Here is a 144,179-nt window from a genome sequence, read left to right on the forward strand (position 1 = left end):
ATGAATGTCATAAGAAGAAGTTTCCACTTTGAAGTTTATACTGCAGAAATCCTCTCTAAGTGGCTTGCTCCATACAGGAATTGAAAGCCCATTCACGAATTGCTTTTTTTCAAACTGGGTTCCCTAGCCTCTGACGTGCCTCAACCCCTTCCTTTCTCTTTATGTTCTGCTCTCTTCACTTAACTCCCCTCTCACTCCTCTTTATTCCTCCTTAGGATATTGCAAATGTGAGTCCTGGTTCAGTCAACTTGCTTAAAGGAAGGTGACTGAACATAATTTATGATCATTTTGTTGCATTCTTTATTCTCCATGTGATTCTTCTGCATTAGTTCAGGGGCTGGAGGGTGGAAGTGGGAGTAGGGGTGTAGAATACTTCCATTTAAACAAAAGAAATGTTCTTGCTCTAGATTTTGCAGCTGATTTGGCTTTTGGTGGTCATGTCTATAAAACTCAAAATGAGCAAGATAATTTAAGATCAGTGTTTAACATTCACTACTTGTTTTCACAATAGCTATGCAAGATAAATTATGATAACCTTTATTTTACAAACGAGGACACTGAAGCTTAATGAGTTACATAAGATGGCTATGGTTATACCACTCAGTAGTGGCTAAACTAGAGTATGGCCAGGTCTGCTGACTGAAGGGTAGAAACCACCATAGCCTCTGCCCTCTTGAGGTTTATTCACCAAACCCCCTGTACATTAGATTAGTGCTCAAAAAGAGAAGATGTCTCATTACTGGCTACAGGGGAACTTTGGCTTCGTATCATATCAAAGAATTTTGGGGAAAAAACTTAATTTTATTGCTGAATTATAAGAAGACAATGATTTGTATCATTTGCTTGACTGATATCCTAACTAGCTTTCCCTACATAGTTGATAATATTTTTTGAAGCATTTGATTGAATTTAGTTATATGATTATGTAAAAGAATCATTTCTCATGTCTCACTGATATTAATATGGGAGTGAGTTCATTATAACTATGAAAAATTTTGAAACTAAAAGACATACTAAGAGAATTAAATTCAACCCTGGCTTGGCCTCATACTATTTTTGACTTTTAGTAACAATTAACCCATGAATAAGAACACATATGCTTTACCTATTTTAAGCAGTAAAGAATCCAATCAGTGGTGTTAAATAAACAGCAAAAAAAGAATACCCCAGACGCTTTTTTTTTTTTTTTTTTTTTTCAGATCTAAACACAGTTCCAAGATCACTTACTTAATTTGATTTTGGTCCAGTCACCAGTTATTAATTGTTTTTAACTTTTCTTTCTGATTTCTTCATTTTGAATTCTAATTTCTCACGGGATGAACTTAAACATATATCATTAGTGTTTAAATATATCTTTATCAGCTCACTGGGCAACAGTTCTACTGTAAAATTAATGGCAAATGATAGTACCAAAAAGATGTAGATTACTTTAATGAGTGCTATAAATTGTGGAAGTATATATACACAATAATCAAATGAAATTTAGCCTCCCAAGTATCTTTACATGATCTAATTTTTAAGATTTATTCCATGTTTCACTTATTTACCTTTGACATTATTGGGAAATAAGGTCTTAATAAATCAAGAAAATAAACATATAATCTACACATCACAAGCAGCCTCTGGATCTATTGCAAAATGGCCAATTCTAGAAGTGTTGCTGCTGCAATGTTTTAAAAGCCAAGAAACATTTTATGATTTAAACATCAATTGTAAATATATGAACTAGATAAAGTTTATGGCATCTTTGGGATAGAAAGAGAGCTATAACATGAATGATGTAGTGAAAATGCTTACATAAAACTGAAGTTTGTGAAAGGTGCTAAGGGGACTTCTTTAGGAAAATCTACGTCACAAAGAGCAATTGCTGAGAAGACCTAAAACTGTGGCCTTAATTGAATAAAACAGCTGTTTTCTTACTCTTGTCCCTTCTTCCTAGTCTCTGCTACCCTGAATGTAGTTGATAATGTTTTGATATTGAGTTGGAATACAAGATCAAGAGACTTGGATGAGAAGCTACAGATCCTCTTACAGAACCCTTTGATTTAACAGATGAGAAAAAACTGAAGCTCAGAATCCAATTAGGCAGTCTCCTGATTCTCAGTGACCTGTTCTCTCTTCTACTCTTCCCTACCTCTGTTTGGCATCTTCAAAATACACAAGATCAACAGTTTCTGGTGCATTAAGTCAGTAATTGCTTGCTTCCTACCCAACAAAGATGATGTTTATAATGGGTATGTTGAAAAGTTGCACACATAGGGAAGAGTTGCACAGTTCTACTGCTCATTTCTACCTATGATAACAAAATTCCCTTAAAGTAAGAGATCTCTTACTCCAAAGCTACGAGAAAGCCAGGAGTATATATTTGACATTATGCAATAACAAGTTTTGAGAAAGGACAAATAAATGCTTCAGATGGCCTGATTACCATTCCACTCTATTAGGATTTTTTTTTCTAGTTTACATGTGTTCATCTACTTAGGCATTTAGACTTCAAATTTTTAACAGTATGTGTCTTCTATGATAATTTCATGATATTTAATAAGGTATTATGCTGTTTCACACTTGAAAAATGTATATGTAGATATTTCTTGACGTGCGATGGGGTTACCTCCTGACAAACCCATTGTAAGTTGAAAATACCGTAAGTCGAAAATGTATTTAGTATCCCTAACCTACTGAACGTCATAGCTTAGCCTAGCTTACCTTAAACGTGCTGAGAACACTTACATTAACCTACAGTTGGGCAAAATCATCTAACACATGAAAACACTGTCGAGCATTGATTGTTTACACTCATGATTGTGTGGCTGACTGGCAGCTGTGACACGCTGCTTCTACCCACCATCACAAGGGAGTATTGTACTGCGTATTGCTAGGTCCAGGAAAGAGCAAACTTCAAAATTCAAAACACAGTTTCTACTGAGTGTGCATTGCTTTTTCACCATCATAAAGTTGAAAAATTGTAAATCAAACCATGATAAGCTGGGGACCATCTGTAATGCAGGTTGCACTTAAGAGACTTTTGCAGCTAGAAAGATATTATGGGGTAAATAATGAAACATAAAACAAATCCACTAAGGTACACTTCTCCGTTTGATATTGTACCCATTAGCAAATAGTAACATTCTGACTAAGGAATGTAATTGCTCTTTGACGGAGTATGATGAATAGGGCCCATTTAAAAAGGCCACTCAATATGTATTTGGTACCACATCAAAACAAGTGATTCCACTGGCTGCCCTCTTCATTTTCTGTATGCAATTGATGATTTAAAAGGGAACAGTTTGTTCTTCTCAGTTAAAGCATGTTACATTTCCTCTGAGATCTTAGTGCTTTATTAAAAACAGTCAATGGAGATAACCGGGCTTTGTCTAGAAGAGCATTTTCCAGGTAAAAGTATTACATGCTAATTTGTAAAAGGTAATTGTCCTCTAAACAGTTTTTCTTATAATATTTAGTACAGAGTAACTCTTCTGGGTAGCATCAGGGAAAAAATGAGGTAGATATTTGAAAAAAACAAACAAACAGTTATTCTCTACATGACACGAGGTACATGAATAGTAGCAGACTGAAGAAAAGTCACAAAGGGGAACATTCGGTCCTGACCACCACTGCTCCCTACTTTGAAGCTTCTCCTCCAGGTCATTTAAAGCACTAGCCATCAATAGAGTCTTGCCTGGGAATGGGATCACCTCGAGCACCCTGGCCAAGACAGTCAGCCAGCTATAGGCTGTGCCATGTGCTCCAATGAGACCATCTGAACTGAATACATGACCGAATGCTGTTAAGGCCTCTAAACTTTTAATATTCTGGAGGGCAGGTGCAGAAATCTACTCCTCTTGCAGCTGCCAAAACAAGCCTTGTGTATTAAAACTGCCACCCTACCAATCGGGAGTGGCCTGCCTCTTTCTTTGGTCTGTTCTTGCCCTCTTATATACGGGGCCAGTGTCAGATTCCAATGGGGAAAGCTCCTGAGATTTTGAACCAACGCCTGACTTTACCCTAATATTAAAAAGAATCTCTTCTGCAGCAATTATTTTAAAATCTTTGGAGGACAGCACTATATTGAAAAAATGATCACATTTGAAGGCTGACATAGAGTGTATAGTAGATTATTTCTTATACGACTGTACAATTAACAGAGTTTGGGAGTTTATTTCTTTTATTGGGGCCCATTGTTAGTACCTTTTTAAACATTATTAATTCCTGTTAGGTATCTCTCATGAGCTGGGCCCTCTCCTATGTCTGCATCTCTTATTTCTGTCTATACCTTTTTTTTCTTTTGAGTCTGAATGCTAAGAAAAAAAAATCATCATCACTTTTTTACTCCACTCAACTCAGTGCTTTCTAGGTGAAAGCAAAATACTCTGGGCAGCAAGGTAATTCAAGTAAGATTAAGTAGTGTGAGGAAGAACCTGCAAACCTCTCTTCTTAAAAATACTTAAGAAAAGTAGGTATGTGAAGCACTAGTTAAAATATCAATGAGTTAGTTTTGGAGTAGGCAGGTGCTAATTTTAACAAGGGAACAAAATAATCTATAAAACTCAAAAATGTAATGCCTGGTATGGGCCTCAAGTTACCTTTAGATCAGGGTTGACAAAGTATGACCGATAGGCCAAATCTGGCCCATGGTCTCTCTTTGTAAATAAACTTTATTAAAGCCTTGCCCATTTGTTCATGTACTGTCTACAGCTGCTTTTACACTATAGTGTTAGAGGTGAGTTGAGGAAAAGACTATATGACCCACAAAGCTGAAAATATATACTATCTGACACTTTACAGAAAAAGGCATACTTTAAATGATTATGCTTTCTTTCTCCTTTTATGGTTGACATTAGGTCAACACCTTTTTAAAATTATTATTATTATTTTCAGTTACAGTTGACATTCAATATTATTTAATATTAGTTTCAGCTGTACAGCATAGTGGTTAGATATTTATATAATTTATGAAATGATCCCCTGTGATTAGTCCAGTACCCACCTGACACTATACATTATTGACTATATATTCTATGCTGTGTTTATAGTCCTGTGACTGTTTTGTAACTACCATTTTGTATTTCGATCTTAATCCCTTCACATTTTTCAACCACTGCTCCAAACCGTCTCCCCTCTGGCAAACATCACTTTGTTCTCCGTATATGATTCTGTTTCTGTTTTGTTTGCATGTATATTTTGTACTTTAAATAATGCTGCTTAATTTCTCCTTTTTTGGTTGACATTAGGTCAACTACTATTATTCCAAGATCGTTGTACAATGGAAGCCCTTCAGTGTTATATAAAATTGAGCAAAAGAATAAGACTTACAAACTGATCATGAATTATATTGTTCCTTATTACAGTTAGATGTGAACTCAACTGAACTTGGCAAAACTCTCCGGGACCAAGATCCAGGGAAGCAAATATTTGTAAACTGTAAAATTCAGAGAAATTATGTTTCTTAATATGAATATCTTTGTTGTTTTTTTCACAAACACCACTAGGTATAATGATTATACCCTAGGGCAGCAATCTATTTCAAAAAGAATACATGATGAGTACATATGCTTTGAATTCTTGTTCATTTTCTAGGTGAGTGTTTGTACAACAAATAACCTGATTACTTTGCAAATGTTAATTTCATCGAGTACTCAGTATAAAAAAATACAAATGGACCTACTATTGCAGAATGTGTATTTCATACTCGTAAATTTGTACATGATTTGGGCTTAATCTATCAAAAATCATCTTCCTGTCTAAACTACCTGCCTTTCTAACCTATGTTTTTGACTGGGCATTCTAATCTTTATATTCTTATTCTTACTTTTTCTTACTATTCTTTATATTCCTACAACCTCATGTCTGAGCTCAGTACACAAATTATATGAAAAAAGAACAATACCATCCTACACCAAATTATATAAAATATAAATTTTCATAGTTTATTCAGAGCATGTGAATATTACTGGTCCCCTCAACAACCCCTTGAGAGACAGAGCAGATATTCTCAGTTTGCCCTGAAGTAACTAAAGCTGAGAGAAGGTGAATGGTTTGTCTACTACAGTTACATAATAATAAGTAGAATCAAAAAATATTTGTATAACTTGGAATTGATTTAATCAGGTACCACACTTGATTTTCATGGACCTTGTTTGGGGTTTCCTTGAAAGGATCAGTGCTTTGAATGGGACCATTATAGAAATTCTATTTGTATATTATTTTATTATCTCCATAAAGCAAATTGGATAAATTTAAAAGATAGGAGAAGTTGATACAAGATTTTTAGGGAGTAAGGGTGAGACACAGAAACCAATGGCATTTAATTATATTGAAAGCTCATTTGTTATGGAAGCTAGAATACCCTCCTTTGTATTTCTCACATTGTATCTCCAGGATTTTCATTATTCCTTTTTATCAGTAAAAAATATTTGAGTATATACCTATGGAACATATTCCTATAATAAATGTATTTTCATTAATTTATAATTTGCATATGTATTTCTGTTCTAATATATTTTATACATTTTAAATAAAAATGAAATACAAACTAAAAATAGTATAAGGGGGAAATAATTTTAAAATTAAATTTTAGTTTTAGTTATTTGCAGTCACCACCTCCCCTCTGCCCCAAAACTAATCAAAACAAATCAAAACAAAACAAAACAAAACAAAGCAAAACTGAATCCACATAAACTGATAAACTGGTATTTTGGGAGAGAGAAAGATATGATTAAATGTAGTTCTTCTTTTTTATTTCTATGTAACTCTTTTTTTTCCTTATGTTACTCTTTGTGACATTTATTACTACTGGTTATCATAGCTGAGGAAATTTCCACAAATGAAATCAAACCTAAATTAAACAAATCCATTATTGGTTGTTTTTTACTAACTCAGGATACCACTGCTTTTAAACTCAGTTCACAGATTAAATAAAGGGGACGTGTGGTAACTTTATTAGTAAATTTTTATAGTTCCCAAGGTCAATTTGTGATTCATAAAAATAATTGAATTTTGTACAATTTTAACAAATGAATTCAAAATCCACTGCAACTTCTTATTTGTAAAAATATTAGCTAAGTCAGAAAATTTTATATCCAGGTGAGTTCTTTCAGAGTTTTTAAACATTGCACATATTAATTGTTTTCTGCTTCAAAATCATGTACTACTGGAAGTTTCTCCAAACATTCATCTTCAAAATATTCTTTCCACAGCAAACATTTCTTTCGAAAAGCAATTACTTCTTCAAATCATTTAAAAAATGTTTTCTTTACCATAAAGAGATGGAAGAGGATTCTTTATTATTCTTCCCCAAATTCATCCTAGGTAACATACTACTATCAGCTGATGAGATCCTTCCTCTTCATTCCCTTCCTCCCCTGTAGCTAACAAAGACAGGAGAAGTCAGCTGTGCCATTTTCCCGTGGATCACTTGTGTTTATATGTGTAGTATTCTGTTCAATCCCAAGTTTCTTGGAAGAATCTTTTATAGACCTTTTCCCATTTTTCAAATAAGAATTACTTTAATTAAAACCACATAGTATAATTCGCTAATCCACTTAACTGGCTCCCCTAAAAGCTGTGGGATTTTTCCTCAGGATAATTCTCTCCTTTGTGTTACAGAGGTCTCAGTGAACCTGACAGCATCAAGCTTTATATTAACTGATCTTATTTTTGTACTTAATTTTCACATAACAATTAAATGTACATTGTGGTTCCAATTTTTTCTCCTCTTGTTCTAGTCTGGTGGATGACTATTGCATGCATACAGTTCATTTTGGAGCCAAAGTAGATCTATGGTTCTACTGATGGGACATTGCAATTGACTATGGAACTATTAAAATGCAGATGCCTAAGCACTGACACACAGCCTCCAGAACTGGATTCAATTAAGGTCTGAGTCTAGGGCTTGTGAAACACCAGGTCTCAGGGCAACATTTTTTGCCCTCACTCTGCTACCCTTTTGAGTCACTGCAGGAGCTTTGGCAGCATTGGAGTTTGTCATACTTTAGCGCGTAGAGATTTATAATGACCTGTTTTACCCTAGGATTATCTCTGTGTAACAGCTGGATAAAATGAGTCCTGAGTTTTCAAAAATGCCAAGAACAAGATGGTGGCAAAGCTGATCTAAAAAACAATAACAAGCAGGACTGCTGAGTTCATTTAATACTCTTACCATTAGACCATGCTAATTAATGCATGAAGTCATTATGGCTTTCTGTCAAAGTGAACTTTACTTGAACCTGTTTCAAAGTAAACACACAGGAGCTGATATGAATGCATAAAACTTTAATAATTTAGACATTAAGAAGAGCCAGATGTCCTTTTATTGAATATATACTTCATATTCGAGTGCAGTCTGCATTAGAGGAGGTGAGCTGGGGTAGAGAACATTTAAAGCAAAAGCACTCATACAGTATATTTGGTGGTGGAATATTTTTAGTCCTTGGGTGTGACTACAAGTGTGTTTTTGATCCAGGAAATTGAGATTCTTTCATACAATGTTATTAAATATATGTATTGGAAGAAAGAAACTGTGTTACAGCTAATGATATATACCTTTTGGCAGACACTAGTGAGATGTGTACCAAAGCCATTTATTTTTCTTTCTGGGAAAACAGCTAGACTACAAATCCCATCCTCCCTTGTAGTAAGGTCTGGTCATGTGACTGAGTTATAGTCAATGGGATACCAATGGAAAGATGTGTGCCACTTCAAGGCCTGGGTTATAAAATCTTTCTGTGCATGATTATTTCTTCCTCCATCTGCTGGCCAGCTTGTGAGAACCTGGCAAACAATTTCAAAGGTCTTGCGGATGAGAATGGTCCTACGATGGAAGGGGTCTGGGTCCTGAATCACTGAGTAGAAGATTTTCCAGCAAATACCCCACTGGACTATGATAGACGCCGTGTGAAATTCTAGTGGGTTGTGTTAAGCCACTGAGAGTTGTCTGGATAAGCAGCAAGACATATTAGCTAATACATCTCGTCTCAATCCCCTTCTCGATGGACTCCTACTATGTCAGTATCATGTACAAAAGAAGAAAAGGTCAATTCCACTGAAAGAGATGGAAGGAACTGTCTATGAGTAGTACCTTGAAAAATCATAAAAAGAGTAACAGCCCAATGTGCATTAGGACAATTCTTTTAAAGAGTAATTCGGTGTTTTTACTATAAGACAACTTTGAATTTATAAAACTGATTATTTTATGTAGAGTAATATGAAGGACAATAAAAGCCCTTCTCCACCCTTTACAAAGATACCGTATGCCCTGCTTGGTTTGTTATGGTATACAAAGGCCCATTTAGGTTAAGAGATTATCTTCATAAGTCTGGTACTAAAACACATATTTTAACTAAAAGGAACGAAGATATGTGGATGACACTTTTCTCTAAAATACTACACATACATTCATTTATACTTTTGACTCATCACTTTAAAAAGTAGAGATTAGAATATATATGTAAATCCTCCAGTAGACTTTCTCTTCATTCATATCCAAGTGAAAATTTGAGCTTCCAGTTGACATTTTGTGAGGTTTTCACCTCTTCAAATCTCTGGAAATTCACACGGGATTAAATTATTGTGTTTATTCCTTACTCCATATTGCTGATCATACTGAATTATTAATTATGCCAATTGTTGCCTCATTTCCTTGGTTGTCTTCTCTTCTTCACAGAACTCTGGATGCGATCCTTACTTCCTCAAAATAATAATGTAAAAATTGAGTGTATCAGATTGTGAAAGCAATGATACCTTACTCTGCTGCCTAGATAAGTGGGAACTTCACTTTTCATAAGCAAAGAGAACCATCACCTTGCATCCTTAGATAAGGGCAAAGAACAAAACAAAACGCACAGAAACAACAAAGCAGGCTTCCAATCAAATTCTAGTCGTCCAAAAAATAAAAAAGAAAAGAAAAATTTCTCTTAAAAAATAAAAAAGAAAAGAAAAATAAAAAAGAAAAGAAAAATGACTCCCTAATACAGCTTTGTTCTTGAAATTTGCAATGTAGCACTTGATGATCTGAAGACATTTGTGGGTATGATATTCCTGTGAGAAAATTGTTGTTTTTCACTTATAAGTAGCTGAGGCATAAACTCGGTGATATGTTTAACTTTTTTAAGTTTGATCCTAAAGCACCTGTTTTATTTTTTATTTGGTGAGCCAGTCTTCTAATATTTAGATCCCTGTAATCTATTGCAAATGATTTTTGTTGTTGTTTCTAAATGCTTCATCTCTAGAGTATTAGAGATCAGAGAAAGCTTTCCAGAAATTTAAACTGAGAAGGGATATACTTGTATGTATGTGTTTAGAGAAATGAAGTAACATATTTTCTCCTCCTACCTTGCCAGGAATATATGTTTTCTAAAATGCATATGATGACTGAGACTACAAACGTAATTTAAAAAGGTATTTACAAAACCATTTTATGTGAGCAAATTTATACTAGTTAAAAGCAGAAAATACTTTTATTTACTAAAAATCAGAGCTGTGTCCAGCACATTGTCACTTACTGTAGTAGTAGTAGTGTTAATACATGAGGATTATTATATATAAGAAAATAAAACAATCATTCAGAAATTCTTGTATTATGTTGCTCAGTATAATTGTGTTTAAATCCCTACCAACAGGATCAATTGTTAAAATGATTTAAATATGTGTTTACTTTAGAAACAGCCATTTGGTACTCTAATAATGAAAAACTAGAAACCTGGCTGTGATCCCAAGACAAACTGCAGACAATTCTGGCAGTTTAATTTCTGTTGTATACCTGGTTGGGTCCCCCTAATATATGTGAACAAAAACAGAACTTTCCAAATGCAGACAAGTGCACTCTGCTGCACTGTTGGGTCTTGCCATTACTGTGCATTTGTTATTCATTATTTTGGAGTCTCCATTTCAGACAGGCTGCCTTAACTGAATTTTCATTTGCAAGGATTACTACATTAAAAGCAGCAGCTATATTAAGTCAAATGTGCAACAACACAGTTATTTGATTTCACAGGGAAGGGGCTAAGAGGGCCTACGCCTCCAAAAAACAAACCATTAGATCCTTATTTTATCTAAGAATGATGGAGAAAAAACAGTGAAAACAAAAGGGAATCTATTGGCAACTAAACCCACTTCCCATTCAAACAACCTAGATTCTTACAGACATAGAAATCTGGCACCACTGGAACTTTCTGAACCTGTACGAGATTCAGAATTTGTCAGAGCACCCCAGGTGGGGTCAGTGTTTGATGAGTTCTAATAAGATTATTTTGAAGTTTCCTCTATGTTATTCAGTTCAGAATAGACCCTACTATTTTAAATTAGAAGTGGTACAATGTTCATTGGATTACGTTTTTCTTCCTTGTTGCAGAATCAACCTTTTGAAAGTGGGTTTGGGAAGCTAAAGTAGAAATACATCTTTGTATTTGTCCTTGATGAAATGGAAATGAATTCCCAGCTGTTAGAAACTTTGGTTCCTTCTAGAAAAGAAGCAGGGCTACAACAATAAGAAAATGGGGAACTGCTGCGTAGTAAATGGGGCCAACAAATCAGTATAAGGTTCTTTGTGGGACGATTTACTTAGATGACCATTGATTTCACCTTCACTCTTTTACTGCCCTTCCAAAGAGGGACTCAATCAGCCTGTCTTCCTTTTCTTGCTTAGTTCCAGTGATGCCAAAATAGTAGCTCAATTTAGCAAACTCAGGGAAACATATTTGTAAAACCATTTTGACATCATAAAATAGATGTTCAGTTGATTGAGTAGTTAGTTCATTTTTCAATTTTAAACTGGATTGATTCAACAGCATTTTTTCTCACATTGATAGACTATTACAGGGAAGTAAATTGATTGGATTTTAAGTGCCAGCTTTGTGACCTGAAAACAGTATGTGAGCCAGTGGGAGAGACAAGAATCTGACCCCATCACCTCCCCTTTTCGCATCCAGCTTTGTTACCACACAGCAGCCTACCTGTTTGTCTCCTTGTACCTGCCCCCAAAGAAAGGAGTCTGTGAGACGGATCCTTTCAAGGACTTTGCTTCACCTTTGTGCTTGCACCTTATGTCTCCCTGTTTGGCTCCAAAACATGGCTCGCTAGTCAAAGACAGGTAAGATCCCCCACGGGGGGGACAACCCCAGTCAGACACAGCTGTGTGGGGACCATCTGGGGAACTCGTGGGGTCAACAGAGGTGGGCACATCTCCCCACCTTCCCTCAGCTAAGGAGAGCCTCTGCCTCTGTGGCTGCATTCCTTCCCACAACCTGCGGGGGAAGTGACTCAATGTTGTGCTCTCCAGCTATTCATATGCATAAAGGTTTTGTCCCTTGGGGAAGTACTTATCCTGAGACTTATGGTTCCACTGCCTGCAGGCAAGGGTGATTGGCTTAAATCAGTTTCCTATTATAATGTATGGAATTCACAGATCTTGAGATTGACAAGCTTTACTTTTACTTCCACACCTAACTAATAAAAGCCATGCGTTGGTCCGATTTGGGGCTCAGCGCTTGAGACTTGAGTCCCTTGGCCCCGCTTGCACTCTACTCTCATCTACTGTCTTTCTTAATCTTGCGCCGCCCTTCTCGCTTCCTACTGCTCTTGTGGAGCTGGATGCGACACAGCTTACTGTTGTTTGTGTTTATTCCTCACCTCTGCCCAAAGGTACAAAATGCTTTCCTAATGCTCCTGGTGAACCCGAGCCTGTCACTTGAGCTTGCCCATTCACAGGAGTGCTTAGACCCTGTGCTAGTCCAGCGCCTCTCATTCTTTTACAGTCTACTCTCCATGTATACACTTCGAATGGAATTGACGTACTTAACATGTTATTCACTTCAAAAGTGTCTACAGTTAAACAAGAGACATACTCATCTCATGACCGAATGAAGCTCCGATGGTGAAATGTTTGCACCGAAAAGTCCAGGGAGAACTAATTTACAGAGGAATTGTCTCTCTGAACATTAAAATCCCTAACATCAGTGTTTTTTTCCTACCGTGTTTCCCCAAAATAAGACCTAACCAGAAAATAAGCCCTAGCATGATTTTTCAGGATAACATGCCCTGAACATAAGCCCTAATGAGTCTGTTGGAGCAAAAACTAATGTAAGACCCAGTCTTATTTTGGGGGAAACACAGTAACTCCTATAAAGTCATCACAGGATGATACCCAAATCTATTCCTAACACAGAGTTTACTTATCTCCCCTCATCCGGATCTGAATGCTTAGATCATAAATTATGTGCAGAATTTGCAAGGCTTGTTAAAGTCAGAGTACCCAGCAGAAATCAATGTAATTGGTGAATGGAAAGCCCACTGCCTTCCAAGCTGAAGTTGTGATTCATAACAAAAATCAGTCATCTTGGAAATTTGGCCCCAAGAATGATAAGAACTAGGAAAACCATTTGAGCTTGAGTAGGTAGTGTATTAGCCTTGTTGCCTGCATATTTACACATGTGCACTGATAAGTTTTATTTTCTTAGCATGCTTCTTTGACTTTCATAACTTTAAGAAAAAAAATCTTTCAGGATATAATCTGCATATTCTTGTTGACAGGCCAAAAGCTAGTTAATTCCGCTCTCATAGGTATAAAGGAAGAGCAAAAACCTGCCAGCTAATCAACGTATGCTTTCAATTGAGTTAGGGCTATGCTCTTAAAGTTTTTAAAAACAATCTAGTCCAATTTTATAATTGAATGTCACTTAGGACTGAAGTAATTTTAATTTTCATAATCTTAAGTAATGCATTTTTTCACTAATGTGCTATTACAAAACAAAATCAAAGTTACAGTTCAGCTATAGTTCTCTACTCTTAGTACCCTGAAGAGAGGTAATGTTGGTGGAGAATTGACATTTTTAAGGACTCCTGATAAATATGAATTCTCAGACTTGAGGTTTGAAATCTACAACAACAGAGAAATATTTCTAATTTTCCATCTACCAAAAGGGGAAAAAATTGTAAGAATGAATGGTGACACTGATGGTGGGGTTGTTCAGTTGTGTGTGTGTGTGTGTGTGTGTGTGTGTGCACATAAAAAGGTTATATTACTGCATTAACTGAGATTAGGTTCAGTTGCAAGTTATGGAAAACTCCAAATAACATTGGGTTAAATAGGAAAATATTATTTTTTTTTTCAGATAAAAATTCAGAGGCAGGTGTCTATGGTGTTCCAGTATAAAGTACTCAAGATTCCTATGGCATATTGCTCTACTGTGTTTGACTGCCATTCCCAATGTCACCTCGTGATCCAAGATCGTTGCTTAAGACCTAGCCATTACATCTGCATCACACAATCGGGATAGAAGGCAAGGAAGAGAATATGGTTTCTCCCTCTGGGACCATTTTCTACCACTTCTAATTTTAACTCATTGTCAGAATATAGCCAAATGGCAGTACCTAGTCACGAAGGGTAATAGGAAGGTATCATTATTAGGATGATCTGTTCAGCTAAGACTCAGGGGTCTAGTTGCGGGAGAGAATGAATACAGGAAGACAATTAGTATGTCTATTGCAATTAGATGTGCAACACGTACTTTGGGCAAGTTACTTTTCTCAGTCTCAGCTTTCTCATTTATATAAAGAGGATGATAGTTCCTACCTTTTGGAGTTGCTAAAAGGATTATATGAGATAACATATGTAAATAGCTTTGCGAAGTATCTGACACAGGAAAAATTCCCAGTAAGGGAATTTATACATAGAAATATATATAAATTATATATAGAAATATTTAAACTAGATGTTTTATATATATATATTCTATATATTGCCCTAAAATGCTAATATTATATATTATATATATATATATAGTTTATATATATATAATATATATATATATTATATATATGTAAAATAGCATTTTAGGGCAATATATATATATAATATTAGCATTTTAGGGCAATATATAGAATTTTCTGCAATACATACAATTTTAGGGCCAAAAGTATGTGTGTACATGATCCCTGTTAGTGATGGTTCTTAACATCTGAGAGAGCCAATAATGATAGTTAAGTAGGGGCTGCTCTACCACATAAATAAAACAGGCTCCAGAGTAGTCTAACTACCTGTAACCTCTAATTCCACCCATAAATTTCTCTGTGATCCTTTTATACCAATATGACTGCAGGATTAAGAATGCTTCTAACATTCTAAAACACGATATTCTTTGAGAGACAAAAGAAGCAGTCTTAAAGAGCCCAGGAAACATCTGAGCATTTAGCAGTAAATCATGTGCTATATATAATGCTAGGCCCCTTATAAGTTCAGGTAAGTGTTAGCTATTAATAATAATAACAGTAATATCATCATTATAATTTTAGCAGACTTTATGTCACAATGAGGTTGGAAATATTTCAGCTTGAGAAGGTTGAAATTAGAGATCCCAGTTCTAAAATAATAGGAATACATAAGTCAGGGAAGCAGAGCCACTCTGAGTATTCAGGGAATAAGACATTCATTATGGACATTAGATCTTACAGAAGGATGGGAGGAGCTGGTGAAGTGAAGGCTGGAAAAAGGAGTGGGGATTAGACACAGTTACTAATCAGTTCATTTGCCGAAAACACTGGCAAGAATGGAAAAGTCAGAGCTTGAAGGTAAGTACAGCAGCTAAGCACACCCAGACAATGAAATAGGTGCAGAGGTGGTGCCATGGAGATGTCTACAAGAAGCTGCTACCTCTGTGTAGCCATTGTCAAACAACTGTTGGTGGGCCTGGAACAGTTCTGTCCTGCGCAGCCCTCTGTTGGGAAGGCAAGCTGATCAGAAAGGGGGGTGGGGAGGGAAGGGCGATCTGCTAGATGCCTCTGCAAATGAACAACACCATAATTGATTCCATGGTCCTTCTGAGAATCATGGCTGCTATTGGACTTCTACCTTCACATCTAGGACCATACAGAGGAGAATTGGGAAAATATCAATTCCAGCTTAACCGAGCTGCTGTAGCACAATCCAGCACAGGACTAAAGATTGAAAATCTTGTTTTAAACTAGATGTGCACATTATTTAGTAAATTTTCTCTCCTTAATGTCAATATTTAGTAATTTAAAATTTTTTAGATGTATTAATAGTTTATGATGTTACAGAGAATTATTCTCAATTAGGAAATAAGTCATCAAGATGATTGTGCAACCTTTTAATATTATGCCAAAGCATTATCTAACACACCTGACTTCCTCAAAAAAATGGAACTTTCACTGTAGTAATCAAAGATGCTCAGGCATCTTACAGCTCTGAAATGTAGAATTTAACCTGCAGAAAATGGATAAGGTGCAATGATTTGTTTTTCTTCTGTCACAGTTGATAACTTTCAAAGTCACAGTTTTATTGCTGTGTAGAACATAACCCAATTTGTATCTAATTTAGCAATCTTGTCTCAGCACCATTCTTCACTGACCATATACAATTCCTATTTTTCATTTTACTGGTTCTCTCATTAGCGAGTTAAATAAAACTTTTATGTATGCTCACTATCTATTTGTATGACAATTGTGTTTTTAATATTTTGAAAATTATACTCTGACAATCATCACAAGACTATTATTATTTTATAAACAGGAGGAATTTTTAAAGGCTGATAACATACAAGGTAAATAAATCTGAATGTGGGAAATCTGAGAATGTCAACACTGAGAATTTCACTTAACAGCATAATGGAGAAAGGGGACGATTGCAAAGACCTTTAGCAGGAATCACGAAAACAGGAAAGTTTGGAGGAAGTTTAAGCCAATAGAATGAAGAGGCAATAGAACAGTCACCTAATTCAAAGTGAGCCATAGTCTCTTATGGTGCTATAATTTTGGAAAGTCGGGCTCACAGGATATTATCAAAAAATTATTTTCTCTATTTCTCATAATCTTCCTCATTCCTGGCCCTTGAGTGAAAGCCAATACAAGTCTCATAATTCATAGGTAACAAAATATCCTTTGGTCAATCACTTCTCAACTGTTCAGTAATTAATACATTGGTGTCAGCCTGGCACTTCTTTGGGCCGGACACCTGCAGTTAGAAGACGGGGCCACGCACTTACTTCATCTCTATTTTTCTGCCTATTTTTTTTAATAGTTCTCCTCTTCCACTCACTAAATTTCCCCACCAGACCCTTCAGAATTAAAGAAGGAAAGGTAAGGAGAGTGATACTAGTTCCCTATTGCTGATGCAACAAATTACTAAAAAGTTAGTTAAAACAACACAAATCACACAAATTTGTTTTCGTGTAGTTTTCCAGGTCAGAAGTCTAAAACCAAGGTGTTGGCAGGGCTGTGTTCCTTCTGGAGACTTCCAGGGAAGATCTTTTTCCTTGTATTTTACAGCTTCTAGTGGTCTCCTGCTTTAGTGGCTCATAATCACTTCCTCCACCTTTGAAGTACATCATTCCAATCTCTTTCTCTCTTGGGAAGTTTCCATGAGTTTTTAAAGACCACTAATCCTCAGTCCCATTACTGGAAATCTGTTCCTCACTAGTCCAGCCTTGGCAGGTGCAAATACTTCCCTGCATCTAGCAGAGTTTCTAGGTTTTTGTTTGTTTCCTGCTGAGAACTTCACACTCCTGCAGGAGGCCCTTGTGAGAAGACTCTAAATCAGGTCTAGGCTGACAGTCCTACTGCATGGCTTATATCTGGACCATGGGAGACATCTTTCGCTCTTAGAATACAAGTTTCAAAATTCACAGAATACAGTTTTGAGACAATAGCATGACATAATAGGAAAAAAAATAGCTTAGGGATGTCAGAATATAATTGAAGCTCTGTTCTATCGTATAATAGTGGTGCAATTATGGGCAAGTTATTCACCTGTATGAGGCTATTCCCTCACATTTTAAAATGATAAAATAATAATGTTTATGAAAGCACTTAGCACATTTTAGGATCATATTTACCCTGAAAAAATATTTGCTATTATATTACATTCACACGGACAATGCTTTGCCTACAGCTGGTTTAAATTAAGGGCTCCTTCCCTTCTTTCTAGACTGAATATTTTCCTAATTGAAAGCAAGAATCTCCATGCATGTCAGGTATTCAGTGTGTGTTCTTCAGGTTATATAGTCTTTTGGTTATTAGACTTTTTTAGCGACAATCATTGAATATTTGGGAAGCATTATGAAAAAAGAAGTCAACATTTTCCCCTCAAATAGTAACCTCAGACTTTGATAACAAAATTAAAATATTGGGTAATGACACACTGCATGAATAGATGTGACAGGATCAGTTGTAGAAATTAATTCCTATGAAATCTGAATTATAATCAGTTCCAAGATGATAATCTGAGTATTGGAGAAACACATATATTATTTTCAACAGAGATTAATGTGGAATTCTGTGGAATGGAATGTGAACAAGGCAATCTAAGTAAGGTTACAACAAATTTCAAGAAGAGCATAGCTATTAAAAGATTAAGTGATAAATTTGGTTTATATATTATTGTATAATAAAATAAAGCCTGATTTTAAAAATCAGCTGAATAAAGAGCTACACAATTGGATTTTTCACATTTCTAGAGCCTAGTAATTCAAAGTCTAACCTCTGTCTTCTATTCTGTATAGAACAGTCTTAAAAGATTAAGGCTTTTGATCTTAATTCAATGTTGTATTTTTTATATATTATATTTCTTGCATATTTTATATTATACATGAAAATATCCTTATAATAAAAAGCACATTTCAATGGAAGATCTTAACAACTTATTCTCTTGTTCCTCATAATGGAGCCAAGGGTCATTACTAAATTCACATTTAATTCCTATTTCCTCATTAATGGATCTATCATCTGGTCTACAGCAATTTTTTTTTTTTTTCTAAATTGCATGTTGTAAGACTACAATGAGCTTAGGAATCTCCATCCTTATTTGGCTCCACTATTTATTTTCTTAATATCTCCTTGAAAACACTTACATTTTTATCATTTCTATTCATAAGTATGCAGAGGAAAAAATACAAAAAGCTTATTTTTCTGAATTATGAAGGTAATGGACAGAAAAAAAACAGAATTTTAAATTAAATTTATCAACACTATGGATTCATTACCTTCAGATATCTATCATACTAACTATGGAATATATACAGGAAAAAGGACTGGCATAATCCAAAATCCTTTCACTAATTTTTCAGCATGAGAACTTTAGTCACAAACTTTACCCAATCCCAAATAATTCCTTACTTGGAAAGATCTGTCTTACATCACTGAAGCCCAAAAGCCCAAACCCTACAGATATTCTCCCTTAAACTTTCCATTCTAAGACACAATTCAGACTCTGTCCTGTTGTTATTCTCCCTATTTGCAGATAAGTCTAATTAACTTAACTTTTTTGATCACCAGTTTTTTTTCTGGTGGTCTTTTGGGGAGTTGAGAGCAGAAATAAGGAAGTCACAACATCATCAACAATGGTTAGCTGTTTTCACCCTACTGGAAATCTAAATTCTCTTTTTTCCAGAGGAATATGCTAGCTAAGTAATAGTACTACTTTTTTTATGATAGATAAACATCTACTGAGGCTCATGTATCTTCCTTTACATATGTTACCTTTTAAAATCCTTACAAAACCCTCATCAGGTTTGTAGTATGATTATCTCTAGTTCACTAAAAGGAAACTGAGGCAAAAAGAAGTTAACTAATTTTCCCAAAGCTACCCAGATAGTGAGTATCAGAGCCACTTAAAAATTCAGTTCAGGTGCAAAGTTTCCAAATTACTAAACATAGCTTTGTGAGAAAAATGGCTAAGAGGCTCTAGCCAGACGCAATTTCCCCAAGTCTCACATCACTCACCAGAGCCTTAGACAGGGTTTGGCTTAAGGCTTTCAGGACTGGAAAGACTGGAAGACAGACAGGTTCACATTATCAGCCTCGTTCTCACTCACCACCGTCACTCCCTTCCTGTGCTGACTGGCTACCTCAGAAACTGGTGGGACCAGTCTCCAAGGAATATTCTCCATCATAATTCATATAAAACTACCTTGTCAGCAAACTCAGAATTTTATCACTTCTGTTCAGGTTTTCATAGCATAGATGTTCAAAGAGAAACAAAACACACATCCTGTTTCCCTGAACTAATCAGGTAACAGGAAAATCAGATTTTTAAAATTAAACTTTCCCACATTGGGATCTTTATCATGTAGATTTGTCGAGCTGCCCATAATTCGTTCCCAGGGGGATAGGATTTGCCACACTGGCTCATCCTTCAATCAATAGATTGAATACAATCTATTCAACCTACGATTTTATTGCCAACAAAGTCTCCAAGGGACAATCAACGTAATTTATATATAGTCTTTTTAAAGTAAGTATATTATTTTTTAAAGTAATTTTATATTTATAATTTCACTGCTTGTGTAAATATTCTGTTGTGATTTTTTCCCCCAAAGATTTATTACTATTATTATTCATGTACATTGGAAGGAGAGGGAGAGAGAGAGAGAGAGAGAGAGAGAGAGAGAGAGAGAGAGAGAGAGAGAGAGAGAGAGATTTAAAATACAATTACCATATGATCCAACAGCTCCATTTCTGGATATATACCCAAAAGAATTGAAATCAAGGTCTAGAAGAGATATTTGTATACCCATGTCATAGCCGAAAGGCAGAAGCAGCCAAAATGCCCATTGGTAGATGAATAAACAAAATGTGATACACACATATACACACACACAACACAAAGAAATATTGTTTAGCCTTAAAAAACAAGAAAATTCTAACACATGCAACAATATAGATCAACCTTGAGGACATTGTGCTAAGAGAAATGAGCCATTCACAAAAAGATCAATATTATCATTCTATTTATATGAGATACCTAGAGTAGTAAAAATCATAGGGACAGAAAGTGGTGGTTGCCAAGGGTTGGGGTTAGTGAGGAATGGAGACTTGTTCATTGGATAGGGAATTTTAGTTTTGCAAAATAAAAAGGGCTCTGGAGACTAGTTGCATAACAATGTGAGTGTACTAAACACTACAGAACTATCCACTTAAATGGTTAAGATTGCAAATTCCATGTATGTAAATTTTTCAATTTAAAGAAAATTATCTCTAAAAAATTAACCATGATACCAGGCTCATGGTAAGTGACGAAAAAAACTAGCTATTATAATTTGAATGTAATATCCTCTTTAATAATTAATACTGCAAGGTTGAGGAAAGGCAGAAATTTGGTTTATTTTTCCAACTGAATAAACTGAGGAAGTGGCACAGCTAAGTTCATGCTGATGGACTAAGTGTGAAAAAAGGCTTGAACTGCCACTTAAGAAGATATTTGTTCTAGTCTTGATCCTATCAATAACTGACTGGGTGATCTGTAGAAATCCCCTTTGGTTCTCTGAAATTAAGTTCCTTCATTTAAATTTTGGTTGTTAAAATGGATCATCTCTAGATTTCCTTGCCCACAAAGAAACACATTCAGAAACTGATTTAACTCCACTGCTTTCCAGTGCCATGCATACATGTGTTCATAGTCAACAAGTTTATAGTCAAGAAGTCGGCATAGTATAGGTATACCATTGACGATCTGAGTCCTTGGCACATGAAATCCTATTTCATAGTAATTACGTGACTTTACAATAATTCCAAATAAATGAGAAGTGGCATGAGTATAGTCGGTACTCATGTATAAAATTGTATAAATTGCCCAGTTAGATCAGTTTTACAGAGCTTGAATGTTGGATTGCTCTGCACGTTTAGCAGAGCACACAGGCAATAATTCTGCCAAGAAATAGCACCCTGAAGGAACTATTATGAAACTTACTAGTGAAAAAACTTGCAACATTCAAATAAGAGTATGTGGGTACATGTTCTTATCTATGTCTGATGATAGTCATTTACGTCTCTTGAGAATACAGTACTTACAGTAAGTGATATCAGCCAATTAATGTCATTCAATTGTTCATGGAAATCTTCACATATTAAATAAGCTTCAAAAATCTCAATAGATATGTACCAAGACCCTAGAGGAAGACCTGATTTACATTTGTAAAACCTGATGAAAAAGGGTATGATTATGCAAGTGGCAATAAATGAGTAAAATATGCATACACTTTCTCTTGATAATTTTATATGAAAATTCATCTCATAGAAGTGAAATCCTTAGTACATAAGGGTAAATGTTCAAGGCTGTTTATTGCCGCACTGTTTATAGTGATAAAAAGCTATAAATAGTCAGGATCCTTTTTTTGTTAAGGAATGGAGAAACAACATTTATACAATATAATGTCATATGGTTGTTTAAAAAAATGATGCATTAATGTGGCATGTTTGTTACGATCGATGAGTCAATATTAGTACATTATTATTAACTAAAGTCCACAGTTTACATTAGTATCACATTAATGCAAGATGTTAAATAAAAACAGGGGAAACTGTGAGTGGGTGGTTGAGAGGTATATGGGGAGGCTCTACTTTAGCTCAATGTTTCTGTAAATCTAAAACTGCCATAAAAATTCTATTAATTTTTTAAAAATCACAAATCAATGCCAAAAATGAGTTAGATACATACTTTCTGACTTGAAGAAAGATCTTTAATGTATTAGTAAGTAGGAAAGCTGGTCAAAGATTAGCATATATAAGTTGACTTGTAAAGATAAATATCAACAAAAGCACCCTTTTTTATTGTGATTTTATGAAAATGGACCAATGTGTGAAATGATGTAGGCTAAGCTATTGACCTATTTATTTGGATGCAAATGTGTTTTGAGAAGATGAAGAAGAAAAAAATGACATTATAAAAAATGGAAAAAATACACATACTATAATGTTAAGTAAAAGTGAAGAATATAAGTTTTTTCCATTTTACCCTTTTATCATTAAAACAAATTATAACAAATACAGCAAATATAAAACTGAGTAGTCACCATCCTCCAGAACTATGTCAAACCTCTAAGCTCAGACTTCCAACACTTATTCTTAATATATAAAGGAAAGCTTTTGTAATACAGAAAAAATAGTTTTATATTAAAAAAGACCTTTTAGGACCATAATCATTATAGACTCAAAAATATTTTAAAACTTGAACTTACCATTTACTGCTTCGTTCTAGGTGATATCTGCAATTTGTGGAGAGCTGCAGGGAAACTGACCTGTGGGAAATTAATTTAATATTAATTAAATTAATTGTTAATATTTTTCAAAAATATTATTTTTGTCATTTAAGACAGATAATTATGAAGCAAAGCAAACATTTCTCAATGTAAATCTTAGACTGAAAGGTAAATGGGTGGTAATGACACTGCCGTCACAGAGGCCTTCTTTACCTTAACAGAGAAGTGGTTGTTTGCTAGGGTTTGTTGCTTGCCTTCCCAGTTATAGGTAGAAGTGAGCACGATGGATTAGAAAGGATAATGCTTTCTATACACTGATCGTGAGTAAATACTCAAATAGACTCTATGCCACTTAGAAGATGAGAATGAGTTGATGAAGGGAACCGAGGGATGAGCTGGGTACAAAAGAGGATTGGGCTCTTATAAACAGGAAAAGTAATCAGCGGTGAGGGAGTCAGCCAGAGTTTGGGGTTTAACCCTACCCTCCCTATCTGAGATAATTGCACATAAAACTTATATTGATGACAGTAAAATAGACCATGTTATGACTGATAAGATGAATTTTGGAGAATATGTCTTGGATTAAAAGCCAAATAGACTTACTAAGATTTTTTTCATAGTCTCTCAAATTGGAATAATTACCAAACAGTCCTAGATTTAACAGCTCTTCACTCAGTTGCAGACCTCTTAAAAATTGCAAAAAAAAATAAAGTGTGTCTGCTGTTGGCAGTTTGCTACAAAACAGAGATGGGACCAAACTACACATGGAATTTCTCCCACCCTCACAAGTAAAAAGAGTGGTCTGATTTACAGTGGCTAAGACACGGAAACAACCAAAGTGTCCTTTGATAGCTGATTGGGTAAAGAAGATGTGATATATATACACAGTGGAATACTGCTCTGCCATAAGAAAAAATGAAATACTGCCATTTGCAAGAACATGGGTGGATCTTGAGATTATTATGCTAAGTGAACTAAGTCAGACAGAAAAAGCTGAGAACCATAAAACTTCACTCATATGTGGGACATAAAACTGAAGGCAATAGAGGAACAACACAAGCAAATAAAGAAACAAAAACTCAGACACAGACAACAGTTTCATAGTTACCAGAGGGTAGGCGGGGGTCGGGTGTGGGGGATCAAACATATGGTGATAGAAGGAGAACTGACTCTGGGTGGTGAACACGTAATGCAATATATAGATGATGTGTGATAGAATTGTATACTTGAAACCTATGTAGTTTTGTTTACTACTGTCACCCCAATAAATTTTAATTAAAAAAAAAGTGGTCATGAGTGTAACTTGAATGGATATTTTCTCATGGAAATATAAGGTTTGGGGACAAGGATTCTCTTAACAGCAAGAGTATAGTATGTCAATGAGGTGATGATTGTAATTTTATCACACTTTGCTCTCTAAAAGCAAATATGTAAATAGGAGCAAGAAAGGGTGAGTAATTATAAAAGAATCTCTCAAAGTTATTAAAAATTATATATTATTCCAGCCTCCTAGTTTCCTAGTTTACTATGATTCAATTCATTGCCATTGAATGCTCTATATCAGTTACCACACCAGGTATAAAAAATATAAAGGTGAATAAAACATGTCCCTACCCCTGAAAGACTTTATGACTTGTTTACCTTTTCTTAGTATTGTTACACAAGCTTTCCAAATCATCTGAAGGGCATTTTTCAAAGTCTGTCGTCACTGTACAGCTGTTTCTAAATTTTGGTTTTTCTGGGAACCATACTCTGAAACAGACTATAGCGAACACATAAAAAATGTTGAGTTGCAGTACAGGCCTAATAACACCCTCCTCGGGGCAGCTGTGGAGTTAAAGTGACCCATGGAGTGTTGGACAGGAATGGATTATCCCCACTTCATCGGTCACTGAATGTGGACCCTTTGGGAAGGACATGTCCTTGGTCAAGCTGACTTCAGATGAGGCAGTCCATGAAATAGCTAATAGCTGGAGACTATGCACTGACAAGCGCTCTGAACCGAGGCAGTATGCCCTTTCTGTAGGGAATCTGAGTGCTATATCTCCATACCCATCACAGTCTATGCCAACACTGCTGGGATTCATGTCTTATGTGCTTAGGTAATAACTCCATTAGGCATCTGGTGGGCCTGTCTTCCTGAGAGAAGCATAGGAGAAGGAGGTGAGTGGGAAGAACTACACCTCCTTCCACTGAAGCTGACTTTGGGGTCACAACAAACTATCCTGGTCTCCCTCCTCCACTATCCATTCTAGATTTCCCTCATTTCAGTGAACATCTCTGCTGGCCTCAGTGGCTTATTTGGTGTCATGACTAAGACCACAGCTCTCAGGAGTCTGAGCCTATGGTCACCATGGCTTCTCAGCGTATGATTGTTGCACTTGTCCATGTAACATCACAATAGGGCAGGGAAGTAACAAGAAGAGTTCTAGTCTAAGATCAGACATATCCCTCCCTGCCTCTATCGTGTAACAACAGCCCTACGTCCTCCCAAGGGTCAAGGCTAATTGCTGGCCAAAACGAGGTCTGACAATTAAGTTTGCAAACTTGTTGCAACGATGTTGCTAACTTTTTTTTATATCAGAGGGATTATTCATTATGAATTTGTACCAACTGGACAAACAGTTAACCAAGTTGACTATTTGGAAGTGCTGAAAAGGCTGCGTGAAAAAGACAAAAACAACCTGAACTTCTCGCCAACAATTCATGGCTCTTGCATCACCACAATGGACCAGCTCACACGGCACTGTCTGTGAGGGACAATAAGTGTATTGGAACAATCTCTCTACTCGCCTGATCTGGCCCCCAATGATTTCTTTATTTACCTAAAGATAAAGGAAATATTGAAAGGAAGACATTTTGATAACATTCAGCGTAATACACCGACAGCTCTTATGGCCATTCCGGAAAAAGAGTTGAATGTTGGACCCGGCACTGGCATCGGAACATAGCTTCCCCAGGGGTGTATTTAGAAGGTGACTGTAGTGGTCCTCAGCAGTGAGGTATGCAGCACCTTTCCTAGGATGAGTAAGTTATGGGGCTTTTTCTATATTCCTGCAGGAAATGTCCTCTCTTTGGGGACCACAAACTATTAACTCTGCAAAGCCCAAAGTTATGGGTAGGAGAAGCACAAATTTCCCAAGTGGGTTATTGGAATTTAGGATAGGTAGGGCAACTCCTGTGTCTACTCCTTTGTCCCTGGATCCATATGTTTTTCCTATTGGGTCCACAGCACCATATAGAGTTCTTTGATTCAAGGTACATTCTGCATCTTAGAGTATATATGTACTATCCCCCCAAAATTATATGTCAGCTGATGCTTCAACTAAGACTTCAGGACATTGTTCCAGCATTCTGTGAGGCCAGAAGCTTATGGGGGAGAAAAAAACTTTATCCTTCCATCTTCTTTTGGATGGTGTTATAATCAAATAGATATGAGACAGATTAATAAAATGACCACATTTAATTATACATGTAAATATCCCATATTTATCCATATGGGTTCCCACCCATATACATAAGAGAGTCAGAGACAGAAAGGTAAAATGACATTCTGAGCTAAGTATGATTGAAGGCACCTTGGGGCTTCAGAGGGTCGCTGCAGGGCAATAAGGAGATTAGATGTTCAGTAATTAGAAGTTTGCCCTGCCTTACAGATAGGTCATAAAGAGTTATTTCTGATGGTAACTCTTATTATGAGCAAGGCCCCTAACTTAAATTCTTTAAGGGAGAGGTAAACGTTTCCCATGATATTGTAGGATCTCAATTGCCTTTAGCTCAAAATATGACACATCTTGGGGAGGGGGCTGTTCTGGACCCCTTTAGTGTGATGTGTGATATAATTAGTGGATCTCATGGCATGGGCCCATTGCCAAATATTCTTTACTGTGCAGTGGGCTACCTGGTCTGTTGCGATGTCATGTAGAATTTCAACCAGTAGGTCAAACATTTTATAAGCCCTTGTATAGTGGTTCTGGTTATAACTCTGTGGGGAGAAAAACAAAACCAAACAAAAAACCTATACCCAGATTATGTATCTATCTCTATCAAAACAAATAGTTGGCCTATGTATTAGTGATTAATAAGGCAACAAGTGGCCAGTTGGTCTCCTTGAGAAATGGTGTCATATATTTTTTGTATGTGTGCTTATGTGTGTATGTTTCTTTTTAATTTAATTTTATTTTGGTAAGAACACTTAACATGAGATCTATCTTCTTAACATATGTTTACCATTCTTGTTGGCAGGTTGGACATTCAATGGTGACAGTAGTTACATCAGCGTTGGTCCATCTTTGCGATCACTTTTTTCATGGCCTATCGCATCAGCACTGGAGTGAACACAACGACAGATGCCGGCTAACACGAGCTTGCCAAATCATTCTGTGTACTTGTGGGTTTAGTGCCTCTTCTGTAATGGTTGATCTCTTATGCATGTTAAGATATGATAGAAAAATCTCCATATTTATCCTTCTCTAATAGGTCTAGCCACATACTTCTACACCAATTATCTTTTTCCCCAGATCCTCCAATCTATCTCTCTCCCAGCCTTTTGACTAGTTAGCTAAATTATTTGATACTGCTCACTAGTCATCTCCTAGGATGTGATAATGTTTTTGATTTGGTACCTTGGCCGAGGGTAGGAAGGATCGTTGGCTTTCTCCACTGTGATATTTTTCACCTTACAGGCCAAGGCTCCAAAGAGGGGGTTCTTTCAACTCCCAAGGATGTCTATGCCATTCATCGCCCAGCCCTTAAGAGGCAATCTGGGTGGCACATCCTTCTGTCCATCATGCATACCTCATGCAGTGTTCTGAATTCAGTGGATATTGTTCAGTTAAATTTGTTGAGGAACTGTATTTTGTCATACATTTACTATAGCCTTAATAAAGGGAATAAGCTAAGTCTCTCCTAATTCCATGTTATAATTGATTTCTGGTTTAACTGCTTCCTTTTTTCTTCTTTTACTTTATCAGTGGGACTGAAATGGTCTTTGCCACGCCTAGGAAAGTTGTCTAGTCATGACCTAGGTCCTATGTCATCATCGACACTAATACTTTTTTCTTTTTAAAAAAGCAGTCATAATCACATAATCCCTCTGTTCTGAATCTTTCAATAGCTCCATACTACTTCCAGAATAATCAAAGAAAAAATTTCATTGCAATAGATCAAATGAGAAAGCTTAAGTTTATGAACTAATAAATTGGTAATGAAAGGAAGATAAAAAGTATAAAAAAAACCACAACTAAAAATGAAAACATTTTGGAAATAAATTGCATAATGGTTCTTAAAACCAAGGTGGGATGCATGAGGGAGAAAGAAAGTTGAGAATGATCCTGAGGTTGCTAGTTAGAGCTAAACGGATGGTAACACCATTCTCCATGAAAGAGAATAAAGCATGTCTAAGAGTTGCTTACATATAGGTGTTAATCTCTTCTATCAGACTCTTATTTGTTTGATTAGGACACTAATTCATCTTTGTACTCCCCATGGGATTTACTGTAATATACTGCATGTAATACTAGTCTCAAACAAATATTTAATTTATGAGTGGGTAAATGTGGACTACCAAAATCTTATCTATAGCACCACAAATCTAATGAGGTTATTGGAGAAACCAGCCAGAGAAAAAAAGGCTACTTTAAAAATCCTGATATTCAGATATCGAAGTAAGCCGGCAAGCCACATTATATCACTAATATCAAGATAAAAATGAGTGAATGCTTCTCCTCCTTTGTGACTCCACACTGCCCAGAATAGGACTTCTGTTTTCTTTAGAGACTATTCTTGATGTTTATGTGAATGAACAGGGAATCTGTGTGTGTGTGTGTGGGGGGGGGTGGGGTTGTGTGTGAAAGGGAGAGTTGTTCACCAACCTCATCAATTGTGCTAGGAAAAAAAAAGTACTAATTTATGGGATTGTGAGATAAAGTGCAATTTCAAGGCCTTAATCCCTCAGACTTCAGCTAAATATGACTACTGAGTCTACCTCCTGGTCAGAGTCAGTCTTTTCCATTTCATATTTTGGGGCAGGGGCACAAATGATGGAAGGAAGGATGACAAAATTCTAGCTAGAAGTGGTGGCAGGGACAACAGGGTGATTTTGAAAGCTAAAGTGGAAAGCAAAACAAAACCACCTATTGCACTGTTAGAACTCCAAAGAGCATCCAAGGCCAAAGAAGATATTTCATTAACAATCTTTGATTAAAGCAATCACCATCCGTGGAATTTGTCCAGGGCAGCCTGGCTCTTGGTTAGTGGGAACTGACAAAATATTTGTCACTGAAAAGGCATCATCGAGGAAGAACACAACCCTTCCCCAGGCAACGGCATAATTAAGCAGCACTAATTCACTTAGCCTGGGACTGCCACATCTTTCTTTGTTTGCACCAGCATATGGACAGTATTATTGGAGTAGCTGTTTTGCTCGTCTGCATCTGTTGCTAACACAAATAACTTCTCTAGTCACCTTATTTGTACCTTCTGCTTGTATGGCAAAGATAATGATTTTCAGTCCTGTCATGGCACATCTCATAGCAACACATGGTTGTTATTGCAAATAGGTCAGTTTAACTCTAGTGCCTCTTCTAAGTGTGACGAACAGTTCACTGCCTATGCAAGCAGAGCTACAGGCTTGGGGAGAGAGTAGCGGGACTAAATGTCTGGTAACAATTGGAGCAATTGCCAGTGAGAGAAAACATTACAAATGAGGCAGGCTGGGTTATAAGGAGAACAATTTTATCAAAACAGTCCCTTATATGGGACAAATAAGTACAGAAGAAGTGGCAGAAATTGGTAGAATGAACCTTACAAATGGAAATGAATTATTATACCACTATGTGGTTGATAACATTATTACAAAAGAAAGCAATAATGACATTTTTGCAGTTGTTTTAAGTTTACAAAGCAGAACAAATAGGGAACCAGTGTGGAAATATCACATCTTGAATTTCTATATTAAAAACAAAAACAAAGTGTTCATTAAGGAATACCTAAATTCTTAAAGCTATTTAAAGGCCGAGTTAGTCCTGGGACCTAAGTCTCCTTACACTTTGCCTACTGTTATTTCCATCAGTAAATCCAGCCCTTAAAATATAAGCCAAGCTCAGTTAACTAAAATATTAACAATAAAAACTGAAATAGTCTCATCATCTCATTATTCCTTGTTCATTCCTTTGTATATTTTCCTCAAGAATACATAAAGAGTGTATATGTCATGGCATCCGCTTATATGAAGATTATCAAGCTCATTTCACCATTGGGTCCACGGGGCTGCTAATATCAGTCTCAAAACACACAGACGAGATAATCCGTGTATAATTGTAACATCTTGGAAGTTGAGGCACCTGCCTTCTCCATAAAGATCTGAATTTGGGAAGAGACAATGGTATCAAAAATCATCCCATCACCACTTGCTTGATTGTGAGTTGAATGGAAAAAGAAACTCAGTTCCTACTAGGCAAAATAGTTAGAAAATACTGAACTTTTCTTTTTTTGTTGTTTTTAATTAGACAAATTATCAAGCAGGAAGGCATAGAAAGAAAAATCAGCAAGACATTTAATTATCAGTGATCCTATTTCCTCATTATTTTGCTTTAATGTTCTCTATTTCTTTCTTTCTTCTGTCACTCTGCCTTTTCCTCCCCCCAATTTCTTGAGTCTCTTCTCTCACTTTCATTCATTTTGCCATTCTTTCTTTTTGCCTGTGTCTTTCATTTCCCTGCTGTATTTCTGGGAAGTTAAAAACAGGGCCTATGTAGTACAATGAGAAAGTGTTTGTAACAACCATTTCTGAGGATTTTTAAGTTATTATTTTGAATTATTTTTTTAAGTGAATTCAAATCTATGGTGATCAGAAAGTCCACTTTAATCTGCATTGTACTTTATACTTGTTTTTTTGCGTGAGATATCTCATATATTGATTAGTTTTTATCTCAGCTATTTGAGTTTGACTAAAAATATGGTTATGAGATGAATCACAAACTTGATTTTTATCCAAATCTTGAAAAACTGCATGCATTCTATATCAACAGGAAAATGGCAATACTATATTATATATTCATATTAAAAAGAATGTATTTTATTTACATATGCCTATCTATGAATAGAGAAAATGAAAAAGGATAATGGAGCTGAAAGTCTTGATTGAATTTTTAACGTTTTTTTAAGTAGAATACAACCATTTTCTATGTTAAAACAGTTTGACCACTAAACTTCCAGGTTCAGAGCATAACCCTGATGGATCGGCATAGCTAAGAGAGGCTTTTTAGCAAATACCATGTGGTAAGCTAGACTAAACATGGAACCCAAACATTTTTCTCACTGACAGCTACACTTATTTTGGAAAGGTTGTGTTTACCGCTGAACCTAAAAATGTAATTAATTAAATTGATGTCATTTGAGAGAAGAGAATTTGGAAAGAAAAAGTGTAAAAAACTATGATTCCTCAAAACTTTGAATCCTCAACTGGATTTGTGGGGAAATGAAAAAGTACAAAGTTTCCAAAAAATTTTTCAAGCGCAATTTTAATCCACCTAACCTGGCAAAATCCACATCTTTAAATTCCTGCCTTATGGGAACTATATTTCTGTAATATTATAAAAATTAGAGTTGTTTTCTTTTCAGTTAGGGAGTTCTGATTTTCCCAACATTCTATATCAAAGTGTGTACATTTCTTTTATTATAGAGCCTGATAAGTAGAGGAGCAATCTGTCATCTCTGATTTCATCTATGATAGCAAAAGTCTGGGCAAATATTTTAATAAATACCCATGAACAGCACTGAGATTATGAGCTATAGAAACTATTTATAGTTATCCTTTGGAATTTTCCAAGGGAGAAAGGTGCTTTCCCACCCTTATCTCATATAATTTCTAAAACTCCCTGGAGTTTAGGGACCAAAATAAAGTAAAAATTCCCAGAGGTCATTCAGAGAGTTTGCAGTGAAGCTAGGAACTGAATCTAGGCCTTGTCAGATTTCCTTCTAGCTAAATGGTGTATGTGTCCAGCCCTAATAACTCCTTCCAGCTTCTTAACACTGTCCATTCTGGTCTGTAGCTTCACCCATCTTGAAGTTAGTCTCTCTGAAAACATTCATGGAATTCCAACTGTAGAAGTTGAAAGACCTTAGGGATTATTTAGGTCATCTCCTACACCTTTCAGTTTCTTGCACAAAAATAAATTGATCCTCAGAGAGATGGGAGAATCCATCAGAGTTAATAAGTTTTACTTCCAGGAATGGAATTTGCATTTCTTGCTTCCAGATCAACTTTTATTTTCTTTTTTTTTTTTCTTTTTCAATTCAACAGAACAATTCTGGTCATTTAATTTTCCAGTAGATCTTCCTAACATTCTAGTCAGCATTTAATCTGTATATTTTCAGATTTACATACTCGAAATTTTAATTGGTTAATTTTCAGTCCATGGTTTCTTTAATTCGTTGTGTGATAGAGTTGCACTTTGTATTTAACAGTTATCATTCCACTGAAGTGTAGCCTTTATTTCCTTTTTGGACTCAAGAGTTTCCTAATGGCTGAACTCTAGGTATTTGTGCAAGTAGCTGGTAAATGATGTAGTCAGAAATGGCCATGGTGGTAAGGCATGCTGGTAGATTTTTCCTAAGTATCATGTCTGAGATTTCAAAATTTAGTTAAGAACAATGAGTAAAATTCTCTATGGATGTTTCCCCCTTAATGAAATAAAATTACAATAAGTTTCATGCAACTAATGTAGAACATTATTTTCTTATCTTTGAAATAAAGAGTAGCACATTAATACAATATTTCAAAGGTCAAATGTTATTACACAAAAGCATATATTCTCATTGTAGAGATTGTCATTTTAACTTTTTTTTTGCCTGTGCTTTATATAAAACTCTAATCACACTTTATAGGATTTTAATTATGCAAGCAATCTGTATAGACAGTGATTGGAATATAATTAAAGTACTTTATGATTTACATAGAAATTTGAACTATGTGATCTCAATTAAGGTTGATTATAGTCCCATAACTTCTAGATCCATTATTGTTATATTTTGAAAACTAATATTTAGTGATATTAAATCACTTGCTCAGCCACAAAATGAGTTAATGGTATAGTTTGAGATTTAACCATTTTTCAAACTTCAAATTAATCAGTCAGTAAACAAATATTTATTAAATACCTACTATATGTCACTGTTGTAGTACCTAGCGAGGTAGTAGAGGAATCTAGGAGAGAGTTTGAGGATCAAGACATAAATTTGGAAATCTTTAGTATACATCTATATTTAATACCATAGAACTTATGGGGAAAAGGAGAGGACTGAGGATAGAAATCTTGGCATTGGGACATCAAGACAGAAGTTATACTGGGGAAGGAGAAGCTATGGTGTGTGTGTGGAGGGAGAGGGAGAGAGGGAAGGAGGGAGGGAGGGAGGGAGGGAGGGAGGGAGGGGGAGAGAGAGAGAGAGAGAGAGAGAGAGAGAGAGAGAGAGAGAGAGAGAGAAAGGTTTCCAGTAAAGTATGAAGAAAACAAAGAGACTGTCATCACAGAATGAAAGAATAACAACTATGGTGAAAAAGGTGAGAGAGGTCAAATCTGTCAATTACTGAGAGAAGAATTATGGTAAGATGAAGACAGAGAAGTGGCCACTGGCATTGACAAGATGATTCAGGTTATTGGGAATTCCAAACAAAGCCAATTTAATGAAACAATGAGAACTAAAGCTCAACTGCAGTGTACTGAGGAGAACATGTGAAGTAAGAAAGTGGGAACAATAGGTCTAGATAAGTCTTGGTAGGAGTTTTCTGTGAAAAGATACCCAAGACACACAGTTATGACTGGAAGCTATGTAGGATCAAAAGAGGCTTTTTGTTTGTTTGTTTTTATGATGGAGACATAAAGACATATTTCTAACTTAAAAAAATGATCCAGCATAGACAGAAACATTGATGATGCAAAAAAAGGGATAATTTCTTATAAAGACAAGGAAAGATAGGCTTTAGGGCTCATAGAGAGGTGGGGAGTCTTAGCTAAAAAAACAAAACAAAATAAAAAACTCCAATTCCATTAGAAGAGGATGGAAAGCAGAAGTGTGTGTGTGAATGGACGGAGTTTGAGGAAATTAGTAGGAAGATGAGGTTGGCTTTTTTTTTTCTTTAATGCTTTATCTTTTTTTTTTTTTTCCATCAAGTATGAGTTGGAAGTTGACAATTGTATGTTGAAGGCAACTGAGCTTTAGAGATTTAAGAACAACGTGTTAACTATTCTCAGAGTGGGAAGTGAATTAACTAGAACAGTGTTGAATGCCTGTTAGTATGAACACAAAATTACAGTAAGTGCACTCAGCAAGCATGTGGACTTTGTCCATTGCGTTAGGATGGTTGGGGACAGATGTGTCAAGTAAGCAAACAGTTGAGTTTAAGTAAGGTTGGGGTTTTTCAAGTCCAGTATGATGAAAGAAGGCTTTTTGTATGGGAGTCATTATAGTTTGGGGCCCTGGTTTCTGTGTTAGATTAGGAAGATAGTGGAGACTTAAATTGGGGCTACAAATAATGAAAAAGGTGGCAAAGTCAACAGACGGAAACTAGCTTAAGGACACAGGAAGATGACTCTATGTAACTATCAATGAATGGGATGACTGAAATGGGGATTTGGGAGGGTACATAAGAATGAGGAAAAGCCTATTGGTTCTGAAATGTCCAAACATTGAGAGACCAGGGTGTTAGATAGCTATCTGTGGCTATTAAAGTCACAATCATTGATGAATAGAGTAGAGAAGTTCATCAATGAGGCTGAGTTTGAAAGTTTGGTAGCTAGTATAGTGAGAATGGTAAGTAGTATGACATGTGCTTCAAAAAAGACACAGTTTTGAAAAAAGATGTAAAATAGTTTGGAAGTGACAAGGGGGAACAATGAAGAGACTCCTTCAATTTTCAGACTGTAAGGACCACAGGGAATAGAGGATAAAATATGTCTGTACTTGAGAGGGAAGCAGGAGGAAACATATTCAGGCAAGAGCCAAATTCCATTTAGAGCAACAAGGGAGGGGGAATTTTCAGAAAAGAGGTTGAAGATGGGGGAAAGACTGCTGAAGACAGAGCAGGAATTCCAGAAGCCACAATGGAAGCATTCTGGAGGATAGGAGGGTGGGAGATAAAGTCAGATTAATGGCGATACAGAAGAATAGGGTCCTGGTATCCACGCAATGAGCCGTGAGTCTTACATTTATGATGGTGACTGAGGGGAATGATACTGTAAACCAAGTTGAGGTTGGCCCATAACATGTGGCAAGTGAAGATGTTGGTGGCTGACTCAGTTCATAGTTGGAAGTACAGGACAACTAGAATCATGTGAGATAAAATCCTTGCCTATTTTTAAATCCAAATCTAATATTTTTCCTTCCACTTCCCTGGGTCTTTTATACCACAATATTTTTAAAGCTATTTTTTTTTTTTTTTGATATGTGAGTATGCTATGTGCCATATAGGGTACAAAAGGAAACTTGCTCCCACTTCTTGTGAAACTCACAGAACAAGGAAAGGAAAATTAAAGAAAATAAATAATTATTCCTTTCTATGATACAATTTGTACATATTAGGAGGGAATGCATAGCAAGTCTTTCTAAAAAGAATGCTACTTGGAGAAGGCAAATTTTGAATAATGTCGGAAAGAGACTTTGCTTTAATGGAAAATAGAGTATGGTATTTTGTCCTGGCTCCTATAGTTGTAATAAATAGAAAAAAAATCAAGTTAGTTCAATTTATCATGAAGCTGCTCTTGGGAAAATAAACGGATTCTCAGGAAAATTTGGGAAGAGAAGTCACACAAAGTTCTCACTAAACCTAGAGCTTGATGGGGTGGGGTTGGATTCTCAGGATCTCTGGAAAGCTTAGAATTTTTAGTTAATAGATTTTATCTTCTAAGATTTTGCAATTACGATGTGGCCACACTCTAGGAATTTTGGTCCTACTGTTTCTCAGCTTTCGATTACGAATTCCTTACTTTCCATTGTAGTCAACAGAGAGAATGTGATTAACCTTTGTGTAGGACTAATTGATTAATAATCCCATGGATAAACTGCCTGTAATCAGGGACCAGTTATCCTTCTTCAATTAATCAAGGTTGGGAATGAGAGGGGCGCTCTCATTTACAATCTGTGGATGCTTGGGCAGCAGGGGCTCTGGGTGGGGAGAATTCCTTAGAGAGATATGAGGGCAAGCAGGCAATGTCTGCCAATATTAAATACTAATTATCACCAGCCTGGAAGACAACGTGAACAAATTCCTGAAATTACTTATATTTCTGGATTGGGGAGTGGTCATCAGTATTTTGAATTCATGTATGTTTAGTCTCCTAATTGTAATTTTTATTATTGCATAATGCTATATCCCATTTTGGCTCATATTCCAGAATGCTTTTTAGAAACTTGTATATGAACCACAGGAAGGGAAATTATTTAATAAGATAGTTCTCAGAGGACTGTCTTATCACCTTTTCTGGACGACTTGGTATGGGGACATACAGGAAGCATATTTAATAGGACATTTACAACTTACTACTAAAATATGCGTCTGTTCTTAGAATTATGCCAAGTGAATGGAACAGATTGCCCTTTACTAATTAGCAGTGTAACACTTAGTACCGCTATTTTTCTTCCAGGATGAGGATGAGGTAGTTTGAGGAAAAGAGGGCTGGGGATACTCATCTTTGACCATGTTTAAGCCTTGTTTTCCTGCCCCTGAGAAAACTGAGTGTAACAGATTTTACTGAACAGCCTGGCATTTCCTACTTGTATAAACTTTGAACCCAATGATACAGAAATTAAAAAGCTTCCATAAACTTTGTGAATGAAATGAAAACTGTTTAAGGAATTTCAGCTAGTGCTTTTTATTGCTAAAAAGCACTTTCCTAAAATCATGCAAAACTAGGTCAGTCACCTATGTTCTTTAATCTTCTTTTCATAGGTCCCAAGAATTCAACTGCTTTCTTCTTTTGTAAATGCTACCTTATCTTCTAGTCCCTCGGCGTTCCCTCTACCCTCTAAACCTGAGCTCATAAATGAGATACAGTCACCCTAGTTCCTTGGCATTTGTTAGTCTCAAGAATAAGCAGGAAAGCTGGTAATAACAACAAAAAGTCACCATAACAATTATAATATTGCAAACATAGGGAGTCGAAACTTTCAAATTTCTTATAATGTCAGTCCCTAACTAAATTGGTAACTGAGATTGGTAACTACATGTGTAACTAAAACTTCCATGGATTTCTAGTTTTAGTTTTTTAGTCTTTGGGCTAGGCTTTACCAAAACTCTCATCTTTCCTCACATCCCATCCTTCCCTGCTGACAGAATAGAAAAGGTGGAACAATAAGTTTTATCTTGGTTCACGAGGACAAATAAGAATTTTTTTAAACCATCAGTTTAATTGAAAACGATTCCACTAGACATCAGCCTTGCTCAAGAAAATTTTTGGTGCATTTCCTCCTAAGGTCCACAATGACTGTTTCCTATGAAGGATAAGGACTCATCCTATACAAAGGTCTTTATGGCCTCCTCTGTTAGCATTTGTCATGAGCCCAGCTCCATGTCCTTCCTAGGACTGAAGCCCGATATTAGTCTCGCTCACTAGGGTTTTATTCTTAGTAAATCCAATGTCATTCTTCTTCAGGCCTGGGGTTAACGAGAAAAGTGCACCCATTCGATTCACCTCCATTGTATGTCATAGAACAGAAAAATCTAGGAAGAAAAATGTGGCAATAAATCTTGTTTTTTCTCTTCCATATCTGCTAACCAGCACTGGTCACAAACATTACTGTAGGCCTTCAAACTTCAAGTCTGCTTTCCTAGGACCATGTTTATTGTTCCTTTCATAGAGTATCTGAGTGTGAGCTGGGGTAGGGGATGAGAATACAGACATTTTTTTTTCCTTTTTTTTTTTATTGAGCATTCATTTGCTCTAAAAGGAGCTCATACGTCATATCAAGGACAGGTCAAGGAGAAAGAGATCACAGCAATCTCTAGACTGCACAACTGATTTTATCAGTTGTAGCTTTCAAAGATATCCATGAAATATTGTTGCTATCTATAAACACCAACAAAAAGAAATTGTACCTTACTGTTAACATAAGTGGGATCATTCTTCACAACCTGACCTTTATACCACGTACTTTTTCAGCAGAAAATATATCAAGGAGAGAGAGAGGAAGAATATGAATAGTGAAGATTAGTATGATAAATATGAAACCAAATCTATTTTCAAGACAGCAGGCTTGATTCCATGAACACTGCACAGAGTTTTTGTTTTCCACATAAATCAAATGGCTTATCTAAGACAGTGCACCTATAATTTGACTATATCTTATACAAAGTTGAGTGGGTTTTAAATTTATAGGAAATGGGTTCCTTTCCCACTTGTGATGTGAACAACTTTAGGTCTGATAAGAAAGCAATTGAATTTGATTTCATCTGGTAGTTTGAGGATAACATTCAAGAATGGAAAAACTAGACTCCAGTAATATCATATCAGTGACTAGCAGAATGTTTCAATTGAAAATAATCTGTGGCAAAAGATGTTGATGTTATTTATATTTCTATTACTTCAAAATCTAGAGAAGTTATTCAGTACAAACATGGTGCCATTCAAAGAGTAAAAATGTGTACCCTAAGTGCGCAAATAAATCACTGTTTTTTATTACACTTTCCTCATATTGCCCAAAAGGGTAAAACTCCGTCTAAACTACACCATCTTACAATTATATAAAGGGTGAAAATTTCCCCAAATATTTCCTCTAATAGTATTTTCAACATAACCATTGCTAGGACTTCAGCACTTCTTGATTTTCCTGTGCTTTTCCTAACTCTTTCTCTTTCTCATACTTTTACTTTATATAGTCCCATACTGTTTCAATACTGGTCAGTATTTTTAATCAAAGATGTAAAACAGATAGATTATCTCTCACTACCTAAGCAAATGATATGACAAGCAAAAACATCAGAAACACTGATAACTTTAACTGAGAGCTTTAAAAGGTCATGTCCGCACAGCTGGGTAACTACTCTTCAGTCTATTAATTTTAACACTTTCTAGTTGGGACAGAAAAATTTGAAAGGAAGTAAAAAATAGAGCCACCAACTTCATTTCTTGGGAAAGGAGTACATGCTGAAGGTATACTTATTTGAACTTTATCTTGGGTGGACAAGAGCTTATACTCCTATGTCTGGTTAGAGTTGATAGATATCCATTTGAATTTACTAATTTGCAGAGAGGTAGACTTCCTGGAGAGGTGGGAGAAGAGGCTAATATACTGAGAAATGACATACAAAAATATCTGATCAGCTGGGCCCCAACAGTGCCTAAATCACAGGAAAACACAAGAGGGCTCCAAATGGAGGGAAGAGTATGGAATTGTGAGTCCATATTTAACAAAAAGTCCTGTTAGTATAAGAACACAGTTGATCTTGAAACTCATTCCAGTTGGAACTGTGTGGGTATTTGCACGACCTGGGAGTAATGAGCAGAGAGATCTACAATACTTTGGGACTCATGCACCTTTGCTTTGGAGTACCCTCTGAATGAACAGAACATATGAACATAATAGATAGGTGGTAAATATTAATTGTATCACATAGAAGACTGATGCCTGGGTAAGTTAGGAAGTATCTTCAAAGGCAGAAGTGACAGTGTCAGTTAGCAAATGCTCAGGGCCATGAGAACCTGCCCTGGTCATGTACTCAAGTGGCAAGGAAAAGAACTCTATCAACTTCCAGGAAATTGTAAGGCATGTGTTTTCTTGCTATAGGACTTTTCCACAAATTGAGCATCATGAAGAAATAATGACATAGTAATGGGTCAGGTAAAGTGTCAGCTCCAAGGAAAGAAGTCAAACAGGTTAGGTAACAGAAAGAGTAGGCAAAAGGCCAGAACGGATTAGATAAAACTTACAAGCACCTTTGAGAATCCTCAAAGACATTTATGTGTAAAGACGTGCTCTTCATAAATAAGCAAGTAGGGATTTGAAGCTCAAGATTTGAGTACTAATCAATATTAATATTAAAGTTCCTACATTGTATTTGCTTTTTGTGAGTGTGCTGGTAGAAAGGCTATTTCCCACATAGACCAAGATGAGTCTTGAACAATTTTTTCATAAACAATAAACTGGAAATTATCTTTTCTTGTCACTGTAAGTACTCTTCATTTGTGCATCTCATCAGATTATGATTTGTGGATTTAAATGTTTTAGCTAAAGCTTATTTACTAAGGTTTCAAAACTTTATTTTCAACAGGTAAAGTTATTAAATTAACATTTTCTTTAGTTTCTTCCTTAAAAAAATATTGTCAGGATTTTTGTTTACCTGTTTATGTTTTTGCTGTAGAAGTAACGCTTGGCTGAGAAAAACTTGAAGATCAAGGAAAGCATGAAGAAGAAAATAAGTATTATTTATAATTCTACCACTAATCCCTTCAACATCACACTGCTAGTGATGAGGATGTGTCAAATCAGGGGATTCTTTTATTCCTGGCTCTGTTTTTGACCCACCTAAGAAAGTAATTAATGCCCCAAATTACTTTTAACACAGAACAAAATTTAACACAGAAGCTAAATTGATTATTCAGAATCTATCAAAACAAAATGTCATACTTGTGAGAATTATTCTTCCCAGTTCTTGATCTGGTGAGTTGGTTGCATGGTTTCATGGTAGAGTGATAATGAAAAATAGGATGTCACCAAAATGTACAGGATTTGGTAGCTATAATATCAATAGCTAACATATTTTGTACTTACTATGTTTCAGCTCCATTCCAACAGTTTTACATGTATGACCTTATTTGGTCTTTACAAGAATCCTGTGAATGGACCCGATTATCTCTACTTTACAAGTGAGGAAATGAAGGCATATGAAATTCATGTCACTTGTCTAAGCCTACACAGCTACATTCTGCGTAGCTGTGTAGCTACACAGGCGCACTGTCCTGGCTTACCAAGTGAGGGAGATTAGTGGATAGGCTGGCCTTTATTGGTGGTGTACATTCCATTTGGTAGTGTCTACTGACATGTAATTTCTTGCAATTTTTAACTTGGTGTGTTTCTGAATCAAAGCAGGGCATATATGAAGGGTTGAATTTCCAATATATGGTGATGGAAGGAGAACTGACTCTGGGTGGTGAACACACAATGAGATTTATAGTTGACGTAATACAGAATTGTACACCTGAAATCTATGTAACTTTACTAACAATCATCACCCCAATAAATTAAAAAAAAAAAAGGGGGTTGAATTTCAAAATGCTAGTTAGCAAACATCATAAAGGAATGTAACTCTCTTTGGAAGATGCTAATCATTGGTGCCTCTTCTATTAAAGAGAAGTTGAATCATTGTGCTTTAATTACAGATCACATTTCCAACTAATTCTGAATAAGGAAAGGACATATTTTGCTGTATATTAAATGCTAACATTAGGCAATATGAAATTGTGAAATCGGCCAATTTATTCCGGTCAAAGGAAACAGGTATAGAATTGAGTTTCACTGTAAATTCATGTTGGCTCACACAGTTCCTTATCCATGAATCTCAATTTAATTTCATGGTTTTGGTAAATCTTATAAATCACATGAGAACAAGTGGATCAAGTGAACCATTTCCAGGGAACGTCAGAAAACATTATCACACCATCTTGTTAACTCACTCAGGATACAGAAATGTTAAGCAATGAAACTTAGACCTGGGAAGTTTATTCATGTTATCTTTATCAGAAATTACACCTGATGTAATCATATTTTGCTAATCTTGTTTGAGCCGTGAAGTATAGGGAATGGGAAGATGATGACATAATAGAGAAATTTAATCAGACAGCAATCCGATTTAGATAACTTCCACATTGTGTAAAAGGAAACCTTTCCACTTAAAGTAGCACTCGTCTGAAAGATAGCAAAACTTAATGATATTTTTCATCACAACTCATTGAAACTGATGATGAACCTTAAGAGGCCCATCTGCTGAAGGTGATAAATGACAAAGAACTTTGAGAGCTATCAGTACCCCATACTCTCCCAGATCTAACTGAGGATTCTTTCCTGAATAAGGAACAATCAATAGACTTGTTCTACCAATGAGTCACAGACTTAGTAACCTATCCTTAGTGTCCTATCCAGAATGTGATTTCAATCTTTAATTAGCATAGCCACTTTATCTTTCTAACACATTAAAACCCCTTGATTTTTTTCCACTAAGAACACTAAGAAATTCCTTAGTAAATTGCTTTATCGGTCTGTGTTCCTTTGCCTGACAAAGCAATTAACTCACTGGTGGTATAATATTAATTACAGCAGTAGTCCTGTCTTTCCTCTAAACACTGCTTCTGCTCTTCTTCCATATGTAAATATGCTACATTAATTTTTCAACACTTAAACTTTTCCTTTTTTATTTAAAATCCAAGCACAAGTTTATGCCAAGAATGTTATTTTAATGCATTTAATTTTGTATAACTAAATTTTTTTCAGCCTAAAAGGGAATTTTTTCACTTTTTGCTGGAAAGTTATGTAGTGGAGTTACTGCATAGGTCACATGTGTTGCCAACATCACAATTATGTTAGAGGGGCTTGGGCCAGCCAACCTCATTTTGTTACGTTACACTGTAGTTCTCATCTGCCTGCCTTTCTGCATTATCCTGGCATTCCTACATGGAGAACTTCATCTATCTAAAACACTAAGGATTGCCCTTTCAAACTGGAAAAATCAGATTCTATTAATTCAATCAGCTTTCTTCCTATGAGAGCTGATTTAAGACTCATCTCCAACCAATTTTCTCTGATCAACTATCACTCTTTGATTTTGTCTCATCATTGATATTAATATACTTAATATCAATTGCTTTGATGTTTTTCTTACTAATTCTACTTTACCTGTGGTTTAACTTGCAAGAATATTCCAAGTTTCCCACTGGTGTTCACAGTGTCCCCTACATGTTTTGAAATCTCTCACAACATCTGTTGGCTATAAAAATTCATTGTCCTTGGTAGGGTTTGAGAACTGGTTAATTCAACTATTTACCAACAGTCAGGGTTTTCTCTTCTTTTCTTTTTTTTTTCTTTTGGAGGGATTAAATATCAGTTCCTCCAGCTTTTGAAAGTTCCTTTATAGCCTCTTTATAATGTGGAATGCTGTAGTGAAAGCAAGTTTAAACCAGTACCTGTCAAATGTTAAATAATTATTAGAAATAAGGCACAAAACAGTCACATGGCCTTTTTTTCTTTTGCATCTCAGGGAAGTCCTCAAACTCTATCCTCAGCCACTTTAAACAATCACCTTGCAGGAGCAAAATACAAGAATCCAGGATAAGTGGCATTTTAACCCCAAAGCTCTGTTTTGTTCATTGCCCCCGCTCCTGTCACAGAGGAATTTGTTACCTTATCTGACAAATAAGGTGGATTGATCCTACTATTAAAATACCATTTCATCAACTTCAAAATAATCCTTTCACACAAAGACCCAAGGATAATAGCAGAATATTCCCAACAGTGTGGGAAATCCATATTAGTAGAAAACCATTCTGCGAATCAGAGCATCACCAAAAAAGTAATGAGGGACAGAGCTTAGATGTTGAAAAGCACATATCAGGTATATTTGGGGACTGAAAATGAATCAGGTGATGATAATCAGGAATAATTTTTATTTTTGTTAAGTATTATTTTGATGTTATTTTGACCATGTAAAAGATACTTCTGTCTTTTAGAGAGGGATGTTAAATTGTCTGTGTAATATTTGGTTCTGACTCGTCTCCCACAACCACTGTCCCTCCTTGCATAGAAGAGCCATTTTGTGTACTGACTAGGTAGAGTGTTGGATGATTCTGCCAAAAGACTGGCATTGAACTTTGCTGTGAGAGTACATGAGGACAGAGTGGGGCTTCTCCCAGCTTGCATGATGACATTGGATGACTTCTTGTTTGCTAATAAATGTTTGCATATTTGGCAGAAGGTGTTTTAAGACTTGATTCTATTACAGCCAGACACCTGTTAGCAAGAAGGGCGTGGCCTTACCCTTTCATAGCTGGAGGCTTTCTACATATAACAAAAAGAACTTTGTAGTTTCTAAAGACAAAATTGGCTTATGAGCATGTTGGTTTGCAACAATAGGCTTTTAAGATTGACTGGGTAGTTGAATGTTATGTTCTCTAAATTTTCTTTCCACACAAATATTAACCATCTAAGAGAAACTATACTGACTTATTAGTAATATTATAATTTTCTCCCAGAACTTATCCCTAAAAGAATAACTGCTTCATCAAGATCTTCTTGTCTGATGAGTTGTTTTTTTTTTAAATTACCATCTTCTCTCTTAAAGTATGAGTGTTCTAAATGCACTAACAATCTAACCCAAGGGCTCATTTTGCAATGAGTATTGGTTAGCATATTTTACAGAAAAAATGGCTGGTGTATGTTAATACAGAAAATCAGGTAACTGTATGTTAGATAACAGGTTTCTGTGAGAGTTCTTTTCTCCTCGCTCTTCCATGCAGTAGAGGGCAGTAATGAACTGTGCATATTTCCTCCAAAAATAAACCAAATAAGTATAATACATAATTTAAAAATCATATTGAAAGTGTCCCACATTCAATAGTATTTTTGTACCCTAAACAAACAGTAATTTACCTGGGCTACAATCCAGTATGTAGTAGCTACTTTCAGATCTCAGAGTTTTTGGTTCAGTTCAGGCAATTTAGGATTTGATATAATATTGCATTGCATCTAGTCATTCACAAATCAGATGTGGGCAGAAATTAAACATTTCCATTTTTTTCTAATAAAAATGTAATTTCCTTATGGAAATTTTATAGCATAAAGGTATTTTAACTATTTCTAGGCTTAAAATATTGTTTTCTTCAAGATAAATATAATATTTTATAAAATATGAAATTTTATCTCCTTTAAATGTCTTTTAAATTATTAAATAAAATATGGTTTCTTACCAAATAACTAAATTTATACGACATTTTTTATTGATTTAGTTTTCAATTTATGCAATTGACATGAAACAGTAAATTTCAACTTTTTTTTCCTGGTATTTACCTACATCATTTAAAATATCATATTTATCTTTATTTTGTTTTAATTTTAAATGTCATATTAATCTTAAGTGTCATCTATTATCTTCCTAGTAAAGAAGATAAAAAGTTAGCTCTGTTACACATCTCTCAGGTATTCCGTCACCATATTCTTCAAAAATGCCTTTTAAATTTTTCAGTTTGGGGCCTTGTATCTTACTCATAAAGGGCAATTATTAAAAACCAACAGAGTATTCAAACAGCGGAAAGGGATTTCCAGTGAAGGATGGGCTACTCATATTTACCGAGTCCTGACTCTGTGTCCAGGATTTTCATTTTAAACAACTTTCACACAGAAAACCATTTCTGTTTATCTTTCCAGACTGCATCATTTAAACAGGTCTTTTGTGGGTAAAAAGGGGTGTGTGTTCTTGGACAAAAGCTTGGTCAAGGAAAAAAGATCTCAGATTTCAGTCACATAGTGCATGTTTAAATCTTAGCTCTTCCACTTACTACCTGCTGGACCTTCCTTTTCACCATCTTGGCTTCCCCTGTAAAGTTTCCCAGGGATGGGTGGGGTGTCAGTAACAATATTGCTATTCCACCTAACTTGTCTGCTTAAACTCTTACTTGGAGGAACCTACCATTCCTTTGAGGAGGCCAAGTATTTAAACTTAAATATATTAGTAATTATATTAAATGAAAATGAAAAATATACTAATTAAGACAAAGTTTTGTTAGACTAGATTAAAAAAAGAAACCTGGATTATAAGCTGTTTGTAAGAGGCACACATGAATTACAAAAAAAGAGGATGAAAGTAAAAGAAGGAAAACGATTTTCCATACAAACACTACCAAAAATAATAGCTGTTGCAGGTATATTGATATCAAAGTAGATTTTCTTTAAAACAAGAAGTATTATAAATATAAGTAAGTGACTTCATACGATAACATGGTCAAGAGAAAGATACAACAATACAGTCACAATTTACGATGGTTCGATTTATGATTTTTCAGTTTTATGGTGGTGCGAAAGCAATACACATTCAGTAGAAACTAGGCTAACCTTTGATGTTTGGTGGGTTAGGTGTATGAAAGGCATTTTTGACTTACAATATTTTCAACTTATGATGGGTTTATTGGGATGTAACCCCATCATAAGTTGAGGAGCATCTGTATCTATATTCACTTAACATATTTTAAAAATATATAAAGTGACACCTGATGAAATTGAAAGAAGAATAAATGGAAAATTCATATTGAAGATTTAAACATACCTCTTTCAGTAACTGATGGAAAACATTGCCAAACGTCTATAGAGATTTAGAAGACTTAAGCTAATTAACGACTTTATTGACATACAAGGTATGATAAAAAAAATATGGTGAATGCTTAAATTTAAAAAGTTTATTACACTAAAAGAAACATTGACATTAATCTCCCCCAAAATACTCCCCTCACTTCAAACACACGTATCCCATCATTCTTGCCACTTTCTGAAACAGTTTTGGAAGTCCTCTTTCATGAGTGTCTTTACTTGCGCTGTTGTGGCTGCTTCGATGTACTAAATTGATTCAAAATATTTACTTTTTATGGTCATTTTGACTTTGGGGAAGAGCCAGAAGTCACATGGTGCCAGATCCTGTGAATAATGTGGATGGGGACACACATAATGTTTTTATTTGACAGAAATTGCCATACCAGAAGCGATGTGTGGCATGGAGCATTGTTATGAAGGAGGATGAAGTAAAGACACTCATGAAAGAGGACTTCCAGAACTGCTTCAGAAAGTGGCCAGAATGATGGGGTGTGTTTGAAGTGAGGAGGAGTATTTTAGAGGGGGATTAATGGCAATATGTCTTTTACTGTAATACATTTTTTTATTTGAACATTCACTATATCTTCTGATCACACCGTATATTGACTATGACTCCCTAAAACTGTAAACTGTCTATTATTTTTAATTGAACAGGGAACATTTACCAAACAATACATATCTTGAGCCATAGAGTAAATCTCAATAATCTGAAGAATTGAAATCATGCAGAGCTCTCAGTGGTATTAAACTAAAATCACCAAGAGTAAAATAACTGTAAAATTTCTAAAAGTTTGGAAATTAATCAACACACTTTTAAAATTCAAAGAAAAATTTACAAAGGATATTAGAAAACATGAGTTGAAAGACAATATAACAGAACAAAACCTATGGAATGCAGCTAAAGCTATATTTAAAGGAAAATTGAAAACTTGATTTTTTAATGTCAGTTTTCCCAAAATTGATCTGCAGATGGAATACAATCTCAATAAAAATTTCATTTTTCTGTATGTTAAAATTTGACACATTTTTATGGAAATATAGAAGACCTATTATACTAAGGTAATCTTAAAAAAGAAAAATAAGCGAAGGATGTACATTAACAGATATAAAGCCTTGCTATAAAGCTACTGTAATTATGACAGTGTAGGATTAGCACAAGCACACAGAAACAGACCAATGTACTAGAATAGAGAGCCCAGAATAGTTCCACATGTGACATATGGCATGATATATGACAAAAGCACCATTGCAGTTGAGTACTGGGTCAATTGGGTATCTATAGGGGAAAAAAACAAATAAAAACATACTTTGACACCCTATATATCAAATTTAAGTAATTAATTAATTTGAGATGGATTATAGACCCAATGTAAAAAGGAAAACAATAAAGCTACCTGAAGGAAACAAGAGAAAATCTCCATGACCTTGGTATAAACAAAGATTTCTTAGAGTGCAAAATCTCCAACCCATAACAACAGCAACAAAAAACACTGATAGGTGGACTACACTAAAATTAAGGACTTACATTCATCAAAAGTCAGTTTTAACATTACTAGTGTTAAAAAGTAAACCACAGCCTGGATACTTGTGACACATATGTTTTATAAAGGACTTATATTCAGAATAAAGAGTTCTCACAAAACAATAAATAAAAAAGAGTAACTGTGATTTTCAAAAATGGCTTTAACAGAGTCTTCACAAGAGTATATCCAAATGATCAACAGAATAATAAAACAGACATTTCACCAAAAAAAAAAAAAGTCCAAATGGCAAAACAATCATGGAACTGCAAATTAAAGCACAGGAAGATACAGATACACATCTATCTACACCTCCCACAAGCTAAAATGAAAAAGATTTTCAATTCCAGCAATGATATGGAGCAGCTGTGAGAGGTAGGAATGATAGAGAGCAGGAAGCCTCAGCCAGTCTTCCCCTATAAGAGCTGGAAGACAGGACCCAGCAGAAACCCACTGGAAGAGAAACCCACTGGAAGAGAAACCCAGAAAGGTCCAGTAAGGAGGGAGCCTTCCTCTGCTAACCTGCTGGTGCCTCCCATTGGCCAAACCTAAATTGGAAGTCAGAAGGCACCGGATATGGTGATGCACTCGGTAAATGTCAGGCTTCCTAGATACAGAGACAGTGGGGGAAGTTAGAGACCTTATCTGAAGGGGCAAGATCCAGCATAGCTAAAAAGAGTAACATAAGCTGCATCAGAAATTATTTTAACATTTCAAGGACAAAATGATTCTATGGAACATTCTATTAAAGTTTCCATAATCAAAATTTACGATGAAGAGAGAAAAGCATAGGCTATATTATGAGAGCTAATAATAATAATTAACTTGATTAACATTATGAAATATTAATTTAATACAGCCATAATTAACTTTATAGGAGTATTTATAATTTCAATGATTGACAATCATTTGGTCATCTTATTCTTTTAAAGAAAGGGTCTACAGAGGGAGTGTTAAAACAACTATGACATTTTGCAATTTAGGGTTTTTTATATTAAGTACATGGCTTTTTCCTTGGCATGCAAGACATGTTGTCCATTGTATAAAATAAATATGTGCAGGAAAAAATACTTGTTGTTATGTTTCAACCATCAAAAAGTAACATTACATTTTTATACAATCTGTAATGTATATGTATAAACATAGAGACTTTTTAAAAAAGAATATTTTATATACAGCTCAGTATTCTCCATTTTCACCTATATCACAAACATTTACCCATGTAAATATCATTGCATAGATTTTTAGTGTCAGTAATAATTTTTTAGTAAGATATTACCAGAAGTAATAGTACCTCATCAAATTAATGTTAACTAAAAGTCTTGATACATAATTGCAAATTATTTCTCTGAAAGGATTCATCAGTTTACACACCGAGACGAGCAACATCAAATCAGAGTGCAGGCTCATAGTTCCTTCACCATTTTTTCTTTGACAACTTGACAGGCCAAAAAAAAAAAAAATGGTATGCCATTATTATAATATGAATTCGCTTGATTAATTGTGAGATTAAATGTTTTTTTTGTTTACTGACCACTTTTATTTTTTCTGACTTTCACTGATATCCATTTAACTGAATCCACATCCTCTGTCCTTTTGGTTAATGAATATTTTTAAAAATTATTTTTAACGAAGAGTAAAGATATTAACACATCTTATATAAATTCCAAATAATTTTGCTAGTTTCTCTTTTAAGATAGGTTGTAATTTTTTAACATTAAGGCAATTTTGACCATATAGTCAAATGTATCTTTCCTTGTTTCATCTTTAGTATTTGGTGGGAATTTTGTTTTAAATTTTAATATGCAACCTATTTATTTTATGTTCTCATAAAGGGAGAATTTAATTTTATTATATATATTTATTTTTTCTTGCAAATAGAAAAACTTTCAGAGTGTTTAAAGGTAATCCATGTCTTCCCCATTAGATTGATTGTTTTACTCTTTACAAAAGCTGTAAATTAATTTTTGTTTCATGCCTTACACCAATTGCTAGAACCTCTAATACAACATTAATAATGATATTTACACAAACCCTTATTTTTGCTTGATTTTAATAGAAATTATTTTGCTATTTATTATGCAATGCTTATTATTCCATCATAGTAATTTGATTCATGATTATTTTTGATTCACAAATATGACTTTACAATTCTTAAATTGTGTTTGTATATGTGTATATAGTGATGAATGAAAATTAGAGGCTGTGCTTTTGTTAATTACTTTAACTGAATTGTATTATGATACAATAAATGATACCTACAATTTCTGCATTTTGGAATTTATTGAAAAATACTTTGTGATCCAATTTATTTTCTCTGCAATCTCCAATACAGACTTGAAAATGTGGATTATAAAGTTAAATTTATAGCTACCTATTTAATACGTTAAATAATTTTATGTTTACTTTTTGTCTACTTCATTAGGAGAGATGTATTATGGCTGTAGGAGCATAAATACTCATGGTGAAAAATAACATTACAAAATAGCCCTTAATTTAATTCCTTTTACCTTGGATTCTGCATTGATATCAGTAACACTACAGTGTTTCAGAGCTTTGTACCTCGTTAGGCCTTTTATTGCCATTTTGTTTTATGAGGCATGACAATTAAGTTCACGAACTTGCCACCGTATGCATTGGCAGCACTGCACAAACAGTTTAGCAGATTTCATAATCTTGGTATAACAGTGTCTCACAGCTGTGTTTATGTTAACATGTGGCGGTGTCTTGCTGAGTGGCATTCATCCTTGTTGTTGCATTTTTTGAGGTGCTATCACGAGAATGTCTGAGCTTGAATTAGAGCAACAAACAAACATTAAATTTCTTGTTAAACTTGGCAAAAGTGGAAGTGAAATCAAGGACATATGAGTCCAAGTTTAGGGGATAATGCCATGAAGAAAATGTCTGTGTACAAAAGATTAAACGTTTTTCTGAGGGGAGAGAACACATCACTAAGAATAGAGGTCAGGACGGCCAGTAACGAGCAGAACTGAGGAAAAGATTGCAAAAATTTGTCGAATTTTTGCATTAAATCATCGGCTGACTGTGAGAAGCACAGCAGACCAAGTGAGCATCGACAGAGAAACAGGAAAATCTTAACTGAAAATTTTGGCATGAGAAAGGTGTGTGCAAAAATGGTCCTGAAGGAGCTCACTGATGAACAAAAGCAAAGGAGAGTTGAAGTTTGCTCATTCCCTGCTTTAGAAACCTGTTGGAGAGGCAAGACAATCAATGTTTTGGGCTGTGTTATCACTGGTGATGAAACATGGGTGTACCAATACGTCCCTGAAACAAAGGGTCAGAGTGCACAATGGAAGTCAGCCAATTCTCCACAACCAAAAAAGTTCCATCAGTGCAAATCAGGAGTCAAAATGATGTTGCTAACTTTTTTTGATGTCAGAGGAATTATTCATTATGAATGTGTACCAACTGCACAAACAGTTAATGAAGTTTACTATTTGAAAACGCTGAAAAGCTGTGTGAAAAAGTTAGATGAAAACGACCTCAACTCTTTGCCACCAATGCATGGCTCCTGCATCATGACAGTACACCAGCTCACATGACACTGTCTGTGAGGGGGTTTTTAGTCAGTAAACAAATAACTGTATTGGAACACCCTCTCTACTCACTTGATCTGGATCCAATGACTTCTTTCTTCACCTGAATATAAAGGAAATATTGAAATGAAGACATTTTTATGACGTTCAGGACATCAAAGGTAATACGACAGCTGTGATGGCCATTCCAGAAAAAGAGTTCCAAAATTGCTTTGAAGGGTGGACTAGGCACTGGCATTGGTACATAGCTTCCCAAGGGGAGTACTTCGAAGGTGACTGTAGTGATATTCAGCAATGAGGTTATATAGCACTTTTTCTAGGATGAGTTCGTGAAATTAATTGTCAGACCTCATAGGTGTAATTCTTATAAGCCAGATGCTTTTGACTTGTTCTTTTTTAATATTCAAAGAGGATTTTATGAATTTGACCTCAAAAGCAAGGGAAGTAAAAGCTAAAATAAATGAATGGGAGTATATCAAACTAAAAACCTTCTTCACGGCAAAAGAAACCATTGATAAACTAAAGAGGCAACCAGCCAAATGGGAGAAGATATTTGCAAACAATGCCTCTTATAAGGGGCTAATATCCAAACTATTACAGCTCAACAACAACAACAAAACCCCAAACAATCTAATTTAAAAATGGGCAGAGGACCTGAATAGACATTTCTCCAAAAGTACCTGGTTTTAACAGGGGAATTTAACCTATTTATATTTATTGCATAGCAAATTAGCTTGTCCAAAATATAATTCCTTCATAAGTACTGTTATTCCCATCTCAATAACATCAGTAACATCAATACAAATCCCCGGGTGCCAATCACAATTTCTACTTCTTGCATACCTTGAAAATTCACTCCATCAGCATATCATGATGCTATGCCTCCAAAGTGAATTTCTGTTCTATCTCTCCCCCTGTCTCTCTTGTCTAGTCTATCATTATTTCTCACTTAGATTCTCACAATGCTTCATCTATTGCCTCCTCTAGTGGATTCTCCATTTACGAACCAGAGTTACATCATAAAAAAAAATGTAAATCTGATTATGAAATTCTTATGCTTAAAATCTTTTTATGGATTCTCATTGTATTTCAACTTAAATGCAAACATCTTACACATCCCCACAGACCTCACATTTTTTCACTTCTGTATCCCTCCCCAACCTCATGTCAATCTCCTTCTCAGTCTCTCTTGTCCATCCACACGGGCCTTCCATTTCTTTGAACTACGGTATACAAGTTCATCCTTACTTTAGAACTTTTGTATATGCATTTCCTTTGCTTAAAATAGTTTACCACCCAGCTTTTCGTATCTCTGCCCCTTTTCATATGTTATGCCTCAGTGCACATACACCTTGGCCCGTGAGATTTCCTCCAACTCGTCTATCTAAATAAGTCACTCTCTGCCTCAACCCAGTCATTCTATCACAGTGGCATTCAAATTGAAGAACACATTGGAAGATATTCCAGCAAGGACAAATTTAAAGGAATCTATTAGTTCAATTAACTTTCAAATATTTTATTGTCCCAAGGTGTATATGGAAATCTCTCAGATGCCAAACAAATGCACAAAGGAAAGTTTAATTTAATGCATACTCAAGACCATAACCTTTAAGGCTGCTCCTCATTCCCTGCTTTAGAAACATATTTCTTAATGGTGAAAGGTGGCATCAGCAGCAGGGTATTTGGGCTCTGTTAGGATGTTTTGAAGACAGACATATAGTGGAGCAGACAGGTGGTAATAATTCATTTAATAAATCCAGATGAACAAAGTCAAAAGACTGCAATACTCTTTAGAGAGGGTACTATGAGAGCAAAGGTCAGGAAGCATGAGAAAGAAAAGTTGAATGCAAAAAAAAAAAAGTAACAAAGAAGAGCTTTAAAAACATTTAAACCCAACCTATTATTTTCAGAAATTCTTAATACTCACCTCTGAAATGCTTATTTTCTCTTAAAAACAATCACTTTCAAAGTGTCAATGCATCATCAATTATAAGTTAATCTTATAGTTAATCACTAACTAGATATTCTTTACCACTATGAAAATATTCAATATACATTGGTTAAAAATCCATATGCAAAACTCATCTATAATTTTTTAACTTTAGTGCACATTAGCCAATAAAGAAAATAAAACTATTAAATCACCTCTTAACCTATCATTCCAATTTTAGTACATTATTTTGTCTCATAAATTATTTAATATTTTCTATCTCCTCCTAACAAAAAAGAAATTACATGTCACATTCTCTAATTTCTATTGTTTAGTTATTATACACTAACATTAATATATAAAGTTTTATGTTTAATAAAATTATTGGTATTATTAAATATTTTTATGACCGATAATAATTTTTCAGTTATTTTCATTTTAACACGCATATAACTTTCTTTTCCCAAATACAGTATTAGCCTCGTAAGAGCATAAAATGTATTATTTGCCATACTCCACAGTAGCACCTAATACAGTGCTATGGAAAAATTAAGTGTTCAATAAATACCATTTAAATCATGAAAAATTCAATTATGCTTCAAATCTCAGAAGAAAGTTGTTTTTCTGAATAAACTTGTCAATCAGAATGATACAGTAAATATTTTGAATTAAAATGCAGCAAGGATATAGCAATTGACTAAAAATAAAAGATCTATGGCTACTAAGGGGAAAGAGGTGAAAGGAAGAGTGATATTTGGTCCCATAATATGTCACTAAAATGACTAAAAAGACTGTTGTCTATTTTGTTCTTGTTACTATATTTCAGTATATCAGTGTTATATTCTATGTTTCTGAACTTTTGTTTTAACTGAATAATTTATCAAAGCATACCAAAGGTTTCCACATTTCTTCAAGGCACACTGGATGATATTAAACGTAGGCACCAGAAACTAGCCTGTGACCAGGACCACAGTCAGGGGGTACAAAAATGCACTGCTAGCATTACGGTAACAGTCTGACTTTTTGACATCAACAACATGCTTCTCTTACCACAATTTATTCCCCTATATGTTTCATCATTATGAGTACTTGTTTAAAACTCATTTACAGAGCTGATTGCCAGTATTGTCTAGAACTATGGCAAGAGATTTTGGTGCGTGAAGTTCACACTTGGTTTTTAGACATTTCACTGTTTTTTGTTTGCCAAGCACAGTTCATACTTGAAAACACTATAATCAAGATGATAAAAGTTCAGGTTCCCCATGGATGTCTTTACTAGTTTATCTTTCTCTCCATCCACCTTTGATTTTAGTTCCAGAAAATATATTGCTTCCCAGTAGAATCTTGTGTTCTTGGAATCGATTCCGGTAAGGCTAGTTATGTGGTGGTCTAATTCCTTCTTGCTGTGCTCCAAGTTGGCTTTTCATTGTTATTTCACATAAAGTGATTTTACAGCCTCCCTCATTTGTCCGTGTAGTAAAAATCTCAGAATAGTCTTGATGCCTCTTTTTGAGGTGAGTAAATTCAGCCCTGGGGAAACTGCGGTGAGATTTCGGTGGTTATTGATATCGGGCAAAAGAACTCATGACGAATCTGTGATTCAGAAATGGCTACGCATACAAGCATGTCTGCACACATACTTCCCAACCCTGTGACCAGAGGCATTGGCAAGAATGGGTGGCAGTCTGGCGACAGTGAAGCAGAGATCTGGGAAATGGGGCCAGAGGTCTGCTCTCCTACCGGCTCCACAGAGTTCTCAACCACTTGCAACCACTGTGACGCAAGTGTGCTGTCCAACTAAAATCAAGAACACAAAAGAATGGACAAAATGATAGACAAATATACAGGGAGGGAAGCACATTAAGGAAGATTGGAAAAGAATGAAAAAACCTAGAGATCTGTGTGGGGAGGACAAAATTTCTTCACCATTATCAGCATTATCAGTCGTGCCTTAACAAGATTCCTAAGAATCATTGTCTTGACATGACAACACAAAATTAGAGAGCTAATCTCTTACTCATGGTAAGAATCATTTCATTTGTGCCATTCAATAATGTTGCTGAGAAAAATACCGATTTGTTGTTCCTGAACACAGATAATCTTGTATGATTAGGCTCACGAGTAAATTGATCCATGAAACTGTGCAGGGACGCTGCACTGTGCAAATGTTTCTGGTTTTTATACAGGCAGCTCGTTTCGTTTCTCCTCCCTTCTCATCCAGACCACAATTACACTGGATATTTGGAAGACAGCTCCTTTGAAAGCATCTAGAGGTATAAATAATTACATATTGTTTTTGTCCCTCAAAAACCAGAAAAAAATTACTTATGTCTTGATAAAAGTGCTTCTATGTGTGAGTTTTTTTAATACTTTAATTTTCAGTTATTTTCTGGGATACTGGGATTTAGGAATTAATAGAAAAGTAAGCACAATCTTCACTGTAAGTTTTAGTTTGTTTTTTTAATAAACTTTCAATGACTATAAACCAGTTTAAACGGAATTATTTGGACTTGATATAAGGTAAGATTAAAAAGATTTGAATCAGAAATTAGAGGATATGACTCTAGTTCTGATTTTAAATAAGTCATAATCAACTAGAAATCTTAATGTGAGATAGCTAGTTTTCTTTTATACACACACACACACACACACACACACACACACACACACAAGGTGCCAAAAAATGCATACACATTTTAAGAAAGGAAAAAACTGTATTAAAATTGTAATACTCAATGTATACCAATAACAAAAGATAAATACAAGTCATGTGTATACATTTTTTTGGCACTCCCAGAATATGTGTATGTATGTGTGTGTGTGTGTGTGTGTGTGTAGATATATGTATCTGTATATATCTAAATATATCTATATATCTATATCTATATGTCTATGTCTAGATCTAGATCATAGATATGTAGATATAGATATATGGTTTTCTTCCCCAAAATGTTTAGGGTAAAAATAATCTCATGATACTTGGTTGATTTTGCCAAAGTAAATAGCTACAATACATATTTGTGGGACTATATTTTAAGGGGTTAGGTCACTTTAGTGCAATGTGTTGACTTAATGTAATATTTTTTATAAAAAAAATAGGCTAAACATAACTTCTCAAAATTAAATAAAAAACACAGCTAATTTTAAATTTATTGGTTTAAAATTTTATAGTCTATATATTAGATTTTCCTGTTAATATTAAAGATTTGAATGTTTTAGAAAAAAATAAACTTCAATAAGTATACTAAAATAATTTAAATAATCTGTCATTACTTTCACTGTTGTTTACATTTCTGATGAAACTATGTTTAAAACTTATACTCTGAGTACATTTGCAAGTTATTTTTAATCCTTCAAATAACTGGTCACTAGAAGGCAAATTATGTGAAAATCTTAATTATAATAGTATATAGAGATTGTGCCAAAAATAAAGCAAGAAAAGTAAATTTTATTATGAAAATATACATTAACTTATGAATAACTTATGTATTTATTTTCTAACTCTTCTAAGCATTACTGAGATATCAACAGAATGACAGATGTGTCAAAATAATTTAATATACTATCTTTGATATTTCATTAACTTTTAGTTAAATAAAATCCACAGCCTTACACATATTTTTTATTTTATTATTTTGAATGTGCATTAATCGATATAGGATAATGGGCATATTTCATTAAAGAGTTTGCGTTTAGACTTATGTCTCTTAAATATACAGACATATGGTACATGGGCCTTCATTTGTACTCTTTCCCCAGGCTGTGCAGCAGTCTAAGTTTTGACAGCCTAGATACAGCATGAATTTACCTTTGCCAGCTGTATGAAAAGGGCTATTTCTCCATGAACAGTTCATTAATGTGAGAATCCTGAAAAGACCATGCTTTCTAAATTATTTCAATAGAATAAAACATAGAAATCAATTCATACTGTGTTATAAAGTTGTGAGATCAATTATTTAAAAAATGGTTTTAAGTCATGAGAAACTATTTATAATTTCATTGAAGATCCTGAATATAGAGTTTGGAATTATCGAGTAATACACCATTGAAAAAGCAGATCTCATGAACACCATTATTTAACTGGTTATTCATTGTTTTTCTGGTTATACACTGTATGTCTCATTATGAGGGAGTTCCATGTGATGTAGTATTTCCATTTGAAGAATGAAGATTGAGACTGTCCACAGAGGACCTTGGTGATGAATCTAATTCATCAGTCATCTTTTCTCTATTCCACCCAATTGCTTGGCTTCCTTGACTCAAGCAACATGATTCAAGATAGAAGTCTGTCTAAGGCTACAATTTTCTCATTGCTGCCAGAGATGCTTGGTGAGGTTGCCATGTGTCAGTGAACTCCTTTGGTATCTGACTCAACTGACTCAACCCCTTTCCTTTAGATATTAAGTCCACAGCTTATGCTGAAATGCACTATAGTTAGTTTTCTTTTCCTTTTCTTATGTTAGCCCCCATCTTGCCTACTTTTGAATTGTTTAATTTTCACTTTCAAAGAAATCATAATTTGTAAACTTTTACCTACTTTCTACCCTCCCAAGTTCAAGCAGTTTCACAGAGCATGATCCCAGGGTCTTAGGGTAAGATACCTTACCATGAAATAAGGGAAATAATGACTAGTCTCCCTCAGCCATTAGAAGTTTTCTGTGTAATATCTTTACCTCTCCGGGCTTCTGTCTATAAAAGTAGTGAAATTTAATTACAGCTTTATATAAGGATATGCTAATGTAACAAATTAAAAACATAGTTTCTGTTTTACTTATAAATGTTTTGTAATGACACCCCCTCCTCTACAACACACACACATACACACACCCTTTTTGTTGAATCCGAGAAGACAGCAAGCATGAGGTGGAAGCACATTTTTTTTTTTAGCTGTGTTATTGGGTTCATATCACTGAGAAAATAACACTGTACTGCATCTATAGTGACTTAATAAAATATAAGACATGTGTTGATCAATTGCAAAATGGAAGAGATCTCCTGGGTGCTAAGATATCCTGGATTTAGTTGTGATGTTCAAGAGCAACTTTGTACCTCCAGGCTTGCACCATGTTCCTATCTTTAAATACAAAGATACATACATACATACATACTGCCATTTCCATACAATGTATTTTATTCATTCTCCTCCAAATATCAAGTTGTAGTTTTAGAGACTTTCATCCTACTAAATAAATATTCATCACAATTTACACAGATTTCAAAAACAACATTCTTCAAACTGGGGTGCATGAATCCCTGGGGTACATAAAGACTTTCCATATGGTAAGATGGCAAGAATAATAATTTAAGTGAATAATTTTAAGGGAATCAATTACTAGATCTTCAACATTAACTTCTAAATTTTATTGCCTAAAATAAATCTTCCTGAGAACTCATCTGTGATCCAAACATCTCCTTCAAAATTAATTTTCTCCCATTTTTACACACTAAAGCCAATGTTCAGTTATGCATTTCAACAATATTCAGCCATACGTTTGTACATGTCCCTGGGTGTCCAAACCTTTGTAGCACCAAACAAAAAGGTAAATTGAAATATTTGAGAGAGTGATGATAAAATGAGTAACTCCAGTGATTAAGTAAGAAATTCTTTTTGCAAGTTCAGGGTTTCAGTTCTTTGCTTTCAAGAACATTGAAGAAAGACATAATGACAATGCCAGCCAATGGATCATTAAAAATAATTATGGTGAAAATCACGATGTGACTTTTGGCATAAAACTTGAACGGAACTTAAAGAACTGGGTCACAGTGAACTAGGAAAACTCTTGCATTTCTATTTATCTTGTATGTGAACATAGTTTATCAACCCTTACATCTATAAAAACAACAAAATAGGAATAGAATTTATGCTGTCTAATCCAGCAAAAAATAAATTATTCATAAACATACTAACTCATTGGTGAGTAAACCAACATAAATCAACAACAGATGCATTTCCTAAAGTACTTCTTATGAAAATTTTGTTTGAAATTTTATAATACTTACATCACCTTGATAAATTATGAACTAACAATAATTGTAAGGAGTTCCCAATAAAGAAGGATTTTTGTTTTAATACTTAGAGATTTATGGGTCACAAAAATTTTTAAAAATTAGCTTCAGTATATGTGTGTGTGTGTATGTGTGTGTGTGTGCATGTATTTCCTCAGTAAAAACATAAATGATGAGCATAAGATTTTTAAGCACAAAATTATATTTCATTGGGATAAAGCTTTATGAGGGAACTAGAATGAAAATTGTAGCTCATAGAAAAAAAGACAGATATAAAGTTTATAATTATTAAATAGATTATTTATAAATGGATAATGGTGAGTATCAAGTCGCCATGGTATTTAGACTGCAGTAGTTATGCTTAGGAGTATTATAACGGCTATTTTAAAAGTCAATACTTACAATATACTGGGATTTATATCTTTTGTAGCTAAACCTTTGTTGAAAACTTATTGATATTAACTTGTACAATGTGGAACATATTTTATTCAATATTTCTTTAGGAGTAAAAGAACAAAAGTTTTGAGGATTCCACTGTATACCTACTGACAAAATTATCACATATCTTACCGCCCCTTTTAAAGATAAGAAGAAGTGAATGAGGCTGGGTAGCTAATCTACCCAGAAAATCTCTAGACATCATGATCTTATGAAATTATTACATAGTTTCCTTAATGTGTCTAAACATGAAGTATTTTCCTTTAAATGAGATATTTCATATTTGGGTTTGGAAATTAACTTTATTATTATCCTGGATTTACTCAGCAAAGTTGTGCTTTAAGATCTATCTTTGGTGCCCTTCACATCCAATTAATGGTGCTTATTACCACCAACACCTGCTGTAATTTTTCGGCCACGATTCTTTCATGATGTTTCTCTGGCTCTCTAGAACCCCAAATTTATCTTGTCCTTACTGGGCAGAGATTTATATTTTTACACCCTATATTCTATTAAGAGAATACCCTTTTGGGGTTTTAAACATTATTATTAATTACTTAATTTATCTATTTTATAGGAGAGCTCCTATTATTTCCCAGAAGTCCATAGTTTTATATATTATTGGATAAATATTGCATAGAAAGGAGTACTCCAACTTTGCTTAAGGGGCCTAAAAGATGATAGTAAAAATAATGATAATGATAGCAATATCACAAAAATAGTCAGAAAATTTAACCAAAGCTACACGGCAACTAAGAGGCAGGGAAGTTTGGTAACAACACCCAAACTCTTAACTGTTAAGTCATGGTAATACCAATGGTTATTAATAGTATTTATGAATAATATGCACACAATTGGCTTTCCAATTTTCTAATCTTTTAAATTTATTAATCTAAGTTTTAAGTGATCAGGTCCTAAAGTAATATAATTAAGAATTAGTGATCAAATCCTGTGAACCCTAGACTCAGGATCACAGATCTCTTCCTTGATGTGGTCCAGTTTTCTTCAAATGATGTTATGGTTACACGGGGACCACTGTGGCTGGGGCTGGGCAAAGGATTGCCACTCCTAACAGCTTGAGAGTTCAAATTCTACTGACTGATATTACATTAGAGGGCAGTCTTTATTTATAATCTACAGTACTGGAAAGGCAGATAAATTAAATGTTCTTTTTAGCTTAAAAGTTGTTTTTCCTCTTTGCAAGCCTGAGTTCTGAAATCAGTCTGACATCAGATTTGTTGCCAACATTAGTCTTAAATTTTAAAAAGGGTTAGTGTATGATTCTTGAAGTTGATTTATACCAGCCCCCAACCATCCCAAGGGAGAAAAAAAGATGACAATCAAATTTGGTATTTAAAGTACATAATGCCTTCTAGGTAAACTGCCACTCTGAAATACATATTTTTAAAAAATCATGGGAACTGTATGTACCCTTTTATGCTCTGAATCAAACATGAAGGAATCAAATAAAATGATTTTTGTAGCTTTTTCCCTTTAATGAGCAAGTCTTTACCAGGTTTCCATACATTGCACAATGCTTCATGTTCTCCTGAGATATTCTTCATAGAAAATATCATTAGCCATTATTCTGAGAATTATTTTATACATATGGCAACCACAAAACAATAGGAGTCAGGGAGAGAAGTTTCAGGACCACCATAAAAGAAAAGAAAAACAGCCTAAATAGGCCATTATTGGAAAGAGAGAGAAGCTAGAAATTGGCTAATTCAAAATAGTTGCTGAAATAGAAAAACACATTTTGTGCTGAAATAAGATAAAAAGCAATGGACAAATAGTATTGGAATTGAATGTTGCTTTTCAAGGTTTTAAGAAGGTGGGTAGAACATTAGAGATCTGTACATGTGGAAGACCAGAAAATCACCTTCTGTAAAATCTTCCTTAAAAGTAGTTTTTAATTTCAGTGTAGACTTGTTCTTCATTGTCATTTGACATTTTTAAAAAGGAAATCAATATATACATTGGATTTCATAAGTGGAAATGATGGATTGTGGAATTGAACGGAAACTTCAAAGTAAAATCCAGCCATCACTCATTCATTCAATATTCTTTCCTTTACTCAACAAATATATTTTCCAACAATTGGAGACAGAGCGGTGAATAAGCAGGTAAAAACCCTCGCCGATATTTTGGTGGGGAGACACAAACACTAAATAAGTAAAATGTAAAATGGTGATAAAGGCTACATAGAAAGAAAAAGATAAGGAAAGGTAATAAAGAAAATGGAGAGGAACGTTCGTAAATAGGATGACCAAGAGAAAGTTTCACTGAGATGACGTCTGAGTACGGTGTGAAGGTGAGGATGACACCTGTAGGCATCTCGTGGAAGAGATGCTCAGGAAGAGCAAATGCTAAGAGCTTGAGATTGAGGTGTGCCTAGCATCAGGACCAGTGCTAGCGGCAGCAGGGCATACCAAAAGGCCTACTCTGAGCAGAAGAATCATTAAAAGATGTCCTACTTTATGGACTGATGTAGGATTTTAGTCGGGTATGTGGGGTCCCAGGCGAACAATTTTGTGAGCCCCTGTCTGTATAAACAACTTGATTAAATTACACTGCCGTTTAATAGGACCACGCATGAAGATTAGAATAATAGATGGGTAAGAGGAATCTATGTTTATTGTTAGCCATCATCCTGGCTGCAGATGGGGCAGGGAATTTGACCTCTTTGTTCCCAGCCTTGATACCCAAATCTTTACTTGAACCAATTTCTACTATCCTGTTAGTTCCATTGTCTGTTTCATTTGCCCGGCAGCCTAATCAATTCATTCTCTAGTCCTTGGCAAGATTCTGTACAATTAACGTGCAATTTTAGTCGACCAAATAATGTACTGGAACAGACACTGGTGAGGAGACTACTGCAATAATCCAGGGGATAGACGACAGTGATCAGCTGTGTCAAATACTGCTGATACATCAAATACGATAGGACTAAGAAACGATCATTGGATCATCAGTCCTCTCTAATTATTCCTGCTGGCTAATGAGCGAATACAAGAAATAGGACATTCCTTGCTAGAGTACCTGTTCCATATTTCTATAGGTTTGCCGTTGTGTTTCTGCTTCAGGTACACAATGTCTGAAACTTAATATTTAACTGTGTAATAGGTCTATGAACGAGTTTAGTTTTTATCTCCTGATAACACCAGAAAGAAACTATGAACATTGCAAACCTTTCTCCTTCATTAAACCTATTAATAAAGGAGAGATTCAACTGAAAATTTGGAGATTGATCCAAATAAACCTTAAATTTCTGTCTACTTTCTTCATTTCCAGAGACACAAATTCATTGCTGCTTTTCTTGCCAAGGACAAGAAATTGAATTGATGATTTAGACAGCAGGTCTAATTAACCAGGCAATGGAATTGACAGAATGGCAGAAAATGGCTCAAATAAGAATCTGGGCACCCGGAGCTGAGGCTGAGGGGGCTGCGTTATAATAGTTCCTGCCCCACCCACAGCCAAGGTGACTGCTGACACTGAACTACATACCCGGTGAGGCAAGAGGTACCTCCATGCTTTTTGCCTTGAGCCATATTTGATCTCAGAATGTCTATTCAAACACATACATAGAGGTACAAAGGCACATTTCTTGAGCAATCTCTGACAACAGAAAATGCTTAGGGAGGCAGTAACTGTGGAATGACTTCCAAGAACAGAAACTGAGAGCTAGGCCTATGATAGCAGAAGTATATTCAATGCGCAAAACGGCTGTTATGAGGTTCAGATGAACTAATATATGTGAAATATTTTACTATATAAATGGAATGTACTGTTATGGTAGTTTAGGGATCATTTTCTTTTATATCTATTTTGTGGTATTTTCCAGCCTCATTTGAGATATTTCTTGTAAGTGAGATACAGACTCAAACTATCAATCAAAGCTACAGATTTTTTTTTTCTTTCGGCTTTATTTTCTTAATCATTTTTTTAAAGAAATAAATTGAGAATTTGGTTCAGGTTATAAACAAGCAGCATCCAAGGATAAGACCCGTCCATGAGTCAGCATGAGTCAGTAATTCAGTAAGCCTGGGAACTGGAAATCAGTTGGAATGTAATAAGTTTCTAGCACTTAAATGTGAATAAAGCTTTTAAATGCCTGAAATTTCAAATGTCTGTGGTTGTCTGTTTGAAGAGGATTTTGTAATACAAAGTAATTCAGGGAAAGTTCTTTCAGACAGGACAAAAAGTTGCTACCCTGTCACATTAAAAATATTTTACTTGAGTAACTCAAACATGATGAAGTAAGAAGGTTTATCATGTGACATCCTGAAGCATCCACAACTAGTGAAAGCTTGGGATGCCTAAAATGAATCTCAAAATAAACCTTTCACGGACAGATTTTAACAAATTTAATGTTATAAAACAAATGAAAATTTCAAGTCTCTAAATACTCTAAATACTGCAACATAAATACTGCTTTAAATACTGCAACATAAAACAGTGCTCCCCACTTTTCTGAGGGAGGTACTACATTTTATTTCATCATGTCTTCAGACCTATGAAGGGTATGGGCTATGGTGATGGTGGGGGAGATCTCTAACTAAATTGCTTTTGAATTCGTGTGATAGAAAAAGCAAACATCAAAAAAATAGGCAAATAATTATTCTCTACCAACTATTGAGCTAATGAACCTAGAGATGAAAACAGGGGCACTGAAAAGTTATAAATTCTAAGCAGCAGTTACATTCGAAGTGATTAAAAAATCAGAATAATATAGTCACGGACGAGTCACAGTGGGTAGCACAGCTACTCATTCAGAAAGGAGAGTAGCTGTAGCTAACCAGGAGAGCCTTGCTGGTAAGTATTTGCTGAATACTATGGTAGGCTATGAGTAAATTCTTTAGCAAATGAATGACACAAGTGAGACAAATTTCAAGTAAATTTACTGAGTAATGCTCCCTTTCACGTACAACAATTTTGTTCATCTTTATTTGTAGGAATTTGATCACTATCTCACAAGTGGTTTGGAAAAATACACAAATAGTTTGGGTTGCTGAGAAATAATTACAATTTTTTCAGACAAGCAAATTCTTTTAGATGACTGTAGGTAATAATGGACTAAGGAGCAAATATTTCTCAATGCCTGTATAAAAGTGACTCTAGTGAAAGGATTAGAAACTGGCGAAGTTTGTAGGAGAGACTGAGGAGCCTCAGCTAGAGTAGAAGCTTCCCTCTGACTTCAAGTAATAATTCTGTGGTTTGCTTTGAGTGCCTGGTTAGTTAGATATAGCTAGGACCAGCATTGCCAGTTTCTTATGTATGATGCTATAACTCTAGAGCAGCAAATTGATTCAAATTTACTGATGTGGCAGCTGATATCTTACTCCACTTCTAAATTATAATGTTGGTTGTAAATTAAAGCTTGAAGATCCTGGACATATTCCCAAGCTTCTTCAGAACCATGTGTGTTGTAGGCCAGTGCTAAGTTAGCAAGAGCTTAACGATAAACTGTTCATATGAACAAGGAATTGCAAATTAAACACTGTAGGAAAGGAAGTTTAGAAGACAGCAGGAGCTTTTTTTAATACATAACTATTAATTTTCAATCCGACTGATTAGATTAGACAACATGAAAGGCTTTTGATTTCGTATATTATATTACACACTTAGAAATTATCCAAGACCTATCCTATATTTCTCTCTCTTATAAACTAACTGGAAATACGATGTATTCTAAACAGGCAAAATTCAGTTTTGCAAGATAAAAATAGTTCTAGAGATTGGTTATACAACCATGTGAATGTACTTAACACTACTGAAATGTACACTTAAAAACAGTTAAGATGGTAAACATTATTTTTAAAATGCTGCAAAAATATGCAAAAGACAATAAAAAACCAGTGACTTGTGTTTGGGAAACTCTTAAGTCCCTTCACACATGGATGATCCCACAAGTAACTTAAAATACCTTTAGTCATGTAACATCTTCGTCAGTCTTTTTAAAGCACCCATAGTAACTTACTTCCTGTAGGTCCAATACAAGCGGGTGGAGATTTTTGTCTGTTTTGTTCAATGCCGTATCTCCACTGCCTAGAACAATGACTGGCACAGGGTAGATACTCATCAAATATGAGGCCATGTTTCCTATTTTCTATGCCACATTACTTGCTAAAAATACAAAAAAAAAAAAAAGTCAATTCATGAGGACAGATATTTTTATGACTTCCAGTTCTAGAAGAAATTTAAAGTCTTGTTTTCCAGCATAATATGCAGTCCATTCGAAAAAATGTTGTTTATGTAGCCATATTTTACATTTCCATAACAGAATCTCCCAAACTAATATCCCACACAATTTACTGCTTTCTGGAAATTTAGCAGATGTGCTGAGCACAAAAGAATTTTGGATTCCAGCAAGATTGGGAAGGTCTAGGTCATACCTTTCCACTTTTCTTTATAGAAAGAATTCTCATAACCTTTAATAAGCCAATAAGCATCAGGAGCCCTCAAGAGGATTACAGCATTATGTGTGTCCCAAACACTTTTCAATCATAAAGCATTGTGAGTGTGTGTATGTGTACAGGACTTGTTAAACATTTCCTGGAAAGAACATTCTCCAGGCCCAGTGTTCCACAGAATAACAGAGTTTGGGAAATGTTGTTCCAGTTAGAAATCAAAGAGGGTTGATTCCGTGTCAGTGACATCATTTGTTAGGTGGAACCACATGAAGTTTCTACTTACTTGGGTAATGTGGACCAGGTGTCCTTTTGGATGATCTAATGAGGTTTAAAATGTACAGAATCTCAAAGAAATCTATAATCCCCTTTTGGTACTAATTTAGCCTCTGACACTGAGATGTGCTTGGAGAAACAGTGTTCTCAGGAGGATTCATTTTCAGAGTATACATAGCCTCCCAGAAGATTTTTTCTTCCTGCTATTTTTATCATAGCTCTCCAATATACATCTCCAAAGATCAACCGTTGTTTTTTTCCTAATATAAAGCAATTCAGTTTAATTTAGTTTTCGCAACATGAGACTACTGTTTTTCTGTTGTGGAACAGGTAGAAAAACATTTTATTTGGAGTCATGTTTTTTGTATTATATTTAAAATACATCTCACAAAGATTTAGATGTACTTTCCTTTTTTTAGTTGATGTGTACTCCACAAATTCTGTTGAAATTGATGTTTTATTATGGGGTATTACTGAAACATGATTGACATGATTGATATGGAGCAACTCAAAGCAAATTATTTTGGTAAAAATAAGAATCTTTTTCTTTCTTGTTTTTAAAGGATATATGTATTTGATTATTTTCATAAAGTAGGATGCAACTGCAAATGTGATATTTTCGTTGTGATGGTGTTGTTAAAAACATTATTGATAATTTAGCACTTCCAAAGAGATTTCACCTTTCTATTCTCATCTTATCTTTTAATTACCTCGTAAGGTACATAGTATTATAAAATACAAAATGATACCGAGAATCAAGGTAGTTTAAGTGGCTTGCTCAGGTTTCAAAGTAAGATGAGCTGAAACTTAAATCTCGCTTCACCAAGTCCAGTTTTGATTCTTTTTTCATTAGGCTAGTCTTGCTAAAATGACAATGTAATTCAAACAATTCAGCAGGTGGATTTGTATGGTGAATTCTTGGAAAAGGAACTGATGAATCAAAGGATGCATACATTAAAAATTTTTTATGTACATAGTTAAAATCTTTCCAAAGGCTGAGTCAAATGCATTTTAAATAGGACTTTCTGTTTACTCATGCCCTAGACAACTAAGTTTGTTATGAAATATTAAAAAGTTTTAATAAATTGTTCTAGCAATTTTGATTCCTTAAGTGGTGAGTTATTTTTGAGGAACTTTTAAGTCTTTTCATACATGTATAGTTCTGTTTTTATAAAATATACTTTCTTTCCTTTTGCTCTTTTTAGAAAGACTTACTTTTTTCTCATTGACTTGTAAAAACTTGTACCTTAAGATTAGCTTTAATTATTGGCATATATTAGTGTGGAACCAAATGTATTCTTATAATAACACTCTTCTCAGTCATTTGCATTTCAATATGTTTTCTTCAGTGGGAGAGAAGGGGTGGAGTTCTAGCTAATATACTGGGAATTCAACATAACCCGTGATCTCTTTTATCTGTGCCTAGGGCTGTCTGTAGCATTATTTGCTTTATTTCCCAACCAATTTTCTTTTATGTCAAAATATGGACTTGCTCATGGGAAAGTGTCACATGCAAAAGTCATCTACTATGAATGTCTTAGAAGAGAACATTTTGAGAATATTTATCTAGCATATCATCCCTGTTTCTAATGGACGGGTAGAGGTGAATAGGTGGTAGGGGAAGAGAATCCAGATGCACAGAGGTCAGGTGACTCACCAAGAGTCATGGGATTAATTAGCATCAAAGTCCCAGACTAAGACCCTCTTAGAATCCTCGTTATTTCTATTCCCCTCTCTCTGATGCATAAAGTCTACTGCCCTGGCATTCCATTTCTTCCTCAGATCCAAGCAAGGAAAAACAGCATCCTAAGAAGCTCTACCACATTCTTGATATGGTTTCCCATAAAAATCCCCTTGATAATTAGCTAATATGAAGCATTCACATGAGTTTATTTGGGAATTGGCTGCTGCTGTGTTTTTGCTGTTGTTGCTGCTGCTGAAATAGTTTGAGTCTGAAATCATTATGGCTGTGGTTACATTTCTTTGGCCAGAGGATATTGTGAAAGCCCCCATCACCACAGAAACAGATGAATATTTCTCTGCTCATGCTGGAAAAAAAGTGAATTGGGGACGGCAGCTCAAGCTGCTGTGTATGGGAGGCCTGAGCCCGTGACTCAGGCTCGTGACTTGATGTCCCCAGATATGATGATCCATTTCCTCTCCTCCGGCTTTCATGGCTGCTTGCAGGATCTTTTGTACACCGACCAGTCTCTTTGAAAGTTATTTCTCTACCAATTATTTTTCAAATTCCCGATAGGTTTTGTAAAGAAAGGATGGGATTTTTTTTCCTATCTGGAAAAGGAAACTTTTTTTATGAACCTAAGAAATAAATTCCTGGGTTTTAATTCCTGACTCATAATTCTTTCCTTTAATACTCCAAAATAATAAACGTAATGATTGAAAATTTACAAAACTCAAAAAAGTAAAAAAAAAAAAACACAAACCAAAACCAAGAAATCATGCAGTATGTGAGCATCCCAATAGTAAAACTGTTGACAATGTAGTGAAGAGGTAGTTTCTTTTCTATGAATTAATGTCATGGGCTTTTAAAGCTTTGGTTTAATTAAAGGCAGCCTAAAAGAACACAAGAGCAATTCTTTTACATACTCAGCTAATATAATATTTTCATTTGGTGAAACATTCATCTCTATGGTATGAAAAAGTCAAATATGTAATGTGGTAGGTTAGTGAAATTAGGCTGATTTCAGAAGACAGGGCTTACCTTGGCTCGTCAGTTAACTTAGTTGTAAATCTTTCAGTGGAAATCACTTAGCCTCTTAGTCTTAACTTTACCTGCCTGTAAAGTGGGCTTGATGACCCCTCAGTTCTTTTCAGAATCCGTACTTTTATGGTTTTACTCAAAAGCAAATATAGGAAGATTCCCCAACCCCAACTCCCAATTTTGTAAGTGTGTGAGAAGCATCATGGATCAGTTACAAGGCCTTAGTTCACCATCTCAGGCACATGAACAAAGTCTGAGTAAGTGGTTATTTTTAGTTTCAGATATATTTTGGTTTTCAGAGAAAATGACTCTTCCATTGCAAGAATGCTATCTGTTGCATAGTTTAATCTTTTCTTTTATAATGTGGTCATACTTCTGAAAGGCTTCTGGGATGTATCGCGATAGTATCTATTTTTTTTTTTTTGTCAATAACGACTTTATTATTTTTATTAAAAAACACAAGTTCTCTATGGAAAATTCAAACAATTCAAAAAAATATATAAAGAAGATATAAAAATGACTCCAAAATCCTATCACCACAAAATACCTAGAATTAGCTTTTGATGGACATCATTACAAATATTGTCTGTGCATTAATGTAGAGAAAAAGGTGGACAAACGAAGAGAAAGGTGGAAAGGAAGCATGACAAATTTACATAATTTGTATCTTCCAGCTCTATACATAGGACTTATTTTATAGTATTGTGATCATTCTATATGAACAATTTTCATAAAATTTTAGAGTTTAAATATACTGAGCCTAATGGAAAAAATTAGAATACTGAACTTGAAGTGAAGAAAATGTTGAACTTCTGAGCAATGCTTCTTCAACCAAAAGATGGTGGAAACAAGTATGAAAAAACGTAAAAATCAAATTTTTTTCTTAATTTATTTTTTTCAATTTTATAAAAAATTAACTCATTGATATAACAGGTAAGGAGCTTAGGAATCTTACATTCTCTCTACTCTTCCTTCCCCATCTCATTTTTATTGTTTTTATTATCACCATTGCTTTTCAAGATTTTAAAGATTTCTGCAGATGTAATTCTTATAGTTATTTAATATTTGTTGTATGCTCAATTGATTCAATGAGCATTACCAGTTCTTTTCCCAAAGCGTCTTCATTTCTGAGTACTTTATTTTAATTAATCTCTTGATTAATCTGATTTCATCCATAATGTACTTTTTCAAGAAGGGCTCTGGGTTGTTATATTCCCCGAGCTCTCTTATTTAAATTGTCTAACTCTTGCTTTATAAATGAATTATGACCTTTCTAGATAAAAATTCTGGAATGACAGTTTTTCTTCCCTGAATTCTGTCATTAATAGCCACAGTTCCATTGTATTTTCAAACTCAGTGTCACTGTGTCAATGTTATAAAGCACTCAGAACAGTGCCAGGAAAGCAAATAAAAAGTCCTATGTAAATGTTTTTTAATTAAAAAAATCTGAGACCAGACTTTAATCCCTTTAGAGGTATATCGTTTAGTTTTTTAGATGATTGAAGATATTTGTGTGTGTGTGTGTGTGTGTATATATATATACATACATATATATATATATATATATATATATATATATATATATATATATATTTCAATATACTGAGCAGGATGTGCCACAATATTGATTATTCTTTGCCAATATTTTTTGGAATATGATTCATCATTTCAAATAGATTAAATTTTCTCCATTTTAGGGAATGTTCTATTATATCTCGGAATACATTTTTCCATTGTATTTACTTAGGTCTTTATTTCAGAGACATCAATTTTGGTTCAATTATTTCAATTCTGCTTCTCCTCCACATTGATAGACATCTCCTCTTTTAAATCTCTGTACTTTTATTTCTGTCTTGACTGATTATCCTAAACATTCCCACATAATGTTTTTAGTCATGAATATCTTTCCTCTTCTTGTTCTTTTTATTTATTAAATACGCATGAGTGTAACTTTTGTTCTAAAGATGTTTCCATAGCTCTACACTCATCATTTGTCTCTTATTTATTATTTTATCATCTTTTCTTGATTTTAATTCTTCCTAGCTTTATTGAGCTCTAATTGACACACAACATTGTGTAACTTTAAGATATTCAGTGTGATGATTTGGTATGTCTTTCTGTTGGGAAATTATTACCACAGTAAGGCTCATTAACACATGCATCACCTCACATAATTACCATTTTTTGTATGTATAGTGATAACACGTGAGATCTACTCTTAACAACATTCAAGCATAAAATGCAGTGTTGTTAACTATAGTCACCATGCTCGTGACTAGATCTCCAGAACTTATTCATCTTACAACTTGAAGTTTGACCAACGTCTTCCCATTCCTCCAACCTCAGCCACTGAAAACAACCATTCTACTCTCTGTTTCCATGAGTACGATTTTTTTAGATTCCACATACAAGTGAGAACATACAGGATGTGTCTTACTTAGTCTGACTTATCTCACTGAGCATCATGGCTTCAAGTTTCATCCATGCTGTTGCAAATGGCAGTATTTCTTTCTATTTTCATGGCTGAACAGTATTCCATCGTATAAATCTGGCTTTATTCTGCCAACTGTACGTGTGTTTGCAAATACAGGGAGACAAGCATATATTCTAAAGAATTTCTTGAATAATTTTGAATAATTTTCTTCTTTTTTCTTTTAAGTGCCCCTTCTAAGAAAATTTAGGAGCAGAATCATACTGTAACGGAATTTTGGGTTCTTCCCTTAACAACCATTTTTTAAGCGGCATTATGTCCTATCTATTTCTTCTGGTGAATGTTGATTGACATATTGCAATTTCTGTTTCATTTAGGTGTAGAGAGAGAAAATTTCTGTAATCGACTTTGCTCTGCCAACTTTATCGGAAATGCAACTGGATTGATTTTTCTTTCCTTTATTTTTCTTTTAAATTTCTTTGTCCTTTCATCCATTTATTTTCATGTTATTATGGTTTCTTTTAATTTAAATTCTTTGTAAATATAATATACTAACACTTAAAACACTAATAAGTTAAGAAAATGAATTATACTCTTATTTCCATCCTTTAAGTTCTCATGCACCTGTAATAAATAACTGCTGTTTCTCTCAAATGTACACTTCCAAAGGTTCTTTATGGATAGAAAAGCTCAAATGAGTGTAGCATCTAATTTTTCCCACTTTACACAGCATATGACATATTATAATGCTCTGTTAGGCAAAAAAAAACAAAAAAAAAACAAAAAACAAAAAAAACACTTCATTATTTTTTACAGTAGCCTTAAATTCCATTTCATGCATATGTCACAATTTTGTTTAACCAGCCTACTATTGGTAGACTTTTGGATGGGTTTCAAATTTTGATGTCATAAATAGTACAAAAAATAGTTATATGTAATTTTAAATTTAATGTTCACAGGGGTTTAGAAGTTTACACTTCCCATTATCTACATATGTGAGTGTCTTGTTTTCCTATAGTTTCACCAACAGAGTTTGTTATCAAATTTCTGGGTTTTTTGCTCGTATGATCAGTGAAAAGTGATATAACAGTACAGTCTCAATTCATGCATATGTTGTTTTCAATGTATTTGAGAATGTTTTTATGTTTGAAGGCCATTTATATTTTCTTATTCTATATTCATTTATCTATTGGGTTTTTAGTATTTTTTCTTTTAAATTTCACATAGCTCTTCATATACTATGGAGATACCAATAGCACATTCTCAACTCATTGGTTAGGGTGCTCTGTCATTGAGGCAGAACCATCTCTACAGGGGCATTAAATATAAGAGCTTCTAGATCAGGGCATGCATCAATATATCTCCACTGCATGTATATGTGAATGCGGGTTTAATGTACATATTAACATAACTATTATCATGTTTCCCTGAAAATAAGACCAGGTCTCATATTCATTTTTGCTACAAAAGACACATTAGGGCTTATGTTCAGGGGATGTCATCCTGAAAAACCATGCTATGGCTTATTTTCTGGTTAGGTCTTATTTTCGGGGAAACATGGTAGGTTGGTGCAAAAGTAACTGTGGATTAAAAGGTTAAAAATAGTTGCAAAGGCATTACCCTTTGTAATCTTTTTATTGACATACCCCCTCAGGCAAGGGAAGTAAGAGAAAAAATAAACATATGGGATTGAATCAAACTAAAAAGTTTTTTCACAGCAAAGGAAACCATCAATAAAACAAAAAGGCATCCTACTGAATGGGAAAAGATATTTGTCAATGATACATCTGGTAAGGAGTTAATATCCAAAATTTATAAAAAAAAAAACTCATGCAACTCACCACCAAAAAAACAAACAACCCAATTAAAAAATGGGCAGAGGACATGAAGAGACATTTCTCTAAAGAGGAGAAACAGATGGAAAACAGACATATGAAAAAATGCTCAATCTCACTAAAAAAAACAACCCTCAATGAGATACCATCTCACTCCAGTCAGAATGGCTATCATCAATAAATCAACAAACAACAAGTGCTGGCGAGGCTGTGGAGAAAAGGTATCCCTCGTGCACTGCTGGTGGGATTGCAGATTAGTGCAGCCACTATGGAAATCAGTATGGAGGTATCTCAAAAAACTGGAAATGGAACTACTTTATAACCCAGCAATTCCACTCCTGGGTATCTATCCAGAGAAATCCAAAAACTAATTCAAAAAAATTTATGCACTTTTATGTTTATTGCAGAGCTATTCACAATAGCCAAGACATGGAAACAACAGAAATGCCCATGACTAGATGTCTGGATTAAGACACTGTGCTACATTTATACAATGGAGTATTAATTGACCATAAAGAAAAATGAAATCTTACCATTTGCAACGATATGGATAGACGCAGAGAACATTATGCTGAGTGAAATAAGTCAGACGGAGAAAAACAAATACCATATGATCTCACTTATATGTGGAGTCTATAGAATAAATGAACAAACTAACCAGAAACAGAGATATAGAGGAAAAACTGAAGTCTGCTAGATTGGAGGAGGGTGGGAATGAGGGAGAAGGTGAGGGGATTAGAAAGCACAATCGGTAACTACAAGATTGCCATGGGGATACGACAAATATTTTGGGGACTATAATCAATAGTATTGTAAACATTTTGTAGGGTATCCGACAGACACTTGACTTATTAGGGAGAAAACTTCAGGGACAGTGTAGGTGCCTGACCACTGCGCTGTACACCTGAAGCTGAAGCTGAATAATAATGAATGTCAACTATAATTTAGTATATATATATATATTTACAGGGTGTGGAGTACAGAATAAGGAACAGAGTCAGTGGAACTGTAACCGCTATGTACGATGTCAGAGGGGTAGTAGATTGGGGGAGGGGGGTTATCACTGTGTGAGGGATATGTCTAACTATTACATTGTTTTGTACACCTGAAACTAATACAAAAAAAAAAGGGCAGAGGACCTGAGTAGAAAAATATCAAATCAAATCTATGTTGTTATTCATTGGGGAGAAAAAAAATAGTTGCAAAAACTGCAATTACTTTTGCACCAACCTAATACCATTTATGATGCTGATCTTACCATTCTGAAACTACACGATGAATTATAATTCCTTTTTACTCCTTTTATGATGTGATTCATTCCTTTTCTCATTGTTGAAAATTAGTTTTCCTCTGAGTGCTGCAGGGTCCATTGTGGGAGTGCTGACTAGTACTACAGAACTAGGTAGTTCCCTTACAAAGGGTACATATACTGAGGGGTACACTGTTAGAACCAAGGTAAGTTCTGCTCAAGGATATTCCAGTCATTTCCTAGAAGGCTGGAATTGATCTCAATCTCATAAATGATATGATTTCTAGTTTCTAAAAATATATTAGGGTTTTATAAGGGGAAGTCTGACGCACACACACAAACACATACACAGACACATCTGATGACTAGAAATTATATATCCACTTATCTATCTATCTATCTATCTATCTATCTATCTATCTATCTATAATCTATCTATTTTTACTATGTGTATATATATATATATATATATATATATATATATATATATATATCCATTAGGAAGAAAGAGCAGAATAAGGAGATAACAGGGTTAAAATAAAAAGCACCTACTTTTCTTTAAAGCCACTTGGGGTTACTTTCCCTCCACTTGACAGAATATCTTAGGCTTAAAATTTTTTTCATTTATTTTTAGATAATAAATCCTACGGATTCTTTCCCAAGAGGAGGCTAAATTCAGAATTAAAAGTTTTATTCAGTTTAATAATCATGATTTCAAATAATGTTTTAAAAGACACCTTTCTCTTCTGTCAGCATGGAACTTCAGACTGGGAGTCTACAGTGGGAGTAGAGAGATTGGTGTGGGGGTCGGGGAGGTTGGGTCAGCTCCTTCTCTTCCACCCAGAACCACCTCTGAGAGCTGAGCTGGGGAGTGGAAGGCAAAGTAGTAAAGGAAATGAAATATGCAAGAGATGTCTTCTTTGGCTGGTACTGTGAAATCTGAAGTTGGTGTTTTATGTATCTATTTATATGTATAAATAGATACAATTGTCACTTCTAATTATTGGCAAATACTAGATCATTTAAAAGATTAAAAAAACTGCTTAACAATTTAGAAAAAGTAAGACCTTTATGTCACCACGTACTACAAAATAAAATTATAGATTTAGAAAGGAATTGTATTAAACCAAAAAGAACCCCAAAACCACTTAAAAGGACTAGGAGAAAAGTTATGTAAATATTTACCTTACTCAAACATGGGAAAGGTCATTCTCTGAATAGAAGTACAAAAAGACAGATCTTTAAATCATACTGCATGAAAATTAAGATATTCTACATATTGAAAATGCCATAAAATTGATAAGAAATCTGAGAAAAATATTTGCATATAAATACAGCATATATATTGATCTTAAAAGCTTTTACAATAATCTAATTAAAAATTGCATTTTCAATCATGTTTAAAATTGTTTAATGATACAGAAAAATGCTCATGATCTATTATCAATTAAAATTGCTTAGAGAACCAACTGGCAAAAACATACTATGAGATGTCTATGTGGTTAGCTCTGTGTGATAGGATTATGAAAACTTAAGTTTTCACGTTTTTCTGAATTATCTCAATTTTCTTTTATATTCAGAAAACAACATTGTATTTTGAAAAATGCAAAAGACTGAAATAAAGTCAAAACAATTATTGATCTTAACTAAATCCATTTCAGGGGAATGGTGTAGGAGCTATTTGAATAACACATGTGCTCTTCCTCTGCAGGAAGACTGTTAGAAATGTTCATGTCTATTCTATTGAAAAATGTGATGGAAAAAGCCCATTTCAATTTTTTTAAAAAAGCTGTATTTAAAAGTTTGTTTGCAATTTATAAAACTGTATGACTTACTATCATTTTGTAATTACAACAGTGTCACAAGTGAGAAAAACAACACAGTAGGTTGTGTTCTCTAAACTCCATCACTGACTGTGTGTCCCTGGGTTCACCGTTTTACCTTTCCGTCTTTTAGTTCATTTATTATAAAGCTGGGGTTTGAGCTTTAAAATTAAGTAACATTTGGGCATGTAAGACAGTGTCTTGATGTGGGCAGCTAGAAGTCTATGTGCACAGAGGGCAGGGACCGTGTAGGCTATCATATCCCGATATTAGCAGGGAGTCAGATGGAGCAGGAATGCGGACTGACCAAGTGTTTAGCCATGAACACAGAGGAGTAAGTTTAAGTACGCATGACTGACCTTGTTTGAATTTGTTTCTGCCTCATTCTCCCCAGTCTTGTGCTTTAAGAAAACAACATCTGAATACAAACCATAAGAACAATTTTAGTAAAAATTCCATGTAGTCATGGAGCAGGGTGAGTGATGATGCTGAACAAGAGAAGACAGAGTAACCACCACGCCCGAAAGATACATGTTGATTCAACTCACTAAGGGGCCCTCTTTAAAGGACTTCACACAGGAGGGACTTTTAAAAGTTAGGAAAACACATTGTCAGTTGGGGCAAGAAAAGGAGCACAAGAGTCATAATTTTACTTGAGAAGCTTATGAGATATGATATATGGAAGACCTTTGGAAAATACAGACTATTACATAAGTGTACACAATGTGTATTTGCTCAGTTCATACACAGCTGAAAAGAAAGATAACAAAGGCCAGTCTTTGGACTGGCTGTTCACTTACTCCTCTCTCTGATACCATAACTAGTCCCTGTTAATGCTCTGTGAGACACTGTCTATGTAAGTAATTATAGAAAGATTAAAGAAAAACAGACAGAATTAGAAAATTTAAAATAAGACCAAAACCGAGTTGTCAACATTCTTCATGGTATTGCCATATGTATAAACAAACCCATATATAATTTATGTAAATTGGGTTATATCATGCATGCTGTTTGGTAGCTTAACTTTTTCACCCAGTGTTATTTATTGACAGCTTCCTGGGAAATTCAATTTAGAGATTGCATAGTATTTTCTTGTATGAAGAGATCATACTTATTCAACCAGTCATGTATTGATGGAAATGAATTCATTCAGCAACTCTTTACTACATTTAGCATATACTATGCAATAGGCAACGGTGCTGGACACGGTGGTACTACAGTGAGCAAGGCAGAGATGATTCCTGCTTTAAAGAACATATAGCGTGGTGAAGAGCTTCCAAACAGATGTGCGGAGACACAAAATGTTGAGCCAGGAGATCCTGATATTTTTCTGCCCTGGTGGCAACTTGGCAGGGCCCAAGAGAGTAGGGGAGAATTTGGTTCGGTTGCCTGTCTGTGAGCAGCCTTTTTGGTGCTCCTTGGAACAGGGCAACAAGTAACGAGGAGGCCTGGGGTCCCGGTAGGCTGTGCCAAGGAGTGTACCATGCACATGCTGTTCCATTAAGACACGGTGAAAAGGTCGAGGAGGTGCTCTCCTACCTAGATGTCTTCATCAGCAGCCAGCTGCAGAGCTCACCAGTGCTGTCCACTGTGGCCGAAGGCCTGGAGTACTGTTGAAGGGGTTTATATTCCAGGCACCAAGAAACATGCTGAAAAGATCATCATGTGGCCAGACGTGGTAGAAGGGAAAGGAGGCCAAATGCGGCACCTAGTAACGGCAGTTCTAGGTAACATCTATTTCTGTTTCCACGAATCAGAAAATTCTGTCCATTTCCTCTTGATGAGCTTTTTGAGTCGTGCATTCAGGGAACTGCAGCACAACTGTTCTGACAATGCATGATCGTTCTGCAAATTAGAGCACCTTGGATACTTTGAAGTGTTTTCTATGAAAACAGTATAGTTGGATTAAAAATTAAGTAGCATTCTCCAACAAGAAATTTCAAGGTTTTGTTTAGTGATTGAATAAAAGCAAAATTTGTTAAATTCCTTAAATAGAAATTCAAGTCTTTTATGTCCTGATGCAAAGAATCACCTGCACAGAACCAAGTTCAAATTTCTCATTTAAAAAAAAATTGGAAAATATTTTCATTTGGTTCAACAATTAATGTCTTTCCTGTTTTGAAATATGCTTTTTTATCATAACTATATTGTGTAAAAACAATTTTTTTTCACCTAAATTCACTTAGAGAGCTATTAAACACCCTTGATTTTCTTCCAGTGTCCCATACAAACATTACCAACTTTTTAAAATCTGTGTTACAAAATGATATAGGTTAGGAAGCACGGGTCTAATCACTGCTTCTTAACTATCTGGGATGAAAGAGCAATTTTTTAGCAAAATTTTAGTCTGTAGTGGATCATTACTTTTATCACAAGTTAAAATAAGTGTCAATAAAAATAAGTGATAATGAGTGTCAATAAAAAAAGAAAAGAAAAACGAGCATAGAATACAAGCTTCTTTTTTTTTTTTTATTAAAGTTTATTGGGGTGACAATTGTTAGAAAAGTTACATAGATTTCAGGTGTACAATTCTGTATTACATTATCTATAAATCCCATTGTGTGTTTACCACCCAGAGTCAGTTCTCCTTTCATCACCATATATTTGATCCCCTTTACCCTCATCTACCACCACCCTCCCCCCTTACTCTTGGTAACCACTAAACTATTGTCTGTGTCTATGAGTTTTTGTTTCTCATTTGTTTGTCTTGTTTTTTTGTTGTTGTTGCTTTTGGTTTATATACCACATAGCAGTGAAATCATATGGTTCTCTGCTTTTTCTGTCTGACTTATTTCACTTAGCATTATAATCTCAAGATCCATCCACGTTGTCACAAATGGTCCTATTTCATCTTTTCTTATTGCCGAATAGTATTCCATTGCGTATATATACCACAACTTCTTTATCCCTTCATCTGTTGACGGACACTTTGGTTGTTTCCATGTCTTGGTCACTGTAAATAAAGCTGCAACGGATATTAGGGCACACGTGTCTTTATGTATAAATGTTTTCAGATTTTTTGGGTAGATACCCAGGAGAGGGGTTGCTGGGTCATATGATAATTCTATTCGTAATTTTTTGAGGAACCTCCACACTGCCTTCCACAGCGGCTGCACCAGTCTGCATTCCCACCAACAGTGTATGAGGGTACAAGCTTCTATTTTTAAATTATTAAGTTCAACAGACAGGAAATTATCTTGTCAAAGTGCTATAAAATTTTAACACTTTCTCTCAATTCCTTACCTTATCATGTTATGGACTCACTAAAAACCAGTTTTCAGACCAACATTAGAAAGTGGACCATACTTTGAATAACCCCAATCTGTTAGAATTAGTAGATTCAAAGTGTGGGCCATTGGAAGCAGTATCACAAATCATATTGTTAGGCAGCAAACAACAAAGTTTCCTGATTACTTCCTAACAGTCAATCTTAGAAATAGAATAATAGAGATTTTTTAAAAAAATTTTCTTCTTTAGATTATACAAATCCACTTTTGTTTTTACTGACAGCATGATAATGTTTTGTTACTATATATATGGCTCCTAGCCTTGGCCTTCCTGTTGTTAGTTTTATGTATCCATAGAGTATGTGTTTTTTCTTTAAAAGTGATATATTCTAGCATAGTCGAAACAATTTTGAAAAAGAATAAAGCGAGAAGAATCAATCTTCCCATTGGTAGGGCTATAGTTATCAAGACATTGTGGAACTGGTGAAAAGATAGACACAAAGATCAATTGAACAGGACAGAAAAGCCAGAAATATATCATCCACAAATATATGTCCAATTAATTTTTGACAAAAGAACAAAAACAAGGGGTAGCTGGAATAATTGGATATCCATAGGCCCCAAATGAACCTCAACTTAAAACTCACATCTTATACAAAATTTATCTCAAAAATGGATCACAGACTTAAGTATAAAACAGAACATTCTAAAACTTCCAAAAAAAAAAAAAAAGAACGAGAGAAAAATCTTTAGAACCTAGGATTAGGCAAAGAGTTCTTAGACTTGACATCAAAAGCATGATTTATAAAAGGAGAAATTGACAGGTTGGACTTCACCAAAATTAAAAATTTATGCTGTAAAAAGACTCTAATATTAGGATGAAAAGACAACTTACATACTTGGAGAAGTATTTGCAAATCACACATCCAAAAAATGATGTATTTAGAATATATAAAGAACTCCCAAAAATGCGGCATTAGTAAAAAAACAACCCAATTAAAAATAAGCAAAAGGTAAACATAGATATTTAACTGAAGAGACTATGAAAAAGAAGCACGTGAAAAGATATTCAACGTCATCTGAGGGTCAAGGAAACACAGGTTTACCAACAGTACTCAAAGAAGGAACTATGAAAAATATTACCATCATCATCATCGTCATCATCATTAGACATTAGAGAAATGCAAATTAAAACCAAAGGAGTCTTCATAACACATCTATCAGAAGAGCTGAAATAAAAAAACTAGTGATAACCCTAAATGCCGGAGAGGGTGCAAAGAACCTAGATGATTCACTCATTGCCTTTGGTACAGCTACTCCGGAAAATAGATTAGCAGTTACTTTCAATACTTTTAGCAGTTACTTTTCAATACCACGTGACTAGGACATACATCACAGAGAAATTTTTTTTTTTAATTCATGCAGATATGTGTACATGAGTGTTCACAACAGGTTTCTTTTTATGTGTTTGTTTTTTTCTTTTTTAATAGTCCAGAACTGAAAACAACTCAGATGGTCCTTCGGTGAGTACATTCATATCACATAATACTGCTCAGTGATTACAAAGAAAGAACTACTGATACAGATAACGACTCAGATTAACCTCAAAGAAATTATGCTAAATGCAAAAAGCCAGTCTCAAAAGGACACATACTTTAGATTCATTCATGAACCCACTTGTGTAACATTTGTGAAGTGCCATATCATAGCTAGGAAGAACAGATTAGCGGTTGCTAGGGTTTAGGCATGGGATTGGGACTGGGGCAGATGTGGCTATAAAGGGGTAGGACTAGGGAATCTTGTGGTGATGATACAGTTAAGTATCTTGACTGTGGTGATGGTCACACAGAGCTACCCATGTGATAAAATTGTAGAGAATCACACACACACGTACATGTATGAATGGTGAAATTTGCATAAGTTCTATGGATTTTATAAATGCCAATTTCCTGGTTTTGATGTTGTACTATAGTTTGTCAAGATGTTAACAATAGTGAGACATTACGTTTTATATGTGTGTGTGTATGTGTTTATATATATACATATATATATTTACTATATATATATCTATTTCACAATTAAACATACTATTTTCTAATGACTCAATGCTAAAGCACTTAGAGGGAAAAAAAGGTCAGACAATGATGTGAGGAGAGGAGTCTGGGAGAATTTTCAAAACAGAAGCTAGACAACATGGCATTTACCAGTATAAATTATATGTATATTGACATCTCAGTTTGATATCTATATTTTATGGTGAAGAAAAATTGAAGAAAATAAACCAGGACCTACTAACAGAATGCCAAGCAGACTGGCAAGTTGGCACTCAGTTAGTGAAAGCACTCAGCATTCCTCAGTGTAAAGTTCATGGCATTACTATGTCCATGACTCCAAAAGCCTTATGGGGAAAAAGCAAGGGGACTTTCTATAAACATCCTGTTTTAATCCAAATGATTTCTTAGAATAATAATGAAAAATGACAGTGAAATATTAAAGAAATGGGTACTAAGAAAGGAGATTGCTTTTGAAATGATGCCTATTTATACTTTACTCACTATGACCTGAAAGAATTCTCACTGCCCATCAGTGATTTCACTTGTTATGGAATCACTAGTCCACCAAATAGTTCCCTTTCTGGTGGATTCCCTTTCTGGTGAGTCGGTTGGACAGCCTAGGGCTTTCTATACTGATGTGTATTGGAACCAATAGAAAAAAAAAAAGATCCCAAAGGAAATGTGAAAAAAAAAAGGAATTGAAGGGAAGGGGAAAGGTTATGGTTCAAGTGAGAACAAACAAACAACTAAACAAACAAACAAACAAGCAAGCAAACAAGCAAACTTTGTCCCCTCTCGTGAGTTTGTCAGAGAAAGCCAGGTATCTAGGCTGCAACTCATGACTGCATATTCTCAAAGGCAGAAGATAGAGAGCAGGTCCTGCAGTGAGAAAACCCATGGGGAAGACGTGCTTCTTTAGGTATGGCAAGGCCATGCACGAATAGCACCAGGCACACAGCGGCATCTGCAGGATGTGGGGAAGGGGACAGGGAGTAGGAATCAACCCTGAATTAAGTCTAGACTTTTTCTGATTAACCTATGTAATGACTTAATAGATATTTAGAGTCATAACTTTTACAAATAAAGTAGATTTGTCATAATTTTAAATAAAACTTCTTCAGAGGCCAGATAAAAATTATACTTGGGCAAATAATTTGTGGATTCTTAGAAAATCTAGGGGGCAATGTATCTGTATTATTAGCTACCTTTGAGGGGATTATGAAGCAGGGGTCCAGTCAATCCACCTCAAACAGAAAGTGATAAAAGACAATTCATTTTCTTTATACTACTATCTATACTCACTGCAGAATCTGAGAATCAAAGAAAGATATGGTATACCAGCTGTGCTCAAAGAAGGAGTAATGAAAATATCATCATCATCAATAAATAGACATAGCACCCACTGAATATATGAGTATCATGACTTCTTAGGGCTTTCCAGAGAATATCAATAAGCATGAATGTTAAAATGTTAAAGTAACAAATATGACTAAGTAAAAAGCACATCAGAGCTATTTTGGAGCAAAGTTGCCATATTCTATTGGAATTATCATACTGAAGTAGATTGTTATAAATTAAAAATGCATATTGTAACTGGAGCAACCAATTAACCAAAGAAAATAACTCAAAAAATACATAGCTAAAACAATCCACTCAGAAGTAAAACTGTTACTCTGAAAATATTTTAACACACACACAAAAAGCAATAAGGGAAAGGGAATATTAAAGACATGACACAGAAAAAACAAATATCAAAATGATAGACATTAATCCAATTATGTTGATAATTGCAGTATATGTAAATGGACTAAATACTCCATTCAAAAGGAGGAGATACAGGTATCTGCTGTCTATGAGAGACAAACTCAAGGTTCAAAAACACAAATTGCTGAAATAAAAGGATGGAAAAAGACATATCATGCAAACAATACCTATGAGAGAGCTGGAATGGCTACATAAATATCAGGCAAAAATAGAACTTAAGACAAGAAATGTTGCTAGAGATAAAAAGAGCTATTTCTTATTCTCAAAAAGGTCAATACACCAAAAAGAATTATAACAATTAAAAATGCATACATACTTCAGAAGAGAGATGCAATGTACACGAAACAAAACCTGGAAAATGGAAGAAGAAATAGACAATTAAAATTTTATAGGTGGAGATTTCAATACTTCACTTTAATAATTGGTACAATTAGAAACAAAATAAGTAAGGCTACAGACTTGTGAAACACTATCAATCCAACTGACCAAATGAACATACTACCAAATGACTTAAGAATATACATTCTTTTCAAGAACACACGGGACATTCTTCAGGGTAGATTATATACTAGTTCATAAAACAAAGCTCAGTAAAAGACAAAAGAATGAAATCATACAATGTATGTTCTATGACCATAAGAGAATTAAATTACGAATAAAGAAAAGATATCTGAGAAACTCCTAAATATATGGAAATTAAAAAAAAATACTTCTATGTAACTCATGACTCAAAGGAGAAATAAAAAATAAAATTAGAAAATGTCTTAAAGTAAACACTATAAAATTATGTCAAAATGTATGGGATGCTACTAATTCAGTGCTTAGGGGGAAATTTATAACCATAAATGCTTAAATTAGAAAAAAATAGAGAATCAATAATTTAAACTTCTACTCCAAGAATTGAGATAAAGTAGAGCAAGTCAGACACAGAGTAAGAAGGGAGAAAACAAAAATGAGAGCAGAAGTTAATGAAATAGAAGAACCTAAGAAATAAAATCAATGAAACAAAATTTGAGTTTTTGTAAAGATCAATATAATTAATATTCTTTAATTAGACTGACCAAGAAATAAAGCAAGAGGTCATAAATTGTCAAGATCAGGAATGAAAAAGAAAAATGACTTGATACCCTACAGAAAGTATTATAAGGGAATATTATAAGTAACTTTATGCCAACAAATCAAACAGCTGAGACAAAAAAGTATTTGATGTACACTATTTACCAAAACTATTCAAGAAAAAACCAGAAAATCTAAATAAATGTATATCAAATTAAGAAATTGATTTTTTTGCAGTAATTAAAAATCTTTTTGCTAAGCAAAGCCCAGATTTAAATGCTTTCACTGATGAATTCTACCAAGCATATAAGGAAGAAATCACACCAAATTCAACACAAACTCTTTTTAAAAATGGAAGAGGAGGTTAAAATAGAAAACTAGAATGAGTCCCCATTTTCTGGGGCCAGTTTTACTAGGACACCAAAGGAGCACAGACATCACAACAACAGAATACTATAGACTTTATCACCTGGCACAAAAACTCAAAAAATTAACATGTTAGCAAACTGAATCTAGAAATATATATTTTAAAAAGACTATACACCATGATTAAATGGGGTTTATCACAGAAATGCAAGGTTGGTTTAACATCTCAAAACAAAAATATGTTAATAAAAGTTAGAGAAAACATGATTATATTAATAAATCAATTTAAAAAGAGAACTTAACAAAATCCAATACCACTCAATGATAAAAATGCTCAATAAGCTAAACATATAAAGAAACTTCCTCAATGTGTTATAAGACATCCATGAATAAACACTTATAACTAACATGTTTGATAACTGCCTTTTCTATAGTATCATGAAAAAGGCAAGCCAGCTCTCAGCCTTGGTAAAGAGAATTCCTTTAAATTTTTGAAGTACATAGTAGCTGAATATATTTTATTAATGATGCATTGGCATCCTGCTATACAAACTGTTGTCTTATACAGATATGCAAATGTCCTATATTAATTGGGCGTACTGCTACAAATTTTCCAGATGTCAGAATAAAGCACGTCCTGTTATAGACAATGATAACATGGTTTGTCATATTCTGCTTTGGTGTTTTACATACACATATTATAAACACACAGTAGTATCTCTTCTGCTTAATGAGCATGTTTAAACCATTAGACGACAGTCCATTCTTATTAAGTCACAGTGTTACATTCAATAAGTTGCACGGTGCATCACAACTAACCCTTTCCTGTAGGTGATCTCAAATCCAGTTTGGCTGAAGGGCCACTGGAGAGAGGGTTCATGTTCTTGCTCCCAGCAGAGCTGAAGAGACAGGTAGTTCTATCTCCCCCATGTTTTCTTCTTTCTCCCTTTAAATTTAGACATAGGAAAGGAGAGTAAGAGGGACTGCTATGATTCACAAACCTGCTGAGATTCATCCTGAGTAGGAGTTGATTCATAACTCATTGTGTGGGCATACTGGGAGATTATATTATAATTTTCAGTGCATGGAGTTTAGTCCAAAGATGGCAGATAATAGATTTGAAAGGTTCTTAGTAAAATTTTATGAGCTGCCCAAAGGAAAAGCTCTGATTTCAAGCTAGGCATCCTAGGTTTTAGTCCTATTGCTTATCGGCTGTCTGTCTGAATAAGTTATGACCCCTATCTGAGACTCCTGTTGTTTGCTTTTTTTTTTTTTCCGATCTGTAAAATGAGAATTTTATGTAATTAGCCATTGCTGATTATGTTCTATAACTATTCTATAACTCTTATAGTCCATAACTTTTATGACTTTAAACTTGATGATGCTGCCATACCCCATCCCCTCCTCGATCTAATCACAAAGGACTATTTCTGCAATGTCTCAAGGACTCGGGAAGACCACTCTGTGGAATTAATGAGGTAACTAATTACTTATCTGTAAAGAGACTGAATGTGCCATTTTTCATGCATTTGTACTTGTTTCTCATTCTCTTTGAATGCTCAACATGAGGCTTGGCCACGTTTTATCTTTGGGATCAAAGAGAGCACAATTATTGGATGGAAAAGGAACAACAAAACAATCTAGTTGCTCAGGTCCGGTGCTGGCTTAAACACAGTAGTAGACATTTGGTGTGCATCCCATAGAGATTAATAGATCCCTCAATCACTGTCTCTATCTACTAACAAACAGTCTTAAGAAACACATCCATTACACTGAGTCAGGAACGTTCCAGAGGACAAATCTCGCCTCATCTTCTCATAACCAAGCACAACATCCCCTGTCTAAGGGGGTAATTAGTATCAAAGACTAATTGACCAACCAAGCTCCCTTCCTGCGCCCCTCTTCCCATTCTGAGATACTCTCTCTATGACATTTATGACCAGTTTACAGAAAAAATTTATAAATATAACTATCTAAAATCTATACATTTGTTTAGAGATTTTAGACCACCGATGTGAATGGGTACTGAATCGAAAAGCACAATAATTTTTGTGACTTGGCAAAAAGCATGTCCTATATCTGGTGAAGAACTGAGGGTCAAAAGAGATAGGCAGATCACTATTAAAAACAAATTGGAAAACTAGATTCTCATAACAGTTTTGCCAGATTTTCTCTATATATGCTACATTTTCTTGTTTGAAGTCACTGGAATGCAGTACTTTTTTTTTTTTCCTTCAGTGATTACAAAAAAGCGATAAATGCATTTTCTCACGTTGGGATTATCTTTGGTACCAATGATATACTCAGTTTGCTATGTCCTTAAAAATGAAGCATTATAATAAAATGATTAAGTAAATTTGGGAACTGTAGTCTGGTAGACTATGTCGAAATTTCTTCTACCTTCCAAAGCAAGCCTAGTTTCCTCCATATTGAAATTCAGACTCTTCCTTCAGCAGAAGCAGCTGGGTCAGGGTGAGTTCATGAGGGCACACTCTCCAGAGTTTGTGCTTTTGCAGCTTCCCCCACCAAACCAAGTGTTTCTCTTCTGAACCCTGATGTCAGCATTGAAATACTTCCTATTGTTTTCTACCTCCTTCAGAAAGATCTCCTTGAAATGTGGGAAATCTTGCCCAGACACATGCAGCTTTGAATTCTAATAATATTTTGTGATGCTTGTCAGTAGGTGAGTGTGAATATAATTTGGCAGACAGCTGTTGAAGTTTAGCTAAACTAGGAACGCATACAAATGGCCCCAAACATTCCACATGCATTCTTTAATTGTATTTTCCTTAATCTGCTTGAGGGAAATCTTTTAGCAGATGTCCTGACCATATGGAACTGTCCTATACAATAATTTTTATAACTCGTGGGTTGAGAATGTGATTAATAGAAATATGCCTCCTGGATACATATGTGTTGTTGACACTTTTTGTATAAACAGCTGAAAGTATATTGTGGTAAATGCATCTCACTTATGGGAAGTTCTTTCTTCTCTAGAGAATTGCTCAGACATTCTCCCATCACACTGCCACACAGGTTGTCAAAATGCTAGATACTGTTTGCTTTGAGTGCTTCAGTCTTCTCACTGAGGTCTCTGACACTACCATTTTTTTGTTTTTCCATCTGAGCAGACAAGTAGATTTTTTCCCCTTCCTGTCCTGTACCTCTGATCACTTGGTTAAGCTCCTCAAAGTCTTACTCTATCTTCTCACACCTGTCACAGTAGGTGACCATAGATTTCAAGATTTTGAAACCACTAATTATCTCCATTCGAGCTCCAGGTAAATGGGCTTGTCTTCTCTAATGTGTTATTTCCTCTCCTGCCAAGAACGTACAACTTCTTCTGTGATTCTAGAAAAGCTGTCTTGAATCTCCTATCAGATTCAAGCTAGAATTTTATAAGACAAACAGTAATGAGAAGGCCTTTGCTGTGTTTTACGAAATCTTTGTTGGCTTCTTACAAATATATATTGGTTATGAAAGGATTTATATTTAATTAATTATATTAGTTAAGAGATTTGTATTTTAAAATTATATTAGTTTTTAAAATCTTATGCCCTGCTTATTCCCTGGGCGCATTCAGGAATACAATATCATGTTTCACCAGCGTCTGAGGACCGCTGAGGGTTAAGTTTCTTGTACACGTTTAGGAGATCCAGAAGCATTTCTTTTACCACCACATAAAAGCATCCTGCACTCTTAACTGTCCCAGACCCCTTATTCTCTCCCTATTTACTCCTTTAACTAGCTTTTCTTGGAAGTATTTAAGTTTTATTGTTGTTTTCAGTCAGCTTTCTCTCACCTTGAAAAGGTGTGAGCAGGCCCTGAGAGAAGAAGTGACTAATGAAGTAGGAGGAAACTAAGAGAGGGTGGTGTCCGGGTGCTGAGTGACAGAAAGGAGTGACTGTGTTCAATCTGATGAGAGCCAGTGTGAGGGGAGGATGGAGAAGTTGTCATTAACTAAGTAATGTGGAGGTCATTTCAGTGGATTGGTGGAGACAGTATCATTGACATGGATCTAAGGATACAGAAAGGAGAAAAACTGCAGGCAAAGAGCCTACATAAATAATTTAAGAAATTTTGTGGTAAGAGGAAGCAGAGAAATGGAGCTGTGAACACAATGGGGAAAGCAGGCTAAGGTTTTTTTTATTTTTTGTTTTCCCTTTGACAGGAAATATTACTGCTTTTTCTTTCCTGATTGAAAAGTAGTGATACGAGAGAGGGAAAGTCACTGGAGCCATACCTGCCAGCAGGTGGGAGGGAGTGGGTAGCAGGGGCGGACTTGGCCTTTAGAAGAATGCAGATAGTTAATCTATATAGGTGAAAGGGAAGGCAGGCTATGGGTCAACATGTATGTAAATGGGCAAATTGTTGGAGTGAGAAAGACTTCCAAGGAGTCTTCTGATCGCTTCTTCTTCCTCCATGAAAAAAGAAGTGATGTTTTTAGCTAGTTTATGTAAAGCCTTTGCAGAGAATATAAATGCCTTCATTCCATTCCAATACAACTACTGGACATACATTTGTCCAGACAGTTTTCCATCCATTTATTTCACTTGTTGTTCATAAAACCTCTCATTCAACTCCTTCTTTCCTCTCATTTAAAACTGTAGTTTCAAACTCAATCAAATACGCCCAAAATAAGAAAAAGCTTGCAGAGTATACTTGACAGCAATGATTGTGTGTGTGTATTTCTCCTCAACTGTGTTCCAGAAAACTGAGAAGTGCATACCAAAAGGCACACACAAAATATGACTGAGCAGATGTCCCTGGGACTCTGTATCAGTCTCCTTGGCCCATCTCTGAGTTCAGCCACAGCAACAGTAAGGATTCAGACTTACCTGTTACCCTTAGTATCCTACGTCCAGATTTTCCACCTCAAGCCTCACTCACAGCAAGAATAACTTAAGAGACACCATTAATATGGGACAGGTGCTAGTGAATAATCTGATAAGTCTTCTTTGTATGTGCGTTTGTCTCACTGGATAAAGGCTCCAATCCCATCCTGCAGGGGCATTTCAGGGGGGCATGTTGTATACTTATGAGGATCTGAATAAACCGAGTCGTGCTGCCCACTGTGGTGATGTTGTAAATGCCCCTGCTATTCAGCTGTCCCTTTTCTTTTCTCTGCCCCCTCACGCCTCTTTCTGCAATGACTTCTCTAAGAGACAACCTGAGCCCAAGTACTTAACTCAGCCTCTGTTTTTGTGACCATTTAAAAGAAAGACAACATTCAAAATCATAAAGGGAGCTATAAAGTAATAAAATAAATCTAACGTAGATAACAATATTTGGAAGCTGAATTTTATTCTGCAATTCCCTGGTAGCCAAAGCTCAAAGAAGAAATGATGGACAAATAATGACTACTTTCTTATTATTTTCTTAAAAAAGCATACTAAATGATTTGGCGAAACTCATTTATCTCTCGGAAAAATTACTGGAAAGAAAAGTCAAACTGGATAAAATATAATAGTGCCTCAAAATGAAACACTGTGGTGTGGCAGCATGTCATCACATCTCCAAGACTTCAATGATGTTTCTGCATAACTGGGGCATTTGGGCAGGTGATTGAGCACATATATAATCCATCTCAAGTTCATCATCTGCATATTTTAGATCAATCCAAAATCTAATGTGCTATACCATGACATTGCTATTTAACATCTTGACAGCTTTTTAAAAAAGTAGGGTACAAAAATTTAATAAACCATTTTCTCTTGTACAGACTCTAAAATAAGCTAATAATACTTTGGTTTGCTTTATAATAAAGCTGGCAAACTCCTCTCCCCTCGGGAGATTTGTAAAGCTGTGAAAAGGCAAAGCATGGCACACCTGAAACAACACTGTCTTTCAGGTTTAAATGAAGATGTTTGCTGAGATAAGAATGCCTGCACTAGTTCAAAGATTGTCCTATTATTTACAAGACGACCTTACACAACCAGGAGTGAGTAGGCTAATGCCTGATATTTCTGTGTAGCTGTTCAGTCTATAAATAGTAGTTTTATGAACTATTACTAACAGAAACTTCTAATAATGCAATGCTCCCAGTTTATAGAGTGAGTTTTTTTCTGAGTCTAAGATCTAGTCCAAACACTGGTTCAGGACTTCCTGGGTATGTTATCCATTGTATCAGCTAGTGTTCCAGCACAGAAGCAGAACCAGTAAGAGGCTCAATTTGTCATGGAAGCTAACTAGCCAAGTCCAAAATCCAAAGGGCAGACTGTCAGGAAGGGCTGCTAGGATGCCTGGCTCTGAGTAAAATTGCGGCCCACAAGTACAAATTTCTTCTTGAGGGAAGCCTCAGTTCCACTCCTAAGGCTTTTCAACTGATCAAATTAGGTCCGTCAAGATTACCTAGAATAATCTCCCTTCCTAAAGTCAACTGACTATAGTTAAGTCACATGTACAAAATACTTTCATAGCAATACCTATATGTTTGTTTGAATCACTGGAATCTGTAGCCTGGCCTAGTTGACACATCACACTGACCATCACACCCATAAAAAAGAATTATAAACTTCAGCAACACAGCAGCTGCCTGGCAAAGCTTGTTTGGATAAAAGCAAGAAAAAAACGAACTGTGAAAACTCTCTTGGCAGTATCTTTGTGATGAAGTACTTTGCAGTTAATATGGTCTGTTCTCCAAGCACAGTACTCATCTGTCTTAGGTATTCTAATGCCTTTAACCAAAGTGTCTCAGAGTCTCCAGGGATTCATGACTGAGCTGGACATATTCCTAAGAGAATCCTCAATGAGGCCATTCTGATTTTTCAGAAGATCTCTGGTAAACTGATTAAACATGTTCTAATAGTTAATATGAGGAAGATCTAAAAATGCTCTAATGTCAGGGGAATCCCAGTGAGATTACCATGGTCACAGAAGACATTTGCATTAGCCAGATTTCGAGAGCATGGACTAGAAACACCCGCCATGCTATGTGGTACCTGTACTAATAACATTGGGATACTTATTCTAAAGGCTGGTAGCTTAGGGTGAGACACTGGCTTTTATAAAGATGGTCTGACATCTAAAGCAACGTCTTACCCTGTTGAATGCTCATGCCTTACATTCTTTATGTAAATTTCAAAGCCTAACTTGCCTTCCTAAAATAATTTACTCTTCTGGAAAGGTTATCTGGTTCAGCAATGACAAATACTTTCGAAAAAAAATAAGGATGGCTGGGCTGTGTTATATTAATGTAATATTAGATCATCCAGGTTCTCGGTTGTCATTGGAACAAGTGGCATTATTTTATTAGTTATAGTAAGTAAATCTGGGAAGCATGCTTCTGAGAAATAAAATGAAAGTGGGATGGAGGTACAAAGTTGGTACTGCACAGGTTGTCTTGCAAATCCCTTGTGGGTAGGAAAAACCTGAACTGCAAAAATGTAAAGGTTAATGAGGAATTACAAATTGCCTGTGAGTCTACTATCTCCTTATATACTCATAATTGGCCTTTGTTCCGTCTTTGTGTGTTAGAAAACTTCTGTTGGTGATAATATGAAGTAGTTAATCATCATGATATGTTTTCCCTTCATGTCATTTTTTTGTGATGAGGATTATGCTTTTCAAAATTCTCATATTTCATTTCTGACTTTTCCTATAACTTTGCTTTATTACAAATGTTAGAGGAATGAAAAACTGCTGCCCACGCAGAATAAAAGGATGTGTAGTGCCAATCAGCTTGGCTTATTACCAATTTATATTCACAGCTCAGTTTAATGTGGGATTTTAAATTTTACTGACTTTCTAAATATCCTCTTTCGCGAACTTTTTACAATAAGTATAACTATGAAGTTAAAGAAACAAGAAACACTCCAAATAAAACACTGGAACTAACATTATGCTTTCAAATGCACTATTCCCTCAGGTAGTCATTAGAGGAAAACAACTAGACATCCTATGATCAAGTTGTTAACACGTTTCTAGGAATTTGTTTGAATTTTCTTCAAAGCCTGCATGAAATACTTTTGCTTATTTTTGAAGAGATAAATGAAATGTACACATACACATATAAATGAAATTTGAAGTCAAGCCCCAAGAATGGACAAGTTCTCAAGTGAATAACTCTTTCACCAATAAGTTATGAAGTTAAAGCCATATATGGATATGTATTACTTAGCCAAGTCTGAAAACATTTTTCAAGAAGGATTTCCCAAAAAAGTATCTTGAGGTGTAATGCACATATCCTTGCAGCGGTACAACACCAACTTGAATATATATTACTTGATACATTCATTTTAGAACGCGATTTCATACATGTAACAATTTTCTTAGGTGCATTAAAATTGCTTACATGAAGTTTAAAATCACTAATTCACTGTCACTCTACTAGAGGGTCTGCTAAGATGAATTATTGGTAGAAAGTTTTGTTGTTCACCCACATGGAGTTCTTTTTCCCTTCTAGTCACATGGCTGGATTTCAGTTTTCCACGTGTAACTGGGCAGGACCCTGTGACTAATCTTGGACAATAGTCTGTGAGGGCAAGTGATATATGTAACTTACTGGCAGAAGTAGTGCCAAGTCCGTGTACAATTTCAGTCTCTGTTCTGCTCTAACCGAGAAGACCATATGTTTGATAGGATGCAGATAAAAGGATGTGAAGCATGCAACAGCCTGTGCTCTGTGTGACTGTGGAGCCAAGATCCTGCTCCTATTCTTGACATGTTGGGTGAACAAGAAAAACTTGTGTGTTCTTGCATGGAGTCTTTGTGGTTACCTAATAACCCAGTACAATGATGAAACCAAGCCAAACTAATACTATAATTATTTGTATGCATATATTTCATTACCTTAGAATTTAAAGAATGTTAGGTGTCATTTTATCCTTTGGTGAGACCTAATTAACATATCAGTTCTACCCTGCATGGCCCCTCTTTCATTACCAGGTATTGATTATCAGGTGCAAATCTGGCAGATAATCTAAGTACTACAGTGAGAATTCAAAGGAATCTAGTTATTATTATGGTTGGGTGAGAGAAGGCAGTCGTAAAATATATATAAGGAACAAAACTCTTTATTCTACTAGGCTGATGAAGAATTAGACTATGTTTTAAAAGTCTAATTAGGAATCGGTTTTCCAAATTTTAATTCAAATGTCATTCATAGGAAATATCTTATCTCATAAAAGATAATACCAAATAATTAAACAATTTTCACTAACATATTAAAAGATGAATATCACCACATGATAGAAGAGCCCTGACAATACAGGGAGATAGTTTGTGATAGGAGGTATCACTTAGGAAAGGTCCAGAATATATCTCAGTCTTGTTCCAGTGAATACTCCTGTGTGGAAACTGACACTCTGTAAAGATGTGTCATAAGGGAGGGAGAGAGGGAGTGAGTGAGGGAGGGAGGGAGGGAAGAAAAGAGGGAGGGAGGGAGAGAAGAAAGGAACTAAAGAAGAGAAAAAGTGCAATGACATTCAAATGCGCCTATTTCATATTTTGAGAATGAGCCTACTGCCCACACTGACATTATTCTGTTATTCTGGTTTCTTTGTCTCCAGGCTCCTAGGCCACCTTTGAAGCATTCTCAAGAAGTACTTAACCACTTAATTCACTGAGGATGCCAGTGAAGATTCATCAACACAAACTACTACTAAAAGCCACACTTTCAATCCCTTTTTGCAGATTTTGCTGCCTAAACCACCTTTTAAGTGGCCAGATTAGGAACACTTTGAGCCTAATACATTTGTGGATATTTTCCATTATTTCATCAGCAGTTATGCTAACCCTCTCCCTCCAGTTGGAGAGAGATATTAGATATTAGATTTCATGAGACTGTCAAAGTATTTAAAGAGCTTTTAAAAATATCAAATTGCAAGTATTAGCTGTATAATGACCTAACCAAAAGAAGTTATAGATCTTAAAATTGCAGCAGAAAATATGTTTATAAGATAGTCAGGAAAAGCATTGCTACTGTTTGTTAAGACACGATCTGAGCTAAAATAAAAATTGTGTTATCTTAGTGTTGTTGTTTTTATTTTAACAAACATGAAAGCCATACATTTACAACTGTTAGCTATACAGAGCGATTAAAGCATATACCAAAGCATCAATGTTAAAATAATTAGTCATGATCATAAACGAGAATGAGTCAAAAACTTCAGCAAAAGTCACATACCTAATGAATATTTTATTTCTTAAACATACACACATAGTTTTTCTTTTTTCAAATAAACAAAAGTGAATTACTGGATATTATAGAGAGTTGAGTATAATTTTTGGGAAATTCGTACTGAACTATAATACCTTTGGCTGTCTAAACATAATGACAGAACAGCATTCCAAAATCAGCCATTCCAGAAACAAAGTAAGACAGAAAATGAAGCAATTTCCAGTACTTTTATTTTCAGTCTTGATTTCAAGGTCTTCTTTTGGAAATCTGTGGTGCCATGCATGAGATGTTATGTAGCTTTTATGAATAATCAGTTCAAAATCTGTTTGAAAGGTTCTAATTAGTTTCAAAGTCCCTGAAAGTCACTGTCAAACTCAAGGTTACATTATAGTGAGAAATGATGCTAGTTAGTTTGCTAGGGCTGCCATAATAAAATACCACAGACTGTTCATCTCATACTCTCACCTTCAAATAAGAAAGGCCAAATTGTTTTTTGGTTTTTGGGTTTTTTTACTTAAATCATTATTGTCTCAACTCTCTGGTTCATCTGCAAAGTCTTAACAGCCATAGCTTTCTGGAACACAATTAAATCCCCCACCTTTCTAACTATACTATGTATCTATCAACACAACGCCATTTGCTACCACTTACAACCATGGTCCTTTGGAACTTGATTTTTCTGAATTTGGTCGATGTCCATGTATTCTGGTTATAACTCCTCAAAGGAGAAGTATAACCTTAGTCAGGATGCCTTCAGTCTCTACCTATGTTTTTGAGCTCCACAAATGTGTATTGAATACCTATTGTGTGTCAGACATCACGCTAGATTCAGAGGATAAACAGCTGAATAAGATATTATCCCTGGTTTCCAGGAGATGGGAATCCAGAGGAGAGAAAGATACAGAACAAATCATTTCAACTCAGTGTGGAAAGTGCCAGAGGATTCCAGGATCTGTGTCGGTACTGTATTGCATGACCCTGCTCCACTGACCATGGCCAACTGGACGAGAGGTGGACATCTGACCAAACTTTGTCAATCAGATTCTGTCTCCTGAGATTTTGGAATTTGGACTGAGAGAGTTAAATCAGTCTTCTCAGTGGCCGGAATTGAAATATGGAACTCAAGATCTGTGGGAAAGCTACATTTTGTCCATATGTGCTTCCAAAAGCTGAGAAAGTTTGTTTGCTGAGAAAAATAAAAAGACAAGAACCTGAGAGGCAAACAAACAAACAAAACAAACAATAAACCCACTGACTAGATGGCTTAAATAACAACAGTTTATTTTCTCATAGTTCTCGAGATGCAAAGTCTAAGATCAAGGTGTTGGAAGGTTCGGTTTCTACTGAGGACTTTCTCTTGATTAGCAGATGGCCACACTTTCTCTGTGTCCTCACACAGACTTTGCAAGGACACCAGTCGTAATGTACTGGATTAGGTGTGACCTCATTTAACCTTAATTACCTCTTTAAAGTCCCTCTCTCCTAATATAGTCACACTGGCATTTAGAGCTTCAACATGTGAATTCTGGGGGGATATAATTCAGTCCATAACACCCTTTAAATAAAATATTAAGAAATATATTCTGATCTTTAAAATCAGAAAAGATGTAGACACAAATTCCTCTTCTCCATACCATGTCTTAACATACTTCACATATTTATCACTTTGCTTTGAATTAAGGGAAGAAACACACATAAAATCATAAGAGTGGTGTATAAACATATTGGGTACTTTAAAAATAGTGGCTATGGTTGATAAGGGGGGGGATCCTTTCTGAAAGATAAAATTCTAGATTTCCAAGAAAATTTTCCACACAGGGGCCTCCTAACATGGGTTTCAGATGCTGTCAGTGCTCTGGCTGTAACCCCTGAATCTTTCAGTGTGGTCCAGTTTATTTTATGTTATGCCCTGTTAGATAGCAGAATGATTGCCCAAAACAGAATGACTCAACTTACTGTTGAAATTAGAGCAGGTGGTGGCACCAACAATGAGAATGGAGATAGGTGATATCACATTCACCTGTCACAGACAAGACCTCTTTACAGGGGCACATATAGAACTCATACTAGCCTGTCATAGTTCAGGTACATTGCCGGGTTAATCAGTAATATTACGCTGTGTAGCACATTTAAGCTAGTTGCTAATTATTATCTTAATAAAAAACTAAACCCAGGGCAGAATTTATCACATTTTCAGTATTAAAGTTAGACTGCACTAGTGGAAAAAGCACTGAGCTAGGAAGAATTAGAAAATTTGTATACAAGTTCCTAATTTGTGTAGGCAGTGCCTACAAATGAGTGGGACTGTTTTGATGGATCAAGATCAATTTAACAATGGTTAAGTCATATTTGACTGTATTTCACAGGATATTTTTCTTAACTGATGAAATTTTTATGTAACCAATTTGATGGGTTGAGTACAAGATAATCAAATCATTTTATGTATGTAGTTAGAATTTACCTAGCTTTTCTGTCTCTCATTTTTCTGTAATAAAAAATAAGATTCTTCCTGATTCATTGTATTCACTCTCTCATTCTTTTGGATTGTCTTTATACTTTTAGAATCATCATGAGAATATCTATATAGGCCAAGATTTGTGTGACTGTACTAATTTTGTTCTCATCTGTTAATGTTTAGTGACTTTTTATTGTTAATTACCAGATATGGAGCTATGACCTCAGGAGTATTTTAAAGATATTTTAAACATTTTTAATTAACATACATTAAACTGTATTCTTTTTTTGCATACAGGTCTATGCATTTTGAGAAATACATAGAGTTGTATAACCACCACAATCATTCCCTCCTGATTTCCTCTGGTAGTCAGTTCTTTCTCTCACCTTTCAACCTTGGCAATCATTGGTTTCTTTTCTGTCCCTACAGACTTGTCTTTTCTAGAATGTCATATAAATAGAAGCTTACTGCAAGAAGCCTTTTGGATTTGGCTCCTTTCACTTAGTATAACACACTTGGATTATTTCCATTTCTTGGGCAACTATTAAAAAGCTGCTATACACATTCATGTGTAAGTTTTAGGGTGAACATAAGTTTTAATTTATTTTGGACAAATATCTAGGAGTGGGACTAAAGGGTCATATGGTAAGCATGTGTTTAACACTAAAAAATTTGCCAAATTGTTTTCCAAAGTGACTGAACCATTTTTCATTCCTCCAGCAATGCAGGAAAGATTCATTAACTCTGCAACCTCACCAAAACTTGGTATTTTCAGTTTTCTTTTTAAGAATTATTTCAGCTATTCCAAAGAGTGTGTATTTTTATCTCACTCTGCTGGAGAGCTATAGGTATAACTATAGATATAGTAAATCTTAACATTAGTTAGTATGAGCTCTCCAACTTTGCTCTTTTGCAAAGTTGTATTGACCATTCTAATTTATTTACCTTTCCATATACATTTTAGAGTCAAGCTTTGTGATGCAAGAAATCCTGCTGAGACTTTGACTGAGATTATGTTAAATCTAGAGTAATTTAGGAAGACTTGACATCTTAACAATTGAGTCTTCCAATCTATGAACATAGTATATCTCCCCATTTATTCATATCTTTTTAAAACCATTACTTTGTACCTTTTATCATACAGATCCTGTATATACATATATAATTTTTTTAAAGATTTATACCTAATTATTTGAATTTTTGGTGCAGTTGTGAAGTTTATTTCAGTGCTTAGCTGTTCATTGGTCTTATGTACAAATACAACTGTGTTTTATATATTGACACACAGTATTTTACCTTCTAAATTCAAGAGCTTTTTTATAGATACCATAGGACTTTCTATGTAGACAATCATGCTGTCTGTGATTATCAATAGTCAAATTGCTTCTTTTCAAATCTGTATACCTCTTATTTTCTTTTGATACCTTATCATACAAGGTAGGACCTCCAGTTCAATGTCTGTGTGTGGTCAGTAACTCAGCAAGAAAAGGAGAGTCCACATAGAAAACTTAAAGACAGCTACCAGGGAAAATAAATCCATTTCCTTTGTGTAACTTCACTTACTTGAGACCGATGAACTCACTATATACTATATTAAAGCATTTGAAATTTGTTTGGTAGGCAGTGGGAAACTATAAACTGACAAATAGCTCTCAAAAGAAGTTGTCATAAACTACAGCAAATTTGCAGTCTGGTAGTGAATGGGGTCAAACTGGGATCCGGAAAAAAGCCACAGAAAAGAGTGGGCAGAGGAGATGGCACCTCTACACCCAGCATCCTTCTCAGGGAAGTGTAAATCCAAGAAGGCCTTTTCTGCGCTAACAGTTGTCTAGAAAGGAATCCTGATCTAGGACGTTGAGATGATAACAAGGCCACTAGAGTGAAAGAAGCCGCAGATATAATGGGTAGATATGAATAAATCTTTTGCAAGTGGGAATGACAGCAAAAATGGATGGGGTTCATTGTGAAATAAAGAAGTTTAACATGTCTTACCTCTTGAATTACAAAGGTCAAGATGGCTAACTATAGCTATTTTTGGAGGTGGAAGAAGGGAGAGAAGGGTTTGGAGTAGCCTCCCAGTCTCTCTGCATCTAATGAAGATGAGTAAGGTAACTGAGATTGGTTTGTGCTCTGTATAAAATACTGAAGGCATGGAGTATTTCTTGCCATGGGGGAACAAGGACAAGGATTGATTATGGATAAATCAAAGACTAGAAGGTGTTCTAAAATCCTAAAAATATTTGACATATAAATTTTTAATGGAAAAAATCAACAGAGGTATAGGCTGTCCAGGTAGGTAATCAGTGACCAAGAAATCTTTAAGAATGGAAAGGTTGCAAATGATTGAAATACTAATTAATGATGGTTTCAGAACTTCCATTTAGAGTTCCTGTGGATACAATCTGGATGAAGGTTGGAGGCTAGGAAACTTCTCCTGAGGCTATTTTTATAGAAAGCATACTGTTTTTTTCATAGATGTTATGCTGCTTTGGATGGTCTTTGGTTGTTCACACGGCTAGACATAATAGGCAGCAGTAAAGCATTCCTCAGTTTGCAAGCCTCCCCTCAGCACTGCTGTTGGTGCTAAAGTTTGTTGCTTGGTGAAATGAGCCATATCTCAGTATTTTTATAGACCCTCGCTGGTAGTAAATAAGTGTGCCAGTCAAAGGTTATAGTTACTGCTATACCAGATGCTTGCTGAGAGTCCAAGCTGGTGAACAACTATTAAATCATCCTATAGACAAAGATTCCAAGAGGGAAATGGAAGGGCAGAAGTGCTGTTTATTAAATCCCCGAAATCACGTTTTTTTTGTGTGTCTCACTGGTGCTCATAAGGCTCAATGACTGCAGCTAATAGGCCTGGATTGTCTCCACAACCCTTTCTGGGAGGCATACAGCAGAGTGACTGAGCAACTTCTGACTGTGGGAGTCTGACTGTTTTTATGAGCTGTCCTTGGGCTATTGGTAAATAAACTCATAAAGTAAGAAATTTTCCTCTGAAAGCAAATCAAAGGCCCTAAAGGATATAGTCAAAGTCTAACTTTGAAATGAGATTTAAAAAACTGTCTTCTAAAACCTATGTATAGAGTTTGAGTCAGAGGTTTGGAGAAAAAAATCTGAGTATCAGAGAATAATCCACTGATCCTGCCCCAGGAAGAGAACAATTGTAACAACAATACAGCATTTGAATTTTATCACTAATCTACAAGATTAGCTTTTTAATAAGAATTACTTATTATTAAAGAAAAGAAAATATATACATACGCATGCATGCAATTAGAACCCTTATAATAAGGGCTTTACAGGATAACTGAGCAGGAACCAGAAGTCTTGAGCTTAACATCTATTTGCTTATAGCAACCAAAAGAGAATACTTAATGTTTCAGGGATTATGTTCTACTTTTATTGCAGCCTGGGGGCAGACTGACCAATTCTAACGTTTTCATAAATAGATTGGAGAAGCTTTTGGCTTTCTCCTTTGTCCCCTTCCCTCTTCCTGGTATGAAAAGTATTCTTTATGATACTATCTGAGTTCTTCAGTTTTCCCAAGAAATATTTAAGAAATTCTCAAAATAAATTTCAGTATTAAGTAGGTATGATTCTGAAATTGTCATCAAGATGTTTTCTGAACTGCTTGGGCTTACTTAACTGGCTAAGCAGATGTCCACTTCCTCCCTCACTATTTCATCAATCTCCCCTGGAACTCAGCTTTGTTATGATGATGAATGATCCCAGGTAAAGAAATAAGGTCAGCTGTACACAATTAACTCCAAAGGAAAGTTGAAATTAATTTTAATGTGTGAACTCCTGTTTATATTAGTAATAACCAGGATTTCTGAATAATTTTTTCCTAACTTAAGTATAAGTGTTCCTTTGTTTGTTGATAGCTTTGTACCTGTTCTAATTGAATTTCCCTTTTTTATTCATTAGATTTTCTACAGACCTTTTCACTTTACAATATACCCGTTTTTCCTAACCCATAACTAAAATTTGAGTTTCTGCCACGTAGCCACAATATCTTACTTATCTTTGAATCCTAAGAACTTATCAGTTCCCATAAAAGATACTCAGCTGATTTTTGATTAGTAATTAATGAATTAACAAAAAAATTTGATATTTTATCCAAAGTAAATGCAAATTCAAAGTAATAATAATAATTAACTCATCGATGTTTCATTCAAACTAATATTCAATTATATTTGGTGTATTACTTAACTAAATTGAGACATTGAACCTTGTTAATCAATGACAGCGTACTGAAATGCAAGTTTACAGTTTTGAAGGAAAAGTTTGCATTGGTGAGAAGGTAGAATATCATCTTTTCCATAGCATGGTGATCAGCGATTAATGAAGAAGAGGGCTGTTTTCAGAAGCACAAATAGAAATCTGACTAATGTATTTGCTGATTTTCTTCCATCTGGCACCAAGGTGATGCTCCTGGTGGACTGTCAATATCATAGTTGCTGAGTGCTGCTGTTATTTTTTTATGATTCAGACCAATTCATCTATGTGCTCTTCCTCAGTACTGCTTGTGACCAGTATCTGAGATTAACTATATGGATTTTGGCCATAGAGAAAGCAAATATAAGGGTTCAGAAGAGCATATGAATAGTGATTTCAGTATCTTGTTCTAAAACCTGAACAATGATTTTGACAACGTATCAATTGTCTTTGAAAGTAATGTTTAAAACATTATGTCTTTAGAAGAAAATAAAGAAATGGATTACAAATTTGAGTACATATATAAGTGGTGCGGTACTTAAAAATGCCACAAAAACAACACTGAAGATCTATTAGGAAAATATTTCAAATACATTTACAGGCAATGGGTGAATTTTTTGAATTCACAGCATTTACATAAACCAATAAGAAAACAAAGATAACAGGAATATTATATTGACATATACTATATGTATAAATTATATTTCTATTATACTATACATTAATACATAGAAATGCAATAGAAAATTAATAGAAATATGGGCAAAGAATATAAACAAATAAATCTCAAAAAATATGTTTGACAAACAAATGAAAAAATGGTAACTACTACATAAAACTAAGGGAATACAAAACAAATCAGAAAAGAGATTGTTTAATCTATAAATACATTGCCAAAAATATGTTGGGTATTATTTCTTATAGGAAAGACTATGGGATAACAGAGCTCTTATACTTTGTTGGTATGAGAGTAAATTTGGAGAGTAATTTGATATTTAACAAAATCAACACAGATTTTGACATATTTTTAGAAATTCACTCTATAATCATTTTTCAAAAGAACACTAAGATATAATAAACCCTTTGTCATCATTTTGTAGTTATTGAAAAAACCTGAAAATGTCTTTAATTTCCACCAATTAATCCAGTTAGGTCTTCGTTTTTGCCTGCCCTTCCCTAGTTTTCTATCTGTTTAGCACTTGTCACTCTAAAAAATATCATGTTTTAGATGATAAATTATATGGTTACCCTCCATTATGAAAATGGTTATATGAGTATAAATTGTGAAAGACATTATAGGGCACATGGATCTAATTACTCATTTTATACCTTTCTATACTATTTGAATTTTTGCCATGTGATGTACTTCTCTCATTTTTAAAATGTTGTTTGTAAAATATATGAAACTTGTTCTCTGAAATTCAGTTAATGGAAATAGTTTTATATTCCTACACAAACTATTGGAAATTACTGTTTTTTTAGTTACTTTCAGTGGATATAATAATTCTTGCTGAACCCTAAGGTTCTAAATCTCTGATTTTGATGCAAACAGAATTTCAGCAAATTAGGTTTTAATTAGGAACTGTGATTTATTGTATAGAAGGCAATATCGAAATCTCTTAGTTTGGTACTAGTATAATGTTTGTTAATTTCGTAATCCGGATGTTAGTATTTGCTGACTGAAGAAATTTCATTTCATTGAGGCATAGCCTCAAATAATGTTCTCAGTTGAAACTTAGGCCATTTGCTGCTAAATATTATGTTGAAAACTGGAAGACGTAGTTAAAAAGAAAGACTCAGAAACTGTTTAATATAACCTTGACCGAGACTAGAACTGAAAGGGTAAAATGGCAGATGCTCCTTCTCAACTTTCAAGCCATAATTATGTTAATAGTGAAGGTGATAGGGTCAGGTTGCTAGGGTTCAAATCCTGACTCTTAACACTTGGAAATTATGTGACTTTGGACAAGTTAGTTACCTTCTCTGTATCTGAGATTCCTCATCTATAAAATCAGGATAGTAACTGTTGTGGACTTCAAGTTTATGTCCACCCCCACCCCCCAATTCATAGTTGAAACTAATCCCCAATGTGATAGTATTTAGAGATGAGACCTGAGGGAGGCAATAAGGTCATGAAAGTGGAGCTCCCATATGGGATTAGTGCCCTTATAAGAAGAGCCAGGAGAGAGCTAGCTAGCTTGCTCTTTTTCTCTCCATCCTCAGCTGTCACTCACCAGGAAGAGGCTCTCACCAGGAACCTCATTGTCTGGCACCTTGATTTTTGACTCTCCAGGCTCCAGAACTGTAATAAATAAACTGTTGTTTAAAAAATTCAGTTTATGGTATTCTGTTATAGCAGCCAGAACTAAAATAGTAACCATATCTAATTAAGAGGTATATTCATTTCTCATGGCTGCTGTAACAAATTACCCACATTTAGCGACTTAAAGCATCACAAATTTATTATTTCACAGTCTGGAGGTCAGAAGTTAGAAACAGGTTTCACTGAGCCCAAAATCAAGGTGTTCGCAGTGCTATGCTTCCTCTGGAGGTGCTGGGGGACAATCAGTTTCCTTATCTTTTCCAGTTTCTAGAGGCACATTCTTTGACTCATGGCCCCTTCACCATCTTCAAAACCCTCATCTTCTCATTCTGACTCTGCTTCCATCTGTTTCTATCAAATGACCTTCCTCTTTTTTGTGTAGTCAAATCTCCCCTACCTCTCTCTCTCTTATACAGACACTTACGTGTGAGTTTAGGGCCCACCCAGATAATTTGGGATATCTCCTCATCTCAAGATCTTTAACTTAATCACACACCTGCAAAGTCTTTTGCCATATAAGGTACCATTCACAGGTTTTAGAGATTAGGACCTGGATATCTTTGGGGGCCATCATTTAGCTTGCCACAATAGTGTTACTATGCCGTTAAAGGAGATAATAAATGTACAGTTTTTTGGCACACAACTCTTGGTCAACAAATGTTAAATAGTATTATTGCTACAAAGTTATAAGTGCATACACAAAAGTATAACCTACTCATTTTATATCCAGTCAAACTGTCCTTCAAGAATAATGACAACTGAAAACATGCAAGCAAACAAGAATTCAGTGAATAGTACCCAGGAAGACTTCCTTTAAAAAACAAATAAACAAATAAATAAATAAAATTACAGTGAAACCTAAGTAACTGAGATATATATATTTTAAAAAGAAGAGGGAAGAAGTAATCATGGTTACAGACCACTGGTGAATATTGAATTTTTTAAAATATAAAACTTAGTTGAAAACTGTGCTCATTGTAGTTATAGAACAGAATACAATAAATCTCAATAATGTTATATATATGTGTGTGTATGAGTGTGTGTGTGTATGTATGTGTGTACTTTAAAAAATGGAAGGAGGTGAAGTAGGAGGAAATGAGCATGCTAATTTCTTCATTGCTCTTCTCAAAGATTCAATAAATATGGCCAACATTGCGATATGTATCTAGCAAAAACAATGGCTTTTATGTCAAAATTCCTATAATCTTATATTTCTGAACAACAGAGATATGTTGGGAGGAAATAATGTTTTTCTGTGGTTTCATATTTGTCTGGAATATTGGAGATCTTGTTTTATTTTTTTCTCTACTGATAAATTCCATGTTAATATTTAAATTATAAAATAATGTTAATGTTATGATCTTATAAAGATAAAATCAGTTATTTCTTTTGCTATGATGATTTTATCATCTATCCAAACATAAAAAAGGACCATCCTGAATGAAGTAGAAAAAACCTTGGTGCTAGTCCTTTTATGTGTAGCAGAATTTGAGATTTTATATACTTTTCTCCTTTATTTTTAACAAGGATTAATTCATAATCATTTCTATGAACAGTACAGAGTTTTTATTTTTTTATTATTTTTTCAATAATGAAAATAACAACTCCTCTGGCACCCGAAATCAAACCCCTTAAGACCACCATGAGCCTCCCAGTCATTAAATCTAATGTGTTTTACTCTGGCCTCATGTTCTTCAACTTCTTTAAAGCACTTGATAATACTAAATACCTTATACTTTTTCTTCAAATTTGATTTCTATTTGACTTATAAAATATAAAAACCTATCTGGTTTTCTTCTCACCTTCCTAGCTGCCCTTTTTCTTTATGGTCTAACTTTTCCCTTTTATAGTCTTATCTAAATGCTTTTCCTCTTTCAAACTACCATCTTAACAAATTTCTCAAATATTGCAGCATATTGGAATTGCCTTGGGACTTAAATCACAGCGCCCAAGCTGCAATTCAATATAATTACAGTCTGAGGGTGAGAATAAGCATCATTTTTTGTTTGTTTGTTTTAAATTTTCATAGGTTCAAATGGGTAGTGATGTTTGAGGAAAAAATGAGGTACTTTACTATCTAAAGTACGCTCATTAGATCAGTAATTTGGGCATCACCTAGATGATTGTTAGAATACAGAATCTCACGCCTCACCTGAAACCTACTAGGAGAAAAAGCACAGTTTTGAAATTCCAGATGATTCATATCTGTGTTAAAATTAGAAAAGTACTTATGTAGAACACGAAATTTTAGCGCTTGTCCTATCATTGACTGTGCCTTACCCCTGTGCTTCCACTGTTATTGGCTTGTGGAATATCTTCACCTGTATATTCCCGCGAGGACCTCAAACTCAACTTAAATTTACAATTGAACTAATATTCTTCATTCTTTCAATCAGCATTTTTTCTCTGAGTCTTTATCCACTAATAATATTTCTGTTCATCCTGGCTTTCCACCTTACAAAAAATTGTCTTAAAAAAATTATTTCACATACAATGTCAATGTCCTCTTATATTTTGCTCTTCCATATCTCTCAAGTTTCATTCTTTTCCATTTACACCACCAATTCAAACATCATTACCTTGCACTTGAACTTTTGAGATACCTTCCTAATCAACCTTGCTGCCTTTAGTCATTCCTCATTTCAATTTATTGTGAACAGTTGGATTAATCTTCCTAACCTACACCAGTATCAACTGGCAAAAAGATTAGCCTAAATTTAATGTTCTATAGAAGAGATTTTGCATCTTACCTAAACATCTCACTCATAAACTTCACTTTGAAGGAATTATAATCTACCACTTTAATGATCAGATTATAGTTGCCACATTTTCTGATTCTTTGGGGATGAAAAAATGGTGATAATAAAACAAGGTGCACATTGGCAAAATCTAAAACAGTCAAATCAAGAAAGCTACAATGTCGTTTGAGAGCAAATATAATAATAAATTATTTTTACTTTCTGTTAATTTAGAAAGAGCCCTGTATGCTTGCCATTTGATTTAGTTCTCCTTTCCATCATTCATAATTCAAATAAGAAATAGCTAATATTTCTAATCACTTTGTGTATTTCCTCAGGAATGTTATGCAACACAATTAGTTGTTTGGATTATGTCATTCTAATAAATTTGAAATTTTTGTATAACCAGTAACCATGCCTTGTAAGAATAATTAAGTTATACTTGAATTCAAATATTAATGATGATGTAGCTGTCTGTTTATCTTAGCCTTTACTTTTTAAAAACAGAATAAACTATAGCTTAAATAGAGGATAGATATTTTTGCTTCTTTAATCAAAGTGTGTTAACAAAAGAGACTCCTTAAATTTTTTAAATGGGAAATTTTAAAAGTTTTTAAAGGAAAGTATTTGTAGAATTCCTGAAACTGAATTTGTAGGTGTGTTTCCTGGGAGGAGGGGTTGGTTGAAGGATAAGTGGAAGAATAGAGGTTGGTTGATACTAAAGTAATTTCAGTTAAATTGATTTTTATCTACACAGTGCTTTGCATGTTTAGTAGTTACATAATATATTAGTCCAAGAATTGCAATAGAAAACTCATGGGTCTTTGAAACCGCTTTTGAGTCCGTGAAGAAACTTGAGTAAGTTTACTATACATTTAATTCTGTTTCCTGATGAACAAGCATGCTTCCTGAATTCTCAGAAATACTATGAATATACACAGTTAGATACCCCTAGAGAGGAAAACAATTAAAACCAAGGTATAAACATTTCTACGTTATTTATAACTTAGGGGGAAAAATAATTGGCTCCAAAAGAAGTTAATTAGCTCTGTATTTTTACTCATTATTTAAATTAGAGGACTAATTCCTTTCCATTTACAATGGTTATTAAACAGAGACAGATTTTGTTGACTTAACTGACTAACACATGATAATATGGCATAAACCTTTGATTACTACAGACACAGTAGACAACAGATGTTTAGAAAAAAAGTAAAACCACAAATTCTAACCAACAATTTAAGGGCTGGGCCCTCCTCTGGGAAGAAATTGAGACAGCATTTTCAAAATCTCCCTTGCCCCAAATCCTGCAAACATTTTTTAAAATATGAAATTTCATAGATACCAAAACAAATAAACAAGTCTCTTCTCAATTCTCTGGGAATTTGAATGAAAATTGAAATATTAGCAAAGTAATGAGCCTGTCCTTGAGTTACAAGATCAGGTAGGTGGTGGTGGGGTCCATATAATAGCATTTTTCACCCTAATTATTGTATACAGACCATACTGGGTGAACGTGAAGATTAAGTAAAAGGGTAAGGAGGGTAGGAGCCATTGGTATGGAAAGCAGAAAGGGCTGCCTTCAATGTCATGCTGACAGCAAAGAAGCAGAGAATGTTACAGCCTGGCTTGAGTTGTTGAGTTTTATTTGGAATCTACCACACTGATGCTCTAGGCCAGGAGAAGCCTGGCTTAAGATGCTTTCGCATAATGGAAGAAAGTATTCCTTCCCAAGCAAATATATACAGTGACACGACTTGTGGTTTTTATCCTTTGACTGAAGTATGAAGAAGGGATGTTTTGATGTCTTGTCTTACAGAGCTAGATTCGTTGGGTTCAAAAGTATCCTAGGTTAGAGAGGTATAAGAGACAGATAATGAAGGAGGGAAGACAGCATGGATGTTCTACTCATCCCCACAGAGTCAGAAGTTTTAAAGATCTGAAGCTGAAGGAACTGCTTTCTTCCCTTCTTTGTGCTGTTTATGGACTCCTGTGATTGGAAACCATAAAACACACAGAGGACAGAGCTGAACTCTTCACATCTCAGATCTAGGAAATGGTATCATCTCTTCCTGGAAATGTGGAGGAACAAATGAAGCAATTACAACACTGACTTGGCCTGGAAACAGTGGCCTCCCAGAGGGTATGGGCAGCCATGACCCTGAAATGGTTTACCAAATCATGTTGTACAAAAGGCCAGAGGAGCATTCCATGAACGTATTTTGGGCACACGTGTGGCCTTACTCTGCAGATCTGCTGAAATATGTGGAGATCTGGGCTCGTTAGTAGATAAGATAATGCACATTCAAATACATAGACATTCACATCCATCAGTTTTGAATGTGAAAGTAAAAACTAATAATAATAAAGTGTTTTTCACTGATGAACTCCCAAACTCTTACATTTACACACTCTTTAGAGCTACCAGTTCCCTATCCCTACCTTCGCTCTGTTCTGTAAACATCAAGGCAAATCTGTTGCTGCTCACCCCAGCAGCCACCATCTACCAAATTCTAACAAAGTGTTTACAATTTATCTGAGGAGAGCAGATAAGTGACATTTTCCAAATTTAATACGAATCACTTTTTGTCAACACATATTACCCTAACAAAAATAAAAGGACTAAAAAGAAAACATTTCTTCCGGTGTTCACCCTGATTGGAATTGTCACTTTTCCAAAAGAGAAATTCGAAAGCATTGTTGACCCTTCTCTTTCTTTGATTTAAACACCTATTCATTCACCATGTCCTGTTGAGTCTACTTCCTAAGTGTTAATTGATCTGTCCCTTCTCTATACTCACTGTAACTGCCTCAACTCAGGCCTTTAAATTCTTTTGTCTTAACTACACTACTGGTTTTCTAATTGGGCACCATATTTTTAGCTTTTCTTCCTTTAAGTTATGTACTTTATCTCATAAAAATTCAAAATGGGTTATTCTATTTTTGAAATCAAAACCAAATCTGAAAGCAAACCAAAAAATACAAACCTTCAAAGGCTTTATAATGCCTGGAGACTAAAACCCAAACCTGTCACTTAGGCTAAAGTCATCTCACAAGCAGAATTTTGTACTTTGTGCTCCCAGGTCTAGAGGAGAATTGGAAACAAAATAACTTCATAATATGTATTGACAGTATTTATGGGTGACTTCAAAAGATCTGGTGTTCTACGAAATCTACCAACTTAATATTTCTTCTGTACCACCTACTTTTTATGCATACTGCAAGTGTCTTAATCCCATCTGAAGCTATGTGATTTAGGTACTGCTCCTTACAAAAATAGCAGGTATAGAGCTAAAAATAGTGAAATCCTACATGGAAAGAAGTATACAGAGATGATTAAATGGTTAATAGCATATTACAATAAATACATAAGAGTAAGTAGATAGATAGACACATAGATAGATACTGATACAGATACTGACAGAAGAAAGGAAGGGAGAAAGAAAGATCAAGAAAGACAAGTTGTGTTTACTATTTAATTCATACTACCACTGAGTTGAATGTATTGAATTGTTGGGCTCTGCTCTGAAATCTTATGTTTTTCCATCATTTTGTGATACATATTATGAAAACATAGAAACAGATTTGTTATACTTTGATAGAAATAATCAATTTTTTAAAAATAAAAAAATTATGTGATGTAAGTGGTAAATTTACATAAAAGTTTCAGTTAGAAGCACTAGCTTGAAAGCTAGAAAACGTATTTAAGTCACATCTTTGATACTTATTTACCCTAAGAACTTGAAAAATTACAAAATTATTATTTTTATCATTTGTTTATAAGAAGTGGTTATTTTTAAACTATTTGAGACTCAATTGCTTAATAGATAAAATAAGGATATTAATATCTGTTCCATCTTTTGATATTCCATAGTTTGATACTATGAATATCAAATCAGAGAAAACAAAATACCCTGAAAACTGTAAATACTGTGGAACTTTATTATTTTCTCCACACATGCAGCCATTTAATAAACAAATCAGTACTTACTACTTAGCATATTAACAAACAGTGTTCCACAGAACTCTCAGAAATTTCTTATATCTCTATGGCAATCTAGAAATTGCTTTGGTAGAGCTTTCCTGAGAATTTTTTTAATAAGAAAACTGTCAAGCACATTTTCCTTCCCAACCTTTTCTCTAGGGGCAAGATGTGGTAAGTGTTATGTTGATATACATTGAAAGTTGGCATTTAACAAATGGAATACTTGATTCCACATGAAATAAAATTCTTTTAGAAACTTGTTTTTTGCTTAAGTATTTTATTGCTATGTCCCTATCAAACAATACCTCTCTTCAGATTTCATGTTTTACTTTGAAGACAGCTCACATATATGCATTTGATCAAATTTGTTTTATACTGAATATCTTTGAAGAGAGTACACAAAAATAAAACTTATGAACTCTCCTTCACTTAGTGAATTTAAGGTAGAGTGCTGAACTTCATAACTATTCAAAGTGCTCCAGCCCCAACTTGCTCTACTGTTACATGGATTACTCTCTCACAGTCACTTGGATTATTGCGTTCTGACCTGTGTATATTTTATGGGAAATAATGGGTTAAATTACAGCTGGTAACTCAGTCCCCTTCTGAAAGCCACTGATGTGAGATGTATATCTCCTTGATTTATGACATACAAATTGAAAATAAGTGATATTTAAGTTTCTCACCGTTTTGTGAACAATACAAAGCATTTCCTGTAAGATTCTAAGTGGTAGAGCAGGTGTTCTTACTCCCATTTCACAGATGGCTGTTCCGGACTAGTCTAGATGATTGTCGAATTGATTCTCACAATAGCACAAGGGACCTTCAAAGGGAAATGAATGAGATTCCCAAAGTCCTTTTGGTAAACAACACTGCTATTTACTAGCTATGTGACCTTGAGTGAACTCACAGTCCCTGTGGACGTCAGCTCTCACATCTTTAAAACAAGATTAGAAGATGACTGCCAAGGTCTCTTCCAACTTTAAAATTTTACATACTTAACTCAAAGTGTAAATCCTATTTTATATGGTAAAATGAAATATGCTCCTATTGTTAAAAGTGTTTCACTGAAAATTCTGGGTAAAGAATAAAACTCAATCCTATGGTACTCGATGTCTATATAGCCCTTTAAAACAGTTTCTTCATTCATAGCTTTCTTTTCTGTTTGCTATGATAAAAATGACCTTTTCATAATAGAGAGAATATATTGAGTCAGAGAATTTCAAATTAGAAAGTCATTTAAAACAACCGTAATTTAATTTAAAATTGATGTTCATATTTAGCTATTGCTTTTATCCCATATTTTATTATGAAATTTTTCAAAGATATAAGAAAGTTGACTTAAATACACCTAGATTTTAAACTAAACATTTTGCTCTGTTTGTTTTATCACATATCTACCCAACTATCCATTTCTCTGCCCATCTATTAATCTATCTCATTTTTGATGCATTTTTAAAGTGAGTTCAGATATCTGTCCCTTTCACCCCACACACTTCAGGATGTATATCACTAACTACAGTTTAACATTTGTTTACAGTGCTTTTTTTTAGCATAAATTGACAGTGTATTGCACAAATCTTAAGTGTACCATGTAATAAATTTTGATAAATAAATATCTATGTAATCCAAAGCTTTGTCAAGATAGAGTATTGCCATCTCCCCCAGAAAGTTTTCTTATGCCCTTTTCTTTTCAATTCCTATACACATCCCTCAGAGGTAACTACTGTTTTGATTTTTATCTCACCAGAGATTAGTTTTACCTATTACGGAATTTCATATAAATAGAATCAAATGGTATGCACATTTCTGGGTAAAGTTTCTTTTACTCAATAAAAGTTCAGATTCATCCATGTTGTGTGTTTCAGTAGTTCATTCATTTCCACCGCTGAATACTATTCCATTGTCTGAATATGTGATAGTTTATTTCTGTTTTTCATGAACACCTGGGCAACTTCCAATTTTTGTCTAATATAAATAAAACTACTATTTGTTTTAGGTCTCGATGTGGACCTATATTTTAATTCATATTTGGTTACTACCTAGAAGCAGGATTGCATGGTTTTAGGGTATGGTGTATGTCTAATTTTATGAGACTCTCTATCAGAACTTTTAAAAAGATGTTTGTACCATTTTACACTCCAACCAACAGGGTTTGAGATTTCTAATTGGTTAATATACCCACAAACATTTTGCTTTGTGTCTTTAAATTTTAGATATTCTGTGCATGTATATTGGCATCTTATTGTGGTCTTAATTTTAATTTCTCTGATGACTAATGATATAGTTCACTTCTCCAGAAATGTATACTAGTTCTGTGTCAGATACATATTTTGTGAATATTTTCTCTTGGGGTTTGGCTTGCCTATTTATTTTCTTAATTGTGTCATTTGATGAAAAAGGTTTTTAATTCTGATGAAGACTAATTTATTCACCGTCATAAAAATAATTCTTATGGTCATCAAATGCCATGGCCTTCTAAGAAACACTTGCTTAGCTCCAAGTCCTAAAGACCTTCTCTTATGTTTTCTTCTGGAAACACTGTTATAGTTTTAGCTTTTATGTTTATGTTTTCATACAGAGTTATCCAGTTCTTCCAGCACTATTGGTAGAAAAGGTTTTCTTTTCTCCACTGGTTTGTTTTAGTGCCTTTGTAGAAAATCAAATAACCTGTTTAGAGTGGGCCTATTTCAAGGCTCTTTATTCTGTTCCATTGATTTATTTGTCTATCCTTATGCCAAGATTACTTGTTTTGATTACTCCATGTTTATGGTTGGTCTTGAAGTAATTTAGTGTAAGTACTCTACCTTTCTTCTTTTTTAAGATTGTATTGTCTATTGTAGGTCCTTTAAATTTCTACCAAAAATTTCTAACAAAAAAAGCCTGAGGAAATTAAATTGGGATGATATAAAATCTGTAGATTAATTTGAGGAAAATTGATATTGTAACAGTATTGCATCTTCCAAACCATGAAAAGAGTGTATTTCTTTGCGGATTTTAGCATTTTTGAGGAAAATCAGTGGCAGTTACATCTATTTTTGGAAACTAATAAAAATAAAAGGCATAGTAGGGGGCAGGGGGGAATAGGTAGAGAACGGGAAGGTTAGGAAATGAGGTTGTGGTTTATATTACATACTTAAATCATATATAAATCTTATGAAACAAAAGATCAAAGATCTTCAGAAAGCTTTCTAACTGTATACGAGTACTTTAAGTACAGTATAAAGCCACACTTACAAAATAATAAACATTTCATTATACAAATGTCATAGCAATTTTATGTATTGTGGCTAATTATGTGTAGCTAGGTAATCCATAAGATGAAGGAATGATGAGTAAAACAAAATTTCTAGAAACTAATTCTAATCTTTTCCTAAAAATTATAAAAACAAATGCTAAGATGATACATAAAATTAGGTTTCTGTTTGGAAGTTAATATAATTATCTTACACCCACAGCTATTATGGCAAAACCAGATCTATTGTTGACTTGACTAATGAGAAACAATGATGGTCTGTTAACATACTGAGATGGATTCCCTTCCTGATGTTTCTATTTCATAAATCATACTAGATCGTGAGGATATATAACATAGTTATTAATGCTATATATTGATTGAAGTTTTTTGAAGTGGAAAAATAATTTTGTTTCAAATTTTCTAATAATCTTTGACTAACAACATTAAATGAGTTAAAGAAGCAACAACTGACATCTCAGAAATGGTTATTTTTCTCTGAATTCCATTATATACATTGCACACGCGCACGCACACACACATACACAATCTCTCTTTTTTAACAAACCAATTTAACAGAGTACTAGTGCAGAAAGTTTAAGTGGCTTGCCTGACTCACAAAACAAGTGTAATTTGTACTAGGACTTTCTAGCTTTAATATAGCACATTTCCATATATTCCAGAGCTTCCTGAGTAATCTTAGAAGGAGGTTAAAAGGAACTCTGTGAATGCCTTTTATCATCCACCCTCTTCTGTATTGCTATATCCACTGACTTTAAAAATAGTGTTATTACAGAGATGACCTCTAAGCCAGACCCAGAGAGACTCTTTTAGATTTTGTTGGCTTTTTTTTTTTTTAACTGAGCATTCTAAAATTACAGCTGAGCAGTACAATGCTAAAGCATAAGACTTTTTGTCAATTGTTTTGAATCAGATTCTGGAAATCAAATGGAACTTCCCATCCTACGCCTAAATGCTACATCCTAACTCTGAAGCATGTCTCTTCCCATCTTTATCAGTGTTCCATTTTAATCTGTTCCATCTGTATAACAGAAGTACAACACACTTTAAATTGTAAAGATATTCCACGTGGTATCTGTCTTAATATGCACTTTTGCTTCTATTTGGTGGATTTGCCTTTCCCTCATAAAATAGGTGAGCAATTACTTATTCTATTTACTATACTAGAAGAGTGAAAAACAGAAGGTTATATGTTTTCTTCTCTAGACTATGTATGAAATGCTAGTTTTCAAAAATATGAAATCGATGGCTTCTTTTAAATGTCATGTATAATATCTGTTCATTTTTTTCTTTTATACTAATGCTGAAAAGGAACGTAAGAATCAGCTGTCTAGACTCCTCATTTCATGTATATATATATACAGGAAACTGAGAACCAGAGGTATGTAGTAATTCACGTTGATAATAAATATCTAGCTCAAATTGGAATTCATCTGGGTCTCTGGCTTCCAAAGCAACCTTGTTTCCATAATGGGGGAGGGAGCAACAATGCACTTGTCCATTTATGGTCATATTTTCCCTATATTTCTCAAAAGCTTGATGCATCATACCTGAAAACAATGGAAGGAAAGGTAAGCTTTTGCAATGTCAAGCTTATATGTGTAAACATGAATCAATTCTAGTTGAACTAGAATTAATTGAACATTTGTGTGAGACTTGAAGGAGAATAAAGTTGAAAAGTCCACATCAAGACATACCCTAAGGAGTTCTAGCACCCTTTTGTATTTGGCAAAGTAGTAGACAGTGCTCCCGTAAGAATTCTCTGTTCTGTTCATGCAGAGACCTTATTTACTCTACACTGCTTCTTTAAAACTGTGTTCTTTTTCATTTCTGTAATCTGCTAGTTGTTATCAATCATAGCTAGGGAAGATGGCAGGTCCTTAGCAACATGTTTGCTCTTGCTGCCTAAGCCAGCTAGTTGTTGATGGGATTACACTCTTGGTGAGCTGGAGGCTGACAATATTTCATTATGACATAACAGCAACATTAACTAAAATAAGGCTCAAATAAATTCAGGTAGCAACTTGCCCCTTAAGGAAACTGAGAATATGTACTTATTTTCTGCATAAAATCAATCACCAAAGAATATTTAATACTATACTAGGACAGAACGTCTATATGCATGAGCTCCTAAGTTAATAAACATCCTAATAATATTCCTCAAAATTCAAAGTTTATAAAGCAGTGGAACTAAAGAGGGGAAAGTGAATCTGACTGTCGAAATGAATAAGGACATAGAAATGGTTGGTGTGGTCTGTTCTCTAGCTGTTCAGTTTCCTATACATATTGGCCATTTCTATTATTTTAAAAACTGATTTATTGTTTTAATGTTACATGTTCAAAAGACAAATTGCAACAATACAGAAAAATAAAAGGTTAAAAAACTCCCCACATGTTTCCACCAACTACTCATGGTAGATATTGCGTGGACATTATTCTAAGATCTCTATATTTATGTAGAAAGGGATAGAACTATGAGAAAAGAAAGTACTTTTATAAAAGTACTTTTATACTATCTTTAATAAAAGGTATTAAAATTTATTTTTTATTATATTTAACATAGGGAAAAAGAAACTGAACTGAAAACGAAGAAAGTGGTGAAGCTTGTGTTCCTTTTTTAATCTCAAGTGATGGTAGCTATCGAAATTTCCCTAAAAAGAAAAACTGGAAATTTTAGAATCACCGTTTTTCTTTTATTCCTTTTTAAAACTAATTACTACAAATTGTCTCCCTGCTTTGAAAGCAAAGTAAATTAGTTCACTCTACAGTTTTTCCACCTCCTTATTATTCTCAATTTTGTTAATTACACTTTTAAGTTGTTAAGGTTTACAGCATTTACATTATTATATGACTATAGGTCCCCGGTTATTTATTCCTAATTCTGTATTCAAATCTTTAACACTGGTATTTTAGCAAAGATTATCTGTTATTAGTTAATTTATTTCTTACTTATCTTTGTTGTCTAGATTTGATCATCAAGCAATTTTTGAAAGAAATTTTTTTTTGAAAGAAAGGATCTGGAGTGCTGTATTTCCTCAATTCTTTCATGCCTGGGAAAATGTGTGGTTTAACGAAGAATAATGTGTCTAGGTATAAATTTCTTATTATACTTTCTAATTTTTAGACCTTTATAAATATAGGAGTTGCTCTAGTTTCTCTGGCATGAAATACTGGAGGAAAGATGTCTAAGGCCCTCCTGATAGTCCCTCATTACAAGCTATTCAATTTTCTATCTACATAATTAAATTATTATTTTCTAAGCTATGGCTTAGCATCAAGATATGTTTATCTCTTTCCTTGTTACTATGTGTGCCTTGTGACCTATAGATGCATTTCAGGAGAAGTTTCAGCTTTTATATCTTTGAACGGTTTTAAAGGACACCAATTATGCTTATATTTGCATGGTCTTTGTCCATTTCTACATTTTTCTTTTTATTAGTTTCATTCGTTTCCATTTCTGACTTGCTCTATATTTATTGCAACAATCTTTTCCCCAGATAAGTAATTAAAATTGTGCTTTTCTATTCTTTTATAATAGATGCTATTTCTATTCAATATATTGGTTTGTAATAATGACATTTAAAACCTTGATTTTTTTTTTCCTTTTGTAATTTTTCTTTTAATGCTCCTTCTGGTACTTTTAATAATGTTACCTTTGAGTACATTTTCCTCAAAATTCATGTCTTCACTAAATTCTCCTTTAATATGCAGCAGCTATGGAGGGTTTTCTTTTTTTTTAATGGTGCTTCAACTGTAATTTCAGACTGAGTTCATCTATCTTTTGCTTAATTTGTTACCTATTTTTGCTGTAGAATGTTTGTATGTTTACAATGACAATTCTTTATATCTCACTCACCCAGACATTCTATTTACTTTTATTTAGTTTTGATGATCTCTCCTTGACTTGTTTACTCCTTTACACATCATTGAACATGGAATTTAGGAATAAATGTTGCCTTCTAAGCACTTTACTCAAGACTGAAGGTGCAGTATTAGGAGAAGATAATCTGGAACTTTATGCAGTTGTTCGTAGAGGTTTTGAATTTAACTTGTTCTATTGACATTTTGTTAAAAGCCCTTAGATAATTTCAAACTATCTAATGTTATGGCTTGAAATGTGTCTTCCACAAGATGTTGAAGTCCTAAGACTTCACAGTCCCAGAACCTGTGAATGTGATCTTATTTGGAAGTAGGTTATTTCCACAAGATCAAGCCAAGATGCAATCCTTACAGTGGACCCTAACCCCATGTGACTGTATCCTTTTATAAAGGGAAATTTGGACATAGTGACAGACACACTCATAGGGATGATACCACATGGTGATGAAGTCGGAGATCAGGGTGCCATATTTGCAACTCAAGGAACACTAAAGATTGCCAGAGTACAAAAAACTAGGTGAGAGGCATGGAACAGACTCTTCCTCACAGATCTCAGAAGCAACCAACTCTACTGACACTTTGATCCTAGACTTCTAGCCTCCAGAACTGAGAGACGACACATTTCTGTTGTTTAAGCCCCCTTGTTTGTGGTAGTTTGTTATGGAAGCCCTACGAAACTGATATATTTAGTTAGGAATGTTTCTTTTTCTCACAGAGGAAAAGGAAATTCAGCTTTGGCTTATTCTTCCAATTCAACCTAGAGGTCTGAATATTTAGGAATTATTATTATTTTTTTAAACAGGGGAGGAGATAAGAATGATTAAATTCATTGGGTTTCTGTTTTTGTTGTTACTGTCGTCATTCTTCTCAGATGCAGACATGAAACTTCACCTGGAGCTTTCTCTTTGTCTCTTACTTTTTATACTATTGATTCCACCTACATTATTTATATGGATTCATGGTTTACAATGCCTTTGGAAGAAAAGATGTCTATGTGGTATTGAATACAGGAAGTCTTCTGCCAAAGGTCCTCTGATCCCTGGGGTGGATCCCTAGGAGGGATGGGCCTTGTGCAGATGTACCTGCTCAATTTCTGTGGTCTCTAGGTTAGTATTAATTAAAGGGAAGGATGAGTAGGCAAAGCAGCCAATAAATTCTCCCCATCTGACCTCTGGATGATGTGCTTTTTTACTTATTGTATAACACTATCACCCATTCATCTCTGAGCAATCCCTCATCTGGTTAGATAAAAAAGGAACATTCTATCAACAGAGTCAAATAAGCATATCTAGAAGAAGGATATGCTTATTTGGGTAATAATAACTGGATTTCTAGTTCCTCTCATTTCTCCCCTTTCTACTGAAGCAGTAACTATTTCCCTCTGTATATAAGTTTTTTTCTGCAAAGAATCCAAGCTAAGATATCAAGCTAACTCTCACTTTACTTCTATCCAGATGAGGAGGATAGGAGAGAAATTGGTATGACATCTAATAAGAACTAAAATTCCCAGGCTTCTCAATTAGAGTGTTCTGATTTAAATTAATAATTCAACGCTTTTTTCCTAACTGCCACCATAATTAAGGATAATTGCTTTTCTTAGTATTCCCAAACAATCAAGAAGAACTGCCGCTCAAACTCAGAACTACATTGCAGCAAAACAAAAACAAACAAACAAAATTAATTATTGATGAATAAAATCTCTGTACTGCTTCATCGTAATTGGTACAAAACTAATTAATGTTATTTGGAAAAAAAACCATTCGTTCATTATAGAATAATTGGTTAGGAGAATATTTCTGTTCGATTACTAGGCAGAGTTACGGTTGTCTGTAGCTTCCTTTTGCACACTAAGCTATGGAGGGTAATGATCCTTATGGGATAACACTAGTCCTGGCAGCACATATATTGAATATGAAGGTGTAACAGTTCAGATGTGTTTAAATGCACATAGAAAGAGAATCCCAGTTGACAGTGGATTAGACAAATAGAACTTAATTTTTTTCTTTAATTACAAAAAGTCTAGAGCTGGATTTGTTTTTATTGTTGATGGGCTGAAGGACAATGGTGATGCCAACCACGATGGTCTCTTCAATTAGGAAAGCAAAGGAGGCTGGGAAAACAAGTATTTGGCTAACTCTATAAAAAGAGACAGGGAGACAGGACTTAGGGATGCTTACTGAATCAATCATTCATCAGGAAATAATATGAAAATAACATGTTTTCCATGCTTTTTGCTTTCCTGTTAGCATATTTCCCACATTTGTCAGCAAGCTTCTATTGATTATTTGAATATTCATTTGTTTGGTTAAACTCTTTGAATTTAAGGTATTCAGAGATCTAAAATTTTCTATTTAGAATATAATCAAAACTGACTTGTGGGTCCTTTTAGATTCTTCTAACATTTCCATTTGGAAAGGACTTTTGGGAAACATTTGCTAACTGAAAGTTGGAGTTTTACTTGCATTAGTCAAAATAGGTTTAGCAATCAAATGAAAAATATAATGATCATATTCAAATTTATATTCTCATCCATTTCACATAATATTTGTGAGAATGAAAACAACCACAACCACAACAACAACAACAACAACACCAGGATCAGTGAGCCAAGCAAAGTGAGAGTCTAAAATGATTCAGGAGCTAGGAATGGATTTTGAAACTGAACAGTATTCTCAAGGATTTGCCTCAGGGGACTCAAGTTATTGGGTTAAACTAACAATGGGAAATCCTAGATGTAAGGGATTAAGGTTAATATTTATGTGAGCTTTGAACTGTTGAAGCCCCTTAAGTTAACTACCTACGTAATATTAATGGGAAAATTGGGTTCTCTCAGTTTCCCATAGAGTTGGAATGTATTAAATTTGCTTATAAATATTTAACAGAAGTATTTTAAAATCTCAGACTTACCTAGGGAAAAGTGCACTATGAGAGGGACTCATGGTGCTCTGAACATCAAGATATTTTAAAAATAATAATAATAGAAAAAATAAAGAAATTTGAACATTACCAAAAGAATGCACTTAGCTAAACTTGAGAGGCAAGAAGCAAGACTCTTAAAACCTCAAGTCTTTATGAGCCTAGCCGAGGGTTCCCCTTAACATTAAATCAATATAATACAATGGCTTGTGGGTGGTTGGGATAGGAACATGCATAAGCGCTGACTTTTTAAGATGTTTGAAAACCTTAGAGCTTGAGAGTACAGTGTTTGCTAAAACGAACAGAGCACATGGTATAAATACTGTGGGTGATTATGTACATATGTGTGTTAAAAAAAAAAAGTAATTTTATTTCTAGCAAGCAGGGGCAGGAAGTAGAGGAAAGGACAGATTTGTGAAGGAAACAAAAAGCAAAGGTTTTACAAAAGAAGGAAAACAACAAATTCTCAAAGATATGTTATTATGACCTAGGCCTGCCTTTGCTACCTCAACTTTCCTCATGTTTTCCTTTGAGAAGATACACAAATCAGAGAAAACTTATTCTGATTTGGAAATCAGAAGAGCTTGCTTCCTGCCATTAGCATGGTCACTCAACCTCCCACGGCTCCATTTCCTTATCTACAAATTTTCTCGGAGCTCTATTTACCCATAATTCTCTGTAGGCTGAATAGGGCATGGCAAAGAATTAAATGTACTCTAGTCCATGTATATCAGCCTTCTTATGCTTTCCTAAAAGTAAAACAGATTATCTTTTACTACAATCTCCTCAATAATTCATTGCCCAAATGGAAATGGCAGGCTTGCTGTTGATCACCCTGTAGGGATTCGTTTTAGCCGTTTGTAAAATTATTAAGTTGTAAAAGACCAAGTACATTTGACCAGTATAGTAGTAAACTGGATGAAGAGAAAAAGCTACAGAGTTCCATATTTTTGTAAAATCCAGGCCAACCTGAATCATGTATAAAGATTGTGTTGAGCATTAGATCACTGTTCTCATTGTTTCTCTTAGGGTTCCGCACCACATTCCTTAGGACGCCCCTTGATTATTAAAGAACTTGAACTTCCCTGATCTCTCTGCTGGGTACCTTGCTTTTGTCTGGCCAACCTGGCTCCAGCTTTTCACCCAAGAACCACCCCAAAAGATATTAATTTATGCAACAAAGGCTAGTGTTTACAATGGTGATATGTTGAACCGTGAATTGTCTTACATCTGTATTATTTTGGATTATAGGTCTTTTCTGAGTACCCTTAGCGTCTTGCCATGTGAGTAATTTTGGCTTTGTTTTAAAGGATGATTTAGCTTTGGGTTCCCCAAAGGAGAGTCTGGGGCAAAGGCGTGTTTGCAGGTAGTTCCTTTGGGAAGAGAGGAGAAAGTAAGGGGAAGAGAGAAGGAAAAGGCCAATAGCCAAGGCAAGAGTTACCTCATTATCCACTGTCGATGGCTGGAACTTGATTAAATGTGACTTTAAGAGAAGACATATGAAATATGCCTCAGAGGTATCTACCCAGGGAACAAGGAGAAAGCATTTATGCATCAGCTCCTGGCCATCGGTCAAGGATGGGCTCGGGGGTGTAAACTCTCCAATCCTCCTTGGATGCCTGCATTAGTGTCCAGAGTATCCCTGCATCACAGGACAAGGCCCACGACAGCAGCAGGCTCAGGGATGAGTCAGAGTACGGTTCTGCTGTCAGATGCACTTGTGTGAAACTAAGCAAAGGTTCAGTGAACTGGTTTTGTAGCAGTGGCTGGAGAAGAGGTGGGACAAATCGAATCTGAAGTATAATAGTATATAAGATGTGTCAGATATACTGGAGAAATTCTAATACTCCTAGCCTCTAGGCTGGTCTCTCTTCAAGATGCACATGCACATATGCAGGGTTGGATAAAGTACTTTCCTAATGCAGAAGAATGGCATAATTAAATTTGTTTTAAAATGATTAGTTTACTATGTGGAATTTTTTTTGAGAGGGCTAAGAAGGAAATGTAAGGACCAGTTAAAAGGAGGTTGTTCAGGTAAAAGATGATGGGTGACCTCCTATAAGAAAGAAAAGGACAGATTCAAGATGCATTTTAGAGAAGAAATTGTCAGGTATTGGTAAAGAGTACTGAAAAATACTTTCCTTAATATGTTCTACCTTGGGTATAATTAAATTTTTGTCGTATGCTTGTCTTCTCTCCCCCACCAAATTACTAACTCTTCAGGGTAGGGTCTATTTTTTTTTTTTTTTTTTACATATATACTCTATTTTTTCTTTAAATTTCTCAGAATAAGATGGATGTGCAATAAATACTGTTTTCCTGTTCTTTTTATATTAACTAGTCTACAAAATGTTTTGTTGAAATTATATTAAATGCCAGAATAAAATATCTTGAGTACTTCCAAGCCCTTCCAATGTTGTTTTTATTATTCTGTTACTTGGTGAATGGATGCTATAAAACAGAATGTTGACTTCTGTGGGTGTTTCATAAAAAGGAAATCTCTCCGCTTGGTTTAGCATTGATACTTCCAAACTATTAAGTATTGTTTCCAAGAGAACATAAACTTGGCACCTAAAATAGGGCACTGTTTGTTCTTGCAGTTGGAGCAGATCAAAGGATTCATAATCTGTGTAGACTCTGGACGACTTTTACAAAACAAGGTCAAAATCTACCCATGACAGTCCTAAGCAGAGGGGACTCACCAGCTCTCTTGCAGGAGGAACACTTTCTTCAGGCAAGTTCTGAAGAGGAAACTGTCACCAGCATACCTCCCTTCCACATATTTTTCCTCTTAATGACAAGTTTTTCTTCCCATGTACCAAAATTTACTCTCAGGGAAAAGACCAATGAATTCATTCACACAATAGTATAAAATTCTTGAAGGTCTATACTTCCTATGAATATTTGGTGCCACAAGCATTTTCATGGATCAATTTTCAGATATAAAGGAGCTAAACGGACAGGGCTCTTCCTAAGGAAATCCCATGAGAAGGGCAAGTGATGACTCTGCCTATTCCTCTGACTTACATGACATCTGGGGAGCATCTGAAACCAAAACTCCAAAGCAGATCTGGCTGAGGACAAGTTGGGAGGATCTTGGCAGCCCACATGTCCAGGAACTTTCCTTCAAATTCAGAGACCCCTGTTTCTCTCTCCAGCATCCCCCAATCTGTAGCCTTCAAAGAATTCCAGAGAATTATACTGCCTTAAACCATGGAGTGCCTCAGCTTCCTCACCTTGGAACTAGCAGACCTAGATGCAGAAGGGAGGTTTGTTTCTCCTGTTTTGTGTAAGGTTTCTCTTTTATGCTGTCTGTTATTTAAAGAGAATAATCAAATGTTCAGAAGTATCAGATGGCAGCTGGTTTACTCTTTGGGATAAAAGGACAAGACAAACAAATGAGAATCAAAAACACATGGACACAGACAATAGTTTAGTGGTCACCAGAGGGTAAGGGGAGAGGGGGGAAAGATGAGGGTAAAGTGGATCAAATATATGGTGATGGAAGGAGAACTGGACTAAAAAAATTTAAGGTAGAAAAATTGAGAGCAAATTTAAATAATGTGAAAAAAGGTGCTTGTAGATAAAGGAGACTGAGAGAATGCAAAATAAAACAAGGTGCCTGTTAAGGCAGAAATTTTCTTCTCTGATGCTTTTGAAAATGGTAATATAGATTTTGCTTAAATCATTCTCGTGCCTACACTGTCACCGTTCCCATTTTTTGGACAGCTTTTGTTTGTTTCTTTGTTTTGTTTTGTTAAATTTAAAATAGTTTTATTCTGGTACAAAGTTGCAGTTATATAGGATGAATAAGTCTAGAGATCTCATGTATAGCAAGATGGCCACAGTCAGTACTATACTGAATACTGGAAATTTTTTTTTTTTAATTAAAGTTTGTTGGGGTGACAATTGTTAGTAAAGTTACACAGATTTCAGGGGTACAATTCTGTAATACATCATCTATATATCATTGTGTGCTCACCTCCCAAAGTCCAGTTCTCCTTCCATCACCATATATTGGATCCCCCTTACCCTCATCTTTCCCCCCTCCACCCTTACCCTCTGGTGACCACTAAACTATTGTCTGTGTCTATGAGTTTTTGTTTCTCATTTGTTTGTCTTGTCCTTTTGTTGTTTTTGGTTTATATACCACATATCATATGGTTCTCTGCTTTTTCTGTCTGACTTATTTCGCTTAGCATTATAATCTCAAGATACATCCATGTTGTCACAAATGGTCCTATTTCATCTGTTCTTACCACCAAATAGTTGAACACTGGAAACTTGCCACAAGAGTAGAGTTCAGGTTTTCTCACCACATACAAATAAAAGGTAACTGTGAAGGGATGGATATGATAATCAACTTGACTCTAGTAATCATTTCACTATGTAATATATACATCAAATCATCATGTTGTACATCCTAAATATACCAATTTTAAAGAATAAAAGATAAAAAAGAAACCAAGAAAATATTCCTTAGAGGATCAAAATATTCCTTGTGGACAGTTTTAATTGTTGAAAATAATGCCTTATATTTAGAAAACTCTGCCTTTATTCTATTATTCATCCACCAATATTCACAAATGCTAACGAAATATTACAACCTAGGTTAAGTGCTGGAAATAGAAGAATAAGACACAGCCTTCAAAGAGATAAGAGTATATGTAAAAAAGAGACATGAATAATCACACCCTTTAGTGAATATTTTACCTTACAATGCCTCAATGACTACAGTTAATTCACTTTCACATGGAGGCTCTTCAATATTTGAAGACACTATTATACTTCCATTTGGTTCTTCTGACAATCATGCAAAATTTTGATATTCAATGTGGAAACACATCTTTCATTACCTAGGTAGTCTTTTGTATAGTGAGCTCTGAAAATGTGACAAGAATGGGAAGCAGACTTCAAATCATATACAACAACGCAATAGTTAATCTAGACATAATCAATCCTGGATCACATAAAACGGCACACAGTTTTTTGGCAACTGAATCTTGATGTTGTCAAATAATGAAATTTGGGTCACCTATCCTTGGTATAAAATTTGGGTCACCTATCCTTGGTATAAAATTTGGGTCACCTATCCTTGGTATAAAATTTGGGTCACCTATCCTTGGTATAAAATATTCCTCGGATTTTATACACAGCTCTTAAGCCAATACTCTCCAATTCTGATCAGATGCAGTTGATACTTGCAATAAAAATATATGACTTCTCATCTATTTATTTTACATTTCATCTCAGTTTATGTCATTGTTCCAAACTGTGTTAAAATCTACGATTTTCATTCTATTGTAGATTGCACTGCCAATCACTCCTTTCTTTAGGAAATTTAACTTATTTTGATACCAATTAAAATCATCTGTTCAGACATCAAATCGCACAGGACTAAATATAAATGTGAGAACTATTTAGGCTGATGTCAATAGATAATTCAGTGTTCGTTGGGTTCTTTTGATATAGTTGTCCATTAAGTGGTCTAAAACAACTTACCTAAATTACATTTTGTCACCACTTATAATAAAGATAATCATGACAGATTTCTGAGGTTTCTGACAGAAATTCCAGAAAGCCTGACACTTAGAGGGAACGTGGTAACCATAGAGAAAGAATTCACCGTTTTTAGTCAAAGGTAACTTAATGGTATAAGGAGGTTAGTGGGTCATAGAAATTTTATTACCTTAACCAAAAAAAAACCCAAAAAACTAAAACTAAAACCAAAGAAACAAAACCCCCCAAAACCCAACAACATAGGAAAACAAAATGAAAACAGTTTTCTCCAGACACATCAAGGCTTGTCCGAAGCAAATAGTGATTTTCCTGTCTTTGCTTTGAGATTTTTAAAATGTCAGCCAACAATATTTTTGGTTTCTTTTTCTGGCACCAGCTCCCCGTGGCTATTTCTAAAACCTGATGGAGACTGTTTGCTTCCCAATACTACATATAATTGGATGTAGCTAAAAAATTAAGGAAGTTCCAATTTAATATTCTGAATACATTCTGAAAGTTCCGGGCCATAATCTACCTCTATATTTTAATCTCGTTTCTAGTATAATAGATACATATTGCTTATCTTGGTGTCAAAGTTAATTTTAAACAACCTATAGTAAAACTCTTTTAAAATTACATTTTTGTTTTTATTAAGAAGTAGACATAAACTGAATATTGTAGAAAATGTGGGAAATAAAGTAATTGTTAATAATTTGTAATTGTTAATAATTCTTAACATTTTGGTAAACTAACAATATTTCAAATTGTTTATAAAACATGGGTCATATATTATAAATTTACTTTTTTCACTTAGAAATATATCTTGAATTTATTTCACAGTTGCTTAAATTTTCTCCCACAAAATAATATTGAGGATAATAGAATTTAATCGTATGAATGTAATATAATATATTTAATCCATGTCCTTATTTATAGATTTTTATGTTTATTTTTTCACTATCCTTAAACATTATATAATAAATCTTTGTGCGTATTTCTGATTACTTCACAAGACATTTCTAGAAGTAGAATAACTAGGTCAAAGAAATTTATATTTTAATGTTTTTAATACATACTTCCATACACCATTATCACCAGCTATATGACATTTTAGCAAGATTTCTGATATTTACTCTGCTTATCTCATCATGTATGTATTCATCTAGTCATTCTTCTATCTTTCCATCAATCCATCTTATTTTATGAAGTATTTCAAGGAAAATGGCAGGCATCAGTATACTTGCCCCTAAATATTTTAGCATACATAATTAGTGTTCAACATCTGTTTATAGTTTTTCTTTTAATATAAAAATGCACAAATCATAAGGGTATTTTTGCTGAGTTTTCACTAAGGTGTATGTCTGTGTACCCTTGATAGTAATGAAGATATAAAAAGTAGTATTGCTCTGATCTACTATAATTTTCCTGATCCTTTTAAAACTTCCTTTTCATCTCAACTCCCATATGTAACACAATACAAATCTGACCAAGTTCATCTCAAATTAGTTATCATTTTTTTCCCATTCTTCTTCTTCTTATTCCCTTTGCTCTGCTAGGCCTCTGCAAAAGCACTCTAAACATTTTCCTTACTTCCAGTTGTGCTCCCCTTAAGTCTATGTTTCATATAGTAGGTTAAAAGATATTCTAAAAATATAAATTGAGTTTTTTTACTCTCCTGCTTTCAGTTTATTCAAAACACTTATTGTGGTCTACAAGACCCTGTATGACCTAATCTTGGCTTCCTTTCTACCTCCATCCCTTGTCTAATTCCCGCTTGGTCTTTGCACTTTTATTGGCCTCTTAACATTTTTTTAAATTATAGTTGACATACAACATTATATTAATCTCAGGTGCACAAAATAGTGGTTACACTTATATATATTATTAAGTGATCACCGCGATAAGCCTATTAACCATCTATCACCGTATACAATTATTGTGATATTGTTGACTATATTCCCTAGACTGTACTTGACATCCCTGTGACTTACTTTATAACTTGCAGTTTGTACCTCACCTTTTTCACCCATTCCCCCACTCTCCTCCCATTTGGCAACCATCGTTTTTTCTCTGCATCTCTGAGTTAATTTTTGTTCTGTTTTGTTTGTTCATTTGTATTGTTTTTCAGATTCCACATATAAATGAAATCATGTGGGATTTATCTTTCTTGCTGTAATGAACATAGGGGTGTATACATCTGTATCAAACTAAAAAGCTATTGTATGGCAAAATAAATCATCAATAAAACAAAAAGGCAACCTACTGAATGGGAGAAAAAAATTTGCAAATGATATATCCAAATAAAAGGTTAATATACAAAATATATATAAAGAACTCATACAACTCAACATAAAAAAAAAATAACCTCAAATAATCCAATAAAAAAAAATGGGCAGAGAACCTGACTAGACATTTCTTCAAAGAGGACCTACAGATGGCCAACAGACACATGAAAAGATGTTCAATATCACTAATCATCAGGGAAATGCAAATCAAAATCACAATGAGAAACTACCTCATATCTGCCAGACTAGCTATTATCAAAAAGACAACAAAGAATAAGTGTTGGAGAGGCTATGGAGAACAGAGAACCTTCGTGCACTGTTGGTGGGATTGTAAAGTGGTACAGCCACTATGGAAAACAGTATGGAATTTCTTCAAAAAATTAAAAATAGAACTATCATATGACCCAGCAATCCCACTTTTGGGTACCTATCTGAAGAAACTGAAAACACAAACTCAAAAAAATATATATTGGCCACATTTCCAGCACTTTCCCTCCTCAAGACTTTTTGTACCTATTTATTTTCTCCCCTGCATAGAGTGCTGTAGCTCCCTCTCCTTGCTGAACTAATTTATTCTCTTTATATATCTCTTCTTCATGAAGTGTTCTCTGACAACTTACTATATCTTCCTGACTCCTCCCCCTCCATTGTTAGTCTCTTAGATCACCCCTTGGTTTTTGTTCTCAAGCACTTATACTATACAATTAGTATAATACTATACAATTTTATTATGTGTGTTTTCTTAATGTGCTTCTCAGCCACTAGATTATAAACTCTTCAAGGGTAATACATGTTTGTGTACCACTTTCAGATGCCCTGCTCTTAGCACCATGGCAGGTACATAATACCCTCTCAGCAAATTGTGCAACAAAAAATGAACTGACAAATCCTTAAGTTTTGCACTGTCAGACACTGGAAATTTCCAATGGATTTTCTTTCATATCCTTATTATATATGATTAATCCATGTATCCTAAACATGACTGAAAACGTACAAAAACGTCATAAGATATCTGATGAGGAAAAATAGTCTAAGTTAGGGCTGACAGAAAGAAGGAGTTTCCGTCCTGATCTTAGTAACATGATTTATTTTCCATTACATTTTGAACAAACTTTCTGTCTCAGTCCATTTATTTTTCCTTTCACCTGAAAGCTATAGCTTTAGCATACTCTTTTAACTCAGTAGTACTTAATCAACACTTTACAAGTTAAACACACATGATACATAATTATGCAGAAGCCATGGTGACACAGAAGCTATTAATTAGGAAGTTGTTGATTTTTCTTGCTGCTCCATATCACTAGCTCAAAAACGATATCATAGCTTGAGCAACTCTAAATTCTTTATGACATTTGGATAAAAATATTGATAATTACCTACTAAGTTGCAACAGCATTTTTACGTAGAAGTTCTTTCCAACAACTTTTCTTGTAACCTCTGACTCTATGATTGTTAAAATGAATGTTCTGAGATTTGAAATATGTCACGGCGATTTTCATCTCCATGCCTAATATTCTGACCGCTGGAGAAGAAGGTACAAGAAATGTTAAATTCCTCTGTTCAGTGGCAAGTAAAGATGAAAAAGCCCCTTGCTTGCTTTATTCAGCTACAAGGAAATGAGTAGAGAGTTGGGTCTCTGATTCATTTCCTTACTTTTTACTCTCAAATGTAAAAACTTGAAAGTATTTTTGTTTTCCACTAACATAGCGTGGTGCCAGGTAAAAGGATGCTAATCTAATATTTAACAGCTTTGTTGTGTCTCTGGTTTTTGAGTTTTATTTAATCCATGAAGAAACTCCATTTATCCTTTGGAGGAATTCATAATCTGTTTGAATTCTCTTACAACATAAAAGTTAAGAAAATCAATTTGGGGATCAGAAAGAATCAAGAGTTCCAATTTCACTGCTATGTACTTTATGACTAGTAAAATTATAACTTTGCTGAATCTCCAATTTATCAGCTATAACAACAGGGTAAAATTAGAACTTAACTCTCAGAACTTGGCTCTGTATTAAAAGATACGCATATAAATTGCTTTCCAATTTACCCAAATGTTAGTTTTTATTGTTTTGAGTAATATTGCTTTTTATTTCCATTACTTTTGACTTATTGAGCTGGAGGAATACAGCTTTACATTCTTGCCTAGGTTCATGCCAATGTTATAAAATCCCCTTGAATTGAAGGAAAAAAAAAAACAATCAAAATGTAGAAGAGAACAGTTTATATATTTAAGTTCAAATTACTATTGTTCCTTAGTTAGACAGAATATTAAGCAGCTATATAATGTAGTAGCAACTCATACCGTCATAAGCTGGTCCATGGAGTGCAGTAAAAGATTAAATAAAATAGAAGTATTGATTGGCTAGAGATAGGTGTATTCTAAGCCTTGCTTAGCATTACGATGTTTAGTATGCATAATTTGACACAGTTAAAGTGGGATTCATAAAAACAGAGTGTTTTCAAGGCTTCAGAAATCACCTAAACCATCTGTCTCATTTTACAGATGAGAAAACTGAACTAAATAGATTGTTACTTAAGGAGGTGACATATTTAATTAGTCGAGAAGACAGGACTTCAGCTCAATACCCTTAACTCACGATTAAGCAGTGCCAACATTCAAACCAACCACTCTTCCTGTAGTCTGATAGTTTGGAAGCCATCTTTGAACCTTCTCTCTCTGTTACTCCTTATATATAACCTAGCACGAAACTTGGTTGTTTATTCCTTTGAAATGTCAAGTTGGTCTGTTCCTCTGTGTTCACACATGAATGGCTACAAAAGCCTGGCCTCTTTTCCATTGTTTTTCTTCCTCCTCTAATTTAGCCTAACTGTAATTACTGATCTTTCTATAATATAACTCCCAGCATGTTTCTCCACAGTTCAAGGATTTCCAAAGGCTTTCTACCAATTATTTTAACAAGTGTAAAGTTCTCTACCCATAGTTACATGTCTTTAGAACATGGCACTTGTAAACCAGTCTTATTTCTGACATTGTCCATATAGAAATTTTGTATTCAGTTGTGTTGGTTGCCTCACTATCTCTTGCATACGGCATCTTCGTTTCCGTTCCTGCCTCTCTATTTACACTGTTGTCATAAAGCACGCCTCCCCTCCCACCTCATTCAATTTATCAAAATCTTTCTGATCCTATAAGACTCAGTTACATTTTTCACCCTGATGACGTTTCTGACTATAAACTGTGTTTACTCTGCCTATGTTTCTTCCTTCTCTGAACATTTTTTTGTATATTGGCTACATACTCTATGTTCTCTCTCTATCATTTTATTATTGGTAGTGTGTCATTTAATAATGAAAGGGAAGGTTGGTACAGCCTGTCTTTAAACAACTGTATGGTTAAATAGTAACATCTAATTCAGAAAAATGTTCAAGGCCTTTGCCTCCCTCATATGTCCCAATCCATATAGAGACATGGAGACCTGTGGTTCATGCGTCTCCAGCTTCCCCCCAGGTTTGAATTTTCAGACTGGCATTTGGTAACACCTCCATGACCAGTACTCTGTGGTCATTAACTAATAACCCTCTGCCTTTGAGATTCTGTCTTTTCCCTTCATAATTTTTGAGTAACTTAAAACTCTCTATTTAACCAATGAAGTGTCCCTTCTCAGCCTTTGGGACAATTATGAATTAGTTGCCTACATTTTGCTTTACCTCAGAGAGACCTGAGAATGCAAGTTAGGAACTACCTGGATTTTGCGTGTAGAGATTAGAAGAACAAAAGAGCCTCATAATTCTCTTTATATGGCTTCCATGTCTCATACTAAAAGAGCATCTTCCCCCTCTAAATATCAGAACCTCACGCTCACAGGTGTTTGCCTTGGTTCAGGGCATGCCAGGCTCTAGCAAAGAGGATGACCAGGGGCCACACTGAAGGAGGAGAAGAGAGGAGAGCATCAGCGGAGCCACTGCACCTGTCTTGCTTTCTCTTTTTAACTGGAGTATAAACTCTTTGAAGGCAAAAACTTTTCCTCTGAATTCTTCTTCCTGACATAGTATTTTACACAGTATTCTTTCAATAAACACCTTCTGATTAAAAACTGGCAGTCTGGACTCTTTCCTAAAAAGGAACAATGATATATCATTCTCTCTGAGAATTGTTGATTTTTTGTATATACTTATTGATTAAACACACACACACACACACACACACACAGAGTCAGAATAAAATAATAGAAGATCATGAGTGTCGTGGCTCATAGAACAAGGAGAAATGTTTTAAGAAATCTTTCAGGGCTTAAAATGCCTTACCAATCTTTCTTTCCTGTTTGTACTATCAATTCCCATATTTATGGCTCTAATTTTGTTGTGGCATAAAGATAATGAAAAAAATATTAAGAATGTCCTAAAGTATTAGATCTTGGGGAGAAAAACATTTCCACGAGGACAGAAACCATATAGTTCAAAAATAGCATCACTCTAATTGTCACTACAGTGGCCATGTTTGTAGACTGGTAAATACGATGGAAACACATAAGGCTTAGGTGATGACCAGAGCATGCTAAATCAATCTAACCCCTCTCTCATTGAAATGTGATCTCTCTATGATGATAGGCAGCAGACCTATCATCTTGTCTTTATAATTCAGATTCCCTAGTTGCTAAGAGATTTTTGTAAATGCTTCACTTATTCCTAGGTAGGACATTTTATTATGGATGCAGACTACCCAGAGTATCCAGATCACCCCTTTTATACATTTTATTTAGTTACATCTCTAGAACAGCAATATAAGCAGCAATATAGTGAGACATCTGCTACCTGAGGAACAGTGCCAAGCTCCATGGGTCAGGACCTAAATGCAGCTTAGAAACTAGTCTAAACCCAGAGTTCAGTTTTGTCCACTGCTCATGGTTCTTTTGGTGTGCCCCGCTCCTGCAACGCTCAGTTGAACTGAAATGATGGCCTGGTGGTCAGCAGGAGTGATGATACCCTACTCTGAGTAGAAAAGTTTTGTGATTATTATTAACATTTATTGAAAACTTACAAGTGCCAATAAGTTTAACATTTATCTCAATTAATCCCCATGACAGTCTTTGAGGCAGGTGCTATTATCATGCTCATTTATAGGTGAGGAAATAAAGGTTTGTCCAAAGGCATACAGAAATTCAAGCTATGGTAATAGAATTTGATCTCTGACGTGTCTTGCTCCAGAGTTCCTGCTCTTCATCCTTCTACTCCACTTCCTTGCTCTGCATGGGAAGGAACAGGCCTACGGCTCATTTCCCCTAGTGCCTCTGCTTTTCCAGAAGAGGTTTAAGGAGAGAAAACTTGGCATTGCCTGAGCTTTGCTGGGTTGACCTTTGTCTAATGATTTTAAAGAAAAATTATATATTGGATATTTGTTAAAATCATCCAGAAAGAATTACTTAAGACAAAGAAAATGGGGTTCAAGACTATTGTAAAAGAGGATGGAGAATGAATGAAACTCTGAATAGGGGCCAGTAGAGATTTAAAGCCAGGGAGCAGGGTGAGGGAAAGGATAAAAAATTAGTGGGAGGAACTTGGTTAGGTGTCAAAGGTGAGAAAAAAGAGGAACTTGATTAGCAGGAAGTGCAGCTTGACTGGATATCAAGAGTGGGGGCATTTGTGATAAACAGGTTTAGCAGGATTCTTTGCTAAAACTGAGTTCAGCGGGTCAAGGAAGAGATCTGGTAGATAAAAGGGCTCAGAGGAGCCTGCCTACAGTTTGGTCAAGCTAGTCCTTGCTAAAGACCAAAGCACAACACAGTGCTTCCTTTACTTTCTATGGATTCACTGTGTCCTTCTTTGAGGAGAGCAAAAGGTAAGATATTAACGCTGAATTAAAAGGAGAGGGCCATTGTGATGGAATTTCATATAACACGGATTTGGACTTGAATACAAGATCTGAACCATGTTCACTGTGATGAAACGCTTTAAAATCTCTGAGCTTCACTTTCTTCCAAAGGAAACACTCATATAAAAGATAATTTCTTCCTTCATTCTCCTTCTTAGTTCCTTCCTTAAACTGAAAAAACAGAAACTCAGAGAATCTTATCATTTTATAGATGACAAAACAAAGACTTTTAGAAGCAAAATAATTTAAATTACAAAGCTTATACAGAGGTATTTTGATTTCTCTCATTCTGCCCTAGATAGTCTATTCACAGTGCAAAATGTTTGACAATAAAAGATTTTTCCCTTTATCATGTTTTATTCTGAATTTTATTTAAATAACATTAATTACCTTTATGAACAGCTATGTGTGAAACAATCAATCATTATTTTTTATATCATATTTCTGCTCCCCAAAACTTACTTAAATCCTGATTCTCACTATTAGTATTGCTAATGGTTCCTTCAGCTGCTTTATGCAGTACAAATTATTTTCTGTTTCCAAGTCTTTAATGTAAGTTGTTTTGAAAAATCTTAATTTGGAGAAAACAAAGGAAATAAACATCTTAAGAGTGATTTAAGTTTATTTTAGCCTAGTTTTCTATGGAAGTTTAATGTATATTGTATCTAAGGATTAATTAGAGTTTTTAGATTTGTTTATTACTAGATCCCAAAGAAAAGCTAAAGATGTAATTAAGTTTTATTATTTCAGTGGTATAATCTATAACTTCAGGTTTACTATCCATTCTACAATAAAAAAATCTTATTAGCTACAAAAACGAATACAAGTAACAGTTCCTCAATGCAAAAACATGTGTCAATTCAAAGGAAAAGCTAAATTTATTTTTAATTTTTCCAAATGCCTCAAACTTGAAAAGATATTTGAATATTTAACTTTGGCCCTGCATACCCACATAAACTCCACCTGTATGTCTTTGTTACTTTTTATTTTTGTATATTCTTAATGAGTCTCCTTTCCAAATCCTGATAAACTACTTAGGATCAGCCAGAGAGCAGGGAACAGCCTTGAAGTGGTAGGCAAGTCTTTTACAAGCAAATACTTGGCAAATAGATGTGCATACGCATATGGTTACCCACTTTCCATTAGGTGGAATTAACAGACAGCCTCAGCAGCACTATGATGGGTGAATTGGCTTGAAGAGGTATGTGCTGGTTCTCTCCGGAAAACTTGAACTCGCTGCTGTGCAGATAACACACATTTATCATTTCCACACTTTCCCATCCTATTTCATCCTACCTCTCCCTTTCAATTTTCTGCCCCCCCCCTTTTTTTTACCCCGCTTCCTTGATAAAAGAACACGTGGAGGGGGAGGGTCTTTCATCTGTGAGCTTCGTTCTCTTCCTGCTTACTGTGTTAGCCTTGTCTCAAGCATGAAGAGCAGGGAAGCCCAAGAGGGGACCACTGATTAAAATGGCCTCACCCTCTCTTGGAACCTGACAATGGGTACTGTGGTGTAATTACTATGTTTGGATTCCTTTAAGTCCAGTGGTGCTTGGATCTCGTGGGCTTCTATAATTATAAATAGCACTAAAGAGGTGTCCAAGGACAGTATAAGACATTGATAAAGCATGGTTATTTTTTTTTTAATTAAAGTTTATAGCATCATTATTTAAAATCAGTTTATCCCTCCACTTTGTTCTATTGCCAACACTCAGGGCCAGGCTGGTTGCTTTACTTAAAACAGAGAGAAGAGAGCTCAGGCGCTGGCTCTGGCCCTGGGAATGGCTCCGGAATTCATGGTTGTAAACTGAGTCAAGTATTATAGTAGAGTTAAAAGAATACAATTCTTTTAAAAAGTCCTACTTCAGTCTGACTAGAACTTCAGTCTCTGTCTAAAACCTCCACCATTATAGCAAGTCCCAAATCTCTAGGTCAAGGTTTCTAAAGGTAGAAAAGTATGTTTTCTTATTGCACAGACATCCCTTTTATTTTCTGGAGCATCACTCTTCATTGGTACGTCAACCTTAAATATTTCATGTAACTTTAAGACCTAACCCAACCACATAATTATAGGGAATAAGAAGTGCCACATTTATACAAATATTAAAATGTAGGCCAAATTTGATTTCAAAATAGCATTTTTTATGATTGATTTTTTTTTTTAATTCTTTGCCATATTGCCTAACCTACTCATGAGGGAGAGATTAAGAAGTTCTAACTTTTTATGGGATTTGACATTTTTTTCCAAATTCTTTTCTACAGTGCCATCACATATTTTCTAATTTATCATTTTAATGTTACACAGTGTGGGGACAGAGCCCCAAAAAGCACTTTCCAGGCTCTCAGCCTCACATAGAAAGGTGCTGGCTGAGGTAGTAAATGGCCATCGACTGTGATCAAATGGCCATCAGTTGTGGCTAGTTGGCCGTCAGCTGTAACCAGTGAGCCATTAGCCATGAATATAACTGCCGTGGCTAGGCTAGCAGAAAAATGGGGGAGCTAGCAAGAAGATGGTGGCTGAACCTGCAAGCGGCACAGTGAGGGTTGAGAATTGTGTTGCTCCTGGTCCCTGTGTCTCCAACCCAGCCGCCAGAGAGAGTATAGTGGTATGACTCCCCTACTTATGACTCCGTGGGTGTTCCTTTTTGGCCTAGCCATATCCTGCGTTCTTGTGTGGGGAGTGGGACCAGAGACCCTGCAGGCCGTCTTGTGTGACACTTGGCATAGTCGGCAGGATCCCCCCCCCTGCAGGCCGCCCCGCATGACACATGGCACAGCAAGCAGGGTCCCCTGCATGACAAATGGCGCAGCGAGCAGGGTACGGTGTCGGCCAAAGCTCCCCGAAGGGCAGTGGAGCAGTTTGTGCATATGAACACTCAGTCTCAGGAAGACCAGGAGGAGCAGCTGCCTGAGAGCTGGACCCCCGTGGAGGGGTGGAAAGACATGGCCGGTTCCCCAACCAGCAGAGACCGGAGAAAGCGAAGGTCCTTGCGGCCCTGTGGGCTGGGAAGTGCTTGCTGAGGCAGCCCGGATGCAGGACTTGGAGTCCCAGGAGGAATGGCTTGCTGAGTCCTCCATGGGAGCTGAGGGTGAGGTCAAGGTCATCCCTCACCCCCAGGACAGCCCTGGCGAATGACTATGGACTATGGGGAATTGCCTTCCATCCCTAATTTAATGGACAGCTTGACTATTTGTTTGGGAACATACCACTATGTAGTGGAACTGGCAGATGTTTGCTATTGTGTCTTGACTGGCTGCCATCGAGAATATGTAAGCACCTTGACTGTGAGCCGCTGTTGTTCCACCACGGTACCGAGAGGCCCAGAGAGAGTGGCAGTGCCCTGAGAGCCCTGGCTGAGCCCAGGAAGTCTGGCTGTGCCCAGAGAGAGTGGCAGTGCCCTGAGAGCCCTGGCTGTGTCCAGGAAGTCTGGCTGTGCCTAGAGAGAGTGGCAGTGCCCTGAGAGCCCTGGCTGTGTCCAGGAAGTCTGGCTGAGCCCAGAGAGAGTGGCAGTGCCCTAAGAGGCCCTCGCTGTGCCCGGGGAGACTAGTGGTACCCTAAGAAGTCCAGGAAGTCTGGCTGTGTCCAGAAGGACTGATGGTGCCCTGAGAAACCCTGGCTGTGCCTGGGGAGACTAGTGGTACCCTAAGAAGTCCAGGAAGTCTGGCTGTGCCCAGAAGTACTGGTGGTGTCCTGAGAAACCCTGGCTGTGACCAGAGAGCTTGGCTGTGTCCAGGAAATAGCATTCACCTCCAGGCTCCTCGCACAGGGCCCCTCGCGGAAGACGCCTGTCGCGTAGATTGTGAGGCGAGACCCTGTAGGGGTGGAGTGTGGGGACAGAGCCCCAAAAAGCAGTTTCCAGGCTCTCGGCCTCACATAGAAAGGTGCTGGCTCAGGTAGTAAATGGCCATCAACTGTGATCAAATGGCCATCAGCTGTGGCTAGTTGGCCGTCAGCTGTAACCAGTGAGCCATTAGCCATGAATATAACTGCCGTGGCTCGGCTAGCAGAAAAAATGGGGGCTAGCAAGATGGTGGCTGAGCCTGCAAGCGGCGCAGTGAGGGTTGAGAATTGTGTTGCTTCTGGTTCCTGTTTCTCCAACCCAGCTGCCAGTGACAGTATAGTAGTATGACTCCCCTACCTATGGCTCCGTGGGTGTTCCTTTTTGGCCTCACCGTGTCCTGCATTCTTATGTGGGGAGTGGGACCAGAGACCCTGCCTGACACCCCGCACGACACACATATACCAACAGACTAAATAGGAGATGGGTGACCTTTATTTAAGGCTATTATTTTCCTAGTTGCACTTTTTAGTATGAGATTTACCATGAGATAATATATTGGTATGACTTACCTGTACCTGCCACCCAAAAGCACAATATAGAAAATGCAAACAATGATATACATTGTTTCACTCCTCCAAGGTAAGTATCTTTATGGCCAGTTTCACAATAGAATGATTTACTTGAAGAACAAGATATCCAACGAGAGACTTAAGTTAAAGAGCTGTTCACTCACTCATGGTTAATAGTCTATTTATTCATGGAACTGAAAGTTCTTCACTGAAAGTATTTGGTTATTGTGTTTATGAGTGTGTGTGTGTGTGTGTATATAGAACCTTGCATATAATTTATATTTTTCATCTTACATGACTAACTTAAATTTTCTAAATAATTCCATCAAATACCAGGGTGCCAAAAAAATGTATACACATGAGCTGTATTCATCTTTTGTTATCAGTATATATTGAGTATTACAATTTTAATACAGTTTTTTCCTTTCTTAAAATGTGTTTACACTTTTTGGCACCCTCTGTATTTATATAGAAATTTGAAACTGAAATTCATTCACAGATGCTAATATCAAATTTTTATGAATAGTCATCATTTGTCCAACATATTTGTGTGTCTACTCCGAGCCAGCACAATATTCTTAGCACTTGAAATCCATCCATGAAAGAAACCAGTGACATCTTCCTTATGAAACTTATATTCTGATGGGCAGAAAACTTCAATAAGCACTAAACATGATAAATCAAACAGTGTTCTAGAATTTAATGGGCACTACAAAGCTAGAGCACATTTAGGGTGTTAAGAATGCTGAGGGGCGTGACAATGTTGTAATTTGAATAAGATGGTCAAGTAAGGTCTGCTTGAGAAGAGGACATTTGTAAAAGACTTGAAGAAGGTGAGAGAGTAAGCCATGTGAAGGAAGATTAGTCTGCACAGAGGAAAAAGCAAATGAAAAATCCTAATAGTGGATGGAGAGGAATAAGTAAAGGGAAAAGATAACAGGGTGACAGATCCCTACAAGGCCATTCTAGTGTTGCTGGGTTTTAGTTGGAGTAAAATGGAGAACCATGGAAAGGATCTGAGTAGAAGAGTGCCATGATCTGACTTACGTATTGAAAGGATCACTTTGTAATGAGACTAGATAAGGGTGAGAAGCGAGGGTAAAAGCAGGGAGATTGGGTAGGTGAGGATGCAATCCATATGATGATGACAGCTCAGAGAACTGGGAACAATGAAGATGTTGAACAGTATCAAAGGGAAGGCTGACCCTGTGGGCACAGGTAAACAATCTGAGGCTAAATGTGGTTTATCCGGTTGCTTCGATTTTCTCAGTTAAGAAGTAAGATTATCATTTGAGAAAGAGAATAGGGGATGAGGTCTTGGGAGTTTCTAGAGAAATGAGAAGAAATAGTCATCAAAGAGAGTCAGAGACTGAAAGGATCAAGGAACATTAAAATAATTTCCTGAGACTATTAAGGGCCTACTGTGAGTTTCATGCTCATCGATATGAAGTGGGACAAGCTCCTCATGGTCATGTATTTCTCCACAAGATTAAGCTACACAGGGGCTGGCAGGGAGAGGGCAGAGAGTTGAATTTAGCCAGCAGTGTGGTTTTGCCAAGTGTGTAAAGCAAAGGGAAAAGGTGATGAAGGAGTCAAATGTGCAAGAGACTAGTTATAATTACTGACCGTGGAATTCAAGCTTGCTAAGGAGAGCAAGAGCGTTATCAAGTGAATGAAGAATAGTGAAACAGGGATGATATCAATGAAGCATGTGGAGGGTATGAAAGGATTTCAATCTAAAATGAAACCAGAGCATATGAAATGGAGAATCTCACACACGTGCCCTCAGAAGACAAACTTAAGAACTGAGAGACTGCTTTCTCATAAATGCCTATTTACAGAACACTGAGACTTATTTCCTGACCAATGAACATCTGCTAAGAATCTCTCCGCATCTTCAAGCCAATGAACTTACTTCTTGGACCCTGTCTGGACTCCCGCCTCTTTGCACTCCTTCCCCATAAAAAATAGCCCGCCCCAAGTCCTCAGTGAACTTACCTGTAACTTACTACATCACGCGTTTTCTGAATTGCAATTCCTCTCCCATTCTCCAAAAAACTCAGTTTCCAGTTACTCTAGCTTGCCTCAATTTACCTCCTTATTTAGGTTAACAAGGGATTGAAAAGTTTGCGGAAATGAGTTGAAAATTGAGTCATCAGAGTGTAGGATGCATGAAACTGGAATTATAATGTGTTGCATTTATTGGTAATGACTACACTTAGAATAAGACCACAGGAAGGAATAGCTAAAACAGGGTGAAAATCAAGATTACAGGATTGAGAGGCGTTCAATTTGATGACATGAGATTCAAGCTGTGTTTTAGGTTCATGGGTTTTGTGTGTTTTGTTTTCCTCAAACATAGTGAGAAAGAAGGGAGTGATCAGAAAATGGTTTTAAGGATCGAGGGGGATATCGAGCCCTTCTCCAGGTGCAGTGCTGGGGAAGGTGTGCTCTAAGCCCCACGTGTGGTTCACTTTTGACCCCTGTTGCTAGAGAGGTGAACTTAGTGAGCAGATTCTCTTTGACTTCTGTTGATAGAACCAAGGTTTATGGGAAAGGGACCTGGACCTTCTATGCCAAGCGCAGTGCTCTTTTCCCTGCCGACCTCTACCAAAATGGCTCTAGTTCTCCTCTGGGAAGTGATCATACATTGTTTGAAACAGCCTTTTAGATCTATTCAGAAGTTAAAAACAAACAAAATGTTGTTAAACCATTATGCTAAAAGAGCATTAATTTATGGGTAAATTAATGTCTATTTCAGCTGTTGGGCTGGCATTATTACAACCAAAAATATGCCTTTGGTTTAATTAATTTTGTTGAATGTCAATGTGGATAAAAGATGATTTTCTCGAGATTCTGGTTTAAACTCTTTCATAGCAAGTGTGATAACAATTTAGTGACACTCAAATCACCTTCTATTTGGACAGGGAACAGATGAGGTTCTGGAAACCATCGCTTACAAAAATAGAAGCCACTAAATGAGACCCACAGAAACATTAAAGAAGGAATACAAGTGCCATGTCTAACACTGATTCCTTTCCTAATTGCAGAAGGAAATAGCTTACTTAATGGCTGATGCAAGCATGAACTGCTTTCCCCCCCCCCCCCCCCCCAGCAGGATTGTGATTATTTGAACTGAATTAAGAAGTCTCAAAATGGTCAGTTAGCATTCAGGTGACAGATCTTTCTTCCTTCCTTCCTTCCTTCCTTCCTTTCCTTCCTTCCTTCCTTTTTATTTTTTTTAACATAAACTAAAACACTTAGGCATGAAGAGATTTTCTTCCTCCAAGAAGAGTTGGAGTTTCTAGTCTTCACCAGTGAACAACTTTTACTTTAGCTCAGTATGTTCTATAACTTGCAGCTTTAGTACTAATCAGTACTAATTTAGTACTCTAATCACTACTAATCACTCTAATCACTACTAATTTAGTAGCTAATTCACAGCATTCTGAGCAAAGAAAAATAAGTTTTCTTATTCCTCTTGATTGTGAATTGTGTTTTAAGACATCCCCTGAGCCAAGACATACACACACTCTCTCTCTCTCTCTCTCTTGCTTACAGGGAAAAAAAGAAAAAAAAGTTTTAGAGCAGTTAGGGATAAAGTTTAAATGAATAATTAATAGTGAAAAAGACAGTGAGAAGGGCAAAAAAGGGAAAAAATTAAGAAAATCAAACACAGCAGCAAGTATACTTTGCTCACAAGTTTATAGGCACAGTATTTCATCTTTTTATACTAAAAATTAGGTGAGAATAAAAGCCATGAAAGAGAAAGACTGAAACTAGGGGGGGAAATATAGCACAGTGTCTTTTAATTCTAATTTTTTTAACCATATTCTCCTCTATCTCCAACACACAGGGCCACCACATTCTCCCCTAATTAATTCATTTCTTGGAAAAGCATGTATAAATTATTAAAATAGAATTTCTCTTAGATTTTTAGTTCCTTTTTTCAAATAACAATATAGTACTTCCAACATTGGATAATTCAATAAGTTTTTACATATTAGTTAATTCATACATTGATTCTTTAAATAACTGAAACGAGTGTAAGAATATACACTTCAAAAATAGGAAAGTCCATGTTAGCCAGTGTAATAATTTTAATAGATTGTTCAGTGGCTCCATTAAGACGTCAGTGATCAAAAATTTGGATGAAGAGGGCTCATAGTGATAACCTGTTATATTTGAGTCCTTGAACTTCAGAAGAAAAATACCTCATTAATTTATTATAAGTTCAAGTCATTAATATGCACATAGTGTTTACCATGCAGCAGGCTATGTTCTAGAAACATTAATTAATTTAACCTTCATAATAACCTTATAAGAGCTAATATTTTTATACCTATTTAAAAGAAGACAAAACTAAGACACCTATGGGTTAAGGAACTTACTCAAGATCAAAGCCTGTGTGTTGGATGTCCTCACTCTAGAGGCCATGTTCTTGACCACTGTATTTCCTGGAGATAAGTCTAAAATAGGGTTTCATGTGCTTTGAAAAATCTTGAAACCCAATGAAACTGTACATAGAATTTTTTACGTCTATATCTACCAAAATTTTATGGGAATGAGGTTGAGCTTTTGTAGTGATAAACCATAGATTTGATCAGTTTTATAGAAAAACCTAGAACAACAAAAAAATTACAATCCGTAATAAAAAAGGAAAATTTTACTATCTTCAATCAAGATGCAACATAAGAACCAACCCTGCTTTGTGTTTTCCACTCTAGAAAATGGAAGTTTAAACTGTTTTGCAAATGTTGTTTTCTCAATTCATTTATTTTAACCCAGAGAATGGCCAATTTGGGGATTGACCACCCACATGCAATTTTTGCAACTGCAGCATGTCATTGACCAAGAGTTATGCAGGAAATAGTTGAGAAATCAGTCTTGACCACATAGAAGCCCAGGAAAATATTCCAAAGTCTCCTGCCAAAGGCAAACATTAAACCTTTGCCTGTTTATTCCAATTGTCTGCTCTGTATGGGTAAGAAAGGGAAAGTCTTAAGGAAATGCTTTTACTATAATCTGACTTAGAGTTGATAAACTGGTATTAGATACACAATATGACATAATACAAAAAAAATGAAAAGAAACATGAGAGTTTGAAGAGTCTGGAGAAGATTGAAACCAATTTTAAAAGGAGAAAATGGTAGAGAAAAATGAGAGAGAAGGAAGTTCAGCTTTGTTGGAGCTACAAAATAAGCATGAAAGTCTTCTTGCAGTAAAAGACTCTAAACTCCAAATTTAAAGAAAACAAAAATCTAATATTCTATGGGAAATACTGGGGAGAGAAAAGAGAATAAAATCTAGCGTTATATTGTAGGATAAGCTA

Source organism: Rhinolophus ferrumequinum, chromosome 7 (assembly GCF_004115265.2).
Source record: "Rhinolophus ferrumequinum isolate MPI-CBG mRhiFer1 chromosome 7, mRhiFer1_v1.p, whole genome shotgun sequence".
NCBI lineage: Eukaryota > Metazoa > Chordata > Mammalia > Chiroptera > Rhinolophidae > Rhinolophus > Rhinolophus ferrumequinum.